This window comes from Papio anubis, chromosome 17 (genome assembly GCF_008728515.1).
Source record: "Papio anubis isolate 15944 chromosome 17, Panubis1.0, whole genome shotgun sequence".
In the NCBI taxonomy this organism is placed as follows: domain Eukaryota; kingdom Metazoa; phylum Chordata; class Mammalia; order Primates; family Cercopithecidae; genus Papio; species Papio anubis.
Genome location: NC_044992.1, coordinates 42,889,016 through 43,002,494, shown reverse-complemented (window position 1 = coordinate 43,002,494; position 113,479 = coordinate 42,889,016). Strand labels below are relative to the sequence as shown.

At 47.5% G+C, this 113,479-nt stretch overlaps 1 protein-coding gene and 1 pseudogene across 7 annotated transcripts; one reads left to right on the top strand and one right to left on the bottom strand.

Annotated features, from left to right (window-relative positions):
- Positions 1–15,329: 15,329 nt before the first annotated feature.
- On the top strand, positions 15,330–56,122 carry KAT7 (lysine acetyltransferase 7). 6 transcript variants are annotated; one of them, XM_003912716.5, is made up of 15 exons: positions 15,330–15,622; positions 18,680–18,827; positions 23,770–23,946; positions 25,359–25,598; positions 31,486–31,568; positions 35,228–35,317; positions 37,632–37,730; positions 41,923–42,033; positions 44,578–44,769; positions 48,392–48,481; positions 48,705–48,845; positions 50,270–50,363; positions 53,035–53,181; positions 53,726–53,832; positions 54,426–56,122. In XM_003912716.5, the coding sequence occupies exons 1-15, from the start codon at positions 15,608–15,610 to the stop codon at positions 54,525–54,527; spliced, it is 1,836 nt and encodes a 611-aa protein (XP_003912765.1). In that variant the 5' UTR covers positions 15,330–15,607; the 3' UTR covers positions 54,528–56,122. The 6 variants fall into 6 exon arrangements, with proteins under 6 accessions (XP_003912765.1, XP_003912766.1, XP_021784676.1 ...); XM_009190200.4 differs by lacking the exon at positions 15,330–15,622 and adding an exon at positions 16,038–16,741; XM_003912717.4 differs by lacking the exon at positions 35,228–35,317.
- A 16,161-nt stretch (positions 56,123–72,283) lies between these two features.
- On the bottom strand, positions 72,284–73,613 carry LOC101001151 (annotated as a pseudogene). Its single transcript, XR_162779.5, has one exon. The product of XR_162779.5 is annotated as an L-lactate dehydrogenase B chain pseudogene (transcript).
- Between the last annotated feature and the right edge of the window lie 39,866 nt (positions 73,614–113,479).

The following is a 113,479-nucleotide window of genomic DNA, read 5'->3' as shown; positions in this document are numbered from 1 at the left end:
ATACCTAGCACTGTGACCAGCATGCAGATGGTGCTTCATGAAAAGTGAATTAAAGTACCCTCTAGTTCTGCTGTGTCATGTGGGTATCTTGAGAAACCAGCTGGTTTCTAGAGCAGTGCCTTAGTGCGAACAGTTTGCATCCTCCACACCTGACTTTCCTAGGCACCCCCTCCCAGAGGAAAGTCTCTGGAGAGGGGATGCTGGTTGAGTACATTCCCAGGAGACTGTGTATAAACCAAAAGATCTGTTTCATGCCCCACTTTAAATTTCTTTCTTCTCCACTGTTTCCACTTACCTTCTTCAAGTCTGCCTCAAAACTACAATTGTTCCCAGGGGCAAATAAGCTACAGTATCTTTGACATTCTCCACCTGATCCTACATGCACTCCCTCTCCCTTCCCTTCACACCATGCACCAAATCAGGCATCAAGTATCATCAAAAGAGCCAGGTACGGTGGCTCACACCTGTAATCCCAGCAATTTGGGAAGCTGAAGTGGGAGGATTACTTGAGCTCAGGAGTTCGAGACCAGCCTGGACAACATAGTGAGACCTGGTCTCTACTAAAAATTTAAAAAATTAGCCAGGTATGGTGGGGTGTACTTGTAGTCCCAGCTATTTGGGAGGCTGCGGTGGGAGGATTGCTTAACCCAGGAGATCAAGGCTGCAGCAAGCTAATATTGTGTCACTACATTCTAGCCTGGGCAACTGAGGGAAACTCTGCCTCAAAAAAAAAAAAAAAGTAGCATCAAAATCCAGTTCAAGCTAGGTATGGTGGCTCACGCCTGTAATCCCAGCACTTTGGGAGGCCAAGGCGGGTGGATCATGAGGTCAGGAGATTGAGACCATCCTGACTAACAAGGTGAAACCTCATCTCTACTAAAAATACAAAAAAATTAGCCGGGCGTGGTGGTGGGCGCCTGGTAGTCCCAACTACTCAGGAGGCTGAGGCAGGAGAATGGTGTGAACCCAGGAGGCGGAGCTTGCAGTGAGCCAAGATCGCACCACTGCACTCCAACCTGGGTGACAGAGCGAGACACTGTCTCAGAAAAAAAAAAAAAAAATCACTTTGGGGGCTCCCCATTCAGTAAAAGAGTTTAAAAAATTAGACACATAGAATTAGGTACAGTGCCTTGGAAGGGGTCTGTGCAAGTGAGGGGCTCTGACTCCCTAAGTTTCACTAGCATCACTGTAAATCTACTTCTCACCCCACCCTCTGGCCTCCCTCTGTTGCCCAGGCTGGAGTGCAGTGGCGTGATCTCAGCTCCCTGCAACCTCTGCCTCCCAGTTTCAAGAAATTCTCCTACCTCAGCCTCCCGAGTAGATGGGATTATAGACATGTGCCACCATGCCCAGCTAATTTTTGTATTTTTAGTAGAGACGGGGTTTTGCCATGTTGGCCAGACTGATCTCAAACCCCTGGCTTCAAGTGATCTGCCTGCCTAGGCCTCCAAAAGTGCTGGGATTACAGGCATGAGCCACTGCGCCCAGCCACTGTAAATCTACTTCTGACTGAAAGAATGAAGCCCAGTTATATCCCACCCAACACTTCAACCCTGACTGAATTTGGTGTCTATTCTTGGTTTTTACTGTGGATTTCCTGTCCCCAATACATCTACTCCACAAGATGGCCCTGGCTCAACAAAATGGCCTTGGCAGTCAAGTCTCTCTATCTGATGAAAAAATCCCAAAGGGCTGACTGACATTCCTCCCACTTAGTAACTTAGTGGCTCTTAGAACAGTGCTCCTTTCAGCAGGTGATTTCTCCTGCTGTGCATGGTGGAAGATGAGGACCTTGTACCCAATTCTGGAATCCCCTGATGGTTCAATGCCTTGAGGAGTTGCGTTGTGCAGCAGAAGGGCCTGGAATGTTCCAGTACCTTCCACTAGTGGCCTCTGTGACCCCTGCTTCCATTCAACTTTGGCAAAGGCCTGGTAGTCTACAAAGTAGCCTGTATTCTGCTGGGGTAGGAAGCAGCTTGGCCTTGCTTCTTCCTTGCCACTCTGATAATATCACACAAGTTGGCACCTTCCCTGGAAGTCCCACCCAAAAGCTCAGTCCAACTCTCTGGCCTCCTGGGTGTTTGCCCAGAATGCCAAGTTAGGGTTTAGATACCAATCCTGTCGATTTCTTTGCCCTGTACACCCAATTCTGAATTCTTCTCCTGATTAGAAACCATGGGATTCCTGAACCAGTGGTGGGTTTGCATTCCTTGAAATGCCAAAAAAGCACCACCCCCCTCTCCTCATACGCCTGTGAAGATAGTAACATCAAGGCTCCAGGAAGGAAGTAACACAGCCAACAGCCATGATGTAACCGGCCACATGCCCCTGCTTTACAGCGCAGAAGGCTTCCACTTGCTGGGTGCTGACTACAGGCTAAGCAGTTTACACACATGGTCTCATTTGATCCTCATGACTACCCTATACAGTTGGTATAATCATCCCCATTTCACGGGTGAGGAAGTCGAGGCACAGAGAGGTTAAAAAATGTACTGATGGTTATATAGCTAAAAGGGACAGGTCCAACTGCTTTCAAAGACTGTGCACAACCACTACTGAGGGGCTCAGTGGACTAGGTCAGAGAGACCCAGACCCAGATAAGTGAGAAATACAGGCCAGACCAGTCATTCCCCTGCCTCTCTGTTGCCTTCCCCATCCCTAAACACTCTAGAGCTCTGATTTTGTTTATAATGCTAAGAAATTACGGAGGTACGTCTAGAGGTTTCTAGCTGCTCCTGGTATGGGAGTTGAACTATTCTTTGAAAGGATTATTATTTAATATTATGTCTCTGCCTCCAGAAGACTAGCCTAGGACCAAATCTACTCCCTTTCTCCAAGCTTCCTACCTTGGGGGAGGAGAGCAAGATGGGGAAAGCTGGGGGGTTTCCATGAAGGAGAAACCAGAAGATTAAAGGAGGAGGAGGCTGGCACTGCCCTTTCAGAAAGCCTGCCAGAGCTAGGGAACCGGGACTCCTAAGACACTTCAATAACGTGCCAGGGAAAGTAGGAAAGCTCTTTGTGGGGTCAAAAGTGAAGCTGCAAGAGGAGGCCCTAGGGGAGACTTGGCGGAAGGGGGTAGAAGAGGAGGTAAGAATCTATGCAGGACCAGAAGTGTGTTTGGATTCTGAAACTACCAAATATCAAAAGAGAAAAGGACTCACTCCTTGACTCTGTCTCCCCACCTCTTGGGTGGGGCAGCCAAATAAGGGGAATTCTTGCGGGACTGTGCTCTCCATTGCCAGAAAACACTGGCTGCATCGCCTGCCTAGCCTGCCAGAATGCTGCTGGAAAGAGTGGCTGGCCGCTGTGTTTGGTTGATAAATGATGGGCACCCCTGCCTGCTGCCCATTCTCTCTTTTCTCCCTGCTTAGCTTGCAGCCTTCTGCCTGGCAGGGAGCCTCAGGGTAGGGGTGGGGGAACAGGGTCCTCCAGACAGTATTTAATACTCAGTGATTTATAGGTTGCTGGAAGGGGAGGGGTGGGAAGCAAAGAGGGAAGCCCCAAGCCTAGTTTTCACGAGGCACCAGTGCACCACTGACAAGAGTCAAGGTATGTCTTTTCCTGATGCCTATTCCTTCAGACCTAGCTTTGGGACAGGATGCAGCCTTTACCCCTTGGGGCCTGGGACTCTGGTAGTATCTTGTATGAGACCTGTGGAACTGGCTGGAATGAGGCTAATGGACACACGTCCAAATCCTTAACCTTTTCTTTAAGCTCCACACTGCTGGGAGAGGGAAGAAATAAGTGAGGCCAAGCAGCTCAATAGCTGTTTTTGGAGGATTTTTTTTTTTTTTTTTTAATGTTCAAGAATTCTTTTGAACCCTCCATGGCTCCAAGAAAAACTATTTGAAATGTCCCTTCTTATGGGGCCAGGGGGTTAAGTGCCAGGGATGGAAGGCTAAATGCCAGGGATGCTGGTTGCAGGGATTCTTGGGACCGGGGCTAATGGCCTCCCTGCTGTGGGCTCAGGAATACCAGGACCAGGCACTGGTTGCCCTGAGAGATGCAGCCATTTTTACTTCTGACTGAAGGGCACTACCTTCTGGGATTTTCCCTTCTCTGGTGGGAAACAGAGTAGACTATGCCAAGGGACCAAGTGTCTGTGCCTAAGAGTGGAGGGCACTGAAGGCGATAGCACGGAGGCACTGGGGTAGGGTGAGACCAATGACTTATACAGCTTAGAATTTGGTCCTTCCTGGTGGGAAGAAGATGCGCTTTGTGGGAGCACACGGTAATTGCCCTTCGTAAGGATGATCTCAAAAGGTCAACGGATGGGCCTTGAATAGCCCTAATGTCCCTGAAACAGTCCATTGTGTAGCTATTGTCCATACATGTAAAGGAACCCTTCTTGACCCTATTCATACTTTTCTTTTTTTGCCTCTGGGGTTTCCCAAGTGAATAATTGCATACTACCTTATTTATCCTTCGACTCAAGTCTACCTCCTTTAAGCTAACAACAAAAATAGTTCAGAACACATTTCTTGAGTCCCTATTAAGTGCCAGGCATCATGTTAGGTGCTGGAGATACGCAGATAAATAACACACAGTCCCTCCTCTGGGGAATCCACAGTCCGGTTTTTAAAAAATGACCCTTAGCGTTGACTTTTGGGATCTGGAAAACAAATATGCATGTATCACCTTTATATTTTCATATACATGGATCATGATATCAGCCTTTATCTTTTCACAATCTTTTAACATTTTGCCTGGTATAGTAGTCTCCACTTAGATCAATTTAGATGACTTTCCCCGACTCTGATATATCTTCCTTTGCAGGTAGAGTGACCAGAATTAGGCACTATATTTCACATGCAAATACTATATAAATGTATGTATGAGAGTAACACTATGTTTTCTAACTTTCTTCATTTACCCACTTGCCATTCATGCATACATCCGATAGTTATTGAATGCCTACTAAGTGCCATGAACTCTGCCAGGTCCTGAGAACGCAATGGTAAGTAAAATGGACACTGCCCTCATGGAACTTACAGTCTAGGGTGTGTGTTGGGGGAGACAGAAAGTAAAGAATCCAAATATCACACACATAAATGTATAATTACAAACTGAGACAAGTGCTATGAAGAAAAGCACAGTGTGCTATAAGAGCATAGCAGTGGGGGGCTTGATTTAGCCTGGAGGGTTCAGGAAGAGGTTTCCTGAGAAAATGATATTTGAGCTGAGATCTGAAGGATTAGTGAAAATAGGCCAAGAAGAACATGGAGGAAGAACATTCCAGGCAGAATAAAGAGTATGTGCAAAGAAGGAAGAAACCTGCACACTCCTAAGGAATTGCAGGAAGGCCAGTGAAGCTGCGGCACTGAGAAGGAAGCAGGTTTGTGTAAGATGGGCCTGGAGAGTTAGCCAGAAGACAGACCACGCAGGACACTGCAGGCCAGGGAAGGATTTCTGTCTTTATTCCTCCATGGACAGGCATGTGGAATGAAGGTCTTTACAGAAGAGCTGCCAACGGTTCTTTCTCCCAGATTACTAATGCTACTTATAGTTGTCTGGAAGGAGAACAGTCATGATGGTCTAAGCTGCTAGGAACTTTCCCAGCATCCTGACATGGTGTGGCTATGCCTGGCTGTCACTGGGGAGACCCCAGAACCCATGGATCAGCCCTAGCCTACAGCCCTTACACAAGGGATAGCCCCCACCCGTGTGGACAGAGGGGCAGGGCAGAGGGTGGGTGGAGTGCTTTGCCTGAGATATCAGCTCCGCATGACATCTGGAACAGCTCCAAGACTATGGCTCTTGTTCCTAGATAACTCTATCATGCGTATCCCCCATTTAAATGGCCTGCCACCCTTCCTACAGCAGCTGTGCTCCCCACCCAATCTGGAGAAGGTCCCTGGATAAGAACTCTGACTCTGCCCAGAGCCTTGGGTCTTGACCTGCTGAGTTTAGGCCTCAGGACTGTTGGGAACCATGGATATATACATATCCTTGATAGTTTTCCAGGGGTATTAATGGAAGAATAATACCAATCTTCCATTAAGATGGGAGAAGAGGGTCACAATGGTCGGACTCGGTCTTTCTAAAGCTTGTCCTTTCCTTCCAGTCATATCTTTGGAAAATGTGGTTTGGTGTAGTGACATCTGCTGGCAAGGCTAGGCACATAATACAATGACTGGATGTCCACTCATCCTCATGTAATTTCCAGACTAGCAAGAAAATCATCCTTAACTGCTGAGATTGGATTGGGCTCAGGAACCTCAGCTGGTAAGAGCAAGACTAAGATGTCCAAAGTTGTGGGTCTGAACTATGTATGCGCTGGTTTGCCTTAAATAGAGAAAATGTGTTTCCTAGTTGTGGCTTATACCCCTCCCATTGGCCAGTTGATTCATATTTGGGTACAGTTAATCACAAGGGAGATTGGGCAAACATGTATAAATGACTCAGAGGAACCCATTCCTAGCCACCATGCCTGGGAAAGCATCTCCCAACAAATAAAAAGACCCACATTTTACAAATGGCAAAATGCAGTGTCATTTTTGTATCCTCCTGAGGTTGACTAGTTTGGGAAACTTTTTAGTTTCTCCCAGGTCACCAGGAAAGCAGTGTCTACAGAATCATCTTCATGGTTCTTATAGTGGGCAAGACTGATTATGGCTTTTATAATGGCCCCTCCACACATGCTGGGGTAAGGGCAGTGGCGTGATCTCAGCTGACTGAAACCGCTGCTTCCTGGGCACAAGCAATTGTACCACCTCAGCCTCCCAAGTAGCTAGGACTACAGGTCCACCGGCTAATTTTTTTGTATTTTTAGTACAGATGGGGTTTTCCCATGTTGGGCAGGCTGGTCTTGAGCTCTTGGCCTCAAGTGATCTGCCTGTCTCAGCCTCCGAAAGTGCTGGGACTACAGGCGTGAGCTACCACGCCCAGCCTCTCCTCACCACTTTTATCCATGCCATGTACACATTCTGTTTACAATCTCTTCTTTTTTCTTTTTCTTTTTCTTTTTTTTTGAGATGGAATCTCACTGTGTTGCCCAGGCTGGAGTGCAGTGGCACAATCTAGGCTTGCTGCAAACTCCACCTCCCGGGTTCACACCATTCTCCTGCCTCAGCCTCCTGAGTAGCTGGGACTACAGGCGCCCGCCACCGTGCCCGGCTAATTTTTTAAATTTTTTAGTAGAGACGGGGTTTCACCATGGTCTCAATCTCCTGACCTCGTGATCCGCCCGCCTTGGCCTCCCAAAGTGATGGGATTACAGGTGTGAGCTACCATGCCTGGCCTCTGTTTACAATCTTACCCTGTTTCAGTAGTATGTGAACTTGACAGCATTCACCACTAGATGTAATTCGGATGGCAGAGGGAAAGAGTGAGGAGAAAATACTAAAGAAATGATTCTGAAGCAAATGTTCTGCCCTTTTTTTTTTTTTTTTTTGAGATGGAGTTTCGCTCTGTCACCAGGCTGGAGTGCAATGGCACAATCTCGGCTCACTGCAACCTCTGCCTCCCAGTTTCAAGCGATTCTCCTGCCTCAGACTCCCAAGTAGCTATTACAGGTGCCCACCACCATGCCCAGCTAATTTTTGTACTTTTAGTAGAGACGGGGTTTCACCATGTTGGCCATGCTGGTCTTGAACTCCTGATCTCAGGTAATCTACCCAACCTTGGCCTCCCAAAGTGCTGGGATTACAGGTGTAAGCCACCATGCCCGGCCATGTTCTACCTTCTTAGTAACAGTAACACTGACCCATAACTGAATGTAGCTCAAAGCATCGCTTTCTCTCACTCAAACTTAAGAAAATCATCAAGATAAATTGGTAATGAATAGGGTTTCCCAGAAGAGGAAACAGACCTAGTAAAAAACACATGAAAGACTGAAGTATATCCTCAGTAGAAATAAAATCAAAAGCATATTTGGGGTGCCATTTTCATTTTTATTAAAATTACAAGATTTTTAAAAAGTGGTAATGTTTAGTTCTGGAAACAATGACTTAAATTGGCACCCTTACACTGATGATGACACTGTAAATTGTGCGAGTCTTTAAGGAGAGGAAAGAAGCAATATATAAGTGGCAGAAATAAAAACAGGAGCTATGGATGCATGCAGACACTTACTGCAGCATTATCTGACATAAAAGAGCTTTAATAACTCCACAACAGGGGAATGAGAGCACATTACATCATAGCACCACAGTGCAATGTCACCCAGTGAGTATAGTTACAATTACGAGGACTCTAGGGAAACACAGAAAATGCTGAGAAGATGTATAAAATATAAAATTTCGGCCAGGCACAGTGGCTCATGATTGTAATCCTTGCATTTTGGAAGGCTGGGGCAGGAGGATTGCTTGAGTTCAGGAGTTTGAGACCAGCCTAGGTAACATAATGAGACCCCATCTCTACAAAAAATAAAAAAATTAGCGGGGTATGGTGGCATGTGCCTGTAGTCACAGCTACTTGGAAGGCTGAGTGGGAGGATCGCTTGAAACCAAGAGGTCAAGGTTGCAGTGAGAGCTGATTGTACTACTGCACTCCAGCCTGGGTAAAAGAGCAAGATCCTGTCTCAAAAAAAATAAAAATAAAATTTCATGTAAATAATGAGTGTATCTATATTAAAATAAGCACATAAAATGTATGCATGAGGAGAAAAAAATGGAAGGTAATATACAAAAAATAAAAATAGTTGGGCTGGGTGTGGTGGCTCACGCCTGTAATCCCAGCACTTTGGGAGGCTAAGGTGGGTGGATCACGAGGTCAGGAGATCAAGACCATCCTGGCTAACACAGTGAAACCCCGTCTCTACTAAAAATACAAAAAAAAATTAGCCGGGTGTGGTGGTGGGTGCCTGTAGTCCCAGCTACTTGGGAGGCTGAGGCAGGAGAATGGCAGGAACCCGGGAGGCAGAGCTTGCAGTGAGCTGACACCACGCCACTGCACTCCAGCCTGGGTGACAGAGAGAGACTCGTCTCCAAAAAAAAAAAAAAAAAAAATTGCTTTGTGCCAGTCATGGTAGCTTATGCCTGTAATCCTAGCACTTTGGGAGGCTAAAGCTGGTGGATCACTTGAAACCATGAATTTGAGACCAGCCTGGGCAACACGGCAAAATGCTGTCTCTACTAAAAATAGAAAAATTAGCCAGGCATGGTGGCACGCACCTGTAGTCCCAGCTACTCAGGAGGCTGAGGCAGGAGAATCGCTTGAACCCGGGAGGTGGAGGTTGCAGTGAGCTGAGATCACGTCACTGCATTCCAGTCTGGGCAACAGAGCTAGACTCTGTCTCAATTAAAAAAAAAAGCTTCTGTAGCAGCAGTGAGATTAAGGATATCTTTTATTTTCCTCAAATTTTCATTTAGTGTTATTACACTGGGTTAATCATTTTGAAATGGTGTAGGGGGGTTGAGGGCAGGTGAAAGTGTTCCTCTAGCCCCTTCCTGTACATACTTGTCCTAAATTGACAGAGAGGAAAGACCATGTCTGCTTATTCAGCTTCTGGCCAATGCCTAGCACCCATCAGGTGCTCAATAAACATTTGTTGAATGTATAAATGAAAATGCCTGCAGTCTAAATGTCTCAGCCCATGGTGACCGGGTACTTTCCACCCCGGGGAATAGAGCAATTTGGTTTTGCTGGAATCAAAAAATGAAGGCTCATCCATAATGGCAATTCCCTGGTCTTCTTGGTAAGTGAATTTGGGCATGGAGAACCCAGGAGAGACAGTCTGTTAAAGAAAACCCAATTACCATTGTGGAACATATGTTGCCCTGAGGCCTCTGCTGCCATAACAACATCTTGTAACTATAACTACAGCCCTGGAGGGCTTTGGCCCCATCGAATATGGAAAAGGATGTCTTCATCATAAGACAGCTTTGTGCTCAGATTGACTTCCCTAGGGAGCTTGGATCAGGGAAGGGAGGTAGATAAGTGGAGGAAGGGGGGAGATGAAGGGCAGAGGTGGGAGAAGAACTGCTATTGAATCAAGATCAGAGTGATTTTTTTTTTTTAGCGATTTTCAAAATGTGGTTATTTGACTGTTTAGCTTTGGTGGTTATTTATATCCCCAGCTGCAGAGGCGGGGAGCTGTGCCTGAGCCTGCTGGGATCTGTCCAATAACTTCCCCCAGAGTGGGGCTGCGGCTGGGGGCTAAGGGTGCTACAAGATCCAAATCAGGTAGCCAGAATGTAAGAGAAGCTCCAGGCCATCTCCAGCAAGAGTAAGGAAGAAGGGCCTATTAGTGACTGTGCTGACCCTTTTAAAGGCAGCTGCAAATGAAAATATTTTAATAGGAATTATAGTCACATCAGCAACCCCTGAGATTCTCCCAAAGGGACAGAGACTAAGCCTCAGAAGTTATGAGATTGGCCTGGCTACACTAGCATTGTCTTTAAAAGGCCAAGGCATGCTTCCCCCACCTTACAAGACTGCACACAGAGGAAATGGCTATCCCTAACCACTACTAGCCACCTCACTGGTCAGAAAGAGGCTTAGAGGAGAGAACATGGCTGGTTCTGTGCAAGCCTTTCCTAGCTGTGTCAACAACTGGTAGTGGGGTGAGAAACATTCAATTTGGTGCCACCCCAACTACTGAGCCCTTTTGGGTGCCAGGCAGCAAGGGAGAAGCTGGAGATGCTGTGGCCATCCAGGCAAGGCTCCCAATCTCTGGGAGAAGCAAACAATGAACAACTACATTTTGTATTTGAAATATGGTACCTATAATTTTACTGTCAAGGCAACATTTTAAAGGACATCCAGGGATCTTTCAGGGAGTTTACAAAACTGAGGAGACAAGACACTGATACAAGTAAGGAAATACACAAGCACACACACACATACAAGATTGCCCCCACTCCCAGTGCCTATTTCAGTCCCTTCTCGTCTCTGGCTAAGGCTATTTCAGCAGCCTTCTAACTGGTCTCCTGCCTTGGGTCTCCCTCCTACTCTGATCAGTGCCCTTCACAGCTGCCAGAAAGAGACTTCTAAAATGCATGTCTCACTGGGGGCCTCCTCTGCTTAAGGACTTTCAGAAATTGCCTATCACTTCCAGTTCAGTCTCCATAGGAGGGTGTTGAACACTCTGCATGAACTGGTTCCCAAAACCATGCCTCTTATGCAACCTCCTAGGCACCCACAGATAATGCTCCTCCACACCTCTGTACTATTGTACATTCTGTTTTCTTTGCATGTAAAACACATATATTGTCCTTGTTTACTGGCAAACATTCATCCTGTGAAATTCCACTCTTGTTTCATGTCTTTTATGAAACCTTTCCTAAACTTTCCAAATGAAACACTCTACCTCCTCCTCTGTAGCACTTCTGAACCTTGCTTATCTTCCTATTTTCCCATGTAATACTCTACATTTTCATAACTGTGTGCTTACTGGCCTGTCTTCCCTACAGGATTCTAAGCTCCTTTAGGGGAAAGATGGTGTTTCGTCCATGGGGTGTAACTCAGTGCCTGGTACCTGGGTGATTAATGACTGGGTAATCACTCTGTGTGTCTTCAGTTAAAGTGGTTGAACAGAGGTTGAACAGAGTTAAAGAGGTTGAACAGATAAAAGCAAACAATCACTGAGACCATGTAAAGATATAGTCACTAACATTAGAATGTTATAGCCATGACTAGAGTGACTGGAAATAAAAATAACAATAGCCAGCTATTGAGCAATTACTCTATGTCAGGAACTGTGCAAAGTGCTTTACAACACTCATCTCCTTTATTCCTTACAACCTTGTGAGGTGGCTATTAATGTCCCCACATCACAGGTGAGAAAACTGAGACACAAACAAATTTAAAACTTGTCCAAGGCCGGGCATGGCTCCTGCCTGTAATCCCAGTGCTTTGGGAGGCTGAGGTGGGAGGATTTGGCTTGAGGCCAGGAGTTCGAGACTAGTCTAGGCAATGTAGCAAGATCTTATCTCTACAAATAATTTAAAAATTAGCCAGGCATGGTGGTGTATACCTGTAGTCCTAGCTACTTGGGAGGCTGACGTGGGAGGATCGCTTGGCCCAGGAGATCAAGGTTGCAGTGAGTTATGATTGTGCCACTGTACTCCAGACTGGGTGACAAGAGTGAGACCCTATCTCTTAAAAAACAAAAAACAAAAACAAAAACTTGTCCAAGAGTAATGCAGGTAGGAAGCAGCAGAGCTGAGATTAAAATTCAGATCTGACATCAAAGCCTTGTACTGGACACTAGTAGAGCTGATGATACAATAAACATGATTTATTTATGTTTCTATTATCTGTTTGGGAAGGGAAATGAACAGAATTATCTAGCAAACTGTACAAGGAAAATAACAAATCCAGCAGTTAAGTGCAAAATAACGTATCATTATGCCCTACTACCTTACAAAGAATGAATCAGAAAAGATTTTCTGAAAAAATACAATTTTACCATCCTGGCTAACACGGTGAAACCCTGTCTCTACTAAAAATACAAAAAATTAGAAGGGCGTGGTGGCAGGCGCCTGCAGTCCCAGCTACTGGGTAGACTAAGGCAGGAGAATGACATGAACCCGGGAGGCGGAGCTTGCAGTGAGCTGAGATCGTGCCACTGCACTCCAGCCTGGGTGACAGAGCAAGACTCCGTCTCAAAAAATAAATAAATAAAAATAAATAAAAAAAAATTTAAAGAGGGTTAGGAGATGCATCCAGGCAGGAAGTAAAGTCTAAGAAAATAGAAAGGCAAGGAGAACTGTCCAGAGTGTCAATGGTGAAGTCTGGTGGTTGAGGATGGCCAAGGGGCAACCTGTCAGAGGCTCTGAAATCAACATCAGTTCCTGCTTGGGAAGCTAATTGTGTTGTGATGAGCATGACCCTCAAAGTAAATGTTATATTTGGTTTAAAAAAAAGAAAGGAAGAAGGAATAAGCTTTTAACATCCTCCCCTTCCCCATTCTAAATATACCTAGCTGGTCTACTTTCAAGTACTATACACATTTTTTTCCTTATGATCATGTTTCTATCCTACTGGTGTTAGTTTTTTCATCTTTCTGCCAGAGTGTACATTTTCCAAGGACAAGAATCATATCTAAATGAAACTGTAAACTCTTTAGCGTCAGCTGCAGTCTTAGGGAATCTAGTGTAAGAAATTAACTAACGACTAACTCCTGTAATGCTGGTATTTGTGTGATGGATGCGAGTCAGGATAAGATCTTATTCTAAAACACTAATTTCCAGGGAGGGTAACTTCACCATCTCTGAGTGCTATACATTCAGAGACTGTAAAACAGTAATGATATTCTTACTGAGCAGCAAGCATTTACTGTGGGAAGAACAAGGTTTGAGCACCACTAGAAAGGATGGTAAGGGGCGGGCAGGGTGGCTCATGCCTGTAATCTCAGCACTGTGGGAGGCTGAGGCAGGTGGATCACCTGAAGTCGGGAGTTCAGGATCAACCTGACCAACATGGAGAAACACTGTCTCTACTAAAAATACAAAAATTCGCCAGGCGTGGTGGTGGGTGCCTGTAATCTCAGCTACTTGGGAAGCTGAGGCAGGAGAATCGCCTGAACCCGGGAGGCGGAGGTTGCTGTGAGCCAAGATTGTGCCATTGCACTCCAGCCTGGCAACAAGAGCAAAACTCTGTCTCAAAAAAAAAAAAAAAAAAAAAAAAAAAAGAAAGGCTGGTATGGCTGGGAGTGGTGGCTCACACCTGTAACCCCAGCACTCTGGAAGGCCGAGACAGGCGGATCACCTGAGCTTAGTAGTTCAAGACCAGCCTGGGCAACATGGTGAAACTCTGTCTCTACAAAAAATAAGCCGAGTGTGATGGCACACGCCTGTAGTCCCAGCTACTTGGGAGGCTGAGGCAAGAGAATCCCTTGAGCCCAGGAGGCGGAGCTTGCAGTGAGCTGACATTCAACCATTGCACTCCAGCCTGGGCTACACAGCAAGACTCTATCTAGGAAGAGAGAAAAAAAGAAGGATGGTATGAAATAATTGAGATATGCTCTTAATATAAGAGATTCTTACCACCAGTTGGGGAGCCAGAACATTCAAATGTAACCTCAGGAACATATCAGTAAGTGCAAAATAACAGAGTAATGGTATGAAATTAAATGCTTAAGTGGTGAGGGGCTACAAAGGAAGAAGTAATGTGAGCCATTTTCAAGTAAGTTCTTACGTGCAGTTCAACCTAAGTAGCTTATCAAAGGTATTTATACTGAGCACTAAAAGCTAAGTATTAAATACTAAAAGCTGCCTGTGTCAACACTGGCCCAGGACATCCCCAAGGAGAGTGCTGGCTAAGGGTCTGGAACTTTAACTCTTTAGAGTTCTTTACTTAGCACATCAATCAGATGTTTACCTTCTGCTACTTTGTTCTTTAGCCCCTGGGGAAAATCTCCATCTTAACGGGGGAAAATCTCCATCTAAAGGGGCCTCAGATTGAAATTGGGGTTAGGGATCCTAACTTAATGACTGAGCGTGCCTGGGTTCCACCCAGCCGCAATTGGGCAAGACTTGGTCCTCTCAAGGCCTTTCCTCCAGAGAGGTTAAATCTTCAACGCCTGCTCTCCACTTTCCAGCCTTTTCTTAAGGCTCTTCTTTCAGCCTAGTATCAGTGACCAACCTCTCCTTCCTAGGCCCTCTCATTATTATTTAAATTTCCATTCTTTTGGGGGCTTCAGCTTCAGTAAAAACATTCCCTCTTCTTCCTCCGCCTCAAGCATCTGGATTCCAGAGGTCATTTGAGCTAAATAGGGCTCAATGCTTTTCTGACTCTGGTACTGCATTCCCGGGACACTTTCAAATCACATTTTTCACCCCAGGGCCCCCAGTGGTCTCAAACCCAAACACAGTGCGGGAAGGAAGTGGGCGCTCGCCGCAGAGCTAAATTGGGAATTCTTTGAGCTGCAGCTTCTGGAGAATGGTTTTGCCTCCTCCCCGCGACATCAATTAACTTACTTGCTGTTAGCTAAGGGCAAGGACAATGTCTCCTCTACCAGACAGGAAACTTCCTGATGGCGGACGCTACCCTTTAGTTCCTTTTTCAATTCCCCATTCCCACCCCTTCGGCACCAGGATGGTTCTTAAAATACAAAGTTTCTTTCACAAAACATCCCTCTGCAACTTTTGAGTTTATGTAATAAACGGAAAAGTCCTTTAAACAATCAGGCAACGAAGGGGTTAAATCTAATCTCAGCAACCTGATGGATTCCGGGGGGTTTCCTTCCTCGACTCTAGAAATTAAAACGACCGGGAAGGGAAATTTTGCCCAAGGTAAAGATGAGAACCGTTTACATCAACTGTCAGGCTTCTGCCCCAAACAAGAATGGCTACCCACGCCCACAAACAGCGCCACTCACGTTAACTAAAAATGGCTGGCCCCGGATTCCACCTCTGGAGTCACTTTCTGCCCAACTTCAAAATGGCGCCCACTAGCTTCACCAAAAGGATCTAATCTCCCAGCACCCTCTTTGGCCCGTAACGTCAGGTGACGCGAGACCCAGCCGGAAGTGAAGGAAAAAGCGCTTCAGCCCGCGGCGCCTGCGCAGAACGCTCCAGACGCTGAGAGGCAGGAGGCACTAGGGATCGTCCGCAGGATTGGAACTGCTACAGAGGCCGCCACGGAGCCCGCCGGAGCCACCGTTCCTGCTGCTGCTGCCGCCGCTGCCCGAATCGGAACCGTCGGGCCGCAGCCGCCGGCAATGCCGCGAAGGAAGGTGAGAAACGGGAGAGGAGGGATGGCGGGTTTCTAAGGACAGTCGATTGAGCACCGTGACGCAGTTGGCCACGCCTCACAGTGCTTGGGTCCCAACTTCCCGCTCCCCCGAACCTTGCTTAGCCACCCTCTCTTCTGTCCATATCCAACAGAAAAATGTGGGCCCGACCCTGGCCTCGGCCTATGCTTGCAACTATTCCCGCCCTCTGCTTGCCTGGATCGGAGGCGTTCTTATTAATTGGTCGCTGAAACGTCAGGAAGCATATTGATTGGCTGGTGACGCCGCCTGTTTGGGCTCAACGGTCACCTCCCCGCGTGCGGGGGCGGTGTCTGGCCCCGGCCCTAGCGCTCTCCCACTGGTTGGAGAGAACGATCCCTCCTCTCCTGATTGGTCGGGGTTGGCAGTCTGTCCTGTGGGGGCGCGGCTTAGGCGGACCTCGATTGGGTGGCCCGAATCCCCGCCTTTCCGAGCGGGGACGCTGATAGGTGCAGAGGCGGGGTTTTGGAGGCCTCGTTACTTTCCAGGTGAGGGGCACAACAAAGCAGAAGACTGGGTGGTGGGAAGCCGGCGCCCACTCCCAGGGGATCCCACTCAGGCCAGTTGCCTCCAAGCCGTAATCTTTATTTGCTAGTTCGACAGCTCCTAGAAAATGCAGTTGGTAAAAACCGAAAACTTCTAGAATTAGAAGGGACTTAGGAGGTCACCCAGGAATGGCCCCCTACTTCTTACAGTTGAACGAACGGAGGTCCATGGAGTGCCGCAAGCCACTCAGGCAGTGGCAGATCCAGAATATAGAACAAATCTAACTCAATTCAACAAATGTCTATTGATTACTTTCTGCGCGGTGGTTGCTGAGGATTCAGAAATTTATTAGACGTGATCCCTGGCTTAAGGGTATCACAGCCCGATAGGAGAAAACAGACATGAATAACCTTAGAACGATCTAGTAAGTTCTCTGCTTGGAGGTGTATACAAAGTGTTACAGGAAGGAAGTGAAGGAGCAGTTGGTCTGCTCTGGAGTACAATGGGAGGTATACTGGTAAAAGCCACAGGGAAGAGCTGAGTTCCAGGATCAAGCCAGGAAGGAACAAGTCTCACATCAAGGCTTTAAATATCTAGGTAATTAGACTATAATGGTGACTTTTAAGATTCCCCCTTCATTTTAGCTGTTTTCTGTGATTCTTGCTTATTTTAGACATTTTCTGTGATTCTTGCTCATTTCCTGGCAGGTTACCCTTGAGATATTTGGAAAACTGGGTGATATTCTTGCTCATTTCAGTAGAAATCTTTCTCTTCACAGAGGTTTTTCAGGCTGAAAATGTATGCTTTTTAATGTCTCCTAAAATGATCTCAGCTGGTGGGTGGTATGTATGGTTTTTTTTTTTATTTTAAGATGGAGTTTTGCTCTTGTTGCCCAGGTCGGAGTGCAATGGCATGATCTCGGCTCGCTGCAACCTCTGTCTCCCGGCTTCAGGCGATTCTCCTGCCTCAGTCTCCCTAGTAACTGGGATTACAGGCGGATTCCATGACGCCCAGCTAATTTTTGTGTGTTTAGTAGAGACAGGATTTCACCATGTTGGTCAGGCTGGTTTCGAACTCCTGACCTCAGGTGATCCACCCGCCTCGGCCTCCCAAAGTACTGGGATTGAAGCATGAGCCACCGCGCCCAGCCGGTGGTATGTGTGTTAAGGCTCACCAAATGCAGAAATAATATTGGTGCCTTGAAATAGGGCCCCAGTCTTCTTTCTTAATTTCCTGAATACCAGGAGTTTCTTGAAAATGTACATTTTTTTAGTAACCTGTTTGGCGGCAAACCTGTCTTAATCTGTCCTGAGGCTACTTACGGTTTTTGTGTGTCTCATTTAGTGTGACTGTTTATATCTTTTGCTGCAGAAGTATTATGTTTTGTTATTGGGTGGTATTTGCAGGATACATGCAAAGTACTCCCCTTCTAAAAATCCAAAAAAAATACGAATTCTAAACACAACTGGCCCTCAGGGTTTTGAATAAAGAATTGGGACTTACAGCATGAATCTTTGTATTTTTAGCAAATACTTTTTCCTTTCTGGTTTTGTAAAGGGTATAGTGTTAGTGCTTAATTGATAAAAGTTATCTTTATGGCTAAGAAAGAACTCCTCAGGAGGTTAATAATTGACAAATAATTGTTCATTGAAAAGATGGTTTTGAAAACAACTGTTTTTGAATACCCATGAGTCTTCATGTGCAAGCTGCCTTTTTGAAAGATAGATGGCTTTCATGTGGAGAAACTTCAAGGATAGATGGCATACGCAGTAACAATTTTCGTCTTTTTCTGCTTAAATTCTTTTGGGATCAGAGTTGTGGTCCATGATATTTTGAGATAGTATATGGTTTTAAAAAAATATGATAGCTTTTCATGGAGACATTTAACAAAAGCTACTCTAAAGTTAAATGAGGTCTAGCACCAACGATTTTTTCACTACAGTGGACCTTTTTTTGTGATACTGATCTCCGAATGATCTTGGTTCATACTTAGTGCTAATACAGTAAGAATTAATTATCTTCATGGCTGGGTGTGGTGTCTCACGTCTGTAATCCCAGCACTTTGGGAGGCCAAGGCGGGTGGATCACCTGAGGTCAGGTGTTCAAGACCAGCCTGGCCAACATAGTGAAACCCCATCTCTACTAAAAATATAGAAGTTAGCTGGGCGTGGTGGTGGGTGCCTGTAGTCCCTGCTACTTGGGAGGCCAAGGCAGGAGAATCGCTTGAACCCAGGAGGCGGAAGTTACTGTGAGCTGAGATTGTGCCCTTGCCCTCCAGCCTGGGCAACGGGAGCGAATGAAATGGAAGCTCTTCATTTATTTAACAAAAGTCCCTTATTTGTACATTGTTCCATTTAAGTGTTCTAAATAAAGTGAAGTTGCCTGGGTGGGTGGGAGGATGGGAAATGCTTGTGGAATCCTTTCTTAGGTTTGAACTTGGTGTTTTTGGTGTCATAGCTTGTTTTATTTTCAGTGTTAATGCAAACCCTCAGACCAAATGCTTCTGTGCTAATATCTGGATCTATGGTATTACAGAGGAATGCAGGCAGTAGTTCAGATGGAACCGAAGATTCCGATTTTTCTACAGATCTTGAGCACACAGACAGTTCAGAAAGTGATGGCACATCCCGACGATCTGCTCGAGTCACCCGCTCCTCAGCCAGGCTAAGCCAGAGTTCTCAAGGTAAAAATCTTCATTTTTCCTTACCACTCCTCACATCTGGCTGACTGGCCCATCACATTATTTTCCTAGTTAATGTGGAAACTGGTCCCTTGGCTTGGTGTAGATGACAGTGCACCAGATGATTGGTAAAATGTGGAGTGAATGCAGAGTTGTCAGGTCTTTAACAATGCTTCTGTTGGGGGCTGCTATCCAGTTTGTAGACCCAAAGGAACTGTGGATGGTATAATGGATAGAGACACATGTATGTCTTGAGTCATTTGTGGTTTTTTTTGTTTGTTTGTTTGTTTTTTTAGATCGCCGTGTCTCCATCAGTAAAATGAAAATATTATCCCTTAACTTTCTATTTGAATGGTTTAGGCTTAGGGACTTGAAGTCCAGATGGTATCTGACTTATGGTGGTTTGATTTAATTATTATTATTTTTTTAACTTTACTGTGGTGCTAAAGCAATATGCATTCAGTAGAAACTTTTCGAATTTTGAATTTCAGTCCTTTCTTGGGCTAGTGATATGTGGCCGAAATATTTTCTTGTGATGCTGAATAGTGGCAATGAGCTATAACTCCCAGTCAGCGAGCCATAACTCCCAGTCAGCCATTTGATCATGAGGGTAAACCAGTACTCTTCAGTGTACTGTCTTCAATAAATTACATGCAATATTCAACACTTTATTAAAAATAGGCTTTGTGTTAGATGATTGGGCACAATTGTAGGCTAATGTAAGTGATTTGAGCCTATTTAAAGCAGGCTAGGCTAAGCTATGATGCTCGGTAGGTTAGGTGTATAGTGCTTTTATTTTCTGGAGACAGGGTCTTGTGCTCTGTTGCACAGGTTGGAGTGCAGTGGTGTGATCTTGGCTCACTGCAACCTTGACCTCCTTGGCCCAAGTGATCCCCCCCACCTCAGCCTCCTGAGTAGCTGGGACTACTTGGGAGGTCTTATTATGTTGTCCAGGCTGGTCTCAAACTCCTGGACTCAAGCAGTCCTTCTACCTTGGCCTCCCAAAGTACTGGGGTTATAGATGTGAGCCATCATGTTCAGCCTGTAAATGCATTTTTAACTTATAATTCTTTCAACTTATGATGGTTTTATTGGAACTTAACCCCGTTATAAGTCAAGGAGCATCTATAGTCTCTTGGACTTGTTATTGGCAGAGGCCCAGTACTTCTAAAACCAAGTTTAATTCTGGAATGTAGTCCAATACACACTTGATAAATATTAATAATTGTACCAAAATATCAGTGTGGAAATATGGAATTTTGCTTTGGTAATAAAGAATTGAGAATCTTGGGGTTGGAAGGTAGTTTGAAGTATCTCTAGTGCATTTAGGCATCTGGAGTTAGATTTGGAGGGTACCCTTGACCCCTCCTGGCTCTTCTCTGGTATTCCCTGAGGAGGAAAGAAGGTTGTAGCTAATATAGAGAGCTGATGATCAATAGGTGGTAATAGATTAGGGGAAAAAAGCTTTAACATGTTTTGAGCACTTCAACAGTGTTGCTTTGGTTACTTTTTTTTTCTGAGATGGAGTCTCGCTCTGTCGCCAGGCAGAGTGCAGTGGCGTGATCTTGGCTCACTGCAACTTCTGCCTCCTGGGTTCAAGCAATTCTCCTGCCTCAGCCTGCAAGTAGCTGGGACTGCAGGCATGTGCCACCATGCCCAGCTAATTTTTGTATTTTTAGTAGAGATGGGGTTTCACCATGTTGGCCGGGATAGTCTCAATCTCTTGACCTCATGGTCTGCCTGCCTCGGCCTCCCAAAGTGCTAGGATTATAGGCGTGAGCCACCGTGCCCTGCCGCTTTGGTCACTTTTATATGAGTATGTTGCACAATGAGAGAAAAACCATCAGTTTTTCAAGCAAGAAAGTGGGAATATCCTCTTTAACAACTGTTCTTAACTTTATTTTTGAATTTAGGATTTCAGCTAAAGTATTGCTATTGTCTCTTGATTCCTTAAGCTTTAAATTTTTACCACAATGAGACTATGGATAAATAGCTACTATAACTCAAGCACTATGTTATGTCCTAGGAACCATGATAGAAAAATCATAGTTCCTGTCTTCAAGGATCTTACAGTTCAGTGCAAGATATAGATATGAAAATTGGTCATGGGAATATATTATGGCAAGGGCTGTGAGAGGGGTTTGCATAGAGTACTACAGAAGCCCAGAGGTGGGATAGCCAACTTAGGGCAGCACTCCCACAACGATGAAGTCTTTTTTGTTGTTGTCAAGACAGAGTCTCGCTGTGTTGCCCAGGCTGGAGTGCAGTGGCATGATCTTGGCTCACTGCAGCTTCCGCCTCCTGGGTTCAAGTAATTCTCCTGCACCAACCTCCCATGTAGCTGGGATTACAGGTGAGCGTCACCATACCTGGCTATATTTTGTATTTTTAGTAGAGACAGGGTTCGCCATGTTGTCCAGGCTCGTCTTGAACTCCTGATCTCAAGTGATCTGCCCACCTCGGCCTCCCAGAGTGCTGGGATTACAGGCGTGAGCTGCCGTGCCTGGCTGCACACTGACGTCTTAAAGGCTCTGATAGGAATTTACAAGTTGAAAGATGGGAATATGTTGTTCTCGGCAGATGGAACAGCATATGCTAAGGAAAAGACATAATGTTCGTAGAAAGTATAATTGACCATGCCCTAGACACCTTAAAACTAAATATTCAAAACAGCTAGGAAATGCGTAAGCCCTGGGTCTTGACCTCATGACCACAGAGTTGCACAACTCCGGGGTACTATTTACAATGTCATCAATGTAAGGTGTTCCTCCCTAGAGCAAAATGTAGATCATATTGTGAAAGGAGGCCCCTGGAGATGTACAAGTTGATAACCTTGCTGTGTGCTAACTCTTCTCACCTGAAAGTTTGGAAATTTTCAGTTTTCTTCTTTGGAGAGTCTATAAGATTTCTTCAGATTTTTTGTTGTTAAAATATCCGTTGGGGGGTGCAGCTGCGAGAGAGTGAGGCTGACACCTGGCCTGTGCATCCTGCCCTCCAAAAAAAAAAAATTAATTAATTAAAATAAAATATACTTTAGAGAGGATTTTGAATGTTCTCACCACAAAGAAATGACAAGTGTTTGAGATATGGATATGCTAATTATTTTGATTTCATCATTACACAATGTATACATCTATCAGAACATCACAGTATACTCCATAAATATGTACACTTATGCGTCGATTAAAACAAAACTAAGACTGCTAGGGGCTTACGCGGAGGGAGTTGAGCCAGCATCACCACGATGATGTTGGAGAGCGAGCAGTTCCTGATGGAGCTGACCAGACTCTTCCAGAAGTGCTGGAGGTTGGGCAGCATCTATATCACCTTGAAGAAGTAGAGTAGTCGAACCAAACCTGTTCCAAAGAAAGGTTCTGTGGAGGGCTTTGAGCCCTCAGACAAGTGTCTGCTAAGGGAAAAAGAAGGTCAAAAGAAGGTCAGCACTGTGGTGAGCTCCAAGCAAGTGAATAAGTTTCAGATGGCTTATTCAGACCTACTGAGTGCTAACATGGATGGGCTGAAGGGACAAAAAGAACAAAAGTAAGAAGACAAAAGCAGTAGCACAGTAAAGGGCACAAATTTCCTGTTTTCACCAATTAACCACTGAATTGCTATTTTTTCCTTTGGGTTTTACTTTTGGCCACATAGCTAGGTTTCTGGTTCCCCCACACTAGGTGTTTTCACATAAGATGTAGGATCCTTTTGCAAAGAATAGCTGCAGTGTTTATAGGGTAGTTGTGGTAAGAATCTGGTTTATTTTACATTTGGCTAATTGGTCTGTACTGCATGGTTATATACTCCTGGATTATAGATTAAAAGTCTCCGTAGTCATCTCTGTAGAGCGTAAGCTATCATTAAGCATGTCTGTTTATCAAAAAAAAAAAAAAAAAAAAACTAAAACATATCTATATATATTTTAAAAAATGCTTTACTTTCAGCTTTGAATTTCTTTCATTTCCTTTGTCATCAGGTTGGAGATATAAAAGGGGGGCGCTGAGTGCCTCAGAATAGGTTTTTCCATCCAAAAAACTTAAAATGCTGCATTCCTATTTTACCTTTATGAATCTATTATGATTGTGCTAGAGAGAGTAATAAGAAAGAAAAAAATTGGCCCCTTAAGAAAGGAAATCAAGGCCGGGCGCGGTGGCTCAAGCCTGTAATCCCAGCACTTTGGGAGGCCGAGACAGGCGGATCATGAGGTCAGGAGATCGAGACCATCCTGGCTAACAAGGTGAAACCCCATCTCTACTAAAAATACAAAAAATTAGCCGGGCGTGGTGGCAGGCGCCTGTAGTCCCAGCTACTCGGGAGGCTGAGGCAGGAGAATGGCGTGAACCTGGGAGCTGGAGCTTGCAGTGAGCTGAGATTGCGCCACTGCACTCCAGCCTGGGCCACAGAGCCAGACTCGGTCTCAAAAAAAAAAAAAAAAAAAAAGAAAGGAAATAATTTTGTTTGTTGTTATATCTTTGTTAATAGAATATCTGTTCTATGATGGGTTAGAAAAAGGGAAGAATGAGAGGATGCAGCTAATATTTACAAAGCACTGTGTACCACGGATGATGTTAAGTGCTTCACGTGCATTATCTCACCTATTCCTCACTACAATGTTATGAGGAATGTGCTACTAGTATTTTCCTCTTTAATAGGTCAGGAAACAGGCTTGGAGAAAATAACTTGCCCAAGATGCCATAGCTAGTTGGTATGAATCACATTCAGTCATAATTCCAGAACCTAAACTATTAATGCTGTACTACATTACATCTCTATACCTGAGCTAGGCTCTTTTGCTTATATTTTATTTAATTAAATAGACATTTTAAGGATTTGTTGGATTTTTTGAAACATGAAGAGGAGGAGGAGGAGCTACATTCTAATAAATTATATGGATAGGAAGTAAAACAGATTTCCATCTTTTTTCTTTATTTTCTTTTAAAATCGGGATCAGATTCCAGTCCTGTTCGAAATTTGCAGTCCTTTGGCACTGAGGAGCCTGCTTACTCTACCAGAAGAGTGACCCGTAGTCAGCAGCAGCCTACCCCAGTGACACCGAAAAAATACCCCCTTCGGCAGACTCGTTCATCTGGCTCAGAAACTGAGCAAGTGGTTGATTTTTCAGATAGAGGTGAGTGGGTATGGTATGACTTAGACCTATCACAGAGCATCTGGGTGAATTTCTTTTTAAGGAGGGCTTGGGGCCACTGCAGGTAGATGCCTAATACTTCAGCTAGATGAATGCTGTTTGCTTGTTTCCTTTCTTACATCTTGCTGAGGACAGTTTGATATCAGAATATTCTCAAGGTCCAGAGTAACTGGAGTATATTAAAATGGACCTGTAATAGGAAAAAGAGACTGGGGCCTTCTTAACCACAGATGAAAAGGGCTCGAAGCAGACTTTTCTTATAGCCATACTTCTGAGCCCATTTATCTCCAAATTTCTTCATGCAGAGGTTACCGACTGGTGAACTACTTCTAGCCTGTCCGCATGGTTGGTTGGTTTGCTTGCACAGTGTTTAAAATTTTTAAAATTTGTTTCTAGTATTTGAAAACACAGTGATTTCATATAAAAACCTGGATTAATCATTTATTTTAAACAATGAAAAGATCTGGGAACACTAGGTGGCCAATCACCCATAGTAATAATTGGCTGGAGTTGAATAGTAGCTGTCCCCTTTGGATGGACAATGAGCTGTCTATTTGGCCTTGCTGAGCCCCTGTAGCCATTTGGTTTGCAATTCCTGATTTACAGTCTGGAATTTCAAGATTGAATTGTTAGACTACCAACAGGCTCACTCAAGAGTCTAAGTCCATTCACATCTTACACCAAGCCTGTCCAGTGTCATCAAGAAAGACAATCACTGTCACTTATCTTCTGTCCTGTGTCTCTCCTGGAAGGGAAATGGGATAGTAATTGTTTTTGTGTGTGTTTTTTTTTGGGGGGGGGCGGGGAAGGAGTCTCGCTCTGTCGCCTAGGCTGGAGTGCAGTGGCGCGATCTTGGCTCACTGCAAGCTCTGCCTCCTGGGTTCACGCCTTCCTCCTGCCTCAGCCTCCCAATTAGCTGGCACTACCGGTGCCCGCCGCCATGCCTGGCTAATTTTTTTTTTCTGTATTTTTAGTAGAGATGGGGTTTCACCGTGTTAGCCAGGATGGTCTCGATCTCCTGACCTTGTGATCCGCCCACCTCGGTGTCCCATAGTGCTGGGATTACAGACGTGAACCACTGCGCCTGGCTGTAATATTTTTAAAATTTATTTCCATCCAGTTTTGATTATCCATGATTAGCAACTCAGGAGAAATACAGATAGGTGTAATAGGTAAAGTACAAATTTAATTTTAATTAGAATTTAAAGTTGCACAAAAGGAATGTTGTAGAAGTGCCTCTTAATTTTCCACTTAGCTGTCTAGCAGACAGGTAGCTGAAAGTTACTGGTTAAATCATAGAAAAAGAATCTGGGAAGCCCATAAACTCATCTGAATAGTAAACCTCTAAATAAATGAACCTCACTCATGACTTCTACCAATTGTTTTTGCTTTAGAAACTAAAAATACAGCTGATCATGATGAGTCACCACCTCGAACTCCAACTGGAAACGCACCTTCTTCTGAGTCAGACATAGACATCTCCAGCCCCAATGTGTCTCACGATGAGAGCATTGCCAAGGACATGTCCCTGAAGGACTCAGGCAGTGATCTCTCTCATCGCCCCAAGCGCCGTCGCTTCCATGAAAGCTACAACTTCAATATGAAGTGTCCTACACCAGGCTGTAACTCTCTAGGTCAGTGTGCCCCAGCTTCATGACATCCTTTGTTCTGTGGTTCTCTCTCCCAGGATCATCCAGAAATGTTTTGTGTTCTGTTGGGGTTTAGCTTCTTAGGCTCTTCGTGGTCATGTGCTGAGTGATAATGAGTTGCTCACTTGAATAAAAGCCTTTCTCTTCTTGACTGATGGTCCATAATAATAGACCTGGTTGTAAGGAAATTAACTATGATGAACAATTTAGTTTATCAAGAGCTTTTCCCAGTGAAAAATTCACTCCTTTACCCAGCAAAAACAAAAAAGACTATCTCCAAATATCTTATTGCATGGCACATAGCTCATACTCAGTGAGGACTAGTTAAGGGTAAGCTAGTACAGAATAGTGGTTGCGCAGCCATAGCTGTTAAGGAAATGAGGAAAACATTTCCTGTCAGGAGGCTGTGAAATTAAGAGTACACATGAGACCCTAGCCTTCTGTAACTTTAGTAGCTTTAGGTCTTGTGCTTTGTGTGCTTAGTAAGTATAAAGAAGATAAAATATTTCTTCTGTGATAAATATCTTATTTTCTTATGAGTTTTACCCCTTAGTGAATTACTTTAGAGATTCTTGGAGTGGTTTGAACCTTATTTGTGCACCTTCAGTGAGCTGAGGTGCGTATATTGGGCTTAAGCTTTTGTCTAGGGTTGGAAGAAGCTGATTGGGAGATAAGGGGTCTTTCACTACTGGGTCTACTTCTCAAATTCACACTTTGCATGTGGCTATCAAGTTTGAAAAACGGTAGAACAGAGTAAGTTACTGCTTAGCAGGCCAACAATACACTTTCTGTAGTGGTTTTTTTGTTGTTGTTTGTTTGTTTGTTTTTGAGACGGAGTCTCGCTCTGTCGCCCAGGCTGGAGTGCAGTAGCGCCATCTTGGCTCACTGCAACCTCCACGTCCCGGGTTCAAGCGATTCTTCTGCCTTAGCCTCCCAAGTAGTTGGGATTACAGGCGCCCACCACCAGGCCTGATTTTTGTATTTTTAGTAGAGACGGAGTTTTGCCATGTTGGTCAGGCTGGTCTCAAACTCCTGACCTCATGATCTGCATGCCTCTGCCTCCCAAAGTGCTGGGATTACAGCATGAGCCACCACACCCGGCCTTTTGTTCATTTTTATAGAGAGACAGGGGTTTCACTTCGTTCCCCAGGCAGGAGCGCAGTGGCATAACCATAGCTCACTGCAGCCTCAACTCCTAGGCTTAAGTAATCTTCCCATCTCAGCCTCCCAAGTAGCTGGGACTACAGACATGTGTCTTGGCTTTTTTTTTTTTTTTTTTTGGTCTTATTTTTTAGGGATGAGGTTTTTTCTGTGTTGTTCAGGTTGGTCTTCCAACTCCTGGGCTCAAGCAATCCTCCCCACTCATGCTGAGTAGCTGGGTCTACAAGCGTGAGCCACCATGCCCAGTGGTTTTCTGTAGTGTTTAATTAATTTGGATCATTTCCTGGTCTTATAGCAGTTTCTCAGATAATTTCAAACCATCAAAATGAATAAATACAGCAAAGTTCTCTTGAACTCCATACCAGTTGTCACTCAAAGAGGATAATTGTTTCAGGCCTGCATTGATTTCCTTGGAATAAATAATGAAAAACTAAGAAAGACAACATATTATACTAGTATAAGAGATGATGGCTAATGTGCTTTAAGAGTTGAAGGGGATCTACTTGCCATGCAGCAAGAAAAGGAATTTTCTTTTGCTTCTGCTTGTTACTAACCATTCGTTGCTAAATTGTTACTTTTATGTACTATATTTGGTCATTCATGCAGTAAATATTTACTGAATATTGGTCATGTGCCAGACACTGTTTTAAGTTATGAGGATGTAGCTATGAACAAGTCAAAGTCTCTGCTCTCATGGAGCTTATAGTCTAGCTGAGGAAGGCAAATAGATAGATGTATAATGTATCAACTGGAGGTAAATACTGTGAAGGAAAATAAATCTGGGAGTACTGAGGGTAGGATATTGTGTGCATACATACATGTATGCATACATATGTATATGTATATGTGACATGTATATATGTAGTTGGTTAGGAAAAGCTACTCTGATATGGTCACATTTAAGCAGAGACTTGCTGTTTGAATGTTTTACAATAAGCATTTTGGGTAGGGAGAACAGCAAGTGCTCTGGGCAAGAGAATAATTAACCAGTTTGAGGAACACTTAGAGGCCAATATACTTGGGGCAGAGTGACCAGAATGGAGAGGAGGAGGTAGGCGAGAATGGGGCCTGATTGTGTTATTTATGCCCAGGAGTTAACCTCTTAATGGGGTAGACCATAGGGTAAATAAAAAAGATGTTGCATTAGAGGAAAGTTTATTTGTATTTATTTATTTGTTTGTTTATTTTGGAGACAGAGTCTCTTTCTATAACCCAGGCTGGAGTGCAGTGGCGTGATCACTCACTGCAACCTCCGCCTCCTGGGCTCAAGCGATTCTCGTGCCTCAGCTGCCTGAGTAGCTCGGGTTTACAGGCATGTGCCACCATGCCTGGCTAATTTTTTGTATTTTTTAGTAGAGACGGGGTTTTGCCGTGTTGACTAGGCTGGTCTCAAGTGAAAAAGTTTACTTTGATTTTGGTTTTCATGTATTGGAACTTTGAAAAATATGAACCTGAGCTTCCAAAGTATCCTTTTTTTTGAGGCAGAGTCTTACTCTGTCACCTAGGCTGGAGTGCAGTGGTGCGATCTCAGCTCAGCCTCCGCCTCCCAGGCTTCATTGAATTGTCTCCCAAGTAACTGGGACTACAGGCACATGCCACCATGCCCAACTTATTTTTGTATTTTTTTTAGAGACAGGGTTTCACCATGTTGCCCAGGCTGGTCCTGAACTCCTGGGCTCAAGTGATCCTCCCACTTCAGCCTCCCAAAGTGTTGGGATTACAGGTGTGAGCCACTGCACCAGGCCCCAAAATATTCTTGACCCTAGTCTATTCCTTAAGAATTTTATGTACTTGTGAAAAATTAAAGCTCTATAAGAAAGTTTGAAGTGCATTAAGTAAAAATTTCCCTTCACTCATACCCCCAGAACCGTGCCACAGATACAAAACTTCTGTTTGCAGTTTTCTATGAATGCTTCCAAGAAGTTTTTCTACATATATAAGCACACATATATGTACATGTATTTCCTTTTTGTGATTATTCATAAAAGGGAAAATAGGATACATTCGTTGGTTGTACATCTTGGATATTTTACGTTATTAGTATTTAGAGGTCTGTCTTTTTAAAAGATGCGGAGAATTTCATTGTGTTGATAGTTCATAAATATTTAAATTGTCTCATTGACATTTAGATTGTTTCTCATTTTTAGCTTTTTTGAACAATACTGTAATGGGTAGCCTTGTATGTACATATTTTGGTGTCTTTCTAGCAAATCTGTAGGATAAATTCATAGCAGTGGAATTTTTAGGTCAATAGATAAGCTGTTCCTTTTTTAACGTACATGGTAGATTGGTTTTCATTAACATGTAAAAGAAAACATGACCTGAATAAGTTACTAAGAAGCGTGGATATGCCCAGGCACGGTGGCTCACGCCTGTAATCCCAGCACTTTGGGAGGCCAAGATGGGTGGATCACCTGAGGTCGGGAATTCGAGACCAGTCTGGTCAACATGGTGAAACCCCGTCTCTATTAAAAATACAAAATTAGCCGGGCGTGGTGGCGGCGCTTGTAATCGCAGCTACTCAGGAGGCTGAGGCAGGAGAATCACTTGAACCTGAGAGGTGGAAGTTGCAGTGAGCCGAGAACGTCCGATTGCACTCCAGCCTGGGCAACAAGAGTGAAACTCCATCTCAAAAAAAAAAAATAAAAGAAGTATGGATACATAGTATCTGAAAAGCAAGTCTTGCAATTGTAATGACACTCCTTTATATACATATATATATTTTTTGAGACGGTCTCTCTATCACCTAGGCTGGAGAGTGGTGGCGTGACCATGGCTCACTGCAGCCTTGAATTCCTGGGCTTAAGTCATCCTGCCACCTCAGCCTTCTGAGCAGCCAGGACTACAGGCATGGACCACCATGCCTGGCTAATTATTTTTATTTTTGTAGAGGTGGAGTCTCACTATGTTGCCCAGGCTGGCTTTGAGCTTTTGGATTCACGTAGTCCTCCTGCGTTGGCCTCCCAAAATGCTGGAATTATAGGTGTGAGCCACTGTGCCCAGCTGACACTATGTTGTATATATGGTATTTGATCAGTGAGGATGGTTTTTCCGTCCGAGATAATTTTGCGGATCTCTAAAATTGCATTTTTTTTTTTCTTTTTTGAGACGGAGTCTTGCTCTGTTGCCTAGGCTGGAGTGCAACGGCGCAATCTTGGCTCACTCAGCCTCTGCCTCCTGGGTTCAAGTGATTCTCCTGCCTCAGCCTCCCAAGTAGCTGGGGTTACAGGCATGCATCACCATGCCGGTCTAATTTTTATATATTTTTAAGTAGAGACGAAGTTTCACCATGTTGGCCAGGCTGACCTCAGGTGATCTACCTGCCTCGGCCTCCCAGAGTGTTGGGATTACAGGCGTGAGCCACCGTGCCTGGCCCTAAAATTGCATTTTTAATAATACAGTCCCAGAGAAACGGTGGCCTGAATGTTCTAAAATCACCCAATCCCCAGTACTTGGACTGTTTTTTCCTTTTAAAGTTTATTCTATAAATTATGTTGTGTAAGCTTTAAACTCCCACTGTCTTCTTTACCCCAAATTAAATATATATATATTTGTAATGAAAGATGAAGATTTTTGTAGACTCGCTATTCAGCTTAGCTAACTTTTTATCCCATTAGAATTGTCCTCTGAGCCCTTTCAGTCTTAGGTGTTTTATAAACCTTTTGGTTGAAGAGAAATAAATAAAAAGGAAATAATGTTCAATTCCCTGTGTATTTTCAAAAAAACCACATGAAAAATAGATAAATGAAGAGAAACCCATTTAAATAAAACAAGCTTTCGTGTATTGTTATTCCTTATGTTTTTCCGTCTTCAGAAGGCCTTGTGTTACTGCCTGTTTCGAGCGTGGTGGCTCATGCCTGTAATCCTAGCACTTTGGGAGGTAGAGGCGGGAAGATTGTTTGAGTCCAGGAGTTCAGGACCAGCCTGGGCAACACAGTGAGACCCGTTTCTACAAAAAATTTTAAAATAGGCCCAGCGTGATGTGAGCCTGTAGTCCTGGCTACTTGGGAGGCTGAAGTGGGAGGATCACTTGAGCCTAGGAGTTCAAGGTTGCTTTGAGCCATGGTTGCACCACTGCATTCCAGCCTAGGTGACATAAAAATTTTTTAAAAAGTAAAAAAATATGATTATAGAAGAATCCTAAATCTTTAAGCAAAACTCTGTTCTCCCTCCAAAAAATAAGTATTTAATCTGGTTTAAAGTTATGTAAATATGTTTACTTATATGATAGAAAAGGCCATTTCTTTCTCCATTTTTCATAAATTTATTTTGAGTATTGAAAGGGGCTAAATTCAGGTTGGATAGCATTGCACAGTAGAAAGAAAAGTACACTTATTATACATATGACCTGATTAATTTAGCGTAGGAGAGTTACATTCCACCAAAAGCAAGTGTTCCTCTTCATTGTTTTGTGCTTTATCACAAATGTTGACTTCATGACATTTTGAGATTTGAGAAGTCTAAGAGCAGAAAGAACTATGGTTTATATTGATCATACATAAGCATGTTCAAAGATAGCCAGATCCATCCTGTGGAAGAAAAGAATGAGTGCAAGTTATAGCCCTACCAGCCTTACCTTTGGTGGATTCAGTCTGATCAGACATATATTTGATAAAAATGATGTAGTGAAAAAACAGGTTTGTCGTAGAGAAACATACTACTTTCTAAGCTTGTCTTCTTTCTTGAGATTGAGTTTTCCCTCCTTTAACAGGACACCTTACAGGAAAACATGAGAGACATTTCTCCATCTCAGGATGCCCACTCTATCATAACCTCTCAGCTGACGAATGCAAGGTAATTGTGTTCTCGTTTATTCAACATATGCTTTTTGAGTGCTTACCGTTTGCCAGACACTTTACTAAACACTGGGGATACAGTGGCCAATAAGATGGGCAGGGTCCTTGTTCTTACGTTGTAATGGAGGAAACATAAAAACCAATGTGCTTTTTTAGAAAAAACTAGTTAAACAGACAAAAGAATTGTAATATGTTATGAGTGATTTGAAAGAAATTAACAAGGAGATTATGAAACATTTGGAACATCAGCCGCTAGTGCATTGATATTTTCTACTGAAAATTGGCTTCGAAGACTGCTAGGGACTTATTCCACTAAGGAATAATTTGCATATTTTATTTGCATAAAATATGTGATCTTAATATTTATGCATTCAGTTCTCTTCTTATAAATCTATGAAGTCATTTTGCTTTTAAAATCTTTTCATAATTCTTGTTCCTTTTTCTGTCCTTTTCTGTGAAATACTTTTTGTTACTCTCAGTCACACCTACTCTTGGCTAATTCTTCTTTTAAATTCTTGAAACATAGCTCCTAAATAACCTTTGGGATTTTGAGATAACATATTTAGGAGTAGAAGCTCAGATCCTATTTGTATGTTCCTGTGTGGGTTGCTGTTCCCAAGGATGTAACCAAAGATCTAATTATGGGGAAGCAAGAGTGGAAAATGTTATTAATTAAATGGGTTGCTTGAGTAGTATTGGATAGGTTATCTAAGCTGGTTAGACCAAAGTATTATTGTTGTTTTTGTCGTTACTTTGCTAATGATGCCAGGGTCACAGGTTTATTCCTGTCTGAGCCAATTTCATTGTGAGGAAAATTAGATTCCCTAGCTAACATTGATTTTCCTTGATTCAGGAATTTGTTCTCTTATTTACAGGTAGACTGCAGGGGTGAAAGTTTCTTTTATGTGGTTAGTCTTTCAGCAAAGTAGTGTACTTTCCGTGTTTATATGGATTTTAAGGTCAATGACCCTACTCTTATTTTTCTTCATTCCAAATCTTTTTATAAGCGGCAGTTCCTTCTGCTCTGTGTAAAAGTAAGTTGTAGATCTTCCCATTGTCTTCCCATTAGCCTGGGACTAAATCAAAACAGAAAAAGCTGTGCCCCCATCTGTGTCAGAAGCAGGCAAGTCTTTAGGTACTTCTTTCTCAGAAAATAACTGCGATCCCTGCTTGTTGAGAGTTGTTCTCTACCACTTGTCTCTAAATGTAATGATCTGATACTATGGATGGTTTTACATAAAAATCTTCTGACATGTCTTTTGCTTTTGGAATTGTTAGTTTATAACAATATGACTGTGTTAAGTTAAGCAGTTTATTTTAGAAAAAGAAAAATTTGAGTTTGGAGAAGAAAATTCTGATAAAAGGAAAACATTTCTATCCTGAATTTATCCTCTTTGTTTCCTCTTCTTTGCAAGAGGCATTAGGCTCAGCATAATCCATCTTTACTACTGGAACGTGTGCATGGAGGATCAGGAGAATTTCTGAGATGATATATTTTTATTACATTTAGAACTGTAAGTGGAAAGATTAGACAAATTCCCCACATTTATTAACAGCTCTAGTGTTTTTGAAGAACCTTCATATACGTGATTGCTCTTGAGTTTCCCAGGACACCCTTGCGATCAGTGATGTTACATTTGTATTCAGTCATATATTTCTGTAGCTGCATGTACCCAATACAGGTATCTGAAGATTCAGTGAATAAAAGACTGCATTTAAGGAGCTCATGTTCTCATAGGAGGAGGCAACATAAACCTTCAAATTAATAAGTAAATAATTTTGTGCAATGATAAATATTGTGAGGAAAAAAGACGAATGATAGAGTCTGTTTTGGGGGTGAGGGTAGTGATAGCCCTGCTTTTCCCAGGATGGTCCAGGAAGACCTTCCTGAGGAGTTGGCATTTGATCTGGGACATGGATGATGGCAAAGAAGCAGTTGTGTAAAGATCTAGGAGAAAAGATACCTAAGTAGAAGGAACAGCAAGCGCAGAGGCCATGAGGCATGGCTAAACTGATGGGTTTGAGAGGCTGAATGAAAGTAGGTTGTGTATGGCTGGATCCAGATCATAAAGGACCTTGTGGACTTTGGCACAGGAGTATACTTTTGTTCTAATAGAATGAGAAACATTTGGGGGGCTTTAACAAAGGCATGATAGGATTTCATGCACACTTTTTAAAACTGAAGGCTTGCTAACGTGGAGAATGGAGTGTGGGGGCAAGAGTTGATGCAGGGTATAAGGTGCTTGGGAGACTGCGTGGAAGTTCAGGCAGTAATTGGTGGACTGGACTAGCTTTGTATCGGCAGCAATTCTAAGACTAGGTTGGATTCAGGATACATTTTAGAGGGGAGCAACCTGTTAGGCTTGCTGATTGATTTGATGTGAGGTGTGAGAAAAGAGAAGAATCTAGGATAACATTCAAGTTGTTGACCGGATCAGCTATTTAGACAGTATTGCCATTTATTAATACTGGGAAGATTTGGGGTAGAGCAGATTTGTGGAGAAATGCCCGGCGTTCTGTTTTGACCATTCTGAGTTTTAGTGGTGAAGTGGAATAAGCAGTTGGATATGAGTTCCCAGTTTCCAGATTATGAAACAGAAACTATTGAGAGCTGATGTCATTTGTCTGAGGTCATGTAACTACAGAGTTAAGTTTCCCTGGAGACTTGAACCCAGGTTTTCTTTTTTTTTTTTTTGAGACAGAGTCTCGCTCTGTCACCCAGGCTGGAGTGCATTGGTGCAATCTCGGCTCACTGCAACCTCAGTCTCCTGGATTCAAGCAATTCTCATGCCTCAGCTTCTTAAGTAGCTGGGATTACAGGTGTGCGCCACCACGCCTGGCTAATTTTTGTATTTTTAGTAGAGACGGGGTTTCACCATGTTGCCCAGGCTGGTCTTGAACTCCTGGCCTCAAGTGATCTGCCCATCTTGGCTTCCCAAAGTGCTGGGATTACAGATGTGAGGCACTGCGTGTGGCCAAACCCAGGTTTTCTTTTTTCTTTTTTTTTTGAGACGGAGTCTCGCTTTGTTGTCCAGGCTGGAGTGCAGTGGTGCAATCTTGGCTCACTGCAACCTCCGCCTCCCAGGTTCAAGTGATTCTCCTGCCTCAGCTTCCCAAGTAGCTGAGATCACAGGCGCCTGCCACCATACCCTGCTAATTTTTTGTATTTTTAGTAGAGACAGGGTTTCACCATGTTGGCCAGGCTGGTCTCGAACTCCTGACCTTAGCTCATCTGCCCGCCTCAGCCTCCCAAAGTGCTGGGATTACAGGCGTGAGGCACCATGCCCAGCCCAAACCCAGGTTTTCTAATGTTTCCTTTGTACTTCCATACTCTATTCTTGCACTTCCTCATGCTTTTTTTTTATTTGTTGTACTTTGGGAAGAGTCCAGGCTCAGAGTCATCAGACATGATTAAAACCTTAGTGATCCCATCATTTAGCTGTTATCATTTCAACTTCTCTGATTCTGTTACTGGCTGAGAAGGCAGAATGTGAAGCTTGCCTTATCTCTTTCTTGTAGAGATTGTGATAATAAGTGTGAAGACGCTTTGAAAGTAAAGTACAACATAAATCCAAGGCATTATCATTGTATTCTTATGCTTTAAGTAAACGTAGTTTTAGAAGCAGGTGGATTTATTGACGTTGTTGATGGTTGCAGGTGAGAGCACAGAGCCGGGATAAGCAGATAGAAGAAAGGATGCTGTCTCACAGGCAAGATGACAACAACAGGCATGCAACCAGGCACCAGGTATGGGCCTTGTTAAAGCGCTGGCCACTCATAGTTTGAGGTCCATTTCTTGGATCTCCTCTATAATTGTCTTCAGGCATGTCTATGCCTCATTTCCTGTGATATGTCTTCCAGATGTACTTAGAATCACGTTTCTTTTTCAAACAGTAAATTTTCATAAAACAAACACTTCTACCTTATGAAGGAATCATGCTATCTGTAGTAATAGTAGTAGTACTAGTACTAGTACTAGTAGTAGTAGTAGTAGTAGTAGTAGTAGTAGTACTAGTAGTAGTAGTACTAGTAGTAGTAGTAGTAGTAGTAGTAGTAGAAGAAGAAGAAAATTCTGATTATTCGAAAGATTACACTTGCTGCTTCATTTCCTCACTTGGCATCCTTTAAGACTATTGTAGCTTGCTTTCAAACCTCTCCACTCTGCTAGCACCTTTCCAAGGCCACCAGTGACTTTTCCCCAGCATTTGACACTCGCTGACTGTGTTATTTTTCTTGTACTTGTCTCTTCCCTTGGTTTGTAGGGAGCATCCTGGCTTGGTCCTAATCCTCCTCCTGCCTCTCTGAACATTCCTGCCACATTGGTTGCACTTAATTCCTTGTTCTTCCCTAAATGCCTTTGGTCTTCACTCTTGCTGTTTTCCTGCCTGGAACACTATACCTGTACCGAGAAGAGATTGTATTTTCCTTCAAGGCCTGTGCAGTTCTCAGCTGTTGCAGGAATTTTTCCCAAATTCTCTCCCACCGTTAATGAATTTCTTCCTCATGTATTACCATTGTAGCGCTCTCAAAATATGCCTTTGTGTCTTTGTGACATACTGTATTTTGTTCATCATTTAGGTGTCTGTTTTTGCAGTTAGATTAGGTGGATAGCAGAGATGTATGGTGATAAGGAAGAAGTTTGGCTTTGGAGCCAAACAGATGTGAATTTGAATACTGATTAACTCTAGCTATGTTGTCCTGGGCAGGTCAGCTAACCTATTTCTTTGTTAATAAGAAGAGGTGAATAATGCCTTCCTGGCAGGGGAGTCAGCTAAATTATGTATGTAAAGCACCTCTACTCAGTGCTTGGCAGGTAAAAAGCACTCCAAAGTGGTAACTACACTTTTCTTCATTGTCTATCTTGGGTGTTATTTTATTTTATTTTATTAATTAATTTATTTTTTAAACAGAGTTTTCACTCTTTTTGTCCAGGCTGGAGTGCAATGGCGCAATCTCAGCTCACTGCAACCTCCGTCTCCCGGGTTCGAGAGATTCTCTTGCCTCAGTCTCCCAAGTAGCCAGGATTACAGGGGCACGCTACCACGCCCAGCTAATTTTGTATTTTTAGTAGAGACGGGGTTTCACCATGTTGGCCAGGCTGGTCTTAAACTCCTGACCTCCAGTAATCCACCCACCTTGGCCTCCCAAAGTGCTGGGTTTATAGGTGTGAGCCACCGTGCCCAGCCTTGAGTTTTATTCTTACTCAGTTTTTCTATTTAAATGAATATATATAAATGAATTTTTGTATCACTGTTGATCAGATCAATAAGCATTAATTGGAAAACAGTTCTTGTTGCTTTGGTGGAGATGTCCATCCTTAGTTTATGTTAATAGTAAAATAAGTTTGTATTCCTGAACCTGTATTTAACTGACAGTAAAGGTGGTGGGGTGATGATAACCTGATTTGGAATTTTTAAATTGCCATATTCATGAAAAAATTAGCTGGGCATGGTGGTATACACCTGTAGTCCCAGTTACTTGGAAGGCTGAGACAGGAGGATGGCTTGAGCTCAGGAGGTAGAGGTTGCAGTGAGCCATGATTGTGCCGCTGCATTTCAGCCTAGGCGACAGAGCGAGACCCTGCCTCAAAAATAATACAAATGAATAAAATAAAATTGCCATATGATTTGCAGTGTGGCTAGAACATTTCTGGGGTTTTTTTCTCTTTACATTTTAAAAAATGTTTTGGTACCTTCTTTTTTTTTTTGTTTTTGAAGAGTCTCGCTCTGTCTCCCAGGCTGGAATGCAGTGGCGTGATTGGCTCACTGCAACCTCTGCCTCCCAGGTTCAGGTGATTCTCCCGCCCTCAGCCTCCCAAGTAGCTGGGATTACAGGAGCACACCACCACGCCTGGCTAATTTTTGTATTTTTAGTAGAGACGAGGATTCACCATGTTGGCCAGGCTGGTCTTGAACTCCTGATCTCAGGTGGTTGGCCCGCCTTGGCCTCCCAAAGTGTTGAGATTACAGGCGTGAGCCACCGTGCTGGACCTTGGCACTTTCATTTTGAAGCTTAGCTTTTATAAGCAGTTTTCTCTCAGTTTTCTCCTTTTTCCTTTTAGGCACCAACGGAGAGGCAGCTTCGATACAAGGAAAAAGTGGCTGAACTCAGGAAGAAAAGAAATTCTGGACTGAGCAAAGAACAGAAAGAGAAATATATGGTGAGGAAAAGTTAAATATTTAATGAGCATGAACTCCTGCTATCACATTTGATTCCTTTTGCTTTCTGAGCTTGTGCCTTTCAGATTTGCCATTTAGTATGCTCTACATGTGAATACTAAGTGACTCTTCTATGGCACTTAGAGTTTATTTCATCCCCTAAAACTGAGTTGTTGAGAGTGGAAACAGGAGGTCTTGGGAAAATGAAATACCATTAGAATTTAGATTTAAAAAAATTTGAACCTCTGGTTGTTCATAAATTTTACTTTCATCTTAAAGGGTTAAATTTACCCACTAGAACACATGCCATGGCACTGGAAACTTATGTATGAAGAAAAGTAGTCAACCTTAATAGTAGGCTGCTTATTTTAATGGAAAAATAGATTTCCTCCATGATTAAAAGGTATTAATCAGGTGAATATTCTATAATAGATATTCTTGTAGTATTTTAACATTTTTTTCTAATTTTAGAAGTAATTATCTTACATTTGTAAGATAATTTAGAGTGATTAAGCAAAGTATATGGAAGAAAACAAATCCTACCACCTAAAAATAGCCACAGTTAGTGTTTTTGGATATATCCTAGCTTTTTCACAATCCCTTATTTATGTAATTGCCTTCTTACTGTATGTAGCACTTTGAATTCTGTCTTTTCACTTGAACATCTTTTTTTTTTTTTTTTTTTTTTGAGACTGAGTCTCACTCTTTGTCAGCCAGGCTAGAGTGCAGTGGCATGGTCTCAGCTCACTGCCACCTCTGCCTCCTGGGCTCAAACAATTCTCCTGCCTCAGCCTCCCGAGTAGCTGGGATTACAGGCATGTGCCACCACGCCTGGCTAATTTTTGTATCTTTAGTAGAGACAGGGTTTCACCTTGTTGGCCAGACTGGTTTCGAACTCCTGACCTCAGGTAATCTGCCTGCCTCAGCCTCCCAGAGTGTTGGGATTACAGGTGTGAGCCACCATGCCTGGCCTTAAACATCTTTTTTTAGGAAAATATTTTATTATACATGTATTAATACATGCTTACTACTGAAAATACCAAAAATATAGAGAAGAAACATTCCAATAAAAAAAAATTGTCCTTCAAGATACAAACCACTGCTTAACATTTTTCTTTTTCTTTTTTTTTTTTTTTTTTTTTTAGAGTCTTGCTCTGTCACCCAGGCTGGAGTGCAGTGGTGCAGTCTTGGCTCACTGCAGCCTCCGCCTCCCGGGTTCAAGCAATTCTCTGCCTCAGCCTCCCGAGTAGCTGGGACTACAGGCACCCACCACCACTCCTGGCTAAGTTTTGTATTTTTAGTAGACACGGGGTTTCACCATGTTGGCCAGACTGGTCTTGAACTCCTGACCTCGTGATCCACCCACCTCGGCCTCCCAAAGTGCTGGGATTACAGGCGTGAGCCACTGCGCCCAGCCTTTTTTTTTTTTTTTTTTTTAGTATTTATTTATTTTAAATTTTAGATAAGGGGGTACATGTACAGGTTTGTTACATACATGTGTTGTGTGATGCTAAGATTTAGGCTTCTATTCATCTTATCCTGTCACCCAAGTAGTGAACATAGCCCCTGATAGGTAGTTTTTCGACCTTTGCCTGCCTCCCCACTTTTGGAATCCTCGGTGTTTATTGTTCCCTTCTTTGTGTCCCTCTGTACCCAGTGGTTAGCTCCCACTTATAAGTGAGAACATGCTGTGTTTGGTTTTCTGTTTTTGTGTTAATTTGCTTAAGATAATGGCCTCCAGCTGCATTCATGTTGCTGCAAAGGACATGATTTCATTCTTTTTTATGGCTGTTCTTTTAGTTTTTTTCTGACATTTTAGTTTTTTTCATAGAATTGGAATGTTTTCTTATTTAGCCATTAGAATAGATTCTTAAACGTAGGGCATGTGAATACTTACTCAGGGCATGGCTTCACTAAGACAAAAATATGCCAGACTATGTATAGATGACCCTTTGTATCCATGGATTTTGTTCCTGTGGATTCAGCCAACCATAGATCAGAAATATTTGGGGAAAAAAATGTGCGTTTGTACTGAACATGTACAGACTTTTTCTTGTCATTATTTCTGAAATAGTACAGTATAACAGCTATTACATGGCGTTGACATCACGTAAGTAATCTAGAGATTAATTCAAGTATACTGCTGGATGTGCCCTGGTTATATGCAAATATGACATCATTTACATATGAGACTTGAGCATCCATGGATTTTGTTATATGCAGGAAGGTTGGGGGGCGTTCCTGGAACTCTTCCCCTAGGGATATCAAGAGATGACTGTATTTACTTTTTTTTTTTTTTTTGAGACAGAGTCTCACTCTGTCACCCAGGCTGGAGTGCAGCAGTGGTGCAGTCGCAGCTCACTACAACCTCTGCCTCCCGGGTTCTGAGTTCAAGCAATTCGCCTGCTTCAGCCTCCCAAGTAGCTGGAGTAATAGGCGTGGGCCACCACACCCAGCTGATTTTTGTAATTTTAGTAGAGACAGGGTTTTGCTATGTTGCCCAGGCTGGTCTCAAACTCCTGACCTCAAGTGATTTGCCCATCTTGGCCTCCCAAGGTGCTAGGATTACAGGTGAGCACCTGGCCTATATTTACTTTTTTGACAGTCATCACTGTCTTAAATGATAATTTGACGAATAAGTGGACATAGGCCAATGTGAGATGGGTTGTGGGGTGAATTTGTAGTTAGACCTTTACACCAGACTGTTGGTTTGTAGAGTGAGGGCTTTAGTAGTGGGCTGTAGGGTACCAGGGTTGTTTGCTTGCCCCAGTCTTGCTCACTGTTTCTATCTGCAAACTGGTTAGAAGAGTAATAAGACAATGATACCGTATATTGAGTGATTAGTGCTAGGCACTGTGGTTGTGATGTTCCTTTGATCTTTTAACAGTCCAGTATGATTGGTGGTATTTCCCGTATTTTATATACAGGAAAACTGAGACTGAGAGAGGTAACTTGCCCAAAATCATACAGGTAGAAAGAGTGTCTGAAGTAAAAGTTCCTGAAATTTTTAACCTTAACAAACATCTGCTCTGCTTTTCAGTAATTTGGGATAGGTTAGTAGGACCCAACCTCCTTGATTAAAATGCTGGCTAGGATTTTTTTCAAGCTTTTTTTTTTTTTTTCCAGTGTTCCTCAAAATAGAAGAAATAACTAATGCTTAGAACCCAAATCTTAGATGTTAAGGGTCCAAATTTAAAAAGATTCACAGCAGATGGAATCAGATTAACCAGAAGAAATTTTAATAGGGATAAAGATACTGATGAGTGGTGTCTTCATATGCTAATATGTGTGTGAAATCTGTAATGTTTTCCTGGGATAAGCCGTCCACTCCACTTAACTACTATTATCTCCTATTCTCTGGATGGGAGGTGGAGCCTAGAACAGAGTGGGAAGGGCTAAAATCAAAGGCTTAAAAGGGAAGTTTCCTTTGTAGAATCTCTTTCCTGGAAAGGATTCTTGTAGTGACTGCCATGGTAAGATTGGGAAATTATTTTGAGACTGGATTATTTTCACGCTTTTAATTTTCTATGGCTTTTCCCTGTCTTATTCTTGCTTAATATTTAGTAAGGCATTTTTTAGAGTCCAGCCTATTTTTCCTGAGCATGTGGACTGGAATTTGAGGGTAGCACGCCTTTTGCAGACAGTGTAATGGTGGCTGGAGCAATTCAAGTGAAAGAAGTTACAAAGGACTACTTCATCCAGCTGCCCCTGCCCCTCCCTTCCTGCAGATTTTCTTTTGAGTCTAAAATCTTAGACACTGAGGCTTAGAGAATCTGGTTTTTGTGTGTTTTGTTTTTAAATCCGGGAGTATCCACGAAAGCTCCTTCCATATCTCAGGATTCTGGGAATTTGTAGTGTCTCTGGGTTTGTGGTACTTTATTTATTTGTACTGTCATGCACATTTTTACATGAAGGAATGGAGGCATAGAGTTCTGATCCACGAAGAAATAGAATGAAGTTCCCTTCTGGAGGTGTGGGAGCATTTCCTTTCCAGATTCACTGGGGTGGGTAGTGGGAGTCTTGTGGCCTTAATCTGATGAGTAGTATGTCTTGTGCTCAATGCCTAGCACCTAGTATGTAGGCACTAAATAAATAGCTTATGGTTGTGTGGTTTGCATGGATTGAAGTGAAATAGATTAAAAAGTTCTTAGAAGCAGAGAGTATCAGAGTGTCATGCTCTGGTTATTTTCCTAGGAACACAGACAGACCTATGGGAACACACGGGAACCTCTCTTAGAAAACCTGACAAGTGAGTATGACTTGGATCTTTTCCGAAGAGCACAAGCCCGGGCTTCAGAGGATTTGGTGAGTATTAAAACCTCCAAACTGAAGACCACTTGTGAAAGGTGCTTAGAATTGCCAAGAAAAATGATTGCAAATCAGTTTGGTGGGAATTAAATGTACCTTGCTTCTTGAATCTCTTTCCCTCTCTTCCCAGCTGTCCCTTTTTGGAGACTAGCCTTTCCCTTTCAGATTTAAAACAAATCACCCCTCCTCCCTTCCTTTTTTTATTCCCTTCTTTCCACCTCAGCTCCCGGAAGTACCAGTTTGGCTAGAGCTGATGAGGCTGGATAAAACTATAGGCTCCCCTTTGTCTCAGCTGGGCAATTTGCAATTCTGAGAACCTGTAGCCTAGGAGAGACTCATCTCTGTTGTTTTCTTAATCCCAGCAGGAACTCCCCTTTTGCTAGGTTTCCTCTGCACTAAGAATGAAAATAACAGTGAAGGGGAATAATGGAAAAGGCTGTTGTCAGATGTTTTAGAATTAATCTTTGACACAGTCAAGTTTGATACATTGGTTGTCCATTCTGATATTTATTTAGCGCTAGTTTATACTGAGTTGCTGTCCTAGGCAGAATTTTTAACAACTTTGCTTGAAGAAAATTCTGGTGATTGAGTTTACCTCTGATATAACAGATTAAATGTGTTCAGGGAAGCTCAGTTTTTAAAGTGAATCTCATCTTCACCCCCTTCCCCCTTGTATTAAAAAAAAATTGTATCAAATAATAGACTTGTTGAAAACTGGGCGGAGGCAGGGTTTGCTGGCTACCCTTGGCTGGAATGGGCAGTTCCTACTGCTAGTTTTCTCTATCCTGTTTTGTCATGGAGCATTTCTGAGCTAGCGTTTCACAACTTTACACCTGGTTATACTTACAAATTATAATACTTTTGTAGCCAACTCAGAGTCACTGAATTTTCTTTTTTTTTGTCTGAGACAGAGTTTTGCTCTGTTGCCCAAACTGGAGTGCAGTGGTGCCATCATGACTCACTGCAGTCTCGACCTCCAGTGCTGAAGCGATTCTCCCACGTCAGCCTCCTGAGTAGCTGGGACTACAGGCATGCCACTACACCCAGCCCAGAAATATTTTCTGCCTTCTAGAGTTTAGATCCTAGAATTATCATGCACATTTCAAAAATTTTTTTTTTTTTTTTTTTTTTTTTTTTTGAGACGGAGTCTCGCTCTGTCGCCCAGGCTCGAGTGCAGTGGCCGGATCTCAGCTCACTGCAAGCTCCGCCTCCCGGGTTTTTACACCATTCTCCTGCCTCAGCCTCCCGAGTAGCTGGGACTACAGGCGCCCGCCACCTCGCCCGGCTAGTTTTTTGTATTTTTTAGTAGAGACCGGGTTTCACCGTGTTAGCCAGGATGGTCTCGAACTCCTGACCTCGTGATCCGCCCGTCTCGGCCTCCCAAAGTGCTGGGATTACAGGCTTGAGCCACAGCGCCCGGCCTCTCAAAAATATTTTTTAAAAGGCCTACTTTTTTTTCTAAGTGAGCATTGTGGATATATGTCACAGAGATTCATATAGCTTTATAAAAGTTTCTGCAGATAAGTAAGGCAGATTCTAAATCAACTTTTCTGTTTAGTTTTAGAATACTTTCTAAGGGTGGGCAGTTTGTATCTGTGATGATTTTCTTTATAATTCAGTTTGGTCTAGGTTGATAATAATGAAGTTTCCAAGGTCTCATTCTGGTGAGGCCCAGAATGTGGGAGGTAGCAGAGAACCCCTCTTTTGAGACCTGTGCTCTGAGCAGTATGGGCAGTAAGTTTTCTGTATGCCTGCCTGATTTTTCATGTAGCTCTCTTTAATGTAAATTCTCATAGGTAGAAGCCAAATCTGTCTGATTTTTTTTATAGCCTAGCATGGTGGCATGCACATACGCTTTTAGAAACAAGACAATATTTATTTATTTATTTTTTTTTTTGAGACGGAGTCTCGCTCTGTCACCCAGGCTGGAGTGCAGTGGCCGGATCTCAGCTTACTGCAAGCTCCGCCTCCCAGGTTTAGCCATTCTCCTGTCTCAGCCTCCCGAGTAGCTGGGACTACAGGCGCCCGCCACTTCGCCTGGCTAGTTTTTTTTTTTTTTTGTATTTTTTAGTAGAGACGGGGTTTCACCGTGTTAGCCAGGATGGTCTCGATCTCCTGAGCTCGTGATCCGCCCGTCTCGGCCTCCCAAAGTGCTGGGATTACAGGCTTGAGCCACCGCGCCCGGCCGACAATATTTATTTTTTTAAAACAGAGTCTCGCTCTGTCTCCCAGGCTGGAAGTGTGGTAGTGCGATCTCGGTTCACTGCAGCCTCTGCCTCTTGGGTTCAAGTGATTCTTCTGCCTCAGCCTCCCAAGTAGCTGGGATTACAGTTGTTTGCCACCACACCTGGCTAATTGTTGTATTTTTAGTAGAGATGGGGTTTTGCCATTTCGGCCAGGCTGGTCTCGAACTCCTGGCCTTAAGAGATCTGCCTGCCTCAGCCTCCCAAAGTGTTGGGATTACAGGATCCACTGTGTCCTTCCTGAAAGCAAATATAAGAAATTCTAATCCTCCTTTGACTTTTGATTTCTTGGCAATAGGAGAAATTAAGGCTGCAAGGCCAAATCACAGAGGGAAGCAACATGATTAAAACAATTGCTTTTGGCCGCTATGAGCTTGATACGTGGTACCATTCTCCATATCCTGAAGAATATGCACGGCTGGGACGTCTCTATATGTGTGAATTCTGTTTAAAATATATGAAGAGCCAAACGATACTCCGCCGGCACATGGTGAGTTGTCTTGGGTTCCTCTGCCTTGACTATGATGGCAATAAGCTGTAGGATCTCTAGATTTTGCCATAGTGATTGCCTCTGTTCAGGCACCTTCTCAGTGATCCTCAGCAGTGGGATGAAGGCATAGGAAATGGAAGGCCACAGCTTAAGGTGGGGTGTAGAGCCTGAGGCATGGCTTGTGCTGGGTGCCACCCAAAGCAGCTGAGGGCCCTTACCCACATCCTGTCATGTACGTCTTCCTGTCTTTTGTTCTTACTGCCTACTCCTCTTCATTTCCTCCTTGGAATATGAATTATCTCTGCCCACAGGTTTTGTGTGTCCCAAACTAGATGAAAATATAGACTTCATTAGGCAGAGCAGGGACAGCATGGCTCACCTTCATATCCCTAGCAACTAGTGTGGACAACTGATGCCCAGGAAATACATGTTGAATGGGTACACTTACTAATATGTAAGAGTGATCAGCCTGTGACAGATTATGAAAGTAGCAGAATGGGTTCTTTGGTGCCTTCCTTTCTTTTTCCTAATAAAGCAGGTATAAGGAGTTGAATCTGTTATTGTTGACAAATATGTTTACTAGATTTTTTGCAGCTTCAAAAAAAAAAAGCCATTTCCCCCACCCCCTCTGTTATGAAATAAGAAGTTTTGTCTTAAGGGATATTTCTGCCATGGAGCAAGGGAAGGAGTAGAGATTAGATTAGCCTTTCAGGCAGAGAAGCCTTTTTCTTGTTTTTTTGTTTTTTGTTTTTTGTTTTTTTTTTTTTTGAGACAGAGTCTTACTGTGTTGCCCAGGCTGGAGTGCAGTGGCGCGATCTCGGCTCACTGCAACCTCCGCCTCCCGAGTTAAAATGATTCTCCTACCTCAGCCTCCTGAGTAGCTGCGACTACAGGTGCACACCACCACACCTGGCTAAGTGTTGTATTTTTAGTAGAGACGGGGTTTCACCATGTTGGCCAGGATGGTCTTGATCTCCTGACCTCGTGATACACCCGCCTCAGCTTCCCAAAGTGCTAGGATTACAGGCATGAGCCACCGTGCCCAGCCCTTGTTCTCATAATCACAATATAGTTTGGCTCTAAGGCCTCGGGGGTGTCTCTTTTTCCTTCCCCTTCCTATTTTATTTCCCAGGATTTCCATATGCTGAGCATCTATGACCCAGTCTTCCTGTGATTTCTGTCATTATACTCTTCTCCCCAGTTTGGTTGGTGATACTGCTTTTTTATGTTCCCAGTTCAGGAGCATGTGGTCTGCAGGTTCAGGGCCCAGAACTGTTGCTTTGACTCAGGTTCTGCAGGCCCTGGCACACTTGACTGCATGGGGCTAGAGTCATGGAGGGGAGGTGATTGGCGGGGATTGGTAGAGATACAGTGTACAGGGAATGATGGGGTCAGAAGGAGGGGCACTGACACAGATGGCAGTTCATGGAGATAAAGTAAAATGGTTTTACTATGTGAAAGCAGGTATTTTTATTGATGTGCACTGCTTACCATTTATGCCTTTTTTCCTTTTTGTTTCTGGTTGTTTAGTGACACTAACCGATGAAATAGCTAAAAGGGCAAGAAACAGTAATAGAAAGAGAAAACAAAGGGTCTGAATAAATCTGAGGATCGAATAAACATTATGAATATTTGAAAATCTTCCATATTATATGATATAAAAATCAGATTTCAGGAAATACCTATTTTATTCCATGCCTGTTCTTATTCCCATTGCTTCAGGTGTGATCACTGAAATGAAATGGTCTTCCTTTGGCTTGGCTTCTGTTTCTAAACGATAATTGTTACATGAGTTTGCTTATTGTTGGGAAGAGCCAGCATGAGTAAAGGGGTAGAGATAGGAACAAACTACAGATGGAATTTTCTTGGAGGGATTCCAGTTAATAAATATTTGGATTTACATATGACAAATTGGAACATGCTTCTTGAGTTGACAAAAAGAGTTGCAGTAAAATTGCTTAATAGAAAGTGTTTAATGGGCCAGGTGCGGTGGCTCACACCTGTAATCCCAGCACTTTGGGAGGCTGAAGTGGGAGGATTGCTTGAGGCCAAGAATTTGAGACCAGCCTGGGTAAAATAGTGAGACTCTGTTGCTTCAAAAACCATTTTAAAAATTAACCAGGTGTAGTGCCACGTGCCTATAATCTTAGGTACATGGGAGAATCTTTTGTGCCCAGGAGTTTGAGGCTGCAGTGAGCTAAGATCGTGCTATTTCAGCCTGGGTGACAGGGTGACACCCTACCTCAAAAAAAAAAAGTTTGTGTATCTATACTTTTTAAACACTTTTTTATTTTTTTTGAGACGAAGTCTTGCTCTGTCACTTAGGCTGCAGTGCAGTAGTGTGATGTCGACTCACTACAGCCTCCACCTCCCGGATTCTTTTGCCTCAGCCTCCAGAGTAGCTGGGATTACAGGCCCCCGCCACCACACCTGGCTAATTTTTGTATTTTTAGTAGAGGTGGGGTTTCACCATGTTGTCCAGGCTGCACTCAAACTTCTGACCTCAGGTGATCTGCCCACTTCAGCCTCCCAAAGTGCTGGGATTACAGGCGTGAGCCACCGCGCCAGGCCTTAAACATTTTAAAATGTAAACCTTTTAAAGAATTCACCTAGGCCGGGCGCGGTGGCTCAAGCCTGTAATCCCAGCACTTTGGGAGGCCGAGACGGGCGGATCACGAGGTCAGGAGATCGAGACCATCCTGGCTAACACAGTGAAACCCCGTCTCTACTAAAAATACAAAAAATTAGCCGGGCGTGGTGGCGGCGCCTGTAGTCCCAGCTACTCGGGAGGCTGAGGCAGGAGAATGGCGGGAACCCGGGAGGCGGAGCTTGCAGTGAGCCGAGATCGCGCCACTGCACTCCAACCTGGGTGACAGAGCCAGACTCCGCCTCAAAAAAAAAAAAAAAAAAAAGAATTCACCTAACAGCAGAATGCAGCTGACTGGCTGCATTAAAACAATTAGCACTTGAGAGTTAGGAAAAGGGGGTACTTCATGCCTCCTTGTGGCCAAGTGACCCTAGCTTCCTGCTGCTCAGCTAGGCTGCTTGCTTTTTTTTTTTTTCCTTTTTTTGCCACAGGACTTTCTCTTAATTTCCTTATATAACTAAGGTAATGCAGTTGCGGAGGAGAAGGGCAGACAGGTAGTGGTACATGGTTTTTATCATTGTGAGTTTTCTAATCTGAACAAAAGAAGACCATAATGGTTAGGTGGTAATGAGAAGTTATGGGTAAAGGTGAGAGTAAAGTACTTAGCCACCCTAAGCTGCTGGAAATAAGCTGCTTAAGAATTTCCTGTTGGCTTGAGGCATAATAAGCAAGGGTATTGTTATTTATTTGACCTTTATGTAGTGGGTGATTTTAATCTCCTGGGCTAAAGCAGTGCCAGAATGTAATCCAGAGCACTTGTTCCAGATTGCTATAGAAGTGTCATAAATATATTCAAATGACTTTGGAAGTCTTTGTTTTATGGAAAAAAAATCTGTGTTTTACAGTATGTTCTCAACTTGTCCAACTGTCCTGTAGCTCAGTTAATCACATTTGACCTGTCATTCCTTTTCCCTTTTGAGGAGCAGTCTTGTTGGGAGGCTTTGGTTCCCTGATGTGAATTTCATTGTCTCGCAGGCCAAATGTGTGTGGAAACACCCACCTGGTGATGAGATATATCGCAAAGGTTCAATCTCTGTGTTTGAAGTGGATGGCAAGAAAAACAAGGTAAAAAGTGGTGGCTTTAGAAAGGAGTTGTAATGTTGGATATTCACAGGTTTCAGAAGGCATGTGTTTTTTCTCCATCATACCTTGTGAAGGACATAGAACTCTTCTTTTGCCAAAATACACAATATGTTTCATTAATAATTATGGTATGTTTGTGAATTTTAGGCCTTTATCTGTTTAGGAATCAGTGGCCCACACATGAACTCTGTTTCTCTGCTTCCAGATCTACTGCCAAAACCTGTGCCTGTTGGCCAAACTTTTTCTGGACCATAAGACATTATATTATGATGTGGAACCCTTCCTGTTCTATGTTATGACAGAGGCGGACAACACTGGCTGTCACCTGATTGGATATTTTTCCAAGGTAAGCAGGAGCTGGAGATTAAGAAGCCACTGGCCAGAGCAGGGTGATCCATGTTCGCAACTGGGGGCTCAAATCACCGACAGGAAGAAGCCGCACTCTGGGCAATGATGACACCCCTTCCTTAAATTTAAAAAAAAAAAAAAAAAGGGCAAACCCATGTATCAAAGATTGTTTAATGAAAATGCAGTTTTTATTAAAAGCTTCTGGTTAATTCTTTTCTGGAATTGTGGACTGGAGCTGCCTATTAATAACTGGCCAGAGCCCTCCCTAGTAACCCACAAGCCAACATCTTGTAGTCAAGCCAGCTCTCCTGGCTTTGCCTGCCTCTGTGTTATCAGCTTAAAACCAGGAATATACTCCTTTTGCCTGATTGTTTAGCTGGGCTCCTAGCACAGTCCCTTCAGTGATAACACTACTGCGCCTTTTAAAGACCCAAGGCCAGATTTTTTTTTTTTTTTTTTTTTTTTTGAGACAGTCTCACTCTTGCCCAGGCTGGAATACAGAGGTGTGATCTTGACTCACTGTACCCTCTGCCTTCCGGGTTCAAGTGACCCTCCTGCCTCAGCGTCCTGAGCAGCTGGGATAACAGGTGCCTGCCACCATGCCCAGCGAATTTTTTGTGTGATTTTAGTAGAGATGGTGTTTTACACCATGTTGGCCAGGATGGTCTTGAACTCCTGACCTCAAGTGACCACTCGCCTTAGCCTCCCAAAGTGCTGGGATTACAGGTGTGAGCCATTGCGCCTGGCCCAAGGCCAGATTTTATGACTTTTAGTATAACAACTTTATTGAAATACAATTCATACACCATAAATTCACACACTGAAAGGGTACAATTTAGTTGTTTATAGTGTATTCACAGAGTTGTGCAATCAATCCAGTTTGCATTATCCTGAAAATAAATTGTTAGCAATCACTTCTTTTTCCACTCAATCCCTCTCAGCCCTTCTGTCTGTACAAATTTCCCTATTCTGGACACTTCCTGCAACTGGAATCACACATTTTGATTTCGTTCGATTCGATTTTTTTTTTTTTTAAATCCCTTTGCAGAATGGAGACTTACTGTGTTGTTTCCTTCCCTTCTCTTCCAGTAGGCAGCTCCTTTTCAAAAATTGCATTTAAAGTGGGCTTCTATATACTGAGTTAGCAGCCTTAACCTTCTTGCCCTGCTCTGTGGCTGTCAGGAACCCAGAGTCAGCCCCCTTAAAATGAGACTGGAGGTCTCAGCTAGGGAAATCCTGGGATGATTAATGGCTTTGGCCATGATAAGGGGTGTGGTTATAACAGCTGTGAGCCTGACAGCCACTCCTTGGGACTGGTTACCCAGATGTTTTGCAAGCAGCCTTATTTTGTATCGGTGGAAGTGCTGAAACCTTTGGTTTCAAATCCTCGTGACGTGTTCATCTGTTTGCTCTTGATTTTAGGAAAAGAATTCATTCCTCAACTACAACGTATCCTGTATCCTTACCATGCCTCAGTACATGAGACAGGGCTATGGCAAGATGCTTATTGATTTCAGTAAGTGAAACTGCTAAGTCATTAGTTCCACAAGGCAGGGACCATGTGAATATTGCTGTTTGTCTTTTTGTCTTGTGGTCTCTGCAATTCCTGAAATGTAGTGGAGGTACATGGATATTTAGTAAATGAATGAACAAGTAGGAAAAACCTGAACATTGTCATTCTGCCTGATACACATTGACCATTGAAGGGATACAGGACTTCTCCTTAATGAGTAGGAAGTACAGAGGATGATAAAGTGAGCTCTTTCATATTATCCCAGTTTGAGACTTTTAAACAGCACATACATGCATGAGGCTTAAAATCTGTTCCTTGATGCTAGGGATTTCACTTTTGTAGGGACTTGTCTAGAAGTAATCCATGCACCCAATGGACCCTTTGCATAATATACTCTGCCCTCATTAATTGTGGATTCTGTGTTTGTGAATTTGCTTACTCACTGTTTTATTTGTAACCCCAAAATCAATCTTAACATTTTTGTGGTCATTCGTGAACATGCACAGAGCAGCAAAAAATAAGGGTCATGGATGCACACATTCCCAGCTGACTTCGGAGTTTTCAGCTCTTATACTGTAAACAAGTTCGTTTTCAGTCTGTGAATGCCACACGGTTTTGGCTTTCTGTTGATTTTAAATGGCCCCTATGAGTAGTGCTGATGTGTCTGGTGTTCCTAATCTCAGGAATCCTGGGGTACCTTACACTAATCTCAGGAATCCTGGGGGGATACCTTACACTAATCTCAGGAATCCCGGGGTACCTTACAGAGGTTAGATGGCTTTCTTCAGGTGAATTAGAGAGTTGCTGGCAGTGAGTTCAATGTTAGTGATGTCAACAGTGTATATTAAATAAGGCATTTTTAAACAGAAACATAAAATAAGGTTATGTATTGATGGTTGACCAATGTGTGACCAGAGGCTTGCAGGAACCTAACCCTCCCTGTATTTCTCCTAGTAGCAGTGGTTCAGTATTCACTGATTCAGGTTCTCAGTGACTTTATGAAACATAACTGCTGTGAAAAACAAGACTCCACTGTGTGTTATTCTCTATTTGATGTCCACTGTCAAAGGACAGGGTATATTGTAATCAAAATTGGAATTCCTAGAATTAGCCTTCCAAGCCTTCTTTGTTTCTTTCTTTTTTTTTTTTTTTTTTTTGCTCTTATTGTCCAGGCTGGAACGCAATGGTGCGATCTTGGCTCATTGCAACCTCCATCTCCCAGGTTCAAGCGATTCTTCTGCCTCAGCCTCCCGAGTAGCTGGGATTACAGGCATGTGCCACCACGCCTGGCTAATTTTGTGTTTTTTTAGTAGAGATGGAGTTTCTCCATGTTGGTCAGGCTGGTCTCGAACTCCAGACCTCAGGTGGTCCGCCCACCATGGCCTCCCAGAGTGCTGGAATTACAGGTGTGAGCCACCTTGCCCAGCTGCCTTTTTTCATTTTTAAGTCACCTGAGAAGAGATGAACTGGAAAGTGACATAAGAGGGGAACTATATATCTTTGAATAGGTAACACTGTTCGTATAAACTTGATTTTATAGGAAGTTTTAAGCATTAACAAAAGTATAATAAACCCTCCTATACCCATCACCCAACTTCAATAATTACTGTTTTTTGGGGGTGGAGGGGGCTAACCTCGTTTTACCTATACTTTCACCTGCCATTATTTTGATATTTCTAAAAAATAAGGTCTATTACACCTTAAAAAAAAAAAAGTCCTTCATATCATAAATTGTGATACTCAAATTTCCCTGGTGTGATTTTGTTCTTTTTAAAAAACTTTTTTTTTAATACTTAGATCCAGGTAAAATTGATAGTGAGATTGAGAAATATGGCTCATAATTCACTTTCAGTCTAAAATTTTCCAGTCCCATCTTTTTTTTCCTTGCTGTGTTTTTATTGAAGAAAGGAGGTTAGTTGTCTAAAAGGGTTACCCAGATTATGAACCTTGCAGACTGCATCTCCATAATGTTGTTTTGTATATTTTGTATAAATTGAATGTTAGGTGTTTAGACTTTACAACTAGAGGCTTCATCATTTGGGTTTTTTACACACACACATCCCCCCCACTATCTCATAGGTGGTACTGAGCTAATCTGTTCTTACCATTCAAAGATTTAAAAAATATTTTAAAACTAGGTAATGAAGTGGCTTCACATTTTTTTCCTGTCTCCCTTGTTTCCAACACACACCTATAGAGAACCATTGTTATCAAAATGATTAATAGTGAAGCCTTCCGGAGTTCTTTTAGTGCCTATTACAGTAGTGCCCTCCTTATCCGCCATTTCACTTTCTGCAGTTTCAATTACCTGTAGTCAACTGCGGTCCAAAAATAGGTGAGTACAGTACAATAAGATATTTTGAGAGACAGACAACCTTCACATAACTTTTATTACAGTATATTGTTATAATTGTTCTGTTTTACTATTACTGTCTTCCTGTTCCTAATTTATAAGTTAAACTATAGCATAGGTATGTGTTGGTAGGAAAATACATAGTATATATAGGATTTGGTACTATCCACAGTTTTGGGCCTCCACTGAGTCTTGGAACACATTCCCTGGAATAAGAGGGGACTGTGCTTCTTAAACCTTCTTGCATGTTGGCACACTGTTTTTTGCTATTCGGGTAAGATCTAGTGCTGCTAGAAAAAGTCTGTATTTGTTCCCTGGCAGGTTATTTGCTTTCCAAAGTCGAAGAAAAAGTTGGCTCCCCAGAACGTCCACTCTCAGATCTGGGGCTTATAAGCTATCGCAGTTACTGGAAAGAAGTACTTCTCCGCTACCTGCATAATTTCCAAGGCAAAGAGATTTCTATCAAAGGTTGGTTTTTGACTCCTTGGAATGGTTGATTGTTGCCCAAGAAGTTAACTCTACTGGGTATTGTGTTTCCCCTAAATATGAGAAAGGAAGGCCAACTGAAAATGGACCACTGCAGAGACCCTCACTAAAGTTGCCTAGGAATCCAAAGCATTTGGCCCCTGGGAATGTTTATTAATTGGCTTCTCAAATCCAGAGTTGCTAACACTAATTCTTGTAAAAGTCAAGAAGAAAAACTTCAGGTCTTTTGGTTCATCTTTCTGAGAAAGACATCCCTGTGTATTTATGCAGGGGTGAAACAATTTAGTTTGGTCTATATTTGACCCTGATTTCTAAGGGACCAAGAATAGCTTCTTGCTGTAATATCCTTCTGTAGTTATTTGGACTGGTCAAATGAATACTTTGTAAACTCCTTCTAAACAGATTGGGTTGAGTACAGAAGATTCTGTCCATTTGGATTTCCTTTAAGGGAAAGTAGACCTTGGTTGGGGGCAAAGGGGTGGGAACCTGCACTTTGGTCAGGTTTTCAGTAGCTCTTCTGTTTCAGAAATCAGTCAGGAGACGGCTGTGAATCCTGTAGACATTGTCAGCACTCTACAAGCCCTTCAGATGCTCAAGTACTGGAAGGGAAAACACCTAGTTTTAAAGAGACAGGTAAGGTTTTCATCAGCAGGTTGCTCATTGTTGGATGTCCTTCAAGGCTTAGCAGAGCAAAGTAGGGGCCTTACGACTCAAGAGAACCTTCCCTTAAAGGAGTTTGACTACATGCGCCTTTTACTGGGTCTCGTTTCTGTAGCTGGCAGTGATGCCTGCATTGCCTTATCCGTATCAGAAGGTTTTGGTAAGCTCCTGTCTCAAATTTGGATGACACAAGTTAAGCAGCTCCAGTTAAGCAGCTTTATGTTGTACAGCACTTCTGTCATTTGATGATTTTCTTGCATGGGAGGAAATTGCCCATCTGTAGAGGAATCTTCACAAATGCTGTCTCAACTCATACTCACTTCTAATTTTTAAAATTGTTTCATACATACAATAAAGGTAGGTGAGCGATGATTTTCATTTCTCACTGAGGGTAAAGTAGGAAGAATGGATTAGGTAGAAAAGTCGTTTGTAAGTCAAAAGATAGTATTTTTTTATACCCTAATATGTTGTTAAACCTTTGGCAATTCCTTCTTGTTATTTTGGAATCTATGTAAAGGCATTTGAGTTGAAAATATATAATCCTTTTTCCCATTGTTCTCCCCTAGGACCTGATTGATGAGTGGATAGCCAAAGAGGCCAAAAGGTCCAACTCCAATAAAACCATGGATCCCAGCTGCTTAAAATGGACCCCTCCCAAGGGCACTTAAAGTGACCTGTCATTCCGAGCCAGCGAACCCCAGCAGTAGGAATCCGTACCCTAGGGATCTGTCTGTCATTTCTGTTGCTCTTGTGATTGGCAAGTACAGTATCCTTTGGGAAGGCCATCCCCCTCAGGACTGTTCTGGCTCCGACCTTTGTGTACACTGCAGACACTGGTTCTGAGGAACTGTTGTTTCGGCCTCAGTGAGGTTGCCTGGATGGGATCTGTATTAGACTTGAGTGCAGGTCTCTCAGCACTGACCCAAGGAGTTCTGTTATGGTACTGTACCTGTCCAGTCACTGGTTCTCTCCTCATGTCCTCTCGCCCCATGAGGTTGTGTTGTGTCTTCTAAGCGTGGTACTAGTGCTTGCCGCCTGGTCACCAGACCTCCAAATAATGGCTGCCACCACCAGGACCTTTCCAGTTACTCCTTATGTGTGTGTTCTATGGAGGGGCAGGGAAGAGGTGGCACTTGTGAGTGTGTGTGGATTGGCAGGGGATCCATTCACTTTGGGTTTCATCTTGCTTTAAATTTCTTTCCTTCATTTTGATTAAGAGACCTCTTTTTGATCTGTATTGGGCTTACCAGAGCCAAATACTTCTGAAGAGTTTCCCAGGGACTAGTCTTGGTAATAGCATATAATTGATCTGAATGAGATGGAGAGAAGAATGAAGAAGTGGTAGTTCTGGGTTTGATTTGAGTTCACCTGTGGGCAGTGGGCAGTGTCTTGGTGAAAGGGAGCGGATACTACTTTTTGCCTCACCGTGAAGTACCCACTAGTAAATATTTCCTTCTCTCTTTACTCCCAGTCCCTTTTTACGTTTGCAGGTGCCAAAGTAATGTCCACTTCTCCCTTTCATGCTGCATGTTAACTGATTAATTATACTGCAGAAATCTTTTCACCTCCACTAGTCTGATACAGTACATCTTTACTTCTGTATACATTGCACTGATTCTGTCTCAATGCCCTGGGAGAAGTTGAAAATGATTGAAAGTGACTTTCATATCTCAGCTCATGACTCAGCAAGGCAGAATGGCCACCCCTGCCAAGGTTTGCTTCTCTTTTCAACAGTGCCTCACCCTCCCTCTAGGATTAAAGTGCTTCTGCCCTTCCACAAACTCCTCCTCCATTTCCTTTTTGGGATTTGTCACCGTCCTTCTATTCTCTGGTCTTCTATTTTTGGTGTTGTTCAAGTGAAGGAAGAGATGTTCCCTCTAATTTCTCTGTAGCCCATTATAACCTGCTATCTTGGGGCAACTTTTGATGTATGACATGTCACCCTTCCCAACGTGGTCTCCTCCAACATGCTGTCTTCATGTGGAGCCCTCACCACAATCCCTGACTCCGGTCATTTGTGCCTTTCTCTTGTCATCTCTGTACACTACTTATATTCACTGTGGGTTGGGGGAGCTAATTTTAAGCATGTTCAGTGGCAGCTCCCCTCCAGTTTCAGTGTCACTGTTAAAATTTATCCAAAATCAACTTCACTAGGGGTTTTCTTAAGGGGTAAAGGCCTTTTACAGAAGCTAAACCCTTCCCCACATGTGGTAGAATGTGCTCTTCTATATCTACTCCTCAATAAAGCATGTTCTCTGCTCAAGTCTGTTTTATCTGGGGGCTCTCATTTATATATGAAAATGATGCACACAATCTGCTACTCATAGTAAACGCACTTAGGATTTGCTTTGCCTAGCAGTACACTGTTGAGGGATGTGGTTTGTGGCTATGGAATGTTTTTCCCTGTGATGCAGGCTGTCTATAAAGATCGAGGGAGTGCTCACTCTGAACTTATCTAGATGGTGGCACAAATTTGATCTGCCTCACTTTGGTTCCAGCTAATCAGTATACATAGCAATGATTAGTCAGTATTACCCATTCTTTCACTAAGTGCCATTTTTCACTGATTTTAGGGGCAAAGGAACCAATAGGAAGTTAGGATATATGGGGGTACAGTTGATGCCTGTGGGAGATGGGAACAGATATCCCTTCTCATTTCCAGGTTCATTCACCAGTATTGAGCAATGTCACATCTAATTATTGACTCCCAGGTTGAAATGATTATTTTTGAAAATAGCTGCATTTTCCTGTAAGATATACCCAGCACAGGAAAAGGGTGGCTGAGCACTTACCTCTGTATGGTGGAAAGGAGGAGGCTGGGAATTGTATGTGCTGGAATGGTTTTGCTCACTGTGGCCAGTAGTGGTGAGAACCCATACAGTTGAAGTTTTTTGCACAGTCCTGATCCCAAGCCTCCACTCGCTTTGCCGTCCCACTTTACTCACTGAAAAATAAAAGAATTTATTATCTCATTTAAACCCCCACAAGTGTGGGAACAGACTTCCCTTGGCAATTTTGAGTAAGACTATCCCATTTCACTCCCTCTTTTTTTTTTTTTTTTTTGAGTCAGAGTCTGGCTGTGTCACCCAGGTTGGAGTGCAGTGGCCGATCTCGACTCACTGTAACCTCCGCCTGCCGGGTTCAAGTGGTTCTCCTGTCTCAGCCTTCCGAGTAGCTGGGATTACAGGTGCATGCCACCATGCCCAGCTAATTTTTATATTTTTAGTAGATACAGGGTTTCATCATGTTGGCCGGGCTGGTCTCGAACTCCTGACTTCAGGTGATGGCCTCCCAAAATGCTGGGATTACAGCTTTGAGCCACTGCACCCAGCTTTTAACTCCCTCTTATCTGCATAACAGAAGCTTAGCTGCTTAAGCTCCTTTATTAGAAGAGCAAAAGTCTGAAATTATTACTGAAACCTGCTCAATGGAAGTACCTACTCTTATTTCTGGAGGAAGAGAGCTGTAGCATGGGCTGGTTGCTTCCCACATGGTTGTCACCGTACCTTCATACTGCCTCATTTGACCCTCATACTAGCTCTGTGCAGTAGATGTGTACACTGGTTTGCCAAAGGAGACCTGGAATCCAAGGTGGAAGTAAGCAGCGAATCCAGAAACTTCAATTCAGGTCTGTCTACCTTGATAGCCCGCACCCTCCCCTCTACCGTTTGCTTCCACAACTTTTTTTGATTCCTTAATGATGAATCCTCCTCTCCCTTCTAGTTGGATTTCTTTGTTATAGGCACCCATGTTTCTAATGGCTTCCATTACAAGGATAATAATGAAACTGGTGAAAACTTTCAAGCAAAGGGATTGATTTTCTTTTTACGTTTTTTTCTTCTTATTATTTTTTTAATTATTAACCAACTCAACTCATTACAGTAAAAAGGACTGATTTTTAAGCCAGCCATGATAGCTCTGTAATAGTCTGTAATCTCAGCACTTTGGGAGGCCAAAGTGGGCAGATTCCTTGAGCCCAGGAATTCGAGACTAGCCTGGGCAGCATGATGAAATCCCAGCTCTACAAAAAACAGAAAAATTAGACGTGGGCATGTGCCTGTAGTCCCAGCTACTCGGGAGGCTGAGGCATGAGAATCGCGTGAACCCAGGAGGTAGAGGTTGCAGTGAGTTGAGATGATGCCACTGCACTCCAGCCTGGGTGACAGAATGAGACCCTGTCTCAAAAAAACAAAAAACAGAATTGATTGATGTTAGTTGGCTTTACAAGCAGCAACTTTGGGGGGCTACAGAGCTAAACCAGGAAGCAAAAGATGTACCTCATGGTGGCATTGTTTCTGATTTAGGGTAGGAAGCATTGTCCCCTTACTTCTGTGGTTTTCTTCATTCCTCACCACAGCACAGTAAGGTGGATATTATAGCCCTCTGCCAGATGAAAAATTGAGGCTCATAGCGGTCTTGCTGCTGTGTTAGAGCAACAGAATGAGACAGCCTTGCTTCCCTGAGTCCAAATCCCATACTTTTGGCATTGTTACCATGAGGTCTGGTCATCTGATGCTTCCATGCTATTTTCCCATTTCTTATCTGGGGATAATGAGTCATATTAAGTAATTTTTTTTGGTTTTGTTTTCAAGATGGTGTCTCGCTCTGTCACCCAGGCTGAAGTGCAGTGGCATGATCTTGTCTCATTGCAACCTCTGCCTCCCGGGTTCAAGCAATTCTCCTGCCTCAGCCTCCCAAGTAGCAGGGATTACAGGCGCCCACCATCTCGCCTGGCTAATTTTTGTGTTTTTACTAGAGACAAGGTTTTGCCATGTTGGCCGGGCTGGTCTCGAACTCCTGACCTCAGGTGATCCACTCACAGCCTCCCAAAGTGCTAGGATTACAGGCAGGAGCCACCATGCCCAGCCAAGTAAGTTTTAACAGTGTGGTATAACCTTTAAATGACAAGGTGATGCTTTTGACTTGTCCTCTACTTTGATTTGTCCTGATTTGTCCCTATAGTTCTGAGTGGGTCAAAACAAAGTCTCAGGGGCTACACCAGGATCAAGCAGCACAGCTCGGCCATGATCCTTTTACCACTTTTTTCTTCTGTCCTGTGAGACTCTGATTAAAGCACTGGATTTTTAAAAATCACCCTTGTAAATACACACAAATTTGTCTATAGTTGAGGAAATTGTGCCTTTGAAGTCCATTCTTGGACGTGGAGTTAGGAAACCTTGGTTTGAGAAGAAGCCCCAGTGAGACAGCAGGAATCCTCTTACCACACAACCCCTCAGCTAGTTCTTAGTGTGCTCAGGCTCAAATAACCAATCCCATCAAGTGAAATGAATGGCAGCAGGGAGAAGGCCTGGCTCACTGAGGCTCTCAGCATTAATTTCCTCTACCTCATGTGTCTCACAGGTGCACATATGTACAGCATATCAAGGTATTGAATGTCATGAGAATAAAATATGAAAACTGCTTTGCTGAGTGATAGTATGTGATGTGTGCTAGGACTTCTAGAAGCCACCCTTTGCTGTTCGTTGGGATCATGGAATCGGACCTCAACTGGTTTTGCCTCAGCACTTTCTTCCACAAAATTATGTGTGACTGCCTCCTCCAGACTGTTTCCTGCTGATAGGGTCAGTTTAATAGCCTTCTTCCTGTGTGGTATCTGCAACAAAATCCCAATGAATGTCACTAAGAAGGAAACAAAGGATTGCCCAGCAATGAGAAATGTCCCTGGTGCCAAAACATCAGTTTGCCCCTAACTTCTTGTGCAATACCTTTAAGTCCAGGTCATGTTGTTACCATTTGGGGGTTTGGGGATTTGTTTACTTGTGCCCAAGAGTGGAGAAAATAACCTGTGCGATTGCACAACTCTGGCTCCATGGTTCCTCACAAATGTTCCATGTGAGATATAAACATCTTTATCCTCGACAAGTCATGTTCGTTCCAAGAAACCCGTCTTTGTTCTTAATTGGGCATTTGTTTCTGGAAACAGCTTACCGTACATTCAATTCCAAAGTTATCAGAAACCTACACTCTTATCTCACAAATTTAGAGGTATGGTAGATCATCTCCAAAGATGGCCACCAGCAATTGCTCTCATCCTCTGTTCACGTGCTACTTCCAATAAGGTCTATTTTTTTCCTCAGTGTGGGCTGAACTTGTGACTTGTTTTGACTAATAGGATGTTATGGAAGTGATATTTTGGTAGCTTCCACTTTTGTTCTTGAAAATGCGCTGACATGTTTTCAAAAGAGAAGCTTGGGCTAAATTACTGAATGGTGAGAGACGATGCATAGGAGAACCAAGGTGCTCTAGTCACACACAACTAAAAGCCCAGACTTGTGTCTCTTGAAGGTTTCAACCCCGCCAGACTCCCAGCTGAATGCACCCTCATGAGTGGCCCTTGCTGATACCACATGACACTAAAGACATCTAGCTGAGCCCTGTTAACCCAGAGAATTGTGAGAATACTGTTTTAACCACACGTTTTGGAATGGTTTGATACATGGCAATCGAGAAGTGAAACAAGGGGACTTTGGAAACTGAAGGGCTGGAATTCAGTTTGCCCTGTAGGTTGATTGGAAGCCAGATGTGCCTAGAGGAAGGCGGCTACCACCTTGTGCAATTCCAAGGGACACTGTTTATATTCGGTGTAAATGGCAGCCTCAGACAGTTCACCTCGTTTGGTTATTTATCGTGTCAGCTGTCAGTCAAATTGCTTCTGAGGTAACTGGCTGGCCTTGGAATTCTTAGCCACCTCCTTAAGTGGATCAGGAAAACTGAAGAATATCCTTCTATATGTATGTATGTATATATGTATTGATTGATTGACTGATTTATGAGACAGGATCTCTTTCTGTCACCCAGGCTGGAGTGCAGTAGTACAATCACAGCTCACTGCAGCCTCGCCTTCCCAGGCTCCAGCGATTCTCCCATCTCAACCTCCAGAGTAGTTGAGACCACAGGCATGCACTACCATGCCTGGCTAACTTTTTGTATTTTCAGTAGAGACGAGGTTTCACAATGTTGCCCAGGCTGGTTTCAAGCGGAGCTCAAGCAATCAGCCTGCCTTGGCCTCCCAAAGTGTTGGGATTACAGGCATGAGCCACTGCGCCCAGCCTTCTTCTGCTGTCAAGATACTGCTCATCACTTGCGTGCTCCAGAATTCATGTGGCTTCTCATTGCTCAGTGGATTAAGTTCATGTTTATCCTGGCTTTCAAGTCTTTCTGTAAGCTGACTCAACCTACACGTAGCTTTCATCATTCCCTTACACATAACCTCAACGTGCAACAGGATTAGTCTATTATTCCCTTTCTTGTATTTACTGAGGAAGCCTCCACTTCAACGTTCCATGAAGTGTGTTCCACTGAATACCAAAGTATAGGCAAAAAGTTCTGTGGTCAAATAAATTTGGAAAACACCGAGTGTTTCCAAAGTTAGTATCAGGCCAGTCATGGTGGCTCACACCTGTAAGCCCAGCACTTTGGGAAGCTGAGGTGGGAGGATCACTTGAGCCCAGGAGTTTGAGACCAGCCTGGGCAACATAGGGAGACCCAATCTCTACAAAAAAATTAGCTGGGCGTGGTGGTGTGCACCTGTAGTGCCAGCTACTCGGGAGGCTGAGGTAGGAGGATCACCTGAGCCCAAGAAGTCAAGGCTGTGGTCATCTGAGATCCCACCAGTGTGCTCCAGCGTGGGTGACAGAGCAAGACCCTGTCTCAAAAAATAAAAAAATAAAGATAATACCAGTATGTTCCTTGACTTCAAGATTTCCCAAAACCTTCAGTGGGCTAATGGGCATTGGGGTTTTCCAAGAAGACACAGGATATAACATTTCCTAAAATGATTTGATCTGGAAGGAGCCTCTTGGACTGGTGTCCTGGGGTAGGGCTTTTGGAAATGTTTCCCACCCAAATAGGCCCCTAATTCTGCCTGAGACTTGTCTGAACTATCATGACATAGACCAAGCGTGAGGGTTGATGCATGTGAAGTCAAGCCACCATAGCCCAAATCCTGACCGTCATTTCCTTTGTAACTTGAAGCAAGTGGCTTATCCCACGTTGGCAGAATGGGGATAAAATTGTGGAAAATTCGCTTGCAGTACCTGCCATATATTCATTCATGTAGTCAGTAAACAAGTTCTGTTGTGCCCACCAACTAAGGTGGGAATTAGTTGAGTCTGGGGAACCAGTGGTAACCCCTGTCTGAAAAAGGGCCTTTATCCTGGGAGCTGAAAGATGAGTTAGTGGGGTGGGGGCAATATGGAGTAGAGGGACTGGGGCAGTGTCCAGATCCCAGAGCAGGCCAGCATTTGGTGTGTGTGTCTGAGAGAGCCTGGTGATGATTGTGACAACCCAGAGGAGAGGGACTAGAGAGCACAGGGCCCTGTAGGTTTCTGTAAGAATGTCAAGTGTATGCTAGGACACTGTTGGACTGTGGCCAACAAGGGATGGACTCGATCCTATTTCTCATTTTAAAAGGTCACGCTCCAGTGGACAAAGGCTGGGGGTAGCTGGCTGGCTTGAGGGTGGAAAGCAAGGAGGTCTGCCAGGAGGCTGCTGCCCTCCAAGACAAGGGAGGAAGGTGGCTGCTACCAACAGTGACAAAGAAGTAGGTGGACTCCAGATAGATTGTGGAATGTTCAACAGCTAGGGGATAATGAGTTAGGTTTGAAGAATTGAGGGGAACTCCCAGGTTTATAGCTGGGTGCGTGGAGGTGCCGTTTGTAGAGATGGGGAAGATGGTGAGGAGTAGTTTTGGGGCAGTGGATCAGCAGTTCAGTGTATGGACAGGCCGAGTTTGAGAACTGTGGGACGTATTCAGGAAGTAGCAGCTCTACTGTTTATTTCAGTTACTTGTATTAAGTTTGGCTCCTAGAGACAGACTCCTCGAGGACTCCTCCATCACAATGCTCTCCAGGGACCTCTCGTGCCAAGCACTTTTGTTGGCGCTGAGGACACAAAGATAGTAAGATGCGGTCTGTGTTCTTCAGAAACCCTGTTTTGCAGGGGAGGTAAATCATTAATTACAACATCAACATTGTAACATAGAGGAAGTGCTGAATGAAAGAACTTGTCAGGCATTTCGGGAATGCCAAGGAGGGAATGGACGAGTGTTTCCTGGGCTGGAAAACCTTTACAGAGAAATGGATCTTGGCAAAGAATTCATTCACCAGGATGGAAAGAATGGTATGTGCAGAAGCCAGAAGCAGGAGTGAACGTGGTGAGCTTGAGAAAGATAGGACTGGGGAGCGGAAGGCGGGATTTGCATCCGTTAGTACATCTTGGCTCTCCTATAATACTGTGAGGTCTTCAAGGGCAAATTCCAATCTCACACTTCATTCATATCCCCGGTCCCATCTGAGTTCCTAGTGAAATGCTGGCACATAGGTGAAACTGCTGAGTTCACTTTTTTCTTCAAACACAAGAATGAGGTTTTCAGCCCTCTTTACTGGTGCTTTGAGTTGGGTTATTGCAGTGAACCACCTCTTGGCACCTCACTGGTGGCTGGGTGGGGTGGAGTAGGCACTGGGGATGCCTGGTGGGTTAGGAGGTTAGGAGTGGGTGAGATGGGAAGTACATTAACTGGAAAATTCTGCAGCAGTGTCAGAGTTCCAAGGAGGAGGCTTGCACTGGCCCCCACTCCCATATTCATTGCTGGACATGATAGTAAGGTGTGAAGATGGAGAAAACGGGACCCTGAGGTTTATTCGGGGCTCACAGTGAACATTCAGTCTTGGGAGAGAGAGTACCTCACTACAGGTTAAGTGCAAGGACTCTTCCTGCCTGTGCTGGTACCATTTGGCCTCCTCCTTGCAGCCGCCTTTGTTGTCACTAAAGCCTTTTCTGGCACCCACAGGAGGGTCCAGCCTTCTATACCAGCACGCCTGCTTCCCCTCCTTTTTTTTTTTTTTTTTTTTTTTTGAGACAGAGTCTCGCTCTGTTGTCCAGGCTGGAGTGCAGTGGCGTGATCTTGGCTCACAATAACCTCTGCTTCCTGGGTTCAAACGATTCTTCTGCCTCAGCCTGCCAAGTAGCTGGAACTACAGGTGCGTGCCACCATGCTGGCTAATTTTTATATATTTAGTAGAGACGGGGTTTCACTATGCTGGCCAGGCAGGTCTCAAACTCCTGACCTCATGATCTGCCTGCCTCAGCCTCCCAAAGTGCTAGGATTACAGGTGTGAGCCACCATGCCTGGCCCCCTCGTTTTAAACATAGCCCAGCTCCCAGCTCCCCTCTACCCGCCTGCAAAGAATCAAACACCCAGAAAAACTCCTAACCTGTTTTCTTTTTTTTTTTTTTTTGGAGAAAGGGACACAGAAGCTAAATGCTTTGTAGCCTAGTGGATTAATGAGCCTCTTTTACTGCTGGACCCACACACAATTCCCAGTGCATTCCTTGGTTGAGCCCCGCCATATTTAGAACCTAGGTTTGCCTCCAGGATTTCATGCTGGCTCATGCGCTGCTTTCTAAGGGGTCTTCTGTGTCCCACCTCCCTATAAACTGCTAGTGCAGGGACAGTTGCCTCCTCAGTTTGGGGCTCCCTGAGGTTGGGAACTGTTTTGCTCTTCTAAGGTGCTCAAGAATGAGACTGTGTCTTAACCATAAGACAGTTAGTTGAAGAGTCACCTTATACAAGACAATTGATGAATAACCTGGAACCCTGTTCTCTGAGTCAGGAGACATGCATTTGAGCCCTTGAGATCGTGTCTGTGAGTAGGGAGAGGGTATTTTCTTTCAGGCTTGGGTTTCAGAGGACCCTAAAGGGAAGAAAGACCCCTTGTTTTCAAATCCCTTCCATTCCAAAATGCCTGCAATACCTTCCCATCCTGTCATGGTCTCTTTCCTGTTTCTGTCATCCTTACCTGGGTCCCAAGCCTGTTTTCCCACCTGGGGGCAGGACCGGGGCTGTTCGGTATTTCTCTGCGATTCTGTGAAAGGGCTCTTGGCCTCTTGACATATCAGTGAGGCCACTGAAAAGTCTACAGAGCCCAGGCCATTCCTGCCCTTTGCACCAGAGAAGGAGCCGTTCACTGGTCACTCATTTATTGAGTGCCTACTGTGTGCTAAGCACAGGCTACAGAGTGTGCGAGTCTCCTCACTGCTGTGCAGTGAGATGCCAGCTCTGAGTGTGAGGGAGGGCAGAGTCAATGCAGCTTGCAACGGCGAACACTGCATTTATGCAGGACTGCTGCCTGACACCGAGAGTCCAGGAAGAAACCCAGTGGGTTCAGTGTGGGCCTTGTGTGAAGTGCCAGCGATGAGGACAGGAGACACAGAGAAGAGAGTTGGCCTGCCGGCTTGTCAGCTGTGACATCCAGGTAGAAAGAAGCGGCAGCACGTCCTCTGGGAAGTCTGCGGTGGGGGCTTTTACTCTGAACCTTGGGCCTCATCCTCTCTGCCTGGGGAGAGTTTGGTGTATGAACCATGGTTAGTGGGGGGGTCTTGTCTGGCTCCTCCACCCTTGGAAGTCTTCCCTAGTCACATTGAAGGCCTTCATCTTCCGAACCCCTCTCTCCTGTCTGAAGATATCTAGGGCAATGGAATTGCAGGCTCATCTGTCATATCTTCCATTATTCAGTTGCTAATGCCTCCAGAGCATGGATGGAGCCCACCCTCAGTTATCCTCTTTAAAGGTGGGGAAGGCTATCCAAGAGTCCTGGGAACATGGCAGCTGACATGAACTAGGAAGCAGGAGACACAGTTTAGTCCTGGCTCTGTTATCAGCTCACTGTGTGACTTTGGGCCAGTAGCTTCCCATCTCTGAAAAATGATGACTGACTCCTAATATTCCTGCCCACACCATGCATGGAGGAACGTTCATCTCTATTTGTTATCGAGGTGACTTCCACGGCTCTTGAATGGAATGAGTCGAGCAGGTGTTCTACCAGGGGTGCTAGGGAGGGGAGGGGTCCAGAAGTCTGCAGCTCCAGTGGAAGAGGTTAGGCACTAGGGAAGGCAGACGGGAGCTCAATATCTGTGACCCGCTGGGGCACCCACTGCCTGTCCTCTTGTGCCCACTCACTTGAGCCGTGACCTTTCCCCAACCTGATTGATTTACCTACTTTCATGCCTGGTCCCCTGGAACCATTTGGGGCTGTGGCCTCTGCTAGAAGGTGTGAGCTGAAAACTGCTTATGGTGTTATTCCTCCCAGAGTGATCTGCACTTACTTACAGTTGTTGAAGGCAGAAAATCTCTGAAGACTAAAGGCGTGACCCTCTAATGATCAATGATTAGTGTAACGATCAGTGATTAGAGCTTTGCAAACAGTGAGGGAATAGGGGATGTTCCAAGGTCTGGAAAACTAGGCTTCAGTCCCCATGGTTTCAGCTGGCCCTGAGGGGCAGGGGTGGGGGCAGGGCAGAGTGTGCCTGGGTGTGGCATGGGTGGGGAGGGTGCAGCTTCTGGGCCAAAGCGATTTCAGTCTTGGATCATCAAAAAGACCACCTCCTTGCACTCGACTGCCTCCCCTGGGGGCCTCCCCATGATGGCTTGTGGGGAGCCTGTCTGTCTAGCTGCCCAACCCCCACCTTGGAGACTGGCAGCAAAGTGTATGGCCATTTTTTCATGATGCCCTTGCAACCACCAGCAGCCCTCCTCTACCTTCTGTGGACAGACTTCTCTTGCCCAGGAGGCCCTGGAACGTGTGTTCCACCTGATACGCTGGCGGTGGGAGAGAGAAGTGGTAGAGAAGAGAGAGGCAGCAGAGGTGGACTGTCTTGGGAACCAGGTAATGGCAGGGCCAGGGCCAGGGCTGGGGTCTTGCAGATGCAATCATTTCTCCGGCATCCCGAGAGGTGAGGAAACACCATGGACTGATTGATTTATTCACTGGTTCATTCACTGATTCCTTCCTCCTGCTCCTCCATTCTCCCTCTGCTCTCCCTTCACAGACACCTAGTGGTGCTTCTAACAGGTAGAAACTGCTGGGAACTGGAGATACAGAGGCGACAGCAGATCTGATGCCTGCCTGTTGGGGGGCCTCCAGTCTGGGGACACCAGCCAGCCATGTGACCCAGCAAGACAGTGTAATGCAGTATGCCAGGAACAGGGTCACACCAGGCAATGGCGACAAGCTCTGTCTGTGTAGGGCAGGCGGTCAGGGAAGGAGAACTGGTTAGGATGGGGCTGGGAGTCAGGTCAGTGAGGCAGGCCTGAAGGATGCGGTGAGTCGTGTTAGGGGACTGGACTTGGTCCTGAGAGCACTGAGGGAGTGGAGGGTACAAGTTGGTTTCTTTTCTTTTTTTTGTTTTTTGAGACAGAGTCTCGCTCTTGCTGCCCAGGCTGGAGTGCAGTGGCTCGATCTCGGCTAACTGCAACCTCCGCCTCCTGGGTTCAAGCAATTCTCCTGTCTCAGCCTCCCGAGTAGCTGGGATTACAGGCACCCGCCACCACGCCCAGCTAATTTTTATATTTTTCGTAGAGACAGGGTTTCACCACGTTGGCCAGGCTGGTCTCGAACTCCTGACCTCAGGTGATCCACCTGCCTCAGCCTCCCAAAATGCTGGGATTACAGGTGTGAACCACCACACCCACCCGGCCGGTTGGTTTATTTTCTTTTGATTTTGTTTTTCCCTTTTCGCTGAAAGATTTAAGCAGAGTAGTGGCTTCTCAGATTTGTACTTTTTTTTTTTTTTTTTTTTTTGAGACAGTCTTCCTCTGTCACCCGGGCTGGACTTGACTCACTGCACCTCCTGCCTCCTGGGTTCAAGTGATTCTCCAGCCTCAGCTTTCGAAGTAGCTGGGACCACAGGCACCTGCCACTACACCGGGCTAATGTTTGCATTTTTAGTTGTATTTTGTATTTTTAGTCGCCATGTTGGCCAGGCTGATCTCGAACTCCTGACCTCAAGTGATCTGGCTGCCTTGGGCTCCCAAAGTGCTGTAATTACAGGCGTGAGCTACTGCCTGGCCCAGATACGCACTTTTAAGATCATCTGGGTGCCAGGATTTGAAGATTTAATCACTTCTTATCTCTAGTGGTTGACTTTTTTTTTTTTTCCCCCTCTAATTCCAGGCTTTAGACCTAAAGTAATTTTGAAATGCTGGTAGAACTAGATCCATCATTGTCTGTTCCTATCCCTGCAGCCACTCCTTAGGACCACCCCTCTAAGGAAACAACCAGAAAGCCTAGCATGGACAAACCATACTGGCCCCACCTCTGCACAGCAATGCCAGCCTGGCCTGCCTCTGGCCAGAGCATCTCCCCTCACCCACCTGGTTTGTTTGTGCTGAGGACAACTCAACCCTCCCCAGGGGCATGTTGAGGGCAGGTTTGGGCAATACTTACCTTTTTTTCTCCTTGGCTGGATCAGAGGTCTTCTGCATTTTACAGATGGAGAAACTGAGATGTAAGGAGGTTAAGTGACTTGTCCAAGGTCACACAGAAAGAGGCCGAGCCAAGATTCAAAGTCTCACTTCACAGTACTGGTTCTGCTCTATCTTGGGAAGTGTCTCCAGCATAGATGAGGAGAGGGCAGCCAGTGAAATTATGATGGGTCCCCAGGAGGCAAGGCAGGACTGCTTCCCTCCTTATCCCCACTCTAACGCCCACTCACCTCTCTTCCCCAGGCACTTCCCCCATTGCCCCAGATTTCCCTTGCCTTAGAGCCTGGGCCTCCTGGAAGGAAATGGCATGTGGTCTGGGGGTGGAGGCTGTTACGCTGGGCAAAGACATTTTAATCCCTGAGCTGATGGGGCGGGCGTCCTGAACCAAGAACTGTGGATTGACATTCTCATTCTTCCATTAGCTTCTGTGACCTTGGCCAAAGCCTTTTCCCTCTCTGACCTTAACCTGAACTTCTGAACTGGGGCTTGCTCAGTTCTGCTGAAAGGGAGAGTTGCTTCCTAGTTGAGAGAGTGACAGTGGGTTACATTCATTAGACTGTCTTCACATGTCTGTATCCCCAGTTCCTGGCACTGAGCCTGGCACACATAGGATCCCAGCACACGTGGGACACAGAATGCTGAATGAGGAGTCCTTTCTCTGAGAGTCTGGGAATAGGGAAGAGGCTGGAGTCCCCTTTTCCAGGAAAGCTAAAGATAGACAAACAGAGCCCTAGAGTAATGCAAGCTGCCTGCCAGGACGCTGGGAGCTGGGCTTGCATCAGAGGCTCTTTCTTCCATCCCCAGTTTCCCTAGGGGTAGCGCTGGAGCTCCTGGAACCAGCAGGGACCTGGCTAGGGACAATATAAACCCTCTTGCCTCTCACAACTTGTGTTGTCGTACCTTTCAGGATCAGGAACGGATTGTTTTCTAAGCCTTGGATTAATTCACTCACTTCCTATCTGCTTCCCTCACATCCCACCATGACATCAGTGGCTGGGGCAGCTATCTTGAGCTGGAGTTGCCCAGCCTGGCCAATAACTGGAAAAGTCTCTTTGGAGATTTGGACCCATTTCTGAAAACCACTTTGCCTTGGTAAGAGGCAGCCTTCAGGTGCAAGCTGGAGAGAATGGTCACTTATGAATTCCATAGGACTGACCTTTCTCCCCCACTGGGTTTCTGTGCCTGGCGGGGAGCATTCGGAGACATTGGTTCCCATTCACTCTGAAAGGACTCCTACCCCCACCCAGAGCCTTCCATATCCATTTAACCCAAATCCCCAACTCCAGGGATGATTACAGGTTGGGGGAGCCCCGAGAGCAAGGGAGGCAAGTGATGCGATCGTGCCCCATTCTTGTCACCTTTTTTTTTTTTTTTTTTTTGAGGCAGGGTCTTGCTCTGTTGCCCAGGTTGGAGTGGAGAGGCACAAGCACGACTCACTGCAGCCTCAACTTCCCGGGCTCCAGTGATCCTCCCACCTCAGTCTTGAGTAGCTGGGGCCACAGACGTGCATCACCATGACTAGCAAATTTTGTTTATGTTTTGTAGAGATGGGGGTCTTTCTGTGTTGCCCAGGCTGATCTTGAACTCCTGGCCTCCAGCAGTCCTCCTGCCTCAGCCTCCCAAAGTGCTGGGATTATAGGCATGAGACTCCACAGCCAGCCGTCACTTAAATTATGCTTAGCATCCCACAGTGTTTGTAAGTTCTTCCTGACTTCTAACCCAGTCTCTCCTCCCATATTCCAAGTCCTGTATTTTAGGAAGCAGAGGGATGTGATAGTAAAGGAGAGTGAAAGGAGAATAAGGATTAGACCCAGCTGCAGGATGAGGTGCTTTTGGGAGACGGTCAAGCAGCGCTAGTTGAAGTTTTTAATGTTTCTCATGGGGCTGCATAGATGAGGCCACATCACCCAGCAAGGCTTCTGTCTCTAGACCAGGTACCCTGATGTTTGGCACTGACTCTATAAAGCATGGCAATGCTGGAGAAAAGCTTTGGGGGGTCACTTCCCTCCTCCGTTTTGCAGGTGAGGAAACTGATGTCTGGAAAGCAGCAGGCGTCAGTGGAGACACTCCTAGCCCTGCTGCCTTCTCACTGCACACGCTTCCAGATTCAGACAAACCAGAAAGGAAACCCACCATGCAGGACTGTCCATGCGGTGGCTCTTCCTGTGGCCCCATTTCTAAGCGCTTCCAAGGACCTCACCATAGTCCAGGACCACAAGCCAAGGCTACCCCAGTGTCCTTACCATCCTGGGAATGGGAGGAGCCAGGCCCAGCTCTGTCCTGTCTGCCCCCCGGAAGCCTTCCCTGAGCGCTGGCCTCTTATTTACCCGTCTTTGTCTCTGGCTTGTTGGTCCCTGTCTTGTCTGATTAGGGAACCCCTGAGGTCAGAATCTTTGTCTCCCCAATCAGATTGTCAGGCAGGAGTTGGGGGCAGATGCAGGGTCATTTCTACATGTGAGACCAAATAGTGGTCCTGTTTAAGTTGATCCCCTTGAAAGAAAATTCTGGAAAAGCTCCTCAGATGCACAGATACACAGAATCAGACCTTGGGCAAAGTGTGTAGTTGTACTTTTGAAGCTGTGCAACCTTGGACAAAATACTTCACTTCTCTGTGCCTCGGTTTCCTTATCTGTGAAGTGGGGGTGGTCATGTATCGATACCTTCCCCGTGAGGTTGATGGGAGGATTGAGTTAATATAAAGCATTTCAGACAGTGCCAGTTTCTTACACGTACACACACACACACACTTCGGAGGTCTGCCAGGCCAGGGCTCATAGCCTTGAATCTACCCATGGTAGAGAGACAACCTGCCTTGCAGGCTACCTGCTCTCCCCGCAGCCATGCAGGGGATCTGTCTCTCTACTGCCAATTATCCCCTGCCCTGGTCAGAGCTTCTCCCCAAAGGTACCTCCAAGGCCACAGTTATCCAGGTCTCTGCTTTGGGGCAGAGTTCCACTTCACCATCACCTGCCACAGTGCACACAGACAGCTCCATCAGGAGAAGCAGGGCGAGGCAAGGCAGCATGGTGAGCCTGCACTGTCCCGGAACCCTCTGGGAGTCCCTCTCAGCCTGAAGACGCCTCTTGCAGGCTTTGGTTCGCTCTTTGGCTCCTTGAGTGTAGATAGGGGAAACTTCCCCTGTTTTCTGGTCCTTCCAGCTGTTCCTGCTTCTTTCCTTCAGCTTAACTGACCCCCAGGCCAGTTTCTGTGACTCCCCTCCCTCCCTGGCTGGACAGGCCAGTGATATTAAGGAGCTGCTCAGGAGGAGGGATCAGACCTCTTCACTGCCACCCCCTAACATTTGATTCCAGGGCTTAACACTCTGATGCAACACCTGCCTCGCCTATGGCTGTTTCCCTGGTGGCAGGTGCACAGTGGGGCAGTGTGTGGGACCTGGAGCTTGCAGCTTCCAGGCTGGAAACCCTGAGGGGACCTTCTCATCTTAGGAATAAAGGGAGGGGGCCATATGCCTTCTCTCTTCCTAGTGCTCTGCTCCCCTGTGCAGAGAAGCCTCTCCCTGGAAATTAGCAGTGTCCCCTTTCTGTCTCTTCCTGTCTTTGAGCCCCCTCCTCTCCAGCATTCTCCTCCATCAATAGTCCCTGTGTGACTAAGAACTAGAGTAAGAACACATGTCTTGCTCTAAGAGAAATAACAGTGCTTAAAGAAATGAGGCTCCTCACAAATGGGAATTGGGATTTGCCAGAAAAATGGCCGCAGGTTTCAAGCATCATTGGCTCTGATCTTTCCCCTGTTGTCAAAGTGATCTCTCTAAATCCCTAAACTGACTTGCCTCTCCTGCTCACCACCTTCCAGTGTCTCCCCACTGCCCTCGAGTGAATTCAAGCTCCCTAGCGTGGAGTTCATGGTCCTTCATTTAGTTCTTCCCTCTCACCTATCCACCCAGATCCATTCATCCATCTATCCACTCATTGGTCTAGAACAAGGGCTCTGTGGTCACAGAGGCCTGGATTCCAAATAGCTGTGTGACCTTAGGCACATTACTTAACTCTTCTCGAGAATCCTTGTCTGTAAAACAGGATTAATAATAGCACTTGTTTCCAAAGTTTGAGGATGAAATGAGAGAATGCCCTGGAGCACTTAGCACAATGCGTGATGGTCAATATTTACCACCTGCTGACCTTTTTTTTTTTTCACACTACAATAGTTAATTTTATTTGTTCAAGAGCTCATACTGCAAGCATTAAACAAAGCATAGGCTTTGATTCTGTGAGCCCAAATTCACATATTGAAGAAGATCAAAGCAAACTGCGATCCATGTACACGGATGAAAACTAAAGGCTCAGAGTTAATAACATTGTAGTTTTTAAATTTCTACATCCTAGAGCCCAGTAGTCACAGGTCTTTTAGGTCCTTCTGGATGTCTCACAGGGTATCTGCACTTTTCTTGAGCTGAGCAACTTCATCATCCTTTAGCTTCTGGTTGATAACGCTGGTTAATTCTCGGGCATTGAGGATACACGGAAGGCTCAGGAAGACTTCATTCTCGATGCCATACATCCCCTTTACCATTGTTGACACGGGATGAATCCTGGATAGATTTTTCAACATGGATTCAATAAGATCAGCCACACTTAATCCAGTAGCCCAGTTGGTGTATCCTTTTAGCTTGATGACTTCATAGGCACTTTCAACCACCATCTTATGCACTTCCTTCCAATTTTCACTATTAATGTCAGTTCCCATTTCTGGATTCAATTCCTGGAGAGAAACACCTGCCACATTCATGCCACTCCACACAGCCACACTTGAGTCGCCATGTTCCCCCAAAATCCATCCATGGCAGCTGCTGGGATGAATGCCAAGTTTTTCAGCCACAAGGTAGCGAAATCTAGCAGAATCCAGATTACATCCACTTCCAATCACGCAGTGTTTGGGTAATCCACTTAGTTTCCAGGTAACATATGTAAGAATGTCCACTGGGTTGGAAACCACAATTATGATGCAATCAGGACTGTACTTGATGATCTGAGGAATAATAAATTTGAAGACATTAACATTTCTCTGCACCAGATTGAGCCGACTCTCCCCTTCTTGCTGACGGACTCCTGCAGTTACCACTACAGTCTTAGAATTGGCAGTCACAGAATAATCTTTATCTGCCACAATTTTAGCGTCTGAAGAAATAAGCTCCCATGCTGCAGATCCATCATTTCTCCTTTAAGCTTATCTTCCAAAACATCCACAAGAGCAAGTTCATCAGCCAGAGACTTTCCCAGAATGCTGATAGCACACGCCATACCAGCTTGTCCAGCACCCACTACAGTGATCTTATTGTTTGGGACTGTTGCCTCTTCTTCCATAACTGGTGCAGTGAGTTTTTCCTTAAGAATTGCCATTTTGCACAGGAGAGAGAAGGCTCTGGAGACCTCTGTAACAGCTATGCGGGGAAAACAATGTCAGCTGCCTTTTTTTTGTTTTTGTTTTTGAGATGGAGTGTGGCTCTGTTGCCCAGACTGGAGTGGAGTGGTGCGATCTCGGCTCACTGCAGCCTCTGCCTCCTGGGTTCAAGCAGTCCTCCTGCCTCAGCCCCTGAGTAGCTGGGATTACAGGCCCCCGCCACCACGCCCAGTTAATTTTTGTATTTTAGTAGAGACAGGGTTTCATCATATTGGTCAGACTGGTCTTGAACTCACGACCTCAAGTGATCTGCCTGCCTTGGCCTCCCAAAGTGCTGGGATTACAGGCATGAGCACCCGGCTTGACCATTATTACTGTTACTGTTATCGGCATTGGGTGAGGCAGTGGGCTGTAGAAGATGAGTAAGACACTGATCCTATAGCATCTCACAGTTCAGGCACGGAGACCTCTGGTTGGCAGACAAGCTACGTTTGGTTTGACATGTGCCAGCATAGCGGTGGGAGCAAGGGAAAGGCACGTCCTCCTTCCCAGTGAACCACTACCCCTGTCCCAGGACAGGCTGTTGCCTCTGCTGGACCTCCCTTTCCCCCTGGTGAACTCCCATTCATTCTTAAACATCCAGCTTAATATTCACCTCTTACATAGAATTCTTCTCTCTCTATTCCTGTCTCCAGCAAGAACTAATTGGCTCCTTTTGCCAACATCTCCCACTTGGATCTCTATGGCTTCCCACAGGCCGCTGTGCGAGGTTGTACAGGTTGTGTCCTGCACAAGGCTGGCTGCGGAGGGGGCCAGTGGAGGTGAAGGCAACCCCAGCTCTGCTCACTGATGGCTCTGGCGCTGCTCAGGGTGTTCACCCCTGGAAGCAGCAGCTTGGCTCCAGTTCTCCCAAAAGGGACAGCTGGGCTGAGGGCATCTCTGCTAGTCAGCCATGTGGTTGTTGACTATGCCACCAGCTCTTTGAGAGTAGGGCTGTGATAGATGTGTGCTTGGCATACAGTAGGTCCTTAATAAACCTGCACTCACCCTGAATCCAGGCCAGCCAAGTGAGAGATAAATAAGAGTAAGTATGGAGTGTTTGAGGGAGGACTTCCCCTCTCTTCTTCAACCCACTTTCAGGAATCTTTTTGGTGGGTTCTAAACTGGAAGGCTTCAGAATCCCCGAATTTGCTAAAATGCAGCTTCCCCAGCTTAACCTAATTCCCAGGCAGCCAGTCCTGGCTTGTGGGTTGCTCTCAACTCTGTAGGGAGGCAGTCCCCCAGCCTCTCCCTGAACACCCCCAGGTGCAGGACGCCTAAAGCCTCACACTCCATTTGGGGTTTTCCGTTGTCATTAACAGGTTCTTCCTTAGAGGAAACAAAATGTTGCTTTTCATCCCTTTGGTTTCACAGGTGTGGAAACTGAGGCAGACCGGGCTTGCTGTAGGATACACTGAGAATTCATTGGCAAACTAACTTGGACCCCCCAGCCAGCTCCTTCCCACCTTCCAGTGGGGCCTTACCCACAGGGCTTCAGGCAGAATCACAGCCTGGGCCTCTGGACAGGGGAGATGGCCTTCCATTCTCCCGATGCAGATGGGATGACCTTAGTCTCTACTGAGTGTCTGAGCCTCAGTTTCTCCATTTGCAAATTGAAGCTGGTCCTTGTAGTGTGTAGTAAAGATTTCATGAATTCCTGCCGGTAAAACGTTCAGCAGAGTCCCTGGCACACAGCACGCGCGCAGTTAACCCTAACTTAATTGCTGTGGTGGTGATGATGACGATGATGATGATTTCATTCCTTCGAAAGAGCGCTGGTCTCCTGGCCCCCTCTCCGGCTCCCGACCTCAACCAGCGCCAGAGCCATCCTGCGTGATCCCGACCTCACCAGCGCCAGAGCCGTCCTGCAGGAGGCAGGATGTGGTGGGCGCACAGCAGAGACGAGGCGGGGGGCACGGGGCAGAAAGGAGAGGGCGACGGGAAAAAAAGCAGAGAAAACCCAAAAGGTCCGGAAGGCTGGGAGGGAGGCAGGGCACAGGCTGGAAACCGCGACTATTTGCAGCGTCGCCCTTGGGCTGCGGTCAGGCTGGCGCTGGCAGTCCTGGCGGCCGAGCCCGCCGCCCCGCCCGGTGCCCTCGGCCACCCGGGCACGGCCCTGGCCAGTGCGTCCAGCTCCTCCCGGTCCCCGCGGCCCCGGCGGCGGGTGGGCTGCAGCGCTGCCGCCAGAGGAGGGACCCGGCCGATCCGGGGTGGGCTGGGGCAGGGCCGAGCGCAAGTCGGGGTGCGACCCCCAGGTGAGGCGGGCTGGTGGCAGCGTGCGATCTCTGGCGGGGTACGTCGCGGCGGTGGCGCCCCCGCGGGAGCCGGGCCGGGGGCGGGTCGCAGCCGCGGCGAGGCTCCCCGGGCGCCGGGTGGGCGCAGGATTGCTAAACGCTGCGGTTTGGCTAAGATTGCGGAGCCGAGAAGAGAAAGGGCGCAGGAGGGAGGGATTTAAAACAAAGCCAAAGGGGGGGAAAAAAAGCAGAGGGAGAACAGAGAAGAGGGAAATGCGAGATGAGGGCGGATGCGGGCAGGAAGCTGACGTTTCCTGAACGCCTCCTCCAGCTAAAGTCGGTGCGTGATGAGCCCATTTTACAGGCCAGCGCTGGGAGAAGGCCGCCAACCACTAAGGGGCAGAGGCGGGATTCGAACCTACACCTATCTGCCACTCGCGGGCTCCTTCATCTTTACTGAGGAGCGAACACGAAGGAATGGGGCTTGGCGGGGGCCAGGAGGCAAGGCGGAAGGGAGAGGGCTCGGTGGGGGGTCATGACTGCCTGGTGGCGACCCTGGGGACAGGGGCAGCTGCAGGTTGACGATCTGGGTTCCTTCAATGACTAAGTACGAAGGGTTGGGGGAGGTCTGCTTCAGTCGTTCCCGCGCCCCTCCAGCGCCCCCACGTGGAAGCTTCTGACCACCTCGTTTCCCCTCCCAGCGCGCCGGCGTGGCGAGATCCAGGTTGGGCTGGACCTGGGTCCTGGACTTGGAAAGGCCTGTCCCTGGATAGCGGGACAGGAGATAAAGACGGGGCAGGGCTGCCACGGGCGGGGGGTCTGGGTGTCCTCGGGCACGTAGTGCGGCCCTTCCAGTAGCGGGGAGGGTGGTGGGTAAAGGTAGCCAGGAGTGCTTGGCTGGGACTTTGCACCCTGTGCTTGGCCCTCTCCCGCTGTGATGGCTTAAGACTTTGGAAAAAACAACTCTTCCCCCAAGTCTTTGAGGTTCCTTTCATGCGTTCATTCACTGCTTCTGGATTTACTGAACACCTTCAGATGCAACTCTGTGAACAGAGTTGAAAGAAACAGAGGTCTGGGCACGGTGGCTCACTGTCTGTAATCCCAGCTGTGGAGGGAGGATCACTTGAACCTGGGAGGTGGAGGCTGCAGTGAGCAGAAATCGTGCCACCGCACTCTAGCCTGGGTGACAGAGTGAGACCCTATCTCGAAAGAGAGAGAGAGAGAGAGAAAGGAAGGGAGGGAGGGAGGAATAAAAGAAACAGACAAGCATTATCACAATTTTAATACGGGGTTGAGGTGGGGCACACGGAGCAGAAAGGAGAGGGTGATGGGAAGAAGGCAGAGAAAACTCCAAAGGTCTGGAAGGCTGGGAGGGAGGCAGGGCATGGGCTGGAAACCGTGGCTATTTCCACAGTGTGGAAAGTGCCATGGCAGGGGCATTTGGGGGAAAAGGAGGAACCCAGGACTCCCTTTACCTCATTGATAATGTGGGTGTGCTCAGACACTTGTCCTAGACAGAACACTAAGGGTTTGGAAAAGCGGATCTCTAGGTCCACAGTGTAGATGGAGCAAACAGAGCCCTTGCCCTCTGTTCCCAGAGATTGTGTGGGCAGATGCCTTTGCCCATATTCGTGGCAGGCGGTTTGGCCCAAGTCTGCTTTGGTCTTGGCATTTCTAGCCCCTCAGTTATGCCCCATGTGTCTCTGGAAGGGCCTGAAAGTACTGCCCAGTTTCAGAAAGATTCTCACCACTAGCGGATCAGAGTTCTTTTTTGTTGTTGTTTTGAGTCTTGCTCTGTTGCCCAAGCTGGAGTGCAGTGGTGCGATCTCGGCTCACTGCAACCTCTGCCTCCTGGGTTCAAGGGATTCTCCTGCCTCAGCCACCTGAGTAGCTGGGACTATAGACATATGCCACTCTGCCCAGCTAATTTTTGTATTTTCAGTAGCGACAAGGTTTTGCCATGTTGTCCAGGCTGGTCTCGAATTCCAGGCCTGAAGCTATCCACCTGCCTCAGCCTCCCAAAGTGCTGGGATTACAGGTGTGAGCCACCATGCCTGGCCTGGTCAGAGTTCTGAAAATGATTCAACACAGTTCCTGAACTCACCCATATCATCAGCACCTCCTCCACCACCATCAAATGTGCACCCTGACCCAGGGATCCAGGGACCTGGGGGCCTCTCACCCTGCCTCCTTTCCTTCTCCATCACCTTTCTCCATGGAGCTCATAGCCACGCACATGTTTTTTGCAATTAGACTCCATGAGGAAAGACAACATACATGATGACGGGTGTTTGTCCACGTGTCGGATTTAAGTCAAGCGTAGAAGCACACCATACCATAGTGTTAACAACAATACCCTGGGTTCCAATTCTGGCCCCAGCCCTTACCATGGGTATTAGTTGTTACTTAGGCAAGTTATTTAAGTTTTCTGAATTTCACTCACCTTATCTGTAAGATGGAGATCATAATACATATCCTCATATCGAAGTATTTTTGAAGTTAAATGAGATAATACATAAAAGAACTTCGTGCAGCATCTGGCACATCATAGGCACTTAATAAATGGTAGCAGTTATTATTACTCTTAATAATATAGTTAAACAGTAACATTCCTCAATATTTCAGGGGAAAGCTCAGATGAAGGAAAGTCATTTAAGGCATTCCCTGATATTTTATCATCAGGTTGAGAGTTTCCTAAGGACAGGAGCTGGGTCTCTCTCATACTAGCAGTTCCCTGTGGAGGGGTCTATTTCTATTTCTTTTCTTTTCTTTTCTTTTCATTTTTTTTGAGATGGAGTCTTGCTCAGCTGCCCAGGCTGGAGTGCAGTAGCACCATCTTGGCTCACTGCAACCTCCGCCTCCTGGGTTCAAGCAATTCTCCTGCCTCAGCTTCCTGAGTAGCTGGGATAACAGACATGAGCCACCATGCCCAGCTAATTTTTTTGTATTTGTGATAGAGATGGGGTTTCACCATGTTGGCCAGGCTGGTCTTGAACTCCTGACCTCAAGTGATCCGTCCACCTTGGCCTCCCAAAGTGCTGGGATTACAGGCGTGAACCACTGTGCCCCGCCTATTTCTTAGACAAAGTTGAGCATACAAGGACCTCAAAGGTAGATTTCAGAAGCAGAGGGAGCCAGGCTGAGGGAGGCTGGTGAAGCCCCTCTGTTGGGGCATGTGGGGTCTTCTCCTGACCCTGGCCTCAAATGTGGCCCTGAAGAAGTCTCCCTCCAGAGTGCTTATTCCTTCTGGAGCCTGTGTGCTATCAAGGCACCAGCGTCTGACCCCATTAGTGAGAGAAGAGAAGCTTATGATTAACATCAACCGTTTTTTTCCTGGATCTTGGTTAGCAAGTGCGAGAGAAAAGTGAACAGCTAATTGCAAATGTAATTATAATGCACTGTCCTCTGTCTACCAAGTGGAGCCTCCAGACCCCAGCGTCTGCAGAACAGTTTGTTTCTCATGTCAGGGAGGACTCTGGAGCCAGCCACATGGTGACAGCACCCACAGATTGGGGACTTGGCTGGCAGGGGCTTGGTATGAGGGGCTCATGGAACTGCCCTTTTGGGACTGACCCTCCATCCTGCTTTCCCTGGCCGGACCAGAGCTGATGGAGCTGGGGGCAGCAGCTATGGGGGATGAGAGGCTGCCCAGTTTGTCTGTGGTCTAGAAGAGCAGGGGTTAGTCTTGGGGTGGGGAGGGAAGAACTCCGGTCCCTTTCTGGCCTCATGTGTGAGCACTCAATCAGGGAGCAGAGATGGCTAGAGAAGGCAAGTAAATGATTCTCTAAGTCCTTAGGGCTGAGGTGATCCCAGGAAGTGTCCAGGTCTGGAGTTGGGACCCTAGGCTCCGCCGTCTTGGCTGGGCTGGCTCCCCGTTCCTGCAGTTCTGCCCCCGCAGATGGAAACAGTTGGAAAGTTTTAGGGCACAGTTGCCCTGTGCCTTACACTGGATGTGGGGCCTTTAAAGAACTTCCCTTTAGCGGCTGTGCGATCTTCATGTCTTGGTACTTTCCCTCCACTTGTCTGCAGACTCCTTTTCTCCCTCCACGATTTCCTTGTTTCGCCTTCAGCTCTGAGTGACACTAGGCATGACTTCATTCTCTTTGGGACTCATCTGTAAAATGGAAAGTTTGTTGAATGGAAAGATTTGAGATTCTAAGTGAGGTGGATTGGAGATGTCATTTGGAGTGAGTATATATCTGAGACGGGCAGAGAGGGAGGGATGGGGCAGAGGAGAGGGATAGCCTGAGTGCCACCTTTTTAGTTAAGTATGCCATCATAGACAGGGATGCCTTATACAGTTGTGCAGGTTGAGCACTGCACAAGGGTGCCTGACTGAGACAGATCATGGAGGCTGAAATTCAGCCCTGCTCATTTCACCAAACCAATCACTTGGGCTTCACCTGCACCATTCAAGGAAGGGCTGCTTTTTCCCATTTCACACAGATGTGCCTTATGGGCTAGCACAGGCCTTGATAAAGCCAGACTGGGGGGACAGACGATAAAATATTAGGGCAGAAATCCAAAGGGGATGATGGAGCTTATCTTGTCCCCAAATAGGCATCCTCTGACCCCTAATTAAAATGCCTGTGCTAAGCATGGGGAAATAAGAATAAGACGTGTCACAGTCCCAGAAAGCTTACATGGGGCAGGGGGAGAGAGGCATGTGACTGGAGACAAAGCACAATGGTACCGTTGCTTTAAGCATGGCGACTATGTATTTGAGTGTCAAATCAGGTTATAGTGTACATTGTATGAGTGCACATACAGGGCTCACAAAAAGGGGTTTTTGACTTTAGGAGTTTTCTGGTCAACCTGAGCATGAGTCTTCAGGAGTTATAGTAGAGTTTTGTACAGAGCATGGATGCATCGAGGGGAAATTCTGCGGGGAGAGTCAGGAAAAGTTCTCAGAGGAGATCTTGAATGGTGGATGCCAGTTTGCCGAGTGATGGTAGGGAAGGGTGTTTAGGCAGTGGGAACAGCACAAAAAGGTACTGAGGCTGGAAAGAAGACAGTTCTCACTGGGTTTAAGTTCAGTGAGAGCCGTACAGTCTGTCTGGGAAATGGGGAGCCCCTTCAGGCCTCGAATGCCATGCTGGGGAGCTTGGATTTTATCCAGGCAGATAAAATCCCTAGGGGATTTTTGTTTCTCTTAAGGGCTGTTAAACTCTCCTCTCCTCAAAGAGGTGACGAGGAGGAGGGAATGGAGATGGGGAGGGGCTGGAGGCAGGGAAGCCTTTTAGGAGGAAGTCATTGTAGTAGTCCAGGGAAGACCTGGGTCAGCCTCGAAGTCAGTGCTGGGACTGGGGAGAAGAGGGCTGGGGTCAATGACATAGCAGAAGGCATCAGGCATCAGTAGATCTGAGACCTGGAGGGAAGGAGGATTGTGAGGAGGAAGAGGAAGGAGAGCAGGCTTAGGGGAGCAGGCTCGGGGTGAGTGTCAATTTGGACAATTTGATGGGAGATGCTGGAGATGCTGGAACTCCAGGGGCAAAGCCATGGAGCTTTAAGGAACTCAGTGTTTGGGGCTGGTGAAGCTAGAGGAGACCAGGAAAACCCAGCAAAATCAACAATAACAGGCTGACATGGTGAGCTAGGTAGGCTATGGCAAGAGGGTGGGATGGGAGAGACCGAGAAGGAGAATTAGAGGGGCAGGTGCATCAGGAGAGAGAAGAGGTGCGGACACCAAGGAGAGTGACGCTTACAAAGATGCAGACGCATATGCATAGACATGTACATGTTCACACCTGATAAGGGCAGGAAGCATGCACTTCTGAGATGAGCTGAAGTAACATCATCTATTTGATTTGCTGTATTATTTGAATATTTTACAGTGACAATACTTGCATGTATTACTTGCAGCATTAAAAAGCAATTGAAGGCCCAGTGTGGTGGCTCATACCTGTAATCCCAGTACTTTGGGAGGCCAAGGCAGAAGGATTGCCTGAGTCCAGGAGTTTAAGACCAGCCTGGGCACAAATCAAGACCCTATCTCTACAAAAAATAAAAAGTTAGCTGGGTGTGGTGATGTGTACCTGTAATCCCAGCTACTCACAGGCTAAGGTGGGAGGCTTGAGCCCAGAAGGTCAAGGCTGCAGTGAGCAGTGGTTGTGCCACTGTACTTCAGTCTGGGTGACAAAGCAAGACCTTGTCTCAAAACAAACAAACAAAAACAACAAACCACAACTGAAAACAGACAAGAAGTAATCAAAATGTCCATTAACCTGAGAATGGATTAAGCACTTATGGCAGTGGACTATTACACAGCAGTGAAAATATATGAGTTAGAGTTCATGTATCAACATATAAACTCATAAAATGTTGACCGGGTGCAGTGGCTCACACCTGCAATCCCAGCACTTTGGGAGGCTGAGGTGGGCGGATCACGAGATCAGGAATCGAGACTATCCTGGCTAACACGGTGACACCCCATCTCTACTAAAAATACAAAAATCAGCTGGATGTGGTGGCCCTGGCTTGTAGTCCCAGCTACTTGGGAGGCTGAGGCAGGAGAATTGCTTGAGCCCCGGCGGCAGAGGTTGCAGTGAGCCGAGATGGCACCACTGCACTCCAGCCTGGGTGACAGAGCAAGACTCCGTCTCCAAACAAACAAACAAACAAACAAACAAACAACTCACAAAATGTTGAGCAAAAGCAGCAAAGTGCAGCAGGATACCTATCATGCCAGCCCATCTAGGTAGAATTTACAAACATGAAAGACACATCTCCATGTTATGAAGGGATCCATGCACAGGTAGTGGAACTGTGAAATACTCATGGGAATAACTGATGGGTTTAGGAGGGAGCTCACCCATGGGGAGGGAAGGAGGGAGGGGCATGGGGGTCAGGAGAGGACACAGGTGGTTTTAATTCTTCTTGGAAATGAGTTATTCCTTAAGCTGGGTAGTGAGCATATTCCAGGTTTGCCATACTGTTATATGTGCTTTATATAATTCATCTATTTTGAAAAAAAAGACTAGAAGAGAAATACGAAAAGCCCATGGGGAGAGGAGTTTTAAGAACCAGGACCTGGCCAAATTTTGTATTAAAAACACAAAAATTAGCCAGGCTTGGTGGCACATACCTGTAATCCCAGCTACTCGGGAGGCTGAGACAGGAGAATCACTTGAACCCGGGAGGCAGAGGTTGCAGTGAGCCGAGATGGCGCCATTGCACTCCAGCCTGGGCAACAGAGTGAGAATGTCTCAAAAAAGAGAAAAACAAAACAAAATAAAACCATGGAAGGTGGCTGGGCATGGTGGCAGTGGCTCATGCCTGTAATCCCAGCACTTGCTTGAACCTAAGAGTTTGAGACCAGCCTGGGCAACATGGTGAAACCTTGTCTCTATAAAAAAATTTTAAAATTAGGCCAGGAGCAGTGGCTCACACCTGTAATCCCAGCACTTTGGGAGGTCGAGGCAGGCGGATCACCTGAGGTCAGGAGTTCAAGACCAGCCTGGCCAACATGGAGAAACCCCGTCTCTACTAAAAATACCAAAAATTAGCTGGGCATAGTGGCGGGCGCCTGTAATCCCAGCTACTCAGGAGGCTGAGACAAAAGAATCGCTTGAACCTGCTGGGAGGCAGAGGTTGCAGTGACCAGAGATCGCGCCATTGAACACTAGCCTGGGCAACAAAAGCAAAACTCCATCTCAAAAAAAAAATTTTTATTTTTAAAAAGTAGCTGGGCATGGTGGCATGTGCTATTCAGGAGGCTGAGGTGGGAGGATCACTTGAGCCTGGGAGGTGGAGGTTGCAGTGAGCAGAGATTGTGCAATTGCACTGCAGCCTTGGTTACTGAGTGAGACCCTGTCTATAACAAACAAACAAACAAACAAACAAAAAACACACAGGGAACAGTCACCAGTGTCAAATGCAGCAGAAGGTCCCACAGGGAAGCAGGGGCTGGAGGCAGAGACATTGGGGTGCCCCGGGTCAGGAGCACGCCCACCAGTGTATGGGGCCTGCTTTCAGTTTTCCTGCGAAGAATCCTCCTGGCCAGAGGGCCCTGAAATCCCATTATCAGTCAGTGGTCCTCTGGGAGGTTCCCCCTGTGACTTAGAGCCCCTGCGGCCTCTGGGACTTGCCTCTGGGACTCAGAGGCAGCGCCTTGGTTCTTTCATGTTGATGATGATAGAGTGAAGCTGTCCTCCTCTCTCACCAAAGAGTAAATGGAGTCATCACCTTGAGACTCATGGGAGGACCTAAGGGGGTGACAGTAGTGCCACCAGCCAGTGCTCCCGGAGGTGTAGGCTGGCCCTGAGACAGAGGGATGACCAAGCTGGCTTCAGGAAGAGTTGGAGAGTTTCCGGTGGAGAGTCTCCGGCGCCCAGGGGCAGGTGGGTGAGGACGATGTTGAGGCTTGAAGATTTGGGGAGGCCAAAGCCAAACCCTGGTGCCTGGGCATGGAGAGTGAGTGATGCCCAGGCTTGGCAGACAGCAGGCTGAAAGATGCAGTGCCAAACTGGGGAGAGGGGCTGCCAGGGTTGAAGATCAGAGGAGCGGATGGGGGAGCCGGGGCACTGTCAGGGCTTGAAGCAGGAGGCCGCCGGGGGTGGCGTGTTGGGGAATCAGTGAAGCCAGGGGAGGCCGGGAGGAAGCAGGCGTTGCCAAAGCAGCAGTGGGAAGGAATCAGTGCCAGCTCGGGGCTGGGGGTGGGGAGCTGGGGCAGCAGGAGGGAGCCCTAGCACTAATTCCCTCCCCAGCCTTCCTTCAGTTTTGCAACAAAAACAGATGCCCCTGTTGGTTAGTTGTAAACAGAGTTTTAGGATTCAGAGGGTCCTCTATGGGGTCGTCTTTTCCAATCCTCTTTTTGTACAGATGGGGACAGCGAACGCCTATGCAAGGCCACCCAGTGAGTCTAGTGACAGGACCTGGATTGAACCTGCCTGCATGTCCAGGTCTCTGCCAACGTCTGTGGACTGTAGGGTGGGGACCTGGGGGTAAGGGAGTTCCCAGAGTGAAGAGCTCCAGCCCTGACCACAGGGAGCAGCAGTCCTACTGGGGAGGGAGACAAGACGAGGCTCAAACACATCTAAACCCAGTCATGGATGGAAGGCTGTGTGCGCTGTCAGGGAAATATTATGGGGCAACAGTGGAGTAGCCCTCCAGGAGCCAGCGTCTTTGAGGGAGGTATGCCACGGAAGCTGTAGCTTGGGCAGTGCTCCAGATAAAGAGGAGGCTTTTAAATCCGTTAAGAGTTTATTTTCAGTGGAACCCAAATATCCCAGCATACTAGAAAAGATGTGAAAGACAAAAATCCATCATGAAGGTGGAATTATTATTATTATTGTTATTATTTTTGAGACGGAGTGTTGCTCAGTTGCTCAGGCTGGAGTGCAGTGGTAGTATCTTGGCTCACTGCAACCTCCTCCTCCCGGGTTCAAGCCATTTTCCTGCCCCAGCCTCCCGAGTAGCTGGGATTACAGGCATGCGCCACTACGCCTGGCTAATTTTTGTATTTTTAGTAGAGACAGGGTTTCACCATGCTGGCCAGGCTGGTCTTGAACTCCTGACCTCAGGTGATCTGCCCGCCTTGGCCTTCCAAAAAGTGCTGAGATTACAGGCGTGAGCCACCGCTCCCGGCCAAGGTGGAATTATTGTTGGCTAAAGCTAACCTTGGTTCCTCACGCTGTCTGAAGGGAGCCAGGGTGTGGGCCTCCAATCAGCAGATAATCCTGATCCCGCAGGTCTGCTGGGGGACAGAGCTGAGGGTCTTCTCTTAGCTTTCATCAACTGCAGCCCCAGGAACGTACACCACAGGCCAAGGGCAAAGGTCACTGGGGAAGTGCTGCTGGAGAGCATCGGTTCGCCACCTCGTTAGACAGTGCCGCAGCCTGAGGCCCCAGGAGAAGTCACAGCCTCAATGTTTAATCTATTTCTAGGATGTGTTTGGGGCCTCACATGTGACTAGAGGAGTGTTTGCCACTCTGGGAGGGCATTAGCTTGAACTAGGGTGGTGCCCCCAGAGGGCAGTGAATGGCCCTGGGATAGGTGGAATTGTGGGGAGGGGCCCACGGTGGCCTGAACCCTGAACCCTCTCCACCCTGTGTTTGGCCTGGGGGTGCTGAATGATTTGGAAGGGTAGCCCACCATCAGGGGAAGGGCGGGGTGTCCAACAGCTCCCGGGGGCTGCAAGATGGGACCCATTTAGCCTCCGCAGTCATCTGACCCCCATGACTCAGGCCTGGCCCTGCCCTTGGAGGGCACTGGGCCAGTGTGAGCTCATCACCACTGCCCGGAGCAGAAGTGGTAAACAAGTTCACCCTCGGCCTCCCACCCCTGAGAGGAAGCAGAGGGTGAGGTGGGGGCCCCTCAGGCAGCTCAACCCAAGCCTTCTACACAATGCAGGTGCATGTCACGGGTGTCCCAGGGCCGGTGGGGTGTGTGCTGGGCTCCTGCCTGCGGGCGACACGCACAGGCACATGCTTCCCTTCACTCACACTCATGGGGGTGCCCATGGCCAACCTTTCCAGGGGCCAACTTCGCCAGGTTCATGGGGACCATTTTACCCCATCCGTGATGTCCAGGGCCAACAGCCCAACGCTCATGAGACTGGGCCTGAGGACTGGGGGGTCCCCATGGAATAACCCCTGGTTTGACCTGCTGGATCCCAGATTACCTGGTCATCAGACCTCGCGGCTCAGACCCATGTGCTATGGGGTCCCTTATGGCTTCTGGGACCCTAGAGATGCCACAGAAAAATATTCTTGGCCTACCTAGGCTCGTGGCAACATCTGAGAAGGTCCGATCTTCTTAAGCATCTTGCTTCTCCTGCCATCTCCTGCCTTCCCTTCTTTCCTCTTGCCTTTCTCTGTCTTCCTCCTCTTCTTTTTCATCCTCTTTCCTGATCTTTCTCTCTATCCCTTCTCTCCTCTCAACCCAGGTAACTGTTATTGCTATTTGTAACCACCAGATGGCACCAGCGCATCATGTGTCCCCCCTCCTTGCTGGGGGTCTCCCCCACCAAGATGATTAACCTTTCACAACACCCACACCCTGTCCAACGCCTTCCCAGGACTTTACACCCAGAGGAAAACATGCAGCAAAATACCAGCATGGCCAGGGTAGGGGCAGGAGCATCCAGCTCCATGGGAGAGCCTGTACCTGCCATTCCCTTCAGGGTGCCCGCCCACTGAGGGTGTGATAGCCTCTACTCCTGGCAAGCCAGTGAGGTCCTAGTGATCATCTCCAGAGAACAGAACTCAGAGAAGTGAAGCCACTTGCCGAAGGCAGGACAGCACATGTGTAGTGCAAGGGAACTCAAACCCAAGCTTCACAGGTTCCAAAACTCTGGGCTTCCTGGGCGAGTGAGGCAGGAAGGGACTGGGGCAAGGATCCCCAGAGCCAGAGCACTCTTTCCTGCACCGAGTCCCTATTCCTACTGCCGTCCCTCTCATGTCTCCCTGATCTGCTTCTTTCAGGCCTGACTCAGAATGCTCTGCCCATGGAGGTGCTCATGATGACCTCAGCCCTTGGGTCTTCTTAGAATTTAGGCATCTGGGCCGGGCGCGGTGGCTCATGCCTGTAATCCCAGCACTTTGGGAGGCTGAGGTGGGCGGATCACCTGAGATTGGGAGTTCGAGACCAGCCTGACCAACACGGAGAAACCCCGTCTCTACTAAAAATACAAAATTAGGCAAGGTGGCACATGCCTATAATCCCAGCTACTCGGGAGGCTGAGGCAGGAGAATCGCTTGAACCCGGGAGGCGGAGGTTGTGGTGAGCCAAGATCATGCCATTGCACTCCAGCCTGAGCAACAGAGTGAAACTCCATCTGAAAAAAAAAAAAAAAAAAAAAAAAAGAATTTAGGCATCTGTACGTGAACCAGTTTCTTTTTTCCCTTTGTTCCGTGTATCCTGGCACTCTTTCTCTTCTAATGAGGTTGAACTGTAGAAGAGGTGGCCCCTGCCCTCTGGGAGCCCCCAGGCTGATTCGAAAACATAACTCTGCCCCAGGGGCCAATCGAATGGGGGAGACAGAGGTGCAGCCATCTGGGAGCGCTTACTAGTGCTGAGCCTGAGCTAGGTGAAGATATGCAAGGCAGGCTTCCTGGAGGAGCCAGGGAGGGGTGCGCCAGGACTCAGGGAGGTAGGCTGAGTGAGGGCAGTGCCCTCTGTGACAGCCATGGGGCCAAGAGCTGTCCAATGATCTTCACGTGGGGGGAGCAGAGGTGGGGCTGTCACATCCCTGTATTCAGGGGAGGGGACCATGTTGGCCCTAACTTGGGCTAAGCTCCCCTCTGGCCCATCCCCCCGCCCCACCCCTCACTCCCTGTCCCACTGGGAGGCTGGCTGTGGGCTGGGGCCAGGAGGGCCAGGGTGGGGTCCCTTCCTCAAGGCCGGAGCAGGATCCTGAGCAGGCTGTGGCAGTGCCCAGGAGCCAGAGAGGAGCCGCCGCCCCCCACCCCCTTGGGCCCCTCTGTAATTAGGGCTATTTTTAGGCCCCTCTTCCTTCCTATTTCAGGCCTCTGGACTGGGCCGGAGAGTGGGCTGTCCTGGGGCCGCGGGCTGGAGCCGCTAAACTGGGCCGCGGCGTGGGAGCTGCAGCCACAGGAGAGACCACAGGCGGGCGGAGTCCTGGTGGGGGAGGGGAGCCCAGGACGTGGCCAGGCCTGGGGCAGGGCTGGGAGTGGGGGCGTGTCTTGGCTTATCAGACCCCTCCCTGGGCCCCTCATGGATCCGTTCCACCCTCTGCCCATCCCTCAGCCAGTGCCCCCAGCCCTACTGATGTGAGGCAGTTAGTCCTCGGCCTGCAACTCTGTGTGTGTCCAAAGATTGTGCAAGCCCAGCACTTTCAGGGCAGTGTTGGCCCTAGGAGGGATGCCCAGAATATTCATAATAGTGACCAGCATTTATTGAGTGCTTACTTTGTGCCAGGTACAATTCCAGTGCTTTACCTGTATTAACTCACTGCTTACAACAACACATTGAGATCAGTGCTAGTTTATCTTCATACATGTCTCAGATAGAAAAATTCAGACTCAAAAATAGTCCATTTGACAGCTGGGCACAGTGGCTCATGCCTGTAATCCCAGCACTTTGGGAGGCTGAAGCAGGAGGATTGCTTAAGCCCAGGAGTTCGAGGCTGCAGTAAACTATGATTGCACGACTGCACTCTGGCCTGGGCGACAGAATGAGACCCCATTTCTTTCTTTTTTTTTTTTTTGACATGAAGTCTTGCTCTGTCACCTGTCGCCAAGGCTGGAGTGCAGTGGTGCAATCTTGGCTCACTGCAACCTCTGCTTCCTGGGTTCAAGCGATTCTCCTGCCTCAGCCTCCCAAGTAGCTGGGATTACAGGCGCGTGCCACCACACCTAATTTTTGTATTTTTAGTAGAGACAGGGTTTCACCATGTTAGCCAGGCTGGTCTCAAACTCCTGACCTCGTGATCCACCTGCTTTGGCCTCCCAAAGTGCTAGGAGTACAGGCATGAGCCACCGCACCCAGTCAAGACCCCAACTCTTTAAAAAAGAAAATAAAAGAAATAGTTGACGTATCCTGTGCCAGGCTTGTTTTTGTCTTTGTGAGGTATTGGAGGAAGGAGGTGCTGAGAGACGTGCGTTTCTTCCCAGATATTTTCAGGCTCCAGTCTGAGGGTCCAGTGCTATCAGGCATGGCTCCCAGGCAGCTGCCTGCTGACGTTCTGACTGTCCATACTGCGATGGTCCATGACCTGTCCTGCAGGCGGAAGGGTGGGTCTTGCCCAGCTGGTTCCAGTTAGGCACAAGAAAGCGGGCGAGGGGTATATTTAGCCCTGGTTTCTGGAGGAGCCAGAGGTCTTTCATCCTTGGAGGCGCCAGCCGCAGTGGGACTCAGCTTGCCAACGCTGGGCTCCTGGGCTGCAGGCTTCAGGGCAGAGAGTGGGGTCAGGGAGGAGAAGGGGCAAATGTGATCTTCGCCATTTCAGGGGCCAGAGTTGGGGGCCAAGTGGTGATGCCAGCCAGGGCAAGCGAGACTTCACTGCCATGCTCAGAATATGTCCCTGTAAGCTGGAGGGCTCCTGTAGGTAGTGGAGGGCAGGCCTGGGGGGCAGGGGGGACCTGCTGCCTGCCCCTCCAGCCCAGACCCAGCCTAGGCCTAGTATGTCCACAGTGTCAGGTTTATTCTCTGGTGCTTAGCCCTGGCCTGGGAATCTGGGGGCCTGTCCTTATTAGAAGTGAGCAGGGGCAGAGTTCAAGGAGTAGGGAGGGGTACCCAAGACTGCCTGCCATGTTTGAGTGTTCATGTTTGGAGAAGGTGGGAGGGTTGGGGGGCAGATATACACATGCAGGAGAGAAAGAGGCAGGCACAGAGGGGTAACAACATGCCACATGGTGTGTTGGGGCCTACAGGAGGGGCACACATGTTTGATTCAGCACCATGTGCTGGGGCTATGTAGTCTGAACATGGTGTGATGAGGCTTGTGGGCTGGGACCCCACGAGGCATGGAGGATTGTGTTGCTGGGATCTGGTGGTGTGTGGGTGTGAGATGACCCACGGGTGACCATGGCATGCTCCATTGTGGGTGACTAGGACAGCGTGTGACTCCATCATGCTGTCCGTGGGGGCAGCCTATGAGTATGACTGGAGACGAGGGACTAGAGTTTAAACTGTATAACTGTGATCTTGTGGGGTGTGTAATTATCCCCCTGGATGTTGGTCTCTGTGTGTGAGACTGTGAGTAAACACATGTGTGGATGGGGATTTGGGGCTCTGCGTGTGCGTGTGTGTGTGTGTGCGTGCATACGCACGTGTGATTGTGATTCTGAGTGTAGCTAGGTGTGTGAAAGGTGCACAGACTTATCAGTCACTGCAAACAAGGCCTGCTACCTGCCGAGGTTCATGGCCTCTTGCCCTTCCGGGGACCCCCACCCCAAAGCCACAGGCCCTCTGGGCCTGAGGGAGGGAACCCTACAAGTTGTAAGCGCCTGTCTCTCTCCTAATCCTTTCACCCCCACTCCCTCCGACCCGTCCCCACAGACTGCAGGCTTCTACCTGCCCCGGGCGGGAGGCAAGGGAGAGAAAGAGGAGCCTGCCCGCCTGCCCGCCGCCCCTCTGTCGTCTCCACGCTCAGACAAAGAGCTCACCCTGGTCTCTGTGGGCGTCTGGGAGACGCTGGGGGGATTAGTTGCCCGCACCGCCCTCTCCCCACCTTGTGCCAGCCCACCCGGCTGGCACCAACACCTCAAGCCCAGGGGCGGTGCCCTCGCCGCAGCCTCTCTAGCCTGGGAGTGTGTGTGTGTGTGTGTGTGTGTGTGTGTGTGTGTGTATCTTGCTCAGCAGGGGTATGTGTGCAAGCAGAGGTACAGGCCCCTGAGAAGCGGGTCTTGGGATGCCACCTTCCATTGCTGGCCTGGGCTGGGTCTCTGCTTCTCTGTCACTCCAGCCTGTGCTTGGCAGGCCTACATCTTTGTTGTCACCCCTGTGTCTTTGAATCCCTCATTCCCTGCCCTTTCACCCCTCCCCCACTGTTGACTGCAGCTCAGACCTTCCATTCTTTCCCCTGCATTCCTGGGGGAGGGCATGACCAGGCCAGTGAGCTCTGAGAGCAGGAGGGAGAGAAGCGGGCAGGCTCTCTCCGGTGAGAGCTAGGCATGCCCCCTCGAGGCTAAGCTGTCCATTTCACCACGGGCTCAGGAAGGAAGAGGCTGGATAGAGGAGAGCTGGGGATGACACTGGGCCTGGCTGTTACTTGTGTTTTGGGAGAGTCCCCTGTGGCTTCCCCTGCATCAGCAGAGCCACTAGTATATGGTTAGAGTAACTGTCTCATGACTTCAAGAACCAAAGTTGAGCCGTTTTCTTCGCATTGTGCAAAACCAGAAATGGTTTTCAAAATTCTTTGTTTACTTTCATTGGATTTTCACAACAGAAAGGGCGAGTATTGCTACTTTTCTCATTTCAGAGGTGTTTAAACCAAGGTTCAGAGAAGTTAAGGGATTTCCCAAACTCACACAACTGGTGAGCAAGAAAGCTGAGAGAGAACCCAGGGTCTTGCTCTCTAAGTGTCAAGAGCGAACCTTTGGATCCTTCATAACTCCTGTGGCCAGGCCTCTGCCTCCCCAGTACCTGTCCCCTCCACCCCTGAAGAATCTGCTGTCTTGGGAAACTCCAGAATGGAGCCGAGCCAGGGGGAGCTGGATGAGATGACCTGGCTCCTCCCTGAGTCACACCCAATCCTTGAGCAATCAGGTCCCAATTCCACGGACAGTTCTTATGGTCCATCTCATGCTTTTGGGAGTAGTTATGGAAATCCTCCTCTTTCTGCTACGTGGGTTGGGGTCTACTTTGTTCTTAGGGAGCCCTCCATATTCTTCTTTTTTATCCAAAAGTTGTTATACAGTTGAGGCCCCTTCTGCTGCAGAAAAGGACTGTCTCCTTTGGTTTGGTCTTCGGTGGAGGTGGTGAGGCACTGCCCCCATCCCTTCTACGGGAGTGTGCTTCCAAGAAGGACGCTGGGATTTCCCAATGACTGGGGGAGGCCATGAAGGTTAGGGAGCTGGCTCAGTGTCTTGAAATAAGAGATGACCTATAAATGTAGAGGAACACACAGCGGTGAGTGGGTGGATAAATATATAGAAGTGGGTGATGTCCAGGTGAGTGAATGGAGGATGCATGTATGAGTTGGTGGGTAAGTGGATGGATGGATGAGTGGGCAGGTGGGGTGTGTGGATGGAGGAGTGGCTGACGTTTGGATGGATTGGTGGGTGTTTAGGTAAATGGATATAAGGGTGAATGGTTGAATGGATAGATTATTAGGTGGGTGCATGGATGGCTGGCTGGCTGGCTGGATGGATGGTTGAATGGATACATGGATGGAAGGAAGGAAGGATGAATAGGTGATGGAAGGATGTGTAGGCGAATGGGAGAGTGGATGGATAGGTGTGAGAGTAGATTTGTGGCAGAGATTTGGAAGCCTGAAGGAGTCTTTAAAAGACAGGCTATACATAGCGAACGAGTTTTTCACATCTACCTTGGTTTTGATCAGCTTTCAATCATCTAGACTGATAGAAACCATGTTATGGAAAAATCTAGAAGGTGTTGGCCTATTTCTTGATCTCTTCTGCCTTTCTCTTGGGAAAAATCTTCTCTCATGGGACTCTATGGCCTGGTTTCCCATGATTATAGGAGCCCTCATGCATTGAGAACATGCCGGATGCCAGGTGCCTTACATACATTGTCACATTTAATTCTCACAACATCCCTTCAAGGTAGGGAGTACTTCTCCCATTTTACAAATGAGGAAACTGAGGCTCAGAAAGCTGAAAGGATGTGCTCAGTATTACCTACGTAGGATGTTGGAAAATCAGGATTCCTATTCAAGTTGGCCTGACTTCTCTGCCTCATGCCACCCCGAATTTCTGGACACCTCCCCCTCCCTGCAGTCCCAGGCCCATCTGCAGAGAATAGGTCCAAGGAGCATCAGCTAGAGGGACACATCAGAGAGGTGAAGGAGAGGTCTTCAGAGGATGCAAAGGCTAGAGGACCAGAGATGGGCCTGCATAGGTAACCTCAAGGCTGCCAGGGCTGGTGCGGGGGCCAGTCAGCCTCTGTCTGAAATAAGAGGCAGCATGAAGGATTTGGGTGAGACTTTCTGGCCTACAGGGGTATAGGACTCTGGAATGGGCGGAAGAGGGAAGGCATAGAGACACATCTTTTGGAGAAAGCATCTGCTGAGAGCCGCCGTGAGACTGACTTGCTGGTCGGAGCAGGAGGTGGCTAGAGGTCATTTCAGGACGTGCCCTTTCAGCTAAGAGGCTGGCATCCCTGCCTGGCTGGAAGTTCCGAACCTCAAGAGCTGGAGTTCTCCCAACCCAAGGAAAGGCAAATCATGGAGACTTGTCCTGAAGCTGGAGCAGTTTGGAGTCCACCTCAGAACACTGAACCTGGGGCAGAGAGAGGCCAGGATGCTTTTTTTCCGGGAGAAAGAGAGGTGGTGGCTGCAGGAACCATGAGAGATGCTTGCCTTGCTCAGCAGTCCCCAAGGCCAGCAACCTGCCCTTTGCCTGGGGATGCTTCCTGTGAGCAGGTGGCTCTGACCTCTGGCCAGCTGTGGGCAGGGGTGGAGGAGCTGGGGGGCCGAGACTGTGTGGTCCAGGTGGCCCGAGCAGGGGGTGGCCCCTCCTGTGTCTCCCCTCTCCCTCTGTCCTCGCCTCCTGGCCCTTTGATGCTCCTCTCACCACAGACTTCAAACAGGCTACCCTCTGCTCTGCCCGCCGCCTGCCCTGCCTGCCTGCGATAATTAGAGCCTCGCTCCCTGCCTCTTGCCCCTCACTGTCTTCCCAGCTCTCCAGGGAAGCTCTCCCAACTCTTTTGGAGCTGGCCCTCCATTCTCTCTTCATTTTCTCACCCCTGCTCTTTTTCTCCATCTCTTCTCTCTGTTCTTGGTTCTCTGTCTCTGATCCTCTGTCTAGATCAGGAAGCTCTCTCCCAGGCTGCAGTTTCCCAAGGATGGTCTCTCTCTCTCTCTCTCTCTCTCTCTTTCTCTCTCCCTTTCTCCCCATTTCTCTATCTCCCTCTGTGTATTTTCTTACTCTGTCATCTTTTCTGTGTCTTCTCTTCTTCTCTATCCATCTCTCTCTTTCCTTTTATTTTTCTTCTCTTCCTTTTCAGGAGATCTTCACCCCCCAACACATGGGCGGTTGCCCTCTTCTGTGCCTTTACCCTCCCAGAACCTGGGCCTTGGGCCTCCCCTCTGCTCCCTGATTGAGCTGGGTCCTGGTGCAGGCAGGAAGTAAGGCAGCACAGGGCCCGTCTGCCTCCTTTCTGGTCAGGGCCCCCTGGGCTTCTGGGCCTGGAGGAGGAGGCAGCCCCAGGGCCCTTTCACCCCTCCTTTGGCCTCTTTCAGGCCCTTTGCCGGTCTGGATTTTCTGACCCACCTGGCCTCCCACCCAGAGTGCCCCCTTCATGGCCCTGTGGGAGGCAGTACCATGGCTATTCTCTTTCCCAGGAGAAGAGGGGTCTTGCCTAGGAGCCTCTTCATGGCCTGATGGAAATGGGGGAGCCAAGAACCCCACAAACCTCCCTCCACAGAGCACTGGAGCTTGGGCTGGACCTTGAGCTCCTGCCAGGGCCCAGGCACCTCTGGCAGTATCTGTCAGTCAGAAGCAGGGGTCCCATGTCCACCGAGGAGAGGCTCACCGCGCCCCCCAGCCCCGGTCCCAGGACTTCTGGTGCTGCAGATCCAGGCCTCTTGGAGAGACTGGTTTTAAAGGGCAAGGGCCTTGGAGGGTGGTGAGAGCCTGGGCTGTGCACAGACTCCCAGGGCTGAGAGCCGGGTGGGTGGGAGCCCCCATTGGCACTGCAGCCCCGGACTGGGCCTTTGGCATCCCTGGGCTGCAGTCTCCCAAGGGCACTGTGGTGGTAAGAAAGGCATGACACAGCCCTCACCTGCACGTGCTGCTATCCAGTTCACAGCCCTTTCCCGGTCAGGAGCCTCCTGATACCCAACACAAGCAGGAAGTCTACCTCCTTTGTACAGATGAGGACACTGAGGCATCAGGAGTGCCCCAGGTGCTCTTCTCTAAGGTCCCTCCTGGAGGGGGAGGGCAAGCAGGCTGGGCCGCAGGCTCAGGGCCCCACGGGAGTCCAGACCCCAGACAGTGGGTGGAAGGCAGGACACAGGCCCCTGGCCAGAACTTCACTGCCCTTCAGGCCTGGGTAGTTTGGCCAGTTCTAGGTGGCAAAAATGAGTGCTCACCGGGTAGGTGGGAGCTGAGGAGTGGAGGGGCTGCAGCAGGAAACCTAATATTTACTGAGCATTTCTGGATAGGCCCCAGGAGAGGCCATGTCTAGGGGCTGCCCAGGGTTTCAGGACTGGACAGGCTGGGGAGGGGCCCTCTGAGCTGGCCAGACCTGGGGCAGAGGGATCTGCTAGCCGCCCAAGGGTGTGTGTGAACACGTGTGTGCACGATTGTGAGGTGGCGTGGGATTGTGTGTCCAGATGTGAACGTGTATACACCAGCACGAGTGACTGCAAGTGTGCTGTGTGTGTGCACATGTGTGCATGTGAGCGAGGGTTTGGGACTATGTAGATACACGGGTGTGAAGGTGTGGTTATGTGAGTGAATGGGAATGAGGGAGAACGACCGTGTCAGTGGCTGCACGCTGAGTGTGCATATGAATGGGCTGGGGTCTGCTGGCAAGAGGATCCATGTAAAGGTGAGAGAGAATGGGCGGGAGCGAGCAGGGATGAGAGTGAGTGCACACGAGTGTGCGTGTGTGCTGATGCATGAGCATGTGTGCACACGTGGGCTTTCCTCCCCATCTTTAGGGCTCGTAGCACTGGCCACCTTCTTCCTCCATCCCAGCCTCACTTACTCTTTCCCTTTATCCTTGCCTCTCCCTTTCCTGCTTGGCCACCCTGTGAACACCGAGTTCCAGGAAGCACAATGGGGACATTCTTTTCTCCCTTTGCTGGCAAGAAGGGGGTCCCCAGAGCCCGGGGTGGATGGTTGGTTCAGGAAGGAGGGTCCTGGGGCTTGCAGGGATTGAAGGCTCCAGGGCATGATGGCCCCTATCTCTGGGAGCTGGGTACAGAGGAGAAGTGGGGGAAGGGGCCTCCTCCCTGCTCCTCTCCCTGCACCATCCCAGGTGAAAATGTGCATGAGAGAGAGTGGTTGTTCAGTGTCAGCATCTGAGACCTGAGTGTGGGACTGTGTTGCTGAGGGAGGCAGCTCCAGACAGTGCCCTGGGTGCCAGCTCCTGCCTTCCCTGCCCTGTGGCCTAGCAAGCCTCTGCCTCTCTAGGCCACCATTCCTCACCTGCGAAGGTTTCTCTTTCTGGTCCTCACACCTGGCTCCCTGGCTCTCACCCCCTCTCCTACCTCAAGAACTTTGGCCCGTTTTCTCCTGGCTCTGCCAACTTGGCGGGGCTTGCGGTCTGAGGTTCTTGGCTGGGGAGAAGGCCTAGAGGAGTGAGGGAGTTTATTTTGCCTTTAGAAATCGGGGCTTTGGGCTGAGGTTGGCTTGCTCACCCCAGACAGACTTGTCTGAGCACACCCCTGCTGCAGGGAGGGCTGGGCTCGGGTGCTCAGCACTGCCTTCTCCTACTGCTGCCTGGGTGGGAGGGAGCTGTCCGAAGGGGACACTTGCTCTGGGGAGCCCCCATCCAAGGGGTGAAGCACAGCCCTGGCCTGGGGGACCCTTCTGTTTGATGAGAGAGACAAGACACATTGGATACCCAGAGAGCCAGATACACACAGTAGAATAAGGACAGAAGTCTTGGCCAGACAGAACCCCCAGAGTGTTTAACCAAGGGCCATGTAGAAAATGGCCACTCAATTCTTTTTTTCTTTTTCTTTTTTTTTTGTTAATCGTTTGTTTGAGACAAGGTCTTGCTCTATCGCCCAGGCCGGAGGGCAGTGGCGCAATCTCGGCTCACGGCAACCTTGACTTCCCTGGTTCAAGCAATCCTCCCACTTCAGCCTCCCAAGTAGCTGGGACTACAGGTACACACCACCGTGCACAGCTAATTTTTGTATTTCCTTGTAGAGATGAGGTTTCACTATGTTGCCCAGGCTGGTCTCCAACTCTTGGGCTGAAGTGATCCTCCTGCCTCAGCCTCCCAAAGTGCTGGGATTACAGGTGTGAGCCACCTTGCCTGGCCTAATTCTTTGAATAAATGAATGAATGAAATAAAAGAAAGGAAAGAAGGAAGGAAAGAAAGAATGACATCAGAGCCAGAGGGGAGGGAGGAGACAGGTGGTGCTGAGCTGAGTGAGGAGCCTGGGCAGCTTCCTTAGGGCTCCAGGATGGAGGGACAGTGAAGCCTTTTGCGCAAAGCTGGGGACGTTTGAGGCCTCTGACATCTATTTTTATCAGTATTTTTTTTTTTCCGAGATAGAGTTTTGCTTTTGTTGCCCAGGCTGGAGTGCAATGATGCAATCTTGGCTCACTGCAACCTCCGCCTCCCAGGTTCAAGTGGTTCTCCTGCCTCAGCCTCCCAAGTAGCTGAGATTACAGGCATGCGCCACCATGCCCAGCTAATTTTGTATTTTCAGTAGAGGCAGGGTTTCACCATGTTGGTCAGGCTGGTCTTGAACTCTTGACCTCAGGTGATCCACCCACCTCGGCCTCCCAAAGTGCTGGGATTACAGGTGTGAGCCACCACGCCCAGTTTTGACCAGTATTTGAGGCCTCTCCAGGACCCTGGAACCAAGGCCTCGTGAGATTCCCTGCTTAGTCCGCTCTCTCTTTCTGCCTCCATCTTCCACTCCCATTACTGGGGGACTCCCCCATCAGCAGCCCAGAGAGCATGTGCAGGGATTTCCCTCCTCTGTGCCCCTCCTTGGAGAGCTCACTCAGCTTGGAAGAGGAAGCAGGGTCCTCGTCATTCAGGGGCAGGGAGAGAGGGGCCAGCTGGGCCCCTACTGTCTTCAACCTGGATCACGTCCCCCGTGGCCCCACTTACTCCCTGCCAAATTCTGGAAATCACAGCCTGGCCTGCCACACTGGTTTCCTCTCCGACATCATCCCAGCCTCTTCAGTGGCAAGGAGGAGGGCAAAGTGGGGGCAGGGAGGACTACAGTGGGAAGAACCACTGTGTCATCCCTGCATTCAGCCCCAGACGCTGGGCTAAAAGGCTGTAGTAGGCAAGATCAGGAGGATGGGGCCTCCAGGGGAGTCAAGGACCTACCCATTCCCAGGTAGCCTGCAGGGCGGCAGCCTCAAAAATGAGGCTCAAAGAAACCCAGAGGTGAGTGGGTGGGTGGAGAGCAGGTTCTAGCCCACTCCCTCCTCTCATCAGCCCTCACCCTACAACACACAGCTGCTGTGTCTCCCTGTGCCTGGGGTCTGTCTGCAGAACTGGGAGGGTGGGATGCTGAGTGGGGAGGGTCCTGAGACCTGAGGCTGGTTGTCCCCCATCAGCTGAGGGGCCCTTGGGGGCAGGGGATATGTATATGTATCCCCCCATCTGACTGGTTCAAGGAAGAAGGAAGTGGTAGACATGACCAAAATAGATGGATTTAGGATTAAATACTGATGGCAGAACCGCTCCCCCCCCGCCCCAGCCCATTCCCTTCTTGGTAGGAGATCAAGGTTCTGGAGGGCTTCGAGAGGGCCTGCCTCTGCCCCATGTTGAAAGCTCCATCTGACACACACCGTCTTGCATAGCGATTGCTCTAATAGCTGTATTTAAAATGGATGGATGCAGGCACGTCTCAGATAAGAGCTGCTTGAGTTTTCGAGTACTTTACAGTTGCACCTTCACACACCTGTTCCCATTTGGAGTCCGCTGGCAGCAATCATGAGACAAGGCAGGGGAGGGGTTGTGTTTTCCCTGTTTTGCAGATGAGGAAATTGGGGAGGAGCTGTGCCTGTGGTTTAGGAAGGGTGCCAGGGGTCTGGACCCTAGCCTAGGCTCTGGGACCCCAGCTCTGTCTATATTTCTCTGTCTTCTTATTTTTCACATTCACAGACTAATTTGATTCCTGGCTGGGCAGTGGCTCATACCCATAATCCCAGGACTTTGGGAGGCTGAGGTGGGAGAATTGCTTGAGTCTGGGAATTGGAGACCAGCCTGGGCAACATAGTGAGACACCTGCCGCCTCCATGTCTATAAAAAGTTAAAAAATTAATTAGGCATGGGGGTGCATGCTTGTAGTCCCAGCCACTTAGGAGGCTGAGGTGGGAGGATCACTTGAGCCCTGGAGATCAAGGCTGCAGTGAGCTGTGGTTGCGCCACTGCATTCCAGCCTTGGTGACACTGAGAGCCTGTCAAAAAAAAAAAAAAATACCCAAATTAATTTGTTTCCTTTGGATTCCTGTTGGGTAGGCTGTGTCTGGTCAGCCAGGGGGGTGGGGCCAGCAAAGACGGATGGGCCCATTTCAGGCTGCGTCCAGACCCCCTTCCCAGCCTAGGGGCTCAGGCTTCCTGCGGGGCAAGTTCTGCAAGGTAGCAGCCCTGTCTCCTGGTAGCCCCAACCACTGACTTGTGGGCTGCACCCTGGCTCAGGGGGCTGATAGGAGGCACAGGGTCTGGGTCAGGCCCCAGCCAGGGCTGCCCCTCTGTGGATAGGTGGGAGGTGGGCATGGGAGCCTTTGATCTGGTGCCATCTAACCCTGGTAACCCTGGGTACTCGAGTGTCAATGTGGCCCCCATGCTAGTTATTGGCCAGCCTACTCCAGAGCACACTCCTCTCTGGGTGACAGCCCCCTTCCCACCATCGTCCTTGGCAAGAGACCCCTCCCCTCCACACCCACCTAACAACCCAGACACCCCAACTCACCACCTCAGGGCTCCCCTCTGTCTTCCTCCTTCCTGATTTGTACTGAGGTGCCAAGGACCTAGTAGGCACTTTACCTGGATAAACTCAATCAGCCTGAGAGTGGGTATCATTATCCCCCATTTTAGGGATGAGAAGCTGAGGCCCAGGAAGCTAGAGTGATGTACCCAAGGTGACACTGCTAGGGAGCTGGAGGAGGTGGGATTCAGGCTGTCAGGCTCTGAGAAGGGCATAGTCAAAGGAGATGTTGCAGAGACAGCTTGGAACTTAGGAAGGGCTTTGAATGCCCTTCAGAGGAGTGAGCCTCAGTTTATTTTGTAAGTGAGGGGCTTTCGAGCAGGACAGTTACACAGTGATAGTTGAGAGCAAAACTCTCTGGGTCCAAGTCTTGCCTTGAACACCTAGCTGTGTGACCTTGGGCAAGTTATCAAACCTCTCTGTGCCTCATGGTGTCATCTGTAAAGATGGAATGGAAAGAGTGTCTACCTCATAGGCTTGTTATAAGGATTAGGTGAGTTCAGGAGCCTAAGGCACTTTGGACAGAGAGCAGTGCATGGCACAAATGAAGCGCCACATGTTTGCATTAGCATTGGTGGCTCCTAACTGGACACCTCCCTTCTTCCTTTCTTACTAACTCCCATCCCCATCCACCATCCCCTCCCTGAGGAATGGGTGATGCTGCTTGCAGGAAGGAAATGGTCCTATGGCCTGCCAGGCGCAGAGACCCAGTGTGCCTTGCAAGTTGCCCAAAGCCCTTGCCCATCTCTTGTTATGACTGGCACATGCTTAGTGGGCAGGAGGTATGTGCATTTGAGTCAGATGGGGGAGGGGAGGCGAAAATGGAAAAGTCTGAAAAAGTGATCTGAAAGAGTGGATTGCCTGTACTTTCTCCTTTGCCCTCCTGATGACTGGCTGTGGCTCAGGATATGGCCAGACGGACCCATGTTAGGCATGAAGAGGATGGCTGTCATGGTGAGAGGGTCTTCTTCCAGTGCTGGGTGAGGAGGAGGTGGGACCAGCTTCCAGCAAGAGGGCCAGAAGGAGCTGGGCTGAGAGGAGGGGAGGGCCTGGCTATGAAGAGCAGGGGTGGGGTGCCACGAAGGCAATGGAATGGTGGGGGTGGGTAGGTGGGAGAGGATGGAAATCCACAGGGTGGGGGTGGGGCAGGTAGAAGGCAGGCCTGCAGGCAGGAGAGGCCAGGCGGACTGATGGTGGGAGACAGACAGCACCCCCGCCGGGTGGAAGAGATGAAAGTGGCTGCATCGGCTCCTGCACCATGTCCCTAATCCCTGCTTGCTCCCCCAGAGGCTGGGACATTCTCCCCAGAGCTGCATGCTGCTCCGGCCTGCCCTGGCCCAGCTCTCAGGAGTGTGTGTTTCCACCCCCCCCCCGCCCCCCCCGATACAGCCAGGGATGAGCTGTGGGCTGGGGCAGACAGAGCCCACAGATCAAAGCGCTGGCCTCCTAGGTGAGACGGGACCTCAACTGTAGGCAAAGCGGGATGCTTCCCAGTTAGAATTCACAGATGAGCAATCTGGTCCCTCCCCTCTTTCCTCCCTTTTCCCTTTATTCCAGCACTGAGTACAGAGCCTGACTTACAGTAGGCACCCAATAATTTTTTGACTTTATAAGCAGAGCTAAGGATGCAATTTCTATGGTTCCTGCTAATGACCTGATTATGCCTTTGAAAACTTTGATTTTTTAATTTTTTATTTGTATATATATTTTTGAGCTAGAGTCTTGCTCTGTCACCCAGGCTGGAGTACAGTGGTGCGATCACAGTTCACTGTAGCCTCAACCTCCTGGGCTCAAGGGATCCTCCCATTTCAGCCTCATGAGTAGCTGGGACTACAGACGAGTGCCACCACACCCAGCTCATTGTAAAATTTTTTTACAATTAAAATGTTGCCCAGTCCGGTCTTATGCCATCCTCCTGCCTCGGCCTCCCAAAGTTCTGGGATTACAGGCATGAGCCACCACACCTGGCCTAAAACTTTTAAAACTTAGTTCCAGCTGAGTGTGGTGGCTCATGCCTGTGCTCCCAGCTACTCAGGTGGCTGAGGCAGGAGGATCACTTGAACCAGGAGCTGGAGGCTGCAGTGAGCCGTGATGGTGCCACTGCACTCCAGCCTGGGCAACAGAGCAAGAACCTAATTTTTTTTTTTTTTTTTTAGATGGAGTCTTGCTCTGTCGCCCAGGCTGCAGTACGGTAGTGCGTTCTCCGCTCACTGCAACCTCTGCCTCCCAGGTTCAAGCAATTCTCATGGTTCAGCCTCTCGAGCAGCTGGAATTATAGGCACGCACCACCATGCCCGGCTAATTTTTGTGTTTTTAGTAGAGATGAGGTTTCATTGTGTTGCCCAGATTGGTCCGAAACTCCTAGTTTCAAGTGATCTGTCCACCTTGGCTTCCCAAGGTGCTGGGATTACAGGTGTGAACCACTGCGCCTGGCCAAGACCCTAACTCTTAAAAAAACCAACAAACTTAGCTCCATCTGTTACCAGCTGTGTGACTTGGGCAAGTCCCTTGGGCTCTCTGTGCCTCTGTTTTCTTGTCTGTGAAATGGTGATGAGAGTAGTACTTAGCTCATGGGTTTATTGAGAGAATTACCATAGTTAGTATTGTAACATGCCCAGAGAGTGCTGGGTGCATGGAAACCGCTCTGTGTTTGTTAAATGGAATAAGTAAATAAATACTGCTGAACGGTAACATCTGTGAAATTATGGTTTGGTGCACCAGTTCTATTTTCTCACTCACATTAAAATAGAACACTATTAACCATTATCAAGCCTAAAATCATCTTCCATACCGCCCATGGGACCGTCCACTGCTGAATCCCCTCCCCTCTTCCTGTGGGTATAACTGCAGTGTTCTCATCGGCCTCACTGTCACCATGGCTGTGCCAGAGCTCCTCTGCCGAGAGATGTCAGGGCCGTCTGCACCCAATGTTTTCTGTTGAAAATTACACTGCTCCTAATGACACATTGACACAGATGGGACATTAGAAATCTTTACTGGGGCTGGGTGAGGTGGCTCACGCCTGTAATCCCAACACTTTAGGAGGCTGAGGCAGGCGGATCACCTGAGGTCAGGAGTTCAAGACCAGCCTGGCCAACATGGTGAAACTCCGTCTCTACTAAAAATACAAAATATTAAGCCAGGCACGGTGGCACGCACCTTTAGTCCCAGCTAAAGGTGCGTGCCACATTTTGCTTTGGGAGGCTGAGGCAGGAGAATCGCTTGAACCTGGGAGGTGGAGGTTGCAGGGAGCTGAGGTTATGCCACTGCACTCCAGCCTGAGTGACAGAGTGAGACTCCATCTCAAAAAAAAAAAAAAAAAAACTTTACCAGGAGTGACTACTCCAGAATCCCAGACTGCCTGCTCTGCTCCCACCCCTCCTTTCAACCTTCTGCCTTTTATGAGTGCAAGAGGAAAGGAAGCCTGGGAATTATCCCAAGCCAGGATAGTCTGGAGGCTGGAGCACCTTGCCTTCCATTTACCCTCTGGGTGCCTCCTATGTGATAGGCTTCAGGACTTTAACTTGCCTATTGTTTGAGGTTCACTGGCTTTGTTAAGGAGGCTGGGGATGGAGAAAGCACTTGGGAAGAGAAACCCCTGAAGGTATGAGGCATGTGATGGCTTCTTGGAGGCCCCCAGGGGTGGGACGTGGGGTGGCAAAGGAGGAGGAGGTGGCTGCCCCCGCACCATCTCATCCTCCCAGGTAGGACCCATGGGAGGGAGGCATGCATTCCTGTGGTGCTGGGGTAGGGGTAGGCCTCCTAACCCATTCCTTCTACCCCTGAAGCTCTGCCCAGAGGCAGGGTTTCATGATAGGATGCTGGCATTACAACAAGCGTCAAGGACAGGCACCATGGAAGACTCCCCCCCACCCAGTGTGGGTGGAGGAGTTGGTGGAGGAGTATGAGGGTAGGGGAATAACTGTGTTGGGGAGGGACTTGGGTAGGAATCTAGGTGACCAGTAATACAATGTTTCTTTTTGTTTTTTGTTTTGTTTTTTTTTTTGTTTGTTTGTTTCTTTTGAGACAGTCTCACTCTGTTACACAGGCTGGAGTGCAGTGGTGTGATCTCGGCTCACTGCAACCTCTACCTCCCAGGTTCAAGTGATTCTCCTGCCTCAGCCTCCCAAGTAGCTGGGATTACAGACATGCGCCACCACGCCCAGCTAACTTTTGTATTTTTAGTAGAGACAAGGTTTCACCATGTTGACCCAGGCTAGTCTTGAACTCCTGACTTCAAGTGATCTGCCAGCCTCGGACTCCCAAAGTGCTGGGATTACAGGTGTGAGCCACTGCAGCTGGCCAAGGTGACCAGTAATACAATTAATCTTCAGGGTCTATTGTGGGTTCAAGCTCGAATCACAGAGTCTGAAAGAGGGGACTGCTGAGCTGCCTTCCTTAACCCCAGCCTGATGTCTACAGCCCAGGTGTGCAGCAGAGTCAATTTCCACATTCGTGTCCTAGTGTGTGTGTGTCAGAAAGAGAGCAAGAAAGAGGTCACGCCATCAGACTAGGGGCTCCCATAGCAGAGCTGGGAGCTTGCTGAATGCAGGGGCAGTGCTGCCTCGGTGCTCTGTGTCTACAGAGGGTGCCTGCTCCACTTAGGGAAAGGTCCTGGGCCTCCAGCCCCCGCCCGCCGCACCTCCCTTGTCCCCTTGTCTCTGTCTGCCTGCCCTGCACGCATGCCACTGGAACACTCCCTTTGAAGTCTCACTGAGTCGTGCTGTTCCTATGACAGAGTAAACAGAGCTGGGGGCAGAGTGGCTGGGGCCATGGTAATGAGGCTTTTTTGGGGGAGGGGGCCTGAGTAGGACTCCCACAGATTAGGCACCTGTTTGCTGCCTCCCCTTTTGCTCTTCTAATGAGGAAGGCAATTGGGAGGTAGAAAAATCCAGGCCCGGCTGGACACTTGCCCTCTCATCCTAGCTTAGAAGAGCCCAGTGGCGGCCAGGTGCAGTGGCTCAAGCCTGTAATCTCAGCACTTTGGGAGGCTGAGGTGGCTGGATCACCTGAGGTCAGGAGTTCAAGACCAGCCTGGCCAACGTGGTAAAACCGCGTCTCTACTAAAAATACAAAACTTAGCCAGGCGCAGTGGTGGGTGCCTGTAATCCCAGCTACTAGGGAGGCTAAGGCAGGAGAATGGCTTGAACCTGGGAGGCAGAGGTTGCAGTGAGCTGAGATCCCGCCACTGCACTCCAGCTTGGGTGACAAAGTAAGATCTTGTATCAAAAAAAAAAAAAAGAAAAAGAAAAAAAGAGAGCACAAAGTCCTGTTTCCATGAAAGCCAGCAGGCCCTTCCTCCCAGCTCCAACTGAAGGCAGGGACTGTTACCACATCTCCCACTCTGTGAATATCCTCTGCTGTGCTATAGAAGGAAGGATTTGGGCTGGGCACGGTGGCTCACACCTGTAATCCCAGCACTTTGGGAGGCCAAAGTGGGTAGATCACGAGGTGAGGAGTTCAAGACCAGCCTGGCCAACATAGTGAAACCCTGTCTCTACTAAAAATACAAAAAAAATTAGCTGAGCATGGTGGCGGGTGCCTGTAGTCCCAGCTACTTGAGAGGCTGAGGGAGGAGAATCACTTGAACCCAGGAGGCAGAGGTTGCAGTGAGCCAAGATCGTGCCACTACACTCCAGCCTGGGCGACAGAGCAAGACTCTGTCTAAAAAAAAAAGAAGGAAGGATTTGGGTCAGACCTCAGGAGGAACTTTCCAGGTCTTAGGGGTGCATGACATTAAATGTGCTAGATCCTGGCCTAGAGTGGGACGGAATTAGGGAATTCCTCTGCACCAGGCTTTGGAAGGCCACCCTGCTGCTGTGGCACTGGACAAGGTATGGGAGCATGTGCAGTTGACAGGAGAGGGAAGAAGAAGGCTCAAGAGTTAGCCCTAGAGGCTAGGCACAGTGGGTCATGCTTATAATCCCAGCACTTTGGGAGGTCAAGGTGGGTGGATTGCTTGAGCCTGCAGTTTGAGACCGCCCAAAGCAACATAATCTGTTCCCGATTCTACAAAAAAACATTAGCTGGGCGTGGCGACATGTGCCTGAAATCCTAGCTACCAAGGCTGAGATTGGAGGATCACTTGAACCCAGGAGGGAGAGGTTGCAGTGAGCCGTGATAGCACCACTGCACTCACTCTAGCATGAGCAACAGAAAAGGCCCTGTCTCAAAATAAATAAATAAATAAAAAATAAAAATAAAAGTAAAAAAGGAGTTGGTTGGGCACTTTGGGAGGCCGAGGCGGGTGGATCACCTGAGGAGTTTGAGACCATCCTGGCCAACATGGTGAACTCCGCCTCACTAAAAAAATTAGCCAGGCATAGTGGCGCATGCCTGTAATCCCAGCTACTGGGGAGGCTGAGGTAGTAGAATTGTGTGAACCCGGGAGACGGAGGTTGCAGTGAGCCAACATAGTGCCACCGCACTCTAGCCTGGGTGACAGCGCGAGACCCTGTCTCAAAAAGAAAAAAAAAAAAAAGCACTAGAAAAAATCTGAGGGTAACATATACACGAGAGAAAGGCAAATGATTGAAACTCTTCTTGCTTATTTTCCTCTTCCAGCATAATTCTTAGGTCACATATAAATTTGGGGGGAGAGAAAGGCTGACAATGGGGTCTGCTAAGGCCTGGATCCTTCATCGATGATTGGGAGAGGGGCACAGTCCAGCCCTGGGTGAGCTGTGCCCGTCGTCTTAATGGAAACCTACAGGTCACTCCATTAGCCCTGCAAGAGGGCCCAGAGGAGGTCATCCCAGGCAGGCTCCCATCTCCAGATTGCTCCATTGCTTCACCAGGAGACTGTCTCTGGAGTCAGGCTCCCTAGGCTTGAATCCTGGCATCTCCACTGGCTTATCCAGTGGTCTTGAACAAGTGGCTGCCTCAGTTTGCTCATCTGTAAAGCAAGAATAATAATTATAGTGTCTATCTCATTGGGGGAACAAATGAGGTAATTCCTATAAAGCCCTTAACACAGTACTTGGCACATAACTGGTGTTCAGGGGACACTGGTGATTCCCCTGAAGCTCCTTTCAAATGGTCATTTTCACAGTTCTCTGGGAAATTCTCTCTGCAGTTTGCCCTCCAGTCCTCCTATGAGCATGACAATGTCACCTTTCTAGCTTATGTGGGGAATCAGGGCATTGGGCATGTTGGGCCTTTCTGGCCTCAGTTTCTCCTTTCTTAAATACCACCTCCCCACTTCTGGCTCCCCCTCCCTTCCTCTCTCCCACCCACCCACCAAGCCTGCATGGTGAGATAATGTCTAAGAGATAGTTGGAGTTACTTGGAGGAAGAGGCCAGACAGTGAGTGACCAGAGGTGATTATCTGGCGTGACTAAAGCAGTGGTTTCCCTCCCCCAAGGCTGGGCAGGGGGAGGGGTATATCTGAGGTCGCTGGCCCTCCACGAGTGACTTCCCAAGAAGTTCTGGACCTGGGGAATCCTAACTTGGGGCGGGGGTGAGGGGAGTGGATGAGACTAGAAACTCTTTGTTCCAGGTGGATTTTCACAGAACAAAGAAACAAAACAACGCATCCCATTTGGGAGGGGCTTGGAGGCAGGGAGCTGGCCAAAATGGCCTCCCCAGCATCTCGGTTCTTTTCTCCCTTTGTTTTCCTTTTTGTTGTTGTTGTTGCTGTTTGAGATGGAGTGTAGCTCTGCTGCCCAGGCTGGAGTGCACAGTGGCACCATCTCGGCTCACTGCAACCTCCACCTCCCGGGTTCAAGCGATTCTCCTGCCTCAGCCTCCTGAGCAGCTGGGATTACAGACGTGCGCCACCATGCCCAGCTAATTTTTGTATTTTTAGTAGAGACGGGGTTTCACCATGTTGCCCAGGCTGGTCTCGAACTCCTGACCTCAAGCGATCCGCTAGCCTCGGCCTCCCAAAGTGTTGGGATTACAGGCGTAAGCCACCGTGCCTGGCCTCTTTTTTCCGTTTGAATCGCCGTCCTGTCTCCAGCCCTCAGCCTGTCTCCTCTACCTCCCTGCCACCCCTCAGCCTGGACCTAGCCCTCTCCTGGCACCTCCCCACTATCCTGCCCCTCTCCTGGGTCCCCGGCTATGGCAGCCCGGGCCCAGACACCACTTTGAGACGGGAGCTCCCTGCAGGTGGAGGACCCAGTCTCCGCCTCTCTTGGCCTCTCCTTTGCCCACCCCGCCCCCCGGAAAGCTGCCGAGGACCCAGCCCAGTAAGGCAGGGCAGCTGGACTCACCTCCGATTCTAGGGCTTCCTCTCCGCGGAGGGACCGGGACGGGACAGTTGCAGTTCCCGCGCAGGCCTCTGGGTGCTGCTCGGCAGCTGCGGTCGTTCCCCGCCCCAGGCGGCCCCGTACCTGGCAGGTCCTCACCTGGGCCTTATGGCTCCCTCCCGCTCCCCGCAAAGGGGCCGCCTTCATTTACTATAAGGGAAACTGCCACTCAAAGGGCTGAAGTGATCCTACTTGGCGTTAGTATTGCTGAGTCCCATTTACACAGGGGGACACTGGAGCTCCGAGGCCAAGCGGATTGTCTAGGTCCCACAGAAGAGTGGGGTGTGGCAGGGGGGATCCTGGCAAAACCTTGGAAAGACCCCTCTAAGCCTCTCCCTTCTAAATCAGTTAGGTTTCCAGAAGGACTTCCCATTCATAGGTGTGCTGGGAAAATCTGCAGCAAGTGAGAAAAGAAAAAGCAATTCAGGGACATTTGGGGCCGTTCAGGGCAAGGTGGTGATAGGGCCCCTCATTCCCCTTCCATGCCCAGTGTCATGGACTCTGGCCCTCCCTGTCCTGGGCCTGTGCGAGGAAGGAGGGGGAGGAGGAGTCTCTGCCTTGGCAGCCCTTGGGAGGGCATGGAGGAGGGGAGCCCGACTGAGGGACTCCTCTGCAGGGGGCCACATCATGAAGGAGGGCTTCTTCCTCCCCCTTGCTTCTTCCCTCCCTCATCATCTGCCCCGCCTTGCCCCATGCCCAGCATTCTCCCAGCAGGGTCTAGGGGGATGGCAGCAATTTTGAGGGTGAGCCTAAGAGTATACAATGTGGTGTCAGAGCATCAGCATGTGAGAGAGGCCGTGTGTGTGTGTGTGTGTGTGTGTGTGTGTATCCTGTCCTTGCTGGAGTCCTTTCCAGGCTTCTTTACTGTAGATTCCCAAAACTCTATGAAGCCCTCTACCCACAACACGCACTCCCCAGAGGCAGCTGGTCTCCAGTCACCCTCCTCAGCCCCTGTATGTGCGCACTGTGTTTGTGAACGTGTGCACGTATGTGTGGGGGGATGCGCTTGAGGTTGGACAGGAACCACAGAGACATGGTCTCCCCCACGGACTGGGAGCCTCTGAGGTAGAGACCAAGCTCCTTCTCTAAATCCTGTGCCTGGGCTGGAGCAGGTGCTCTGTAAACATTCAGTTGAGCTGAGACTGATGGGAGTATGGTTGGGATGGGGGCTGACCTCTCCTTGGGGCGAGAAGGGTGTCCCCAGAGCCGTCACTTCCATTCATTGCCTAGAGGATAGGGCAAAACCCTCCTTACCTGCCCTGTCCCTTCCCTTCTACTCCTTAAGTTTTATTCATTTTAAAAAAGTTTCATTTAAGAAGTTACAAAAGTGCTACATACTTGCTGTAAAATTCAAATATAGACCAGGTGCAGTGGCTCACGCCTGTAATCCCAGCACTCTGGGAGACTGAGGTGGGAGGGGAGGGATCACCTGAGGTCAGGAGTTCCAGACCAGCCTGGGCAACATGGTGAAACCCCGTCTCTACTAAAAATACAATGAAAATTAGCATGGTGGCGGGCGCCTGTAATTCCAGCTACTCGGGAGGATGAGGCAGGAGAATCACTTGAACCCAGGAGAAGGCAGAGTGAGCCGAGATCGTGCCATTGCCCTCCAGCCTGGGCGACAAAAGTGAAACTCTGTCTCAAAAATAAATAAATAAATTCAAATATAGAAGCCTATAGAATATAAAATGTTCCATAAGTCCATCCTCCCATCAGAGGTAACTGATTGGTGTGCTTCCTTCGGCGTCTTTAAACATTAAAAAAACCTTTTTGTTAATAAAATACAAATGGGAGCTTACAAATAGTTTTTCAACTTGTTTTTCCATCATGCCCATCTGTATACACAGAGTGATCTCATTTTCAGGGGCTGCAGAGCATCTGTCCTCTGTGTGGCTGAACTCTAACTTGCTTAACTTTTCTTATCAAGGGGCATCTGGGCAGTCTCTGATTTTTCATCGTCATAGATAACTCTGCGACAAGGATGCTGGTATGAGCACCTTTGTGCTCCTGTGAGTGAGCTTCTGTAGGACTGCTCCTACAGAACAGCTGCGCCAGCGGGTGTGTGCATTAAACCTCCCGAGACCTGCTGCTCAGTGGGTTGTACTTTTGCCACCACCTTTAGAGGAGGGCGTCCTCCCTTCTGTCCCACTGATATGATCCTGGGGGCAGCGTCCACCTGTTCAGGAAGCCCTTTCTTAAGTCTGATCCAAGTCCTCTCAGATGGAATCTGAGCTGTTCCTTTCCCAAATCCCCTGGGCAGGGTCCTCTTCTTTGGGGTGGCACTCAGCTGGCTGGGTGGTCGGGGAAAAGCTGCTCTCTTAGAGGGGTGTGTGTGTGTGTGTGTGTGTGTGTGTGTGTGTTGGAGGGAAGGGAGCATTCTTCTCCTCTCCTTGTGGGAAGTTTCCTGCAGAAAAGAGAAAATTCTGGAAAGGATCAAGGAAGCTCTGGAAAATTAGCGCCGGTGTTTCCTGAGAGTTGGGGATGGTGGTCCTAGGACACTTCCTGCCTCCCAGGTCTTCATGTCTGGAAAGTACATGAAGCCTTCTCAGCTAGAACTTTCTAGACATTTCAGAGCACTTCTCACATACATACAAAGGCTTCCTTTGGGAAGGGAGGAGGGTACTGTGGCTTCCACAATGCCTGGGGGACGGTGGGTGGGAGTGGAAGGCAGAGCTTGCGGGCCAGAGAGGACCCAGGTGTGCCTCCTTAGTTGACTCTGGTGTTGGTTGTCAGTTCCACTCACTGCCCCTGTGGTCGGGCTTGAAGACTGTGTGGTGGTCACTCTGTGTGTGTGTGTGTGTGTGTGTGTGTGTATGGCTCCACACTCATCTCCTCTATGGAATTCTTTTATTGAGACTAAAAGGGTCAGAGGAGTCAACTTTAACCCTCTGTGGGTTCACCTGATCCGCAGAGCTCTGCATTCTGAACCAAAAGCCAGCCAATAGATCTAATCAAAGCTAGAGCCTTCAGGGCAGCACCCAGTTCCTTCCCAAGGCCGTTGCTTATCTCTGCACTCTGAGCGCCCATTTACACAGCAAACCCTTGCTGAACACCCAGGCCCAAGACCTACATGAATGTGTTGTGTATGCGTCTAGGGTTGGACAAGAGCTAAGCCCACACAATGAGATAAGTGCTTTGATTGAGGAAGCAGCAGCAGGAGAAATTGCTGATTAGAAACTCACTCACTACGGTCTGATGCCTATTACCTCAATTACCCCTAATTGACACCGCTCCTGGCTCTCTGACAAGCCAGGGGAAGTCCCAGGTCCATGAGGCAAAGCCCTCCTGGTTTTCACCAGGAGCCAGAAGGCAGGATTTGAACCCAGGACTGTCTGACTGCAAAGCCCTTGGCCTCTGCCCCATCTGCCTCAGATAACAGCACTAGTAGATTGGAGAGAGTCAGATCCTTGATATACTTTTGGTGAATGAATGAGTGAATGATTGAATGCCTGAATTGCAAGGGTCTATTTCATGTGTGGCTTTTCCTTGAGGCTGTGAGCATCTCTTGATGGCACAGGGTATACCTTCTCCGTGTTTGAAGTCCCAGTCTGGAACAGAGGAGGGGCCTGGTAAATAAATGAATGTGTAAATGAATGACGAAGCCATCAGTTAGTTCCGCTTTGGTAAAACTTCCTGACGTTCCACTGATACATTTTGGAAGGAAATCAGACTGTAGCATTAGAAGCCATCCCCTCCGTGAGGCTTGGCACTGTCAGGATCTTCCAGTCTCACCTGGACTGGGCAGTGCAGCGGAGTGGAGGCAGGGCAAAGCCTGGCCCAGGCTAGGATGGCTTGCACCCACCCGTGTCCTGTGTCTTGAGAGCTGGGAGGGGGAGGCCTGGGCAGGGATGCCTCTGGGCCCTCAGGGGACCTTAAGAGGCCATTGTTTCTATTCCCCTGCTCCATGCCAGCTCTCACTCATCCTTTGCCCTCTCCCTGGGCAGGTGTGCAGGACCTCGTGGGGAATGATCAGCCTCTAGCACAGTGCCTGGCAGTCAGTGGGCTCGCAAGAAATGTTAAGGGAAAGTCAAATGAAAGGAATAGAGATATCAGGGAAGGATGTGCCATAATCAGGCTACTCGCAAGGGGAAGTTTTCCCTCCAGTCATACTGCAGAGGCTACAGAAGGCTTCTGCCCATCAGGTCTGAATGACTGGCTTTGGGGAACACAGTGTCTGAGAGACCCCCAAACAGCACCCCCTCTACCCTGAGTAACTGCTCATTGAGTGGGTCCCTTGCAGATATTTTTTTCTTTTTTTTTTTTTTTTTTTTGAGACAGAGTCTTGCTCTGTCGCCCAGGCTGGAGTGCAGTGGCCGGATCTCAGCTCACTGCAAGCTCCGCCTCCCGGGTTTACACCATTCTCCTGCCTCAGCCTGCCGAGTAGCTGGGACTACAGGCGCTCGCCACCTCGCCTGGCTAGCTTTTTGTATTTTTTAGTAGAGACGGGGTTTCACCATGTTGGCCAGGATGGTCTTGATCTCTTGACCTCATAATCTGCCCGGCTCCTTTTTTTTTTTTTTGAGACAGAGTCTCACTCTGTTGCCAGACTGGAGTGCAGCAATACGATCTTGGCTCACTGCAACCTGTGCCTCCCGGGTTCAAGCGATTTTCCTGCCTCAGCTAGTAGCTGGGACTCCAGTCCCTAGTAGCTGGGACTACAGGCATGCGCCACCACGCCCAGTTAATTTTTGTATTTTTAGTAGCAGAGACAGGGTTTCACCATGTTGGCCAGGATGGTCTCGATCTCCTGACCTCGTGATCCGCCCACCTCGGCCTCCCAAAGTGCTGAGATTACAGGCATGGGCCACCACGCCTGGTCTCTTTTTTTTCTTTTTAGTTTTTTTTTGAGATGGAGTCTCACTCTGTTACCCAGGCTGGGGTGCAGTGGTGTGATCACAGCTCACTGCAGCCTCGACCTCCTGGGCTCAGGTGATCCTCCCACTTCAGCCTCTCAAGTAACTGGAACTACAGGCATGCACCACCACTGAGCTCAAACAATCTGCTGGCCTTGGCCTCCCAAAGTGATGGGATTACAAGCATGAGCCACCACGTCTGCCTTTTTTCTTAAAGACAGGGTCTTGCTCTGTCACCCAGGCTGGAGTGCAGTGGTACCATCATGACTCACTGCAGCCTCAAACTCCCAGGCTCAAGCAATCCTCTCACCTCAGCCTCCTCAGTGGCTGGGACTATAGGCATGGGGCCACCACACCTGGCTTATTTTATTTTATTTTAT

Excerpts from the sequence above, each read along its gene's own strand:
- KAT7 (XM_003912716.5), top strand. Across the intron at positions 44,770-48,391 it reads CGATACTCCGCCGGCACATG|GCCAAATGTGTGTGGAAACA; the intron begins GTGAGTTGTCTT and ends ATTGTCTCGCAG. Across the intron at positions 53,833-54,425 it reads ACCTAGTTTTAAAGAGACAG|GACCTGATTGATGAGTGGAT; the intron begins GTAAGGTTTTCA and ends GTTCTCCCCTAG.